The sequence below is a fragment of the Protomyctophum parallelum genome (genome assembly GCF_964188405.1).
Source record: "Protomyctophum parallelum genome assembly, chromosome: 21".
NCBI lineage: Eukaryota > Metazoa > Chordata > Actinopteri > Myctophiformes > Myctophidae > Protomyctophum > Protomyctophum parallelum.
Genome location: NC_139713.1, coordinates 19,073,975 through 19,218,153, shown reverse-complemented (window position 1 = coordinate 19,218,153; position 144,179 = coordinate 19,073,975). Strand labels below are relative to the sequence as shown.

At 42.5% G+C, this 144,179-nt stretch overlaps 3 protein-coding genes across 3 annotated transcripts in view; 2 read left to right on the top strand and 1 right to left on the bottom strand.

Moving 5' to 3' along the window:
• il11ra (interleukin 11 receptor subunit alpha) overlaps window positions 1-18,417 on the top strand; it is a 78,884-nt gene extending 60,467 nt beyond the window's left edge. The window contains exons 5-12 of the mRNA XM_083793086.1: window positions 677-791; window positions 2,606-2,769; window positions 4,445-4,608; window positions 6,647-6,791; window positions 7,097-7,207; window positions 11,407-11,509; window positions 13,058-13,137; window positions 14,502-18,417. Of these exons, the coding sequence (XP_083649212.1) occupies window positions 677-791; window positions 2,606-2,769; window positions 4,445-4,608; window positions 6,647-6,791; window positions 7,097-7,207; window positions 11,407-11,509; window positions 13,058-13,136 (881 nt within the window). The 3' untranslated portion in view covers window position 13,137; window positions 14,502-18,417. The remainder of the gene's footprint in view (window positions 1-676; window positions 792-2,605; window positions 2,770-4,444; window positions 4,609-6,646; window positions 6,792-7,096; window positions 7,208-11,406; window positions 11,510-13,057; window positions 13,138-14,501) is intronic.
• A 6,952-nt stretch (window positions 18,418-25,369) lies between these two features.
• Window positions 25,370-32,007, bottom strand: tmem267 (transmembrane protein 267). Its single transcript, XM_083794320.1, has 3 exons — window positions 31,894-32,007; window positions 28,222-28,693; window positions 25,370-27,294 (listed from the first exon to the last, which is right to left on the bottom strand). The coding sequence occupies exons 2-3, from the start codon at window positions 28,630-28,632 to the stop codon at window positions 26,959-26,961; spliced, it is 747 nt and encodes a 248-aa protein (XP_083650446.1). The 5' UTR covers window positions 28,633-28,693; window positions 31,894-32,007; the 3' UTR covers window positions 25,370-26,958.
• Window positions 32,008-64,317: 32,310 nt separating this feature from the next.
• plppr1 (phospholipid phosphatase related 1) lies at window positions 64,318-140,287 on the top strand (the record flags this gene model as incomplete). Its single annotated transcript, XM_083793276.1, has 9 exons — window positions 64,318-64,440; window positions 83,443-83,553; window positions 99,184-99,372; window positions 119,628-119,760; window positions 125,831-126,081; window positions 127,484-127,660; window positions 138,087-138,218; window positions 138,966-138,999; window positions 140,142-140,287. The coding sequence occupies exons 2-9, from the start codon at window positions 83,494-83,496 to the stop codon at window positions 140,285-140,287; spliced, it is 1,122 nt and encodes a 373-aa protein (XP_083649402.1). The 5' UTR covers window positions 64,318-64,440; window positions 83,443-83,493.
• Window positions 140,288-144,179: the final 3,892 nt, after the last annotated feature.

Genomic DNA, 144,179 nt, shown 5'->3' with positions numbered 1-144,179 from the left:
TCACTATCAAAAGGATAAATGCAAGAAAGCCAACGGCTTATTTCAATTGCAGTCCCTTAGTTGAAAATGAAACGCAACAATGAATGTGTGTGAGTGAGCGTGTCCATGTGAGTGTTGTCGCTAATACCAATTACACATGGAATGATCTGCCGCTTCTTATCACCTGCCAGCGAGTAGCCTCACCAGGAGGATGTACATTTAGCGAGTGAAGGAACACCCTATTCCTTACCGTTCAACTTTAAACTTTGTGTCAGTAAAAAGGAACATCACAGGCGCAGCATGGTGACTGGGCATATCATGTTTGCTTTTAGTTTTTCCAAAAATGATGTTATAGCAAATTCAACATAAACAAGGCGGAACCAGGGTGGACATAAACAAGGCAGAAAGAGCCTGCTGGTTAGACAGTCGGGGGACCAATCAGAAGTCTGACAAAGGGTGAAAGAGACACACATGTGTCTGCGTTATGCACAGTATGCCCATGTGTACTGTACGTGTCCTGTACTGTATGTGTCTGTGTATTCGTGTGTAGTGTACAAATAATTAGACAAATGAACAATAAGAATCGGATTAACTTTGTCTTTGTGCTCTGATCTAACCTGTTTGAACTCTTAATTAATAATCAGATTAACTTTGTCTTTGTGCTCTGATCTAATCTGTTTGAACTCTTAATTCCCAGATCCCCCAGGAAAGCTGAACATTTCCTGCCGACTGCCCAATCACTCCCTGGTCCGCTGCTCGTGGCTGGAGTCAGTGAAGACCTTCCTGCCGGCCCAGTATCATGCCTTCTACAGGTGACTGACCGCAGATAAACACAGCCTCAACCCAAATAGAATGGGTTGTTCAGTGGGTTAACAACGGATGTTAACCATTGTCTTTCCATCACTCCGCTCTGACTATCGTTCTCGATTATCTTCTTACCGTTTTCCATGCACTGTTTTCTACTATTAAATAGTATTGGTACACAAGCTGTAGGCGTGTAGAGAACCAAACTGTGGGTTGCAGGAGATCTATTGGGCTGTGGAATTGTGTGCAGCGTAGAGAATAGTCCTTTTGCACACCTACAAGGGACAGGTGCATCTCCCCGCACACCTGAGAGCACCACAGTCGGTCGACACTTTCAAGAGAGGACTATAAAGACTTTCCTTTTTGCCCTTATGTTTTAAAAGTGTACCTGTTCTCTTACATGTTTTTAATGGTGTGATGTTTTTTTATTCATTTGCTGTAGCACTTTGAGATTCTTACGAATGTAATTATTATTATTAACAGGCAACCAGAATAATGAGAGAAAAGAGGTCCCGCACACTGTCTTCACAGTAGAGAGATACCTGATGAAGGTTGTGAGACCGAAACGTATTTCTCAGTAGCCGAATAAGTTACTGTTATATAAGTGAAGACGGTGTTCTCTGTTGAATTGTGTGCAGCAACTCATTGACAGTCGTCATCACATTGACATTGAAAGTGAAAGATAACAGTAATGCCAAGAACTATGAATCATGCCTCATGCTTGAATGGACTGTCTGCCGCAGTCAATTAGAAAGAGAGAGTGGGAAGGAAATGGAGAATGGACTGTCCACCAAGGCCTCTTCCTCGAAAACAATGCGTCACTGACTCAAGAGATCATTCAAGGAAATAAAAGGTTTCCCACGCAGCTAATATGAATAACGTTACATATGACTGAGCATGCTGTAAAACCGTGTTTCTTTATAGATGTGATACCAAATCAAACACCACCATCATTGCTCTGTGAATCTAAAGCAGTGGTTTTCAAACTTTCCAAGTCTAAATCTCAAGGCACACCTGTTAACTAACTTATCTACAAGCTCACAATGCAAGCTCGTAGATCTGCTATGTTTTTTTGTTGTTGCTATCTTTAAGAATGTGTGGGGGGGAAACTAAATAGAGGTGCCAGGTGATGCTGATTTTGCTGGTCGATGTACAACAAAGTATATAGTAGTAGTATACAGGGTTGGGCAGATTGGCTATTGAGGTGATCAATTGAGTTATTACATCATTGACTTATTCTATGCTTGTATTGTTCTAAATAGCAGTCTATATAATAAGTAAATAAGACCAAATAAATGCTGGTGTTCACTGTCTGACAACAGAAATGTGGACAAAAAGGTTCCTCAGCCCTGGTTTTACTGGTTCTCAACCCAGCCCAGACTACTGCTGTTATCCAGGGGGGTCCCCATATGATTCCAGAGGGGTCCCCAGATGACAGTAAAGTGACAATTTAAGGACATTTAAGACCTTTTTAACAAAATAGTTATCAAAGCAATAGTAATCAACAGACTATACTATAAAAGCTGGTCCAACATTGACCACATTGTCAAATAATATAAGAAACGGGCAAAATAGCGGATATACAAGCTAACTAACAGATCTACAAGCTAACTAACAGATCTACCAACTGCCTTGTGGAACTAAATGTAAGTGCCTACAATTCCTGTGCTTGTCAGGGGGCGGGGGGGGGGGGTCCCCCAGTTCAAATATCATTATTTGACCTAACGGTCTGAAAAGGTTGAGAACCACTGATCTATTGTACCAGATACTGTAGTTAACAGCAATCACCTGGTGGTATAACATCTCTCCACTGGTTTTCTAGGGGTAAAGGCGAGGAGTGGAAGCCGTGTGTGGTGGACCCGTCCCTGGAGCGCTGTGAAATCACCCTGCCCACCTACTGGCAGCCTGTCCACATTCTGAACATCACAGTGACCAATGCCCTGGGCAGGGAGCAAACCTTCACGCAGATACGGATGGACAAGCTGTGTAAGACTCACAACACACACGTGTACAGTACACATACATGCACGCACGCACACGCAAAAACACACAATGACAGATACAGTACAGTACACACGAAGTTGCCCTTTTTTGGTCACTTTCATTGCTTTTTATAACTGCATTCTTTGAGCACTTTGCTGCTAAATGGTTTTGGGGAGTTGGGCATGGTGTTTGTGATTGGATGATTCAGTGCTTCGTTCAAAGCTTTAAAATGCAGAGACTAATATTTACATATTCATTTTACTGTGGTCCCCTCTCCACTGCAAATCAATTAAAACCTTGCTGGAAGAAGCAAGTGCAATAGTAACAATTTGTCCTGATTCCAAATCGCCCTCAGATGACACCGAACATGCTGTATGTATAGAGTATTGAAACTAACCTAATGTCCATCGTATCCTGTCACCATCATCTCGTTCGAGTGAACAATTACAGGAAAGGCACAACTTGACGTCTATCCTAATTGTTGTTGGTACCCCCTTTGTTGAAGGCCAGTCTTCAAGACGAGGTAGCTCCTCTAGCAGTTCCAAGAAACCATAAGATATTCATAGGATTTTAGAAGTTTGTACTGGGCAGTTCCAAACTTACTTTGGAACAGAAATTCGAATGAGTCCTTTAGTTTCCTCTCCACACACCCCCGCCCCTCTAGATTGGATTTTGGATTTCCTGGAGAAAATCATTTACACTTGTTTTTGCACCGCTCAGATGATATGGGAGTACTGCTTGTGTCTGGTGTCAGAAACAGATCTCACTGAATTAACATGGAGCTGCTCTTGTCTTCATGAGAACGTTTTTAAAGAAGACAGCAGCAGCTGTGTGTTTAGTGATCAACCGATATGTTTTTTTTTTTTTTTCAAACATGTACTGTAGCAGCATATATATATATTTTTCAATATCTATCTATCTATGAATGCACCAAGTGTGTGTGTGTGTGTGTGTGTGTGTGTGTGTGTGTGTGTGTGTGTGTGTGTGTGTGTGTGTGTAATTGTCCAGAACCGCGCCAAAAAGGCCTCTGACCGGGCTCTGGACCGGGCCCATGCCCAGTGTCCATATATGGAGCTGGCCTGTTCTGACCTCACAGCACTCCATATTTGGACCTGACACAAGACAGAACTCCACGAGCTGGCTGCATATACTCCCTATTTGGGCATGCCTTACAAAGAACTCCATGTATGGGCATAAAAGGGAGACAGACATATCTGGGTGGGGCATTCATTTACAACTTGCATCGTACCAAGCAGGTCAGTGCCCAATGGGCTGTAGAGGCCCTACGGGCACCGTTCTAGTTTATCAAAACCGGATTTTCAATGAAAGTGGTTGTTTCACCATGTTTGCGCATTCATGAGAAATATAATAATCGGTCGTTTCTTTCCGATTATTTGTTTTTAGCACTGATACCGATATTAATTAAAATCATGAATATCGAAGCCGATAATTGGCCGTGGCCGATTATCGGTCTATCACTATTACTGATGCAGAAAAGTTACCTGGGCACTTCAGGAGGACTACGCAAATAAAATAAACTGGTCGACTGGTTTGCACGTTCTTTATTGTTTTGCAGGGGTGCGTTTGTGTGTTAAGCATGTACCATTGTATCTCATCATTGTCTCTCTCCTCTCCTCTTTCCCCATATATGCTCCTCTATACTCCTCCATATCTGCAGTGAAACCGGACCCTCCAGAATCCGTGACGGTGGAGGGGCAGGCGGGCCATCCCACCAGGCTGGCGGTGGCCTGGCGTTACCCGTCCACCTGGCCCGTCCACTCAGCCTTCCCTCTCATGTTCCAGATCAGATATAGGCCTCAGGGCTCCACACACTGGTCAGAGGTCAGTGGCAGTGTTGTGTTTGGCAGCACATTTCTATTTTTAGTTTAGCCATATAGTCTTTGGAATGAAACTTCATTTAGTTTTAGTCACCTGGAATGTTTAAAGTGTTAGTCTAGTTTTAGTGGGACTAAGGGCGCGTTCGGCTATGCGCACCGGGAATGTGGTCAGTTTGTTGAGTGTGGTGGGCGGTGACGTCACAGAGTGCGTTCAGTGTGCCTTATTTACGAACGACCAGTTACAACACACCATTCACACTGAGCAACCCTACCCTCAGGGTAGGGTTGCTCAGTGCGTGCACTCGGCACACCCGGTGTGCAGCGCACTGGATTTTCGAACGACAACGCACTGAGTGCACTGAATAAACGAACGACAAGAGAGCACACCAGTGCGTTCAGGGCGCATTTCCGAACGCACCCTAAATGTCATGCGATTTTAGTCGACTAAATCTGCAGTTGATTTAGTTGACTAAAATGTATTTTGGCGGGCCTTGGTGCCGTCGTAATGGCTGATTTTTACACTTGTTGAAAATAGGCGATCTACAAGCTCACAATGCGTCGCAGTGTGACGCATTGTGAACTTTTAGATCTGCTATTTTCAGCATGCAACCAAGTGTAAAATGACTTGTACTGGATCTCTTGTCCACTAGTCCTTTTAGTCTAGTTTTTTTTTCTTGACGAAATTGTCAAAACATTTAGTCTTGGTTTTAGTCATCATAGCTTAGTTTTTATTTAGTTTCCATTTAGTTTTCCTCAGTGAAAAAACGTAGTCGACGAACATTTTTCATCTTAGTTTTAGTCTACACTTGTCAGTAGAAACGAACAAAGAAGACTTTGTTTTGTCAGGTGGGAAGCCTGCAACCCCGATTGCATTGATCTGAATCTTTAGGCGCATGTGTGTTGATCATGTGTTTTAAGATTAGGAGGAGGGACAATAGGGTACAAAGCTGTCTTCCTATGATAGCGGGCAGCATTGTTTGAGTAACAGAGCTCAAAGCGTTACAGAAATGCAACTGTTTATCTTAGCAGAATTGGATGGCAAAACTTATATTATGTGTAACAATGTTATGTTACATAGCGTTCTCCACAGCATGATCATGTACCAATAGCACAATGTCTGATTTGTCTGGTTTTTCAATTGTTTGTTGTGTTATTCACGTTAGTATGTATTCACGTTAGTATTTAGTTGAGTTGAGTAACCTCAAACTGTGTTCTGTGCATGTCTTGCGGGGCATGTGCATACGTGTAGTAGTAGTAGTAGATCCCTTACATTGGACAGACGGCTTGTGCCCGATTGGCTAATTCCACTCCTCCACACTGTATCTGATAGCCTGGATGGATGGTGGGTCTTAGATAGTCCACAACATTTTAGTTGGGAAGAAATATTCAGATCTTGGCCTACTGTCAGAAAAAAAGTGTGACACTGATTGGTGCAGTTCGTTTTCGAGTTAAATGACGTGGTGACACAGATCAGCGCCTCGAAATCCCATAGTCTGTTCATTTAAGCAATATTACACGAGAGGGTGTGGTTTAACGTGATTATTGCCACGACAGTGATGCGGTCAGGAACGAGACGAAGTCGAGTTCCGCAAGCATCACTGAAGTGGCAATAATCACGTTAAACCACACCCTCAAGTGTAATATTGCAATTCTACAACAGTTACCCTTAAAACTAAGAAAATTGCTGATTTTTTTTTTCTTTTTAATGACAGATGTAGTCACTACGACCACAAATGTCCCAAGAAACTAGATAGCCTAGCCACCGAGTGTGCTAGCGCTCTGGGAAAACAGAGCAGCTGAATTATTTGTTTTGATTAGGTGGTGAATGGTGCTGGTTTGATCCACGGCTAGAAGCCGTTTCAACCAATCGGATTGCTTCCTCGATACGACCTGTTGTAGAATTGTCATGTGATACTGCGTTATCACCTGCCTGCCGGTAGCAGCGGGAACAGATTGTTTGGCCGGGGTGGCACGTGCCTTTGATGAACCGCCTAGCCTCCACTTCACCTCGGCTCTCTCTCCCCCGTCTCTCTCTCTATCAGATTGAGTCTATGGACATTCCGGTGCTGATATCAGATGCGCTGGCCGGTTACCCCCACCAAGTCCAGGTCCGTGCTCAGGACGAGGTGAACTCCGACAGCCAGTGGAGTGAATGGAGTCCGCTGCTCTTGGCTTGGCCGTGGGGAGGTCAGAAAGATTTCACTTTAAGCCAGTGCTGTGTAAAGTGTGTCTAGTCTAGGTCACTGGTAGCCTTTGTTTTTAACATCCTCATGTTACTCTTTGCAAACTGTGCTTTTAGATAATTGATTTATTTGTTTATTTAGTGTGTGTGTGTGTGTGTGTGTGTGTGTGTGTGTGTGTGTGTGTGTGTGTGTGTGTGTGTGTGTGTGTGTGTGTGTGTGTGTGTGTGTGTGTGTGTGTGTGTGTGTGTTTTTGTGTGTGTGTGTGCGTGCATGTGTGTTCTCACTGCTCACACGTGTCGTGTGTTTCAGCCTACAACACCCCTGAGCCTGCACTGGAACCCCTTCTCCCCGAAGAAGACTTTTTTGGGGAGAACTTTCCAGTCGACATCAACCCTGAGACCTCCACCGCCAAGACCCAAAGTAAGTATTTTCTTTTTGCATTGTGAGGTTTTACTGTAGAATCCTCGCTGTATTATGACATGCACAGAATAGGGACGCTAGGTTTCACGTGGTTAATCCAAGTCGATTAAAAAAAAAAGCTTCTATACGGCTTTCTGAAAAACCTATGTTTCTGTCTGTGGTGCTCAACATTTTCATGTCAGGGACCCCCAGAATTTATCTGAAAATTTACCCATCTGAAAATATGTTGTTTCTGGGACCTCCCCAGAAGCAACGATTTGAGTTCTGAACGGATATATATTCAAAGATTTGCACCACATTTTCACGATTTTTCTAAATATCTACAAGCTGAGCTTGTAGATCTGCTATTTTTCAATAGCTCAACTCATTTTTGACCTGCGCTGGCTATAACTAATATCTATAACAAAAACATAGACCATCTCTGTACAGACCTACAGTATAATAGTCTCCAGGCAGGAAGGCTGAATCTCTTGAAATCTCTCTGAAACTAAATTCAACCTGATTCATATATAGTCATTTCAGTTTTTCAAAATACGCCACACACACACACACACACACACACACAAAATCCAGGGTGGGTGGGTGGGTGGGTGGGTGTGTGTGTGTGTGTGTGTGTGTGTGTGTGTGTGTGTGTGTGTGTGTGTGTGTGTGTGTGTGTGTGTGTGTGTGTGTGTGTGTGTGCCTGCGCGCATAGCCTCACACACATTTATGTCTGTGGATGCAGAGAGTGTCATCTCAATTATGTTGGTACTGTCTGTACTTGAATACCAGCTGTCTCTTTGGTGGTAGTTTGGCCTTTTTCAGTCCCCATCAAAAACACACAGCAGAATGTTTTTGGCTGTCTGATGTCCCAACTGCTCTTCACAGCGTGGCCATATAGCAAGCATCTAGAACAGGGTTGGTCTGTAGCTCTGTCCCCTCAAACGTAGAACAACCACAACTCATCTAGAACAGGGTTGGTCTGTAGGTCTGTCCCCTCAAACGTAGAACAACCACAACTCATCTAGAACAGGGTTGGTCTGTAGGTCTGTCCCCTCAAACATAGAACAACCACAACTCATCTAGAACAGGGTTGGTCTGTAGGTCTGTCCCCTCAAACATAGAACAACCACAACTCATCTAGAACAGGGTTGGTCTGTAGCTCTGTACGTCTGTCCCCTCAAACGTAGAACAACCACAACTCATCTAGAACAGGGTTGGTCTGTAGGTCTGTCCCCTCAAACATAGAACAACCACAACTCATCTAGAACAGGGTTGGTCTGTAGGTCTGTCCCCTCAAACATAGAACAACCACAACTCATCTAGAACAGGGTTGGTCTGTAGGTCTGTACGTCTGTCCCCTCAAACATAGAACAACCACAACTCATCTAGAACAGGGTTGGTCTGTAGGTCTGTACGTCCGTCCCCTCAAACGTAGAACAACCACAACTCATGCCACTACTGTACAAGTGTACATAATGTCACCAAATGGAAGCACCTTTGGCCGCCACAAAAACCTGCAGTGATTAGTGAAGAAAAGGTTAGACTTAAGAAAAACAAAACTGAAAAGATAATTGTAACCTAATAGCAATTTTGTTCTTATCGGTGAAGAGTGTATAAAGAGTGCTATTCCCATATGGTAAAATGAGGCGTACACCGTCACCACTCTAGGGCATGCACACAAGTGCAGCTTCACCACTGAACTCCAGTCCACATTGTGATTTATTTTGTTTAAACTTCACACAAACTTCACACATAACTTATTGATAGCTACAGACTTGACAGCGAGGCCATGCCGTTATTAGACACGCTGTATATTGTTCCGACATCTACAATTAGCTCATGTTTATACACACGGGCAACGCAGTAAGGTAAAACCTTTATGTACCCTGGGGGCAATTTGCTTCGCAGGCAGTAGTCCAACATAAATACATACGATAGCATACACAAACATTGTACCAGAACTACAGTATATCTCCCACACGTTGCATTCCTTGGGAAAAAAGGTGTTGATGTCTGTTCAGTTTTATATTTTATGTCTTCCCTCCCTTCAGTCACACGCGTTATGTACATTGTACACTATATGTATGTATGTTTTTCATGGCTCAAAAATTGTGTATATGCAATATCAGCAACATTGTACAACATTATAACATAATGTATGTAACACCAAAAGGGGTTCCAGCTCAAAATGGGTTAATAGCTCACCCAGGCTAATTGGAATCAAAGAAATTACTGATAATGGACCATATTATAAAATATGTGCATTCATGGAGGGCTTCAAGTAGTCCTTTTTCTAGTTTTGACTTGAATGACAGGAAGAAGGGACATCGTTTATGTCAATAATACTGCGAATCCTTGAGTGTTACTGTATGTACTGCGATTATGGTCACAACAGCACTCCATTCCTGTTCCTGTGAAGTGCCCATAATGGAGGTCAATTACACCATTTGGGCATGGTGTCCTCCTGTTGTTGTGTTCTAGCCTAAAAATGTCTCTAATGCAGTTTGCAATAGTGTGTGCGTGTGGGTGACTGTGTGTGCGTGCGTGCATGACAGAGAGAGATAGACAGAGTGATTGCATATCGTATCACTGTTAAAATGTATAGTTAGTTACAACCCCAATAATTAGCAGTAGTGTCTTGTGTGAGTCTCATGAGAAATGGCCAAGTGTGACTTATGGCCTCTTTAACCCATTATAGGCGGGAGCCGGGAACCTCTATTTGTAACACTACACTTCTGGACGGGAACCCCTCCTGGGGTTCTGTACAGTATGTACATTACAAAAGAATTATGCTGCTATATAAATATTTGAAGTTTTTCAGAAAACCTATAGGTCAGGATTTAGTAGGCGTTTTTAGAATCGGCCTCATTCCAAAATGGGTTAAAGCCCAGCTGGTATGCATATGTCCGACGAAGCCAGTGCCTTGAACTGGACTGTCAAAATTCAAGAGATTCAAGAATTATTCGTCATGTTCTCATACAAGTATGTGTGCCGTTAAATCTTAATGTGGCATGCTCTGCCAGACAGTGCTAACAATGTCCAACAGAATAAAAACATAATATTAATAATAACAACACACACACACACACACACAGACACACATAGTGTTGGCAGCAGAGTCGATGGCTGAATAAAGCTCTGATTGACTTCATCAGATCTCTTTCAGCCAGCCTGCTGGAGACCAGATGTCTGCAGTTTGTGTGTGTGTGTGTGTGTGTGTGTGTGTGTGTGTGTGTGTGTGTGTGTGTGTGTGTGTGTGTGTGTGTGTGTGTGTGTGTGTGTGTGTGTGTGTGTGTGTGTGTGTGTGTGTGTGTGTGTGTGTGTGTGTGTGTGTGTGTGTGTGTGTGTGTGTGTGTGTGTGTGTGTGTGTGTGTGTGTGTGTGTGTGTGTGCGTGTGTGTGCGTTGGACAGTAGGTACACTATATTTGCTTGTGTTTGTATGCATACACATTTGGCTATGTGAGTCACGAGCGCATACAGTATGTGTAAATTGGCTTTGCACATCTTACTGTCTTTTGAGTGCATGCCATGCACGCGCACATACAGTAACACACAACAGAACGTGTGTGTGTGTGTGTGTGTGTGTGTGTGTGTGTGTGTGTGTGTAATAGAGACTTGTTTACTCTCCAATATGATGAATGACTGTTTGTGTGACAGCAGTAATGAAGGTCTTGAAATTAACTTATCCCGGGAGAGTAATTAAAACTACACAGAGAGAAGACACACACACACACACACAGTACCACCACCCACACTCTCATACACATACTGTATATTATGCTCACAGATTCAGACGCACACATTCAAACTGACACGCACGCTCACACACACACACACACACACACAAACACGCCTCTAGCGAGCATATGATTATCGTTACACATTTCAAAGGCAGATGGTTCTTGTGGTTGACACTGGGACGAGGCAACAGCCCAGAGATATGTGAACTCCGTTATTGGACCTTGTCTTGTTGTTTCTCTCTGTCTTTTTCTCGCACTCTAACTGTCTTGTTTCTTTTTTTTGCTTTACAACTGCTAAACTGTTTTCTCTGTGTTCCGTCTCCTTCCTTCCCTCCTTCCATTGTGCGCTTAATTCAGACCTGAGGTGGAGGTGGACTGAGATTTAGCTCTAGTCAAATCCTAGCCATGAGCTTGGAGTGACTGTAGTTTTAGCGCATGCAATCAAGATAATCAACCCCCCCCTCTCTCTCTCTCTAGATTCTACGTTAGATGAAGATGGTAATATTGGTTTGGTGATTCTGTTGGTTCTCTTCTCTGTGGTCATCCTCACCACCGTCCTCTCCCTCATCCTAGTCATGTGGTGAGACACACACACACACACACACTTTCTTACTTTCAATGACGAACTATAACTAACGGTGAACGACATGGTAGTCCTGGTGGGATTTCCTGACAGTGTGGGTGGTGAGGTGAGGTTGGCTGAGGACATAGCAGGTGCTGCAGGTGGGTGTCATGTGACATTTGCTGGGACACGGACACTTTTCCACTTTGTGTTTTTGATTCCCGAATAAACTCTGTGTGACTCCTCGGCCGAGAAGTTCAGCCGAGAAGTTTTAGTCATCCACAGCGGCTGTGGTGTTGGTGGCCAGTTTTTGTCCAGTTTTTGTCCAGGATGGATTTGCGCACTGAGGTCGGTTCAGCCCACTGTGGGTGGCACTTTACCTAACACTGCTGTACAAGCCCTCGGGTTGATATGATAACGGTTATCAACCTCTCTGTTTGGTTGTTTCACTTCCTGAGATTCTCCATATTTAAACAACGGCTGGTTCCCTCACCATGACCAAGAAAATCAAGCCTGGGGCTGACATATAAGAATCAGCCCTAAGGCTGATAAGTGATAACTGTTACGGTTAAGTGCCACCGCATACTGAACTGCCACTGTGGGTTGACCTCGGTGTGGACATCCATCCATCCATCTTCAACTGCTTATCCGGAGTCTGGTCACAGGGGCAACAGTTCCAGCAGAGACTACCTTTGTGAATATATAAGGCAATTGGCTACATCATGACAAGCAAATTGGCACCTAGCCTCGGTACCCATCGAAACCCATTGGAAAATGTGGCATAGGAAGTCCACATCCTTGTATTTCGCTAACCAATAACAGTGCAGAGGCACATGAGCTCCAAATTTGGTGACGTCAAGGTTCTCTGCTGTTTTCTACCAGGGAAGGGAGGAGGGGGGCGGGGTGGGTGCTCAGATCGGTGAACTCTAGACCAGAAACCACACAGGCTGGGCCGGGCTAATTGGCGCCTGACATTCATCGCTGAGTGATAATCTATTTTATTACATGGCTTGGTTGAATGCTTGATTCTGATTGGTCAATCACTGCGGTGAGTTATGTCTTGATAATGACCGCTCCGCTCTATAACAGACCGCTGCCTAATCAAACCCTCTGAGCACCAGCTGCGCGGCTGCGCCCGCTTGATTTGCTGCCGTTTCCAACATGACAGCCATGTAAACACACACACACTAGTGACGCACAATGCCATTTACAGCTAAACATTGCTCTCAAAAATGTTTTTGAAAACATTTGAGCGAGAAATAGAAAAAGCAGTACCCGAAAATGGATTCTATTTGATCAACTCACTTCCTTGTTTTCCGACAGTGCTCCAGCCCTGCAGCTGGGCAGACACAGCCAGCGCGAAATTATGGAATCCTTTTTTTTTTATGTGTTTTGGGTCAATTTATCGATTTATGTTAGGTAGCCATGTAATAAGCGAGATAATATCTGGCTAGGTAGTCATTGTCAGGAGATAATTCACCTAGCCAGATAATTATCCCTTACATATTCATTGTTGTCATGTCGATGTTTCTGTTATCATGTTTAATTTTTTCTGGCTGTCTCCAGGATGAAGCAACGGAGGCGTGATCATGTGACCAAGCAGGAACTCACATCCATGGTTAAGATGAAGTCCATGCCAATCTAATGTAAGACACACACACACACACACACACACACACTGTACATATTGTGCTGTCAAGGCGATGTTTAATTTGGTTTAGTTTATATACATACCTGAATGTTTTTCCCACTTTCCCACAAAAAAGAATCTTTTGGATTTTATTGACGTTTATTATCTGTCTGATCACATAACCAAAATCCTTCTAATACTTTTATACTATAATACTATTGTAAATGCAAAATCACATTTAACTCCAGTGGAGTTCTCCAGTGTGCTAGACATCAGCACAGTGTAGTCTAGTTTCTGCCGATGGCCATATAGTCCATCCATGGACCATCTCGTTTCTCTTCTCACCTCGGTCCCATCTCGGTGGATATTTGTGGAGCTTGGGGTGAGCGAGAGGCCTTGTGGGAGAGCTAATTAGAGTGCTAATGATCCCTACAGTGCTGCCTCTTTTGGATCTGGAGCGGCCTCCACAGAATGACCACTAATGAGAGTGAAAGCCAGACACTATACCAATGTAAATAGCATTCAAACACCCCGCAGACAGCCAAGCCAACATGTGATTACAAACATAAAAATGCACATGCACTGAGATTATAACCCTGCAAGCATGCGTCTATATATATATATATATATATATATATCTATCATATCCAATGTTGTTATTTCAATCCATGCTGTCAAGGCACTGTTTAATTAGGTTTGATTTATACCATGTTTTTTCCCCTTCTCATCTCTTAAATCTCTCGTATGCTCTTGTCTTCTCTCCTCTCCCACGTACTGTACTCTCCCTGCTCATATTACTCTCTCTTCTCGTCTCATTACTCCATTTTTGTCCACTCCCTTCCTGCTATGCTTCCTGCCCTCGTCCTTTCCTCTCCTCTCTTCTTCTCCTCTCCTATCTTTCTTCCTCGTCTTCCTCTGGCCCGGTGTTGATTTTTGACAGCAGGTTTTGATTCAGTTCACATGGTCTTTTTGAATACAGTTCCGTTTAGTTTTAGTCACATTTTGGTCATCTGAAATGTTTTAGTTTTAGTCTAGTTTTAGTCGACATCATATAAGATTTGTTGACTAGTTGACTAAATCTATTTTGTCGCCAAAAATGTATTTTGCGGGCCTTGCTACAAGATCATAGACAAGCTTGTAGATCTGTTTTTTTTTTATCGTGAAAATGTGGCGCAAGTCTTAGAATATGTATATATTCTTTCAGAGCGAAATTTCAGACGGGGGTCGGCGGCCAATTACATATAGTTTTCAGGGTCCTTGACATGTAAAACTTTGAGAACCACTAACATAGAGACATAGGCTTTTCTGAAAACTGTCATGATTTAGACGACATGTTGTAGAATGGGGTCTAAACGGGTTAACCCTGCTCTGGTCTCTCAGGTCACTGTGGAGCGTCCTCTGCTCTCGTCAGCCCGTTGTAGGGCTTCTCAACAGGACCAGCCTCCCTTCCGGCCGTCACCACTGCAGCGACCCTCGCTGACCGTCCTAACCGCAGCGCAACACTCAGACTCCATCCCCATAAACAGAACGGTGCAGAGCAAGGTTAGCAATTACAAACACTGAACGTGAGGTACGTTTTGCAGTTGTCACCGTTGCTGGGTTGTACTTCAGAGCAACAACAAAAAGAAAACAAAACTGCATTACCCACACTGCACCGGCAGACTTCACCTGACTGTTCCCGCAAAACACAATGTGGGAGGTGGTGATTCTGAAACGCTAACAGTCGGTTTTCTCAGGCGAACTCGATGCAGCTCTGGGATCATCCTTTGCCAACTACGTTACCCAAGCTTGACTGGTGAGCTTCCTCTGTGCCGCTTCAGGGGGACTGAGAGCTCCACCTTGCCCCGTGCATACATGGTGGCAAGCTGGTCAAGTGTTCAACTTTGGACTAGAAACATGACAGGAAATATTGATGCCAAACAGCAGGAGAGGCGGAGTTTTTTTTTAATGCAAAAATAAGACTTAATATAGTAAATAGAGGGATTTTCATGGACATAAACAACAACTTGCCTCTCTCCCTTTGACTGACCCTCGCCCAGAAGTGTTCGTACGGTTTTCCTCTGAATCACCCTTTTGTTTTTTTTGTTTTATATAAGGGGGGGGGGGGGTTGTTTTTTGCTATGGAGTTTTTTCCTATAAATTTTTTTTTTAATCTTTTGTTTTTCAGATTCAATTTTACATTCTTTTCTTTTCTTTTCATTTCTGTTTTTTTTGTTTTTGTTTTGCAAACTTTTGTTAGAAAAAATGGATAAACTGTGTGTATCCATTATTTAAATGACTGACCGACCGGCCAACACAATGCTGTGAAGGAAATAGAACTTTTGCTAGTCTCTACCTGTCCGTCAGTCCGTCGCCAAAGCAACCCAGGGGCATTACGGCCTCCGGAGAGAGAGGCATGAAGTGGCCTGTTATAGGCTGAGGCTGCTGTCAATCACCGAAACAAGTGGGCGGGACATAGGGCATGTTGGGCGGGGAGGCGGGTGGCTTGTTACTTTTGGGTTTGAAGAGTTAAATGTATGTATATTTTCTCAAGTCCGTTCGTTACACGTTGGTCTTTTGTCTCATGTTTTCTGTTTATTTCCGTTGTCTTTGTTTCCTCTCTGTTTATCCATCCACCCATCCATTGTATCCGGATGGCAGTATCACACAGAGGAATGAGAGAGATAGAAATATTGAAAAGAGATACAAGTGAGTTATTTGGCCTTTCACATAGCACCAGCACTATGACTATTAAGACATTCAACCATAGATAGATATTAAGTTTTTACTTTTTATTATTTCTGAAAGTGGTCTGAGCATTTTTTAAAACACAATCGGAAATTCCAGTGTTATACCTGGGTTTTATGTAAATCAGTTGATGAATTAGACTCCTACACTCTTTCAGAAATCGGGATGCAGAAATCACTTCAGATCCAATAGTTTATATCATAGTTCCAAGTTATTGATCCGATCCACTGAACAGAGTTTAAGAAATATTCTGCTTGATGGACCTGTTGCATATTATTGCACGATGCAGTCTACGTTTTTCCACAAAATGCAGTTGAAGTTAACCAAAAAGTTAATTTAATTGTAGAACGCCATGCTTTGCTATTGGATCACGCAGTTGAAGTTGGGAATAACCTAAAGTTTAATTTAATTTTAGAACGACATGCTTTGCTATTGGATCACGCATACCTTGAGTAGGTTGGAAGAAGATTCACAGAGACAGGAAAGAAATTGATTTCAAAGCTTTTGTGTGCAGCTGCAAATATTGCAATGGGTCATCATTCAGGGAAAATTTCACAATATTTCCTTTTTTTAAAGAAGAGGTCTTTACCCTAAATTCATTTCAGCATTTTGTGAAAACATGCATTGTAATTTTGTTTTCTTTCTTTTTTCTTGTCCGTTGTTTTTGTGGTTATGTTCTATGATCCAAAGCTGTGTAGTTATCACCGATTGATTGATTGATTGATTGATTGATTGACTGACTGTGTAGTTTGTTTCAGAAACAAAAGGTGCATCTAGTCAAACGTTTCACTGGTTTGACAACTGTATGTTCTTTCAAGCTAGTTCTAGATATTATGCATGGATCCAGTTGAAGCTTTCTTTTGTATATTATTGTATATTAATCCTTATGAGATACATTTTACTATCAGTGATGTTTATATGTAGAGAAAAAGAATACTCATATATATGATTCTTTGGTTAGTTTTCACAGGTATGTGTTGAACTTAGTCCTGGGACATTTGATTCATGTTTCTGCCTGAAATGTTCAGGCTTATGATTGTATAGGATTAGCAAAATTGGCAAAATATTTTGTAGAATTCCCTCAACGTTTCGCTCTGTAATTTAACTTTTGACTCCGTTCTGAAAGAAGCAGAAGAAGAAAAAAAAAGATGACAGGAACAACACATTAATTTTCTTTTCATAGATTAAGCTGTTGATGCAACTGTAAAAAAATATACAGTATATCAATTTCAGACTGCAATGCTATTGACACACATTACTTTCTATTATTTTGGTTTGGAGAATTCTAGAAATGTCTGGAAATACAAAGACCTCAGGCTGATTAGAGATCTCAGTTGAACGACCCCTTTTGGCCCAGTGACTTAAGTCTGAATCATTCCTGTGAAGATGTGACACTATGTATGTGTTTGTGTTCATCCGTCTCTTTCCCAGTTATATGAAGCTCTGTTGCTGTTTGGTTACTGTAAATGACAATGTGTTTGATGACTTTGTCTTCATCCAACTCGCTTTATTCTCATTCTAATCTTTCTGCACGGCGGGTTGTGGGACGAACCCTCGAGTTGGCCTCTTACTCAGCACAGTGTAATGTGGTAGCATTTACAAAGAAAGACCAATACAAAGCAATACGGATATTTGGTCCATATGAAATTCATTTGAAGACTGCATCGAAAAGAAAATGTTTCCTTGATAGGGAAAATTGATTTTCTGTATAAGCAGTTGAGAGCAACAGCCTGCCTAATCAGATACGTAGGTTGGTTAGCTAATTGAATTCAGTTACAGCTAGCATGGACACAGCCATTGCTATTGAATCATCGTTCCTTTATCACATCGTGTACTGATTTAGCATGCCTTTCCAATGCATCAGTCCGTTTCCATGTCTCTGTTGCTGAAATGCAATCAAAAGTCAGTGTTTGTCTCTTTGTGGCGCCTGACATAATTGTCCTATAAGAGACTGCCAATAAGCAGTCTTGCCTTAAAGGACCATACCGGTGGTGTCGTATGTTTAGCTGTGACTAATGCTGTACTGCAGTGTAGGACAGCAAAATTGCTTTATTTGTTGGTGATAATTTGTCAAATTATGTTATTACATTTTGTGTTTTTGACTTGAAAACTCTAGCCAAAATTTGTCCCTGAAGATTTTTTAATTCAATTGTCCATGACTCATTAACCATTTGGCCAGCTGTGAATTGATTATTCAGGTAAGTTTGGTAATGTTTTTACATTTAGGTCCAAAAATGGAAACATAAAAGTAAAAAAAATAAATAATCCTCATTCGTTGGAAAATGATGTATGATATATGGCTAAAGCTGTGTGAATGGAGAATGGCATGTATTGACACCGGTATGGTCATTTTAGTGTGACATAATAAGATAACTGCTCTTTTGTAAACAGTCAGTGGTACCATTAAAAACCTACAATTCTGCTTTCCATTTGTCAGCCAAACCCGTTAGATTTGAAAGCTCAGTTCATTGGAAATACGCTTTACAAGCTGCTTTTTGTGATTTGCGTTCAGATCATCAGTCAAATCTATGAATTTATTTAGTATTTTTCTTAAAAATGTTGATGTTTATGTGTTCTAAATGTCTCCTTTTGTAAGAAATACTGTATTATGCTATGAAATATTCAATTATATTCTATTCTAATAGCATACAGGTGGCCATTTGAAAAAACAAAAACAAAGTCACTTTCAAATCAGGTCTGTGTTTGAGACAGGGAAAAGACGTCAACTTATTTTGTTCTGAGTTAAATGCTATCTTGTCATAGCACCTGTACAACATTTGAGCAGTACTCCCAAGGAACCTATTGCTAACAAGATGTGACAAAAGTCTGATCATAACCTGAACTACCATGCAAGTTTTATATACGAACGGTATATATTTTTTCTACATGTCATACAGTAGCTAACTGGATGGTAATTCGGTTTTTTGGGCCCAAGAGTTCAAAACCTTAGGCTATTTTCTAACAATTTTAAAAAACGGACAAATTGTTTAACTAATTCCGAGTTACTCTATTAACTGTGAGCCAGTAAGCAATATCTCAAAATCAGCAAAAAGTACATAGGACTACCATTAGCAGACATTATTGCCCCATCGTTTAGGCTACATTAGTAGGCTAGGCTTTAGCATACATTTCATGTTGTTCACTACCACTCACGGCGTGGAAAACAAACCACTCTAGGTGACTTTAAAGTGGCTACAGGGTATACGTATTGGCAATTCACCCTCTTGAAAGTCTGTAATACATGTAAATGAGGACATAAACATATCAATATGCCTGGGGGAAAGAATTGCTGCTCTTCAAACTTGAGTTTTAGCTTCAAGTTTTGTCTTCTTTTTTTAACATTGACAAACATTTCCAGGTAGATTCTGTAACTATTGGACACAAACTGTATCTAAACATTATCTAAAAAAGATATGTATATATCGCCCATGTTGATAATGACATGTAAAACTGGTACCTGTATGGTCCTTTGAATACAGTATGTTTTAGAAAAGCATGCATTATAGAAATAATTGTGGTATTTATTTTTGAGGGCCTCCAGCCCCTCCTATATACAGCTTTTGTCCCCACAAATGTCCGCAACACAAACATTAAATGGGAAACTTTACGTCATCTTGTCCCCACACGTCTCATATTTGCCATCGTTAATGAAAGGAGAAATTAGGTCAAATGTCCGCCAAATATGACGTAAATGTGTGGCAACAGGCATTCTGATGATCACCCACCATGATGCATGCATTAATCAAACTCTCTCTCTCTACCCATCATCTTTTCTGTCAGGTGAAGGATGTGAATGAACTAATGATGTAAGACAGAGGAGAGAGCATGTGGGGAGATCAAATAGATGAGTAAAAAGAGTAGCTTGGACAGTAGGAGGTGATGCTGAGAGGAAAGGAGTTCATGGTGGAGGAGGAGGAGGAGGAGGAGAAGAAGCAGCCTCGTAGAAACTACAAACAAGCAGTCACAGCTGGTCAGCAGTAGTGTGTGTGTGTGTGTGTGTGTGTGTGTGTGTGTGTGTGTGTGTGTGTGTGTGTGTGTGTGTGTGCGTGCGTGTGCGTGCGTGCATGCATGCATGCGTGTGCGTTAAACCTAGCCTAGTTCCTAGAAGCAGATACATTTCCCAATATCTTGAGCTATATTTGGATAATACAGTAATTTTGATTCTGTGCTTCAGTGGTGAAGTGGTTCCTCTCATTGGTTAGGAAACGGATGAAAGCAGCTAGAGGAGCAATTTAAATGAAAGGAGACAAAATGCAGTGACGAGGAGAGACAAGGTGATGACAATCAATGAGTATACAGCAGGAGATGAAAGGACTAAACACCCTCGCCCCCTCGGTAACCCTGGGCAACGGAAGTGTACTTCCTGCCCAGGCCACGTGAAGGGGTGGCGCGGGTGTACATCCTGTCCTGGTGAGCTTCACAATCAATCTGGACACAGCAAAGATTGTGTGCGTGAACTTGGAATACAAGGGGTTGGCTACAACCTGGTTCTCTCCTGATTGGATGAAATTGGTATCCTGGCCTGTGAATGCACTTGTTTACCAAGGAGCTGGAGAGACGGGGAGACTGCTGTTACTGAACAAAAACTCTATAGAAATCCCTACTATCACCACACTAGGAGAAGAGTATCTTCTCTTGAAACTTGTATTATAGACTTTCTGTAGAGACACACAAACTGATTAATTGGGAGTTAAAGTCATACTGTGGACAAAAAAAGGAAACAACCTGCTCTGCCAGCTTGCTGAAGTGCCCCAGGGCACCTCATAACACTTCAACTAAAGCTGGACAGCAACCACATGGAATCGCTCTGTGCCATGTCTAGACGACACCCTGTCTGGACTGTCGGGCATCGCAACAGATGACTCCTTCTGGGGGGACTTCAATACCCAGAACTATAGACGGGATTACGAAACATGAGGCAGCACTGCTGTGAAAGACGGTGTAGATTAGAAGGAACTCCAGGGGGTTCTCAACCAGACAGAGTGTGCAGAACACAATCTTATTTTCAGCTACATCCACTTCAGAGAGGCGCAGAACTAATTCAAAACATCCTGGATGCACCCTTGCTCCAAACATCTGATTAAGTCAGTGTCAGAGCCGGAGACAGTCATGCTGTAGAGGCCTACATCTAACACCTGATTCATACTTTGTATGGATATCAAATTAATGCCAGCCCAAGAGGAGGGGGAGAGAAAAAGCTAGCTGCACTGTGTGACATCCTGCCATTAGAGCTTTGATGGTGTCGAAGCACTGTGGAGTTGTGAGACCACCATCCAGACTAGTTTACTTGTCAAGTTAAGGAGGTGGATAGTGAAAGGCTGTGAAATTCAAAACCTACCTTGCAGAATCGGATAAAACAAAACCAAAAAGACGTCATCTGCAGTACCCTGCCTGCACCAATAACTGCAAAGCACCTGTTGTGAAATATGGCCCGATGTAAAGCAGATATTTTACTACACATGTTCTGCCAGAACCTGACGCCAGTAGCTGACCCCTGAAGAAGTCACAGCAAATTACTGGGTGAGTAGCCTTACTATCCTACCATGAATGAATGAATGAATTTTATTTATATAGCACCTTTCCAAACATAAAGTTACAAAGTGCTTTACAGGTTAGAAACAACAATCAAAAACAACATCAAGAACATCAGAAATAACAGAGCATAGAATCAACAAACATCAAGGAACAATAAATAAATATATACGTACACACATACATATATGTATATATACATAGGCCTACATACATAAACACACATATAAGTAAAACTGAATTAAGAAAAGCATTTGACATACAGGTGTTTTTAAAAGATGTTTAAAAGCGGGCACTGTCTCTGCTTTCCTGAGAGCCAAGGGGAGGGCATTCCAGAGCGATGGTGCACGGGCTGCAAAAGCCCGGTCACCACGGGTGACAAGGTGAGTTCTGGGTGGAACTAGAAGGGCACAATCAGCAGATCTGAGGCTGCGCACCGTGATGTAGCTGGGGGCTAGTCCATGTAGAGCTTTGAAAGTGATTAATAGGATTTTGAATTCGATTCTGAAACTTACAGGGAGCCAGTGTAGGGTAGCCAGGATTGGTGTGATATGCTCACGTTTTCGTGTGTTTGTAAGTAAGCGTGCAGCAGAGTTCTGCACCATCTGGAGGCGTGCTATATTTATTTTGCTCATACCGGAATAGACAGAGTTGCAATAATCTAATCGTGAGGATATGAAGGAGTGTATGACGGTTTCTAGGTCTGCATGTGACAAAAACATAGGACAAAAATGATTTAATTTTAGCAATGTTCCTAATGTAATCTGGTAGTAGCAGGACTGGACAACTTTGGTGACTTGGGTGTTGAGGGAGATGTCAGGGTCAAAGAAGTTCAAAGAGTGCCGAGTTCAGAGTGGAATGGGAGGGTGGACTGTGGTGGACCGAAAATTATAATTTCTGATTTGGAATAATTTAGTTTGAGGAAATTTTGTACCATAGGATGAGTACAAAGTTTAACGGAGCAATGTTTTGGTCTATGGGGTACAAGTGAGCAAATTAAATGTATGTAATATCACAGCCATTCTAGGGCTAACAACACTACACATGCTAGGTTATATCAGCCATTGGCTACCCCCTTACTAATTATTGTACATATTAGTTCATTTCCATTTTATCGTATAGTAGCATTTTGTTCATAGTTCAGTTTCATCGACACCTCAACCAGTGCAGATGTGCAACTTTAAAGTTGTACAGAATACTAATGGTTAAAACAGAGACATGGGTCAAGGGTTTGTACTGTGTATATTTGTTTTATTGAGATAAAAAGACAACTTTAAAACCATCATTGTCTACCATCTGTCTACTTTTCAAATAAAACCAAAAGGTTGACACAGCGAATACTAGATTAAACAAATACAAAACCAAATTCAAAGATTGAAATAAATTAATGTGCAAAATAAACGTTGCATCAAGAAAGGATGATGTAAACACAAAGCAGCAGTATTAGAGTGGGTCTGGGTGTACTTAGTTACTGACAATAACAGTGATTCATTCATTGAGGCAGTAGGAGGTATTCATTGCGTGCCTTACCATTCTAACTAGTTTGTACTAGTTTTGAAGACACTTTCCCTGTGGCTTCTGATAGCTCACAAAGAGCAACAAAAATAACAGTGGAAATTGCTCCAAAGTTGTACTTCAGCAATCAGCACAACACACCATGGCCTTGTGAAGAAATTAAACCAGCATTATTCACGACAGTTTTTCACACATTCATTTTCGGATTAGGGGAGTACTTGTGTGACACCTATTCCAGGGTGTCCATGTGTGGAAAGTCTGAAGAACTTGCTAAAGTGTGTTAAATGGGTTTACCCACACAATTTTACTCTATTAGAAATTCCATGTTTTCCAATCGGCAATCCCATTTGACTACACATTTTGGCAAATGTGTAGTCAAAACTAAAATCAGGGTCAATGCATGTACAGTCAGTCACAATTTTAATAAATCTAAAATGATATAACAATACAATATGAGTGGCAGGGCCAAATGACAGTTAACTAGGCCCTATGGCCCTGTAAAAGTAATAGGCCTATAGGCTATTATTCACATTACCATGAAGAACCAAGTAACCCTATAAGAGAAGAGAAGGCCTGCATGAACAACTGCAGATAAAATGTCTAAAACTAGACAATAAAATACATTTTATCTGCACTTGACGTGACTGCAGATCATTTCTTGTTCTTTTAGGTTACAACACACAGTTTGTCAGTTAACATATCACCAACTACAGAAACAGAGTTCAGGGTTTTCTACCCATTACAATAAATACATAAATAATAATTTGCATTTTCTTTGTACGTTTGCACATGCAATTTATGCGCCAACCTTTTCAAGAACTCCTAATCCCTTCCAGTCCTAGATGCCGGAACCCCAGTAAAAACTAGTCAATATTTCGAAATGTATTCATAAAATTGTTTAGACACTATTATTCTTTACGTTACAATAACAAATGCACTTAAAGGCAGTGATGTCAGAGAGAGATAGAAGTAACCGCAGGGAGAGAAAAGGATGTGGTGCTAACTAACCTTCTGACAACAAAACTCACAAATAAAGAACCACTAAAACCACCATGGGTCGTCTTCAGCAATGATTTGTCTCTTATAGTTGCTCCCTAACAAATTCAATAAGCAACCGCAACGCTTTGACTTTTAGCTCAGTAGATCTTCTTTGCCCACAACGCTCCAGTTCCAAGTAAGGAATGATAATTAACAAAAATTCAAGATGTCAAAAGTACTCTTCTCATGCACGTGGGATGGGAATATTCTCCCCCGTCACGTGGTTTAATTGTCCCCTCTGCTCTGTGGCTGGCATAGGCATAAACCAGTAATTACTCCACTCCACTGTGACACAACCGACACAACAGGATTATTGGATGACTGCTATACGGCTCAGTGACGACACCTACTGGACAACAATCAGCACTACAACCACCATCATCATCATCAAAAAACTCCCTCACAAGGATTTGTTGATAACAGAGACGTTCTTCCAAGTTCCAACCTCGAACAAAGGGTGACAGTAATATCACCAGTCTGACTGAGGATATATATTGTTGAGTGTGGGGTTGTTGAGGGTTGCAGCAGACATGCTGTATATTTCCAAAAGCCACTTCAAGCTATGGTAAGAATACCATGTTTTTGTTTTGTTGATCAATCTGGCCTAGAGGTCACAATTCTCTCAAGCTTTCAGTTTCCACTAACACTACACGTTTCAAAAGACCACATGCATAGAGATCACAGATCATCACACCCATCTGGTTTGATGTCAGATTGTTGTTTTTGGTTCGTCTCTCCAGATTTGTCCCAGACACTGGAATCGATAATTAAATAATTCTATTACAATACACCAACTTTACACAATATTTAACCTTCACGTGAGATAAATAATTTCATGTGAGATTAGCTTTTGATCTTACCAGTCCCTTCAAAGTCAATATTATTTTGCAAAAGGCAAGCATCTGCGGCTGCCACTAAAATGTCAATACCAGAGAAACGGCACATAGATGAGCACTACTCTGTTGAACTTGAAGTCAAATAGCATACAGTTACACAAAGATAATGCAGCAATTAAATTCTCTCTTCCCAAAAAACGATGGATACATCGACACAAAGTTTACGAAGCAGATCAAGCTGGCTGATTTCTTTGTTGTGGCTAGACGGCGCTGAAATTGGTGACTTTAGCTTCCTGACTCATTCCTGCCCACTTTCAGTGTATTGTTAAAGACTGGAAGCCAAATGCAGACATATGTGACATGCCCAGTTGCCCTCTGTACCCTCTGTAGAGCGATGCAAATTGTGGAACAAGTCACCACCTGCTACTAAACATTACCAGTTAATATTCTCTCACACAAACCACGTGCACAAACCTCTCTTTCAACATGTTTTATCTCTAAGGCAATAGAAGCTAAGCCCTGTGTAAAATAGACTATAAGCCCCCATTGTCCATCCATATCTGATAAACTAAAGATGAAAATAAATTAGAAGGGACCAGGAAGAATCTGCTTCTAAATGGTTGCCATTGAAAAACTAAATGCTGAAAAGAACTCAACTCATTGACCGACCAACATTGACACTTGTTGTGAATAAGAAACATGTTGGTCAGGACAAAATAATGTTAAAACGTCAGTTCAATAGATGAGTGGGTAGGTGCACTGGGGGTTAGAACCAAGATCTTAAAAGAGTAGACTTCAAAATGGTAACTTATACAGTAGACTGACACATTCTTAAGACAAGGTATTCTTCCTGCAGACTGTGGAGAGGGTGTTTCTCATTTTAAATAGAGCTCACCTTCCCTGAACAGGTGGGGTGGTACAGTAGTCAGTCAAGAGTTCACTGGTGTCACATGAATGACTTCTAGTTCTAATGATACTAGTATAGTAAGTATTCTGATAAGCCTGATTTATTTATATGAAGATGGTATGAAAATCATTAGTATATCACTATTCTGCCTATATTCTAATTCTGTTTGATATGCTCCTGCAAAATGTAACATTATTAATATAGTAATAATATTAATATTGTTTGTTTTGTTTTTCTCTTTTATTTACACTTATATCTGTCCCATAGCGGTTTGTGAACTGGCTATACAAAAAAACGCGTCATAACAATACTAGTAATTATCTTTTATAATCATTAAATATTATCATTATTAATTGCTCTAGACCAAGAATATCAACTAAATTCTAGAAGCTAAATAGCACAGCATGGAAAGGCAGTGTATTTAGCATTGAGGCAAAGTTATATTAAGTCTTATTATGATTCAGCTGAATAAATAGAAAATAAACATCTACAGTATATACAGCATCTTAACCTCACCTTATATGTGACCTCTGTGACATCAATAATGACCCTTTAAAAGTGATGAGAGATTGCAGTGGTTAAAGGGTGACTGAGTGGTGTGGTTGAAATAGCTGGTGATATCATAAGGACTCGGGTATGTGACAGTGTCCGGTTAGCTCAGACAGTATAGGGCACTCGCCTCTTGACCACATGGGTTCGATTCCCGGGCACCGCCGACTCTGTAAATGAGTAGCACGGCTTGGGGTGTGGCAAGTCGTGCGGCACGTACTGGGAGCTGATGGTAGGTGTTCCACTCCACCTCAGCGATCCATCTCCCAGGGGTCTAGTAGTGCACTGCAAAACGGGGATAGACTCCCACGCTCTGGCTGATACCGACAATAAGCTTCTCGCACCTACTTACTTACATGACAGGTCAGGGGTCAAGCCTGTGCAAAACTGTTTGTGGCTTATCCATAATTAGCGCTTCATGGCATTAAAAATGCACCCCAAGCTGCTCCAAATTACCTTCGATCACGACATAAAATACGCATTTAGACATTAGTTTTATGATTTAAAATTTGTATCTGACCATGATCAGAACACATGTTAATAACCACTGACCAGGCAGTCTAAAATGCTTTTATACTGTACTAGTCGTGTCCACTTCTGCCCCAGACATGACCCCTACCAGAAAGATGTGCCTAGCATAGTGAGTGTGTGTGTGTGTGTGTGTGTGTGTGTGTGTGTGTGTGTGTGTGTGAGCGCATGTGCGTGCGTGCGTGCGCATTATACATTGCAGGGTTTAGACATCAATTGCCACCCCGTGCTTGGTAGAGATCACGTCCCTCGTTCCCGTCAGGTACATGAGCACCGAGCACAGATGAGGAAGGGTCGCCGTGGTGCTCACGTACAGCCAGTAGGGGATCGGCGCCGTGTTGCCCAGCGGGCACAGCCACAGGCCGTGCCGCACGCCGTCCCGCACGTGGTGCGTGGCCATGGCGACGAACAGCATCCACGGCAGGGAGCACCAGGCGTCTTTGAGGCGTCCGAGCCACATGAGGAAGCGGAGCGAGAGGCACAGGAGGGGGATTAGGGAGGAGCAGTGGAGAGGAGGCCGATGGGGCAGAGATACAGCAGCCTGGTAAGGACGGACGGACAGGGGGGGGGGGGGTGATGGTGAGGAAGACGTCAATATATGTCAAGAACAGAGAAACCGAGAAATCACTCATCTTGACCTTAGAATAAACATTGTATAACACTGAAAAGAGTAACACGGGCCTGACCTCAATTTAAAAAAAAACGTCTAAATCCTCCAATTTTCTGAAATAAATATTTTCAAGATTTTTCAAAAATAGCAGACCTACAAGCTCATAGCTCATAGACCTACAAGCTATGAGTTTGTAGATCTGCTATTTTTCAATAGCTAAATTATAACAAATGTTTAAGACACCAAAATGGGTTGAAGCCGTCTTAGACTTAAGTAACTCTTCTTTGTCTGGTTCTTTGCCTCGGGTCCAATATGTTATAGAGATGATCAATAACGTTACTTGGACAAAAGCGAGTGATTTGTTATATAATATTGCAATAATTAAGAGACATATCAGGTTTCACTGGAGAAAGATCTGTCTCTGTTCTCATGTAAACCTGATTTCTGATCCACGGTGAAAAGTGAAAGTGAAAGACTTGTATGGGCTACTGATACCTGTATTTGCTTTAGCTGCTAGATATTGTTTGGAAGCAAACTTCTGCAATTTACTGTGCATCATTTCAGATTTTGGAAGGCCATAATAAAGATTTATTTGTTGCCTGAAAGCCTGAAATATCTCAATAGCGAGGACAAGCGAGCAGCGCCGGGCTTGGTGAGCATGTATGTGTGCACGGTACACACAAGTGTCTGTCCATTAGGTGGGGATACAAAGCAAGCGAATCAGGTTAATGTTGGTGACGACTGACGAGTTGACCTCCATCTTCAGCCGTTCCAGAAACCTTGTAACAAAGTCCCTGTGGTAACAGTGGGAGGGACAGAAGGATAGGAAGGAGAGATCTGGTTGGATATTCTTCTTACCTTGAGTGACAGAGATCCAGCCAAGTAGAAGTGGTCCAGGTCTATGAGAGAGGCCAGCAGCCCGGCCAACAGAATCTCATACAGGTCGCTCTTTTTTCTCAGTCCAATCACGATGGCCCACGACCACAGTCCCACCAATCCGTGCGTGGCGTTGTCCAGCAACGCCCTCAGCCACAGGTGATGCCCGACGACCGGCAGCTGGAGGGCGTGGTCGGCCGCCACGCAGAACACCCCCAGGCCGGTGGACGCCAGGAGGGAGGCGGAGCTAAAGGTCTGCAGGAGGGCCTGTGCTTTCTCCGTCTCCACGGCCAGGCTGAGCGGCATGGGGACAGCCTCTCCCCCTGCTCCTCCGAACCCCGCCCCTAACAGAGGGGCGGAGGAGGAGTCTAGCTTGGAGTAGAACCCTTGCATGCTGACGGGCGGCGGGAGGGGCCAATCGTCACCGTTCGAGGGTCAGCAAGAGGCGGGTTGACTGGACGATTAGGGAGATGAAGAGGGTGAGGTGACCGGTTTGGGAGGAAGAGAGATCATTGAGTTAGTGAGGGAGAGAGGGGGATGTCGTTTGCTGTCCGGAAGAAACCACCTAACTCCATTTTTGAGGTTTTAGATTTTTTTTCCATGAATCAATGCTGTTGAACACCCTTTACGTCTGTGTGTTGGTTAAAAAAATAATGAATCAATTCAAAGTATTAAAAAGCGCTTTGACAGAAACCTCCTAACTCCACATGAGCTGGGTGTTTTGCAATTTCCTGAAGAATTTACAGTTAGGCGGTTTCTTCTAGACAGCAGAGATATGATAAGTTGAATGAGGGTGAATCATGTTACCATGTGTTGTGTATGGCGTTCACTAATGTCATTAATTTAAATCGAATCTACGCAGATTTTGGACATCATTAAGCTTACTGTAACATAAATGCGGTCGACCTAATATGCACTCCCACTGCGAGTTTGTAGTTCTGTTATTTTCGGTGAGAGACACCATCGTGACACTGTATAAATTAAGCATATTATTGTTGTAGTGCCTCCATTGCCTAAGTTCTCAGAAAGGTCAAATATGAGGACACAAAATGGACTGCTTTTGCTCGATTGTGTAAGGAACATAATGAGAGAAACTCAAGCATACATGCATAGTAAACCTGTCCGTGTCGAAGTGTGTCCAAATAAAGACAGTGACAATGCAGTGCAGTCCCTGTTTAAATCAACGAGCCTAGAGGTAATGTGATGCGACTCTCCCGAGACGGTGACTCAAGATCCTCAATGTCAGAAGAGGAGAGGCATGGCTTCGCACACAGCACAGGCATAATGAATTCGACTCATTCTGAACCATAGACGTTGTTGTCTTCACCCCCACAAGGGATAATATTGTTGATATTGATCGATTTCACTCTTGCAACTGAAAAAGAATGTAGCCTGGGGCAAAATGTAAACCTATCTGAACTCCTTATGAGCCAATGCTGCCCGTCTTTCAGTCTTCCACAAATGGCGTTATGAATGTTAATTGTGACGCTTTTCTGTTAAGACATTTTTTCATCTTTCACTGTTAACTACAATGTGTAGTTATAATACAATTTAATAGTAGTAAGTAGTATTTTAAGTAGTATTAGTACATTTTGTAGTAGTACATTTTATTTTGGTCATGGTTTCGGACCATGGTTTAGGTATGCGGTCTAGTCTAACTTGGACTCAGGGGGGTGGACGCCTCTGCCTTGCATAGTCCCCAGTGAATGGGCATGTTGCCCTTCACTGGTAAGTTGTGGTAACCTTACTTTGGAAATATATTTTTATATATGAAGGTATTGTAGGCTGGGATTTTACAAAAAGCCCCCCTTTTAAATACATACATACATTACATACATACATACATACATACATACTGTACATACATACATCTCAGAAGTTGAAGCAGTTTTTAAGGACCCACTTTTAGGCCAGTGCAACAGAGCATGCTTTTGCCTTTTTTAAACCTTACCCATTTTAACCACATACATACATACATACATACATACTAGCTCTGGTCCATAGCTCTAATGCGTTAGAGCTATGGACCAGAGCTACATACATACATACATAATACTGATCATTAACGTCTGCATGCTGTACAATATTTAGTGGTTGCGACCAAAGGTCGCAGTTAACTATGAAACCTTGCGTTTTTGTCACGTCATGTCCATAGACGGTCATGTCACACTCAATTTTGTCACTCAATTTGTCACGTCATATATTGTGCCCAGGTGTCGTGACATCACTATGACATCAGACATCAGGGATGATGGTAAAATCCCTATACATGGGGAAAGCCCCCATATATTGTGCCCAGGTCTCTTGACATCACTATGACATCATCAGGGATGATAGTAAAATCCCTATACATGGGGAAAGCCCCCATATATTGTGCCCAGGTCTTGTGACATCACTATGACATCATCAGGGATGATAGTACATCAGGGATATGTGTACATCTGACCTGCTGTCGCAATTAAGCCCATATATGGAGATCCTTGATGTCATCAATATTAGTATATGGATATATGTCAGAACCTGTTCTGACATAGATATTAAATATCTTATATATATATATTCCATAATGTTGACCCTCCCCATCCAATCCTAACTCTTCGATGTCTCCCTTTTCACTGATACCTGTCCATTTAAACTAGACGGGACTGCCCAAAGTTATTAGCGCAGCCGCAACCGGCAAAAACTAGTTCTCAACAGGTCCCAGAATTAAGGCCCGGTCCTACCTGTGCCCTCATCAAACCCTGTACACTCAAGACACTGCCACCCTTATATCTCCATATATGGAGCTGACCTGTTCTGACATTCCATGTTGATCTGACCTCATCAAACCCTGTACACTCAAGACACGCTAAAGGCGAGGTCGCTTCTCGCCCCCAGGCGTCTTACCGGTATTATTAGGGTTAAAGCTCACTATAAGGGCCATAATATATTCACAATGGAAGTGGAACTACTGTTTTTAAGTTAAGTTACCAATTTCAATGATCATAACCTATACATTTAAATAATACTAGCTTATATACTGTGTTGGCTTGGCTTAATTGCCTACCGCTCTATCTGATGGCGCTTCAAGTGAGCATGACTCTGCCTGGCTGAGGACAGTCAGTCTCTCTACCGAAAATAGCCGATCTACAAGCTCACAACGCCTGGCATCGACGCACTGTACATGTACAGAGATCGGCTATTTTCGGCAGAGCGACAAACGTGCGGATATAGCCTATACATTAATACCGGTAATGCATTTAGGCTATAGGTGTTATAACAATACCCCTGCTGTACTACTACTACTTCTACTACTTTCTCCTGTTTTACTCGCGTTTTGTCAAGGTTAACTTCACAGATCTTTCCGTTGTCTTTTTTTCCCTTTTCTTTTTTGTTATACGCGCGTCCTTGATACACTGTATCGTTATGAGCGCTAGCATGCAGGCGCAATGAAGACGTGAAGGATGCTTTGTGTGTGTGTAGGCGGAGTGCAGCTGTCATGTTTAGCATCGCTTTAACCCTCCCTCCTTCCTCCTCCATAATAACACGCGACGGTTTGGTATTTGCAACAACAACCCATGCAGTTTGGCCATTTCATTTAGTCATCGGGTGTTTTCACCATGCCGATGTTGTCAATGGTTCGTGCGTTAATAGTCGCTAGTACTCGCTACTCACCCCATTGTATGATATTGTACAGTAAAGTCTCCTGTGCTTTCTTCTATTCCAGACAAGGAACTTAGATAAGAAGGGACGCGCTGGACGACGCGCATGCGCCGTGCTCCATGACGCTCGTTCGATCCAGAGTAATCTAGTAAGAGAGTGGCGAGTGGCGACACGCTTTGATCTCGCCGCAAAGTTCCAAACATTGGAACCAAACCATTGAGATAGAATGAGCACTTCCGCATTCCATTGTTACAATGGGAGTCAATAGTGTCGCCACTCACCACTCTCTTACTAGATTACTCTGGTTCGATCATGGCCAGCGTTGCCAGACTTTGCGGGAGAAACAATTGCAACCCGGTCTATCACACTCACACTCGTGTGAAATGAGGGGGGCTATTAATAATATTATTATTATTATTATTATTATTAGGTCAGTCAAAAAAATCATATCTTTATTTACATCAAGTAAAATAAAGTGGGTGAAATTCATTTTTGTGCAGTTATTTTTCCAAGAAAACATTAATGGTGTTTTAGGCCAGTTAAGTTCGCAAATTCACTGATTTGTGTCAACAATCCCATGTCTCAGTCCAGGATACTGAATGGCTTGATTCTATAGGCTTACAATAATTGATTTAAATATTTTTGTAGATCTCTATGGGGAAAATTAATGGGCAATTATTCATGTATGGTGCACTAAATCCAATGAACAGCAGATGGCAATGCTCTGCAGCAGCAAACAGAATGTTTCTGCACAAGTGGCCATACCTGGAAATAGATACTACTGTATCCCCATTTGGTGCATGAGCTGACGTTGCACATTCCTACCTGTCCTATCAGACTTTTATCCACAGTGTTTTACAATCAGGTGTCTATTGTCAACAGTTGGTCTGGTATACATTTATGAATGGATAAATAATACATAATCTTCAAACCTTTTCCATCTGAATTCAAACTAAAGTAGCCTAAACAGTGGATTTCAAGTTTAGACATTCTATTCTGCATTCCTGTTCAAGAAGTTTTATCTTACTCTACTGTAGTAGCACTACACTGATGTCAGTGAAATCAATGCACTTGACAGTTTCTCACAGTTTCTTCACATTTTTCGCTACCACTCCAACCATGCCCAAGGCCACTCAATGTAATTTTGCCCAGCTGGCAAATTTTGTCTGCTTCTTCAACCATGAACTGTTTATTTATTTATGCTTCCACAGTAATGAGTGGAGAACTGCAGGATGGTACACACAGAGAGGGTAAGTTGTGGTAACCTTACTTTGGAAATATATTTTTATATATGAAGGTATTGTAGGCTGGGATTTTACAAAAAGCCCCCCTTTTAAATACATACATACATTACATACATACATACATACATACATACTGTACATACATACATCTCAGAAGTTGAAGCAGTTTTTAAGGACCCACTTTTAGGCCAGTGCAACAGAGCATGCTTTTGCCTTTTTTAAACCTTACCCATTTTAACCACATACATACATACATACATACATACTAGCTCTGGTCCATAGCTCTAATGCGTTAGAGCTATGGACCAGAGCTACATACATACATACATAATACTGATCATTAACGTCTGCATGCTGTACAATATTTAGTGGTTGCGACCAAAGGTCGCAGTTAACTATGAAACCTTGCGTTTTTGTCACGTCATGTCCATAGACGGTCATGTCACACTCAATTTTGTCACTCAATTTGTCACGTCATATATTGTGCCCAGGTGTCGTGACATCACTATGACATCAGACATCAGGGATGATGGTAAAATCCCTATACATGGGGAAAGCCCCCATATATTGTGCCCAGGTCTCTTGACATCACTATGACATCATCAGGGATGATAGTAAAATCCCTATACATGGGGAAAGCCCCCATATATTGTGCCCAGGTCTTGTGACATCACTATGACATCATCAGGGATGATAGTACATCAGGGATATGTGTACATCTGACCTGCTGTCGCAATTAAGCCCATATATGGAGATCCTTGATGTCATCAATATTAGTATATGGATATATGTCAGAACCTGTTCTGACATAGATATTAAATATCTTATATATATATATTCCATAATGTTGACCCTCCCCATCCAATCCTAACTCTTCGATGTCTCCCTTTTCACTGATACCTGTCCATTTAAACTAGACGGGACTGCCCAAAGTTATTAGCGCAGCCGCAACCGGCAAAAACTAGTTCTCAACAGGTCCCAGAATTAAGGCCCGGTCCTACCTGTGCCCTCATCAAACCCTGTACACTCAAGACACTGCCACCCTTATATCTCCATATATGGAGCTGACCTGTTCTGACATTCCATGTTGATCTGACCTCATCAAACCCTGTACACTCAAGACACGCTAAAGGCGAGGTCGCTTCTCGCCCCCAGGCGTCTTACCGGTATTATTAGGGTTAAAGCTCACTATAAGGGCCATAATATATTCACAATGGAAGTGGAACTACTGTTTTTAAGTTAAGTTACCAATTTCAATGATCATAACCTATACATTTAAATAATACTAGCTTATATACTGTGTTGGCTTGGCTTAATTGCCTACCGCTCTATCTGATGGCGCTTCAAGTGAGCATGACTCTGCCTGGCTGAGGACAGTCAGTCTCTCTACCGAAAATAGCCGATCTACAAGCTCACAACGCCTGGCATCGACGCACTGTACATGTACAGAGATCGGCTATTTTCGGCAGAGCGACAAACGTGCGGATATAGCCTATACATTAATACCGGTAATGCATTTAGGCTATAGGTGTTATAACAATACCCCTGCTGTACTACTACTACTTCTACTACTTTCTCCTGTTTTACTCGCGTTTTGTCAAGGTTAACTTCACAGATCTTTCCGTTGTCTTTTTTTCCCTTTTCTTTTTTGTTATACGCGCGTCCTTGATACACTGTATCGTTATGAGCGCTAGCATGCAGGCGCAATGAAGACGTGAAGGATGCTTTGTGTGTGTGTAGGCGGAGTGCAGCTGTCATGTTTAGCATCGCTTTAACCCTCCCTCCTTCCTCCTCCATAATAACACGCGACGGTTTGGTATTTGCAACAACAACCCATGCAGTTTGGCCATTTCATTTAGTCATCGGGTGTTTTCACCATGCCGATGTTGTCAATGGTTCGTGCGTTAATAGTCGCTAGTACTCGCTACTCACCCCATTGTATGATATTGTACAGTAAAGTCTCCTGTGCTTTCTTCTATTCCAGACAAGGAACTTAGATAAGAAGGGACGCGCTGGACGACGCGCATGCGCCGTGCTCCATGACGCTCGTTCGATCCAGAGTAATCTAGTAAGAGAGTGGCGAGTGGCGACACGCTTTGATCTCGCCGCAAAGTTCCAAACATTGGAACCAAACCATTGAGATAGAATGAGCACTTCCGCATTCCATTGTTACAATGGGAGTCAATAGTGTCGCCACTCACCACTCTCTTACTAGATTACTCTGGTTCGATCATGGCCAGCGTTGCCAGACTTTGCGGGAGAAACAATTGCAACCCGGTCTATCACACTCACACTCGTGTGAAATGAGGGGGGCTATTAATAATATTATTATTATTATTATTATTATTAGGTCAGTCAAAAAAATCATATCTTTATTTACATCAAGTAAAATAAAGTGGGTGAAATTCATTTTTGTGCAGTTATTTTTCCAAGAAAACATTAATGGTGTTTTAGGCCAGTTAAGTTCGCAAATTCACTGATTTGTGTCAACAATCCCATGTCTCAGTCCAGGATACTGAATGGCTTGATTCTATAGGCTTACAATAATTGATTTAAATATTTTTGTAGATCTCTATGGGGAAAATTAATGGGCAATTATTCATGTATGGTGCACTAAATCCAATGAACAGCAGATGGCAATGCTCTGCAGCAGCAAACAGAATGTTTCTGCACAAGTGGCCATACCTGGAAATAGATACTACTGTATCCCCATTTGGTGCATGAGCTGACGTTGCACATTCCTACCTGTCCTATCAGACTTTTATCCACAGTGTTTTACAATCAGGTGTCTATTGTCAACAGTTGGTCTGGTATACATTTATGAATGGATAAATAATACATAATCTTCAAACCTTTTCCATCTGAATTCAAACTAAAGTAGCCTAAACAGTGGATTTCAAGTTTAGACATTCTATTCTGCATTCCTGTTCAAGAAGTTTTATCTTACTCTACTGTAGTAGCACTACACTGATGTCAGTGAAATCAATGCACTTGACAGTTTCTCACAGTTTCTTCACATTTTTCGCTACCACTCCAACCATGCCCAAGGCCACTCAATGTAATTTTGCCCAGCTGGCAAATTTTGTCTGCTTCTTCAACCATGAACTGTTTATTTATTTATGCTTCCACAGTAATGAGTGGAGAACTGCAGGATGGTACACACAGAGAGGGCAGCCAAACTCCAGCAGTTGGCTCCATCGGTACAGTATAGTAACACCCGCTCTTTGACAGCAAATCTCCCATTTCAAACCTACAGTATATCAGCAAGAGTATTTTTTATGTCAAAATGGACACGAACATTCAGTCACACAATATGGCCATTCACGTGTGTGTGTGTGTGTGTGTGTGTGTGTGTGTGTGTGTGTGTGTGTGTGTGTGTGTGTGTGTGTGTGTGTGTGTGTGTGTGTGTGTGTGTGTGTGTGTGTGTGTGTGTGTGTGTGTGTGTGTGTGTGTGTGTGTGTGTGTGTGTGTGTGTGTGTGTGTGAGAGCATAACCAGAGAGCCAGATCAGTGGTTCTCAAAGTGGGTTCGGAGACCCCCATGGTTCCTCGAGGGGTTCCAAATGGATCCTTACAGGTCTGTAACTCTGAGTCCACTTGGTTTTTGTACACTCTTAGTGTTATGGAGTCCTTAATATTAAAAGTCTGAGAACCACTGGTGTTGTTGTCCTCAGTGTGTTAACCAAATAGGCGATAGGGCATTAATATTAATATTATTGTTATTTTTTATAACTATGATTTCTGTAATTTGCTCTGGTTGCATTCATCTAGCGTGAACTGAATCGGTTTTTCAGTTTAGCCGAAAATGTGCAAGTCAGAGTGTGTGTAGTGGATGGGCTCTCACATTTAGTGGACACAGGTGGACACCTGGACTTATGTCGATCGCAAACCCCATTTATTTATTTCCCACAGATCCTAGTTAGTTCAGTTAGTTTTGACCATCAGTGGTTGGAAAAAATACAAGAATAAACACAAGATCAGATAGGTGTGATAGGCCAGCTTCATATTATTCACTCTGAAAAGTATAACTGTGCTTGCTGCTTTTTTACAGATCAGAATGATTACAAAGGTCTCACAGTGAGATGGAAGGAGAAAATATGAATAGAGTGTAGAGAGGAAGTGAAGGGAGGTATACATTATACCAAAGCTAAGGTTTCTTGCCAGCGCCTGCCTGGAAAGTATCCAAGCCCATTTTGCCACGCAGTGTGGGTAATAAAAGACCACAAACACACTGCAGGCATGCAGGACGCCTACGATAATGAGATGAATGAAAGGGATGTCTCTCACAAGAAGAGGGTTGCTAATGAGAATACAAAAAACAGGATGCAAAATCAGGGTCTTCAGAAAAAGTTGGCATGTGGGGATGTTTGAAACGAATTACCAATTTCACATTGAAGAGCCCAGACTTCTTCCTGTAAGGATGCATGGGGGTCAAAAGTAACTAAGTACATATACTCAAGTAGGCCTATACTGTATACTTCAGTATAATTTTGAGGTAGCCTACTTGTTCCTTAATCTGCGTCTCCAGGGCCTGGACCTTAATGTGATTTTCTGTTTGGTCATAATTTGTTTTAACTTGATCAAAGTCTTCCAGATTCTTCTTTAAAGGCTTCAGTAATTCCTGGACTTTCTATTTGCAACGCCCGACGCTTCGCTCACAGGTAAGAACTTGTGACCAGTGTGTTTTTCTGAATCCCGACACACAAGACACGCCAACTGTTCATCGTCCAGACAGAAGAGCCTGAGCTTCTCCCCGTGTGCAGCACAGAGGACTTCTGAGCTCACCGACAAGTTACTCTGGCGTTTCTCCTCCAAGAAGTTCCTACAAAGGTTCTTCAACACCAAGTTTGTAGGAGGAATGTCACTGACAATCCTCCTACAAAAGGGACATTCATGTGTTGGTCTCCCTGTCCACCATTGCTGCAGACAGCCTTTGCAGAAGCTGTGGCTGCACGACAGCAGAACAGGATGTTCAAAGATATCATGGCACACAGGACAGGTGAGCTCCTCTTCCAGACGGGCCAGATGTCGGTCGAATGGGGTGGTTGCAGCTGGAAGACAATTCAACATTGATAACATTATGAGTAGCAGTAGTGAGTCTATAGGCTACTTCTAGTTATACAGTAGTACTGGTCCACCTGCCCCGCCCCGACTGCCTGTCATGGTGTCAGAGGCAGTTTGTGTGTTGAACAATATCAAGTTTACTAGCACTTTACAGCTTCACACACCGAGTTGTTTATTAAAGATGTTTATAACCTAGCAGTGAGAAGCATGTGCACTGCACGCCTTAAATATAGGACAGTGGCTAAAACCGGTAAAATAAAATGTCCTTAATGTTTTATATATGGTTACCATTATTACGAATCCAAGCCCGGGTCCCTGAAACCAGTCTTACTCCAATTGGCCAAAGGGGGGCGCTATAGCAATCGTTTGAAAATGAAACCTTTGAACAGGCATCACGCCTCGTTTGGCCTAAAGCCACGGCACTTGTTTCCACATGTGTCTTGACTCATGGGGAACACATCTGTCACTTTGACCAGTAAGCTCCGCCCTCAGATTCTCAATCTCTATGAATGGCTGATTTTTCAGTTGAGCCAGAAAACCACGCCCACTGCTTTGCCCTATACCCATATATATGCCCAATCCTCACTTTGCTGTACTTACCCGAGTCTGTTTCGCTGACCACCTGTAATGCATGCGTTGCATGCATGCATAGAGTTGGCAAACAGAGTGGCATCGTCAGCGGTAAGAAAGTTCAGCTCCCACAAATGTCTGGCATCACGCCACTGGTGGAAGATTCGATTGGTTTGGTTGTACTTCAGCCCTTTAATGATTGCAGAGTTGATAACCACCTGGCACAAAAAGAAGAAACAGCAAAAAACACAAAAACAAAAGGACAAGTTGAATTGAGAGGTTGCCTGCAGGGAGGCTGTGAATTTCCATTTTTAGTTTGAACTGACTGCAATACAAGTAAAAGCCCACTAGATGGGGCTGATAGTTCTGCCGGCTTTACGCCCGGGTTGACTGTGTTTTGATGCAAGCTTTCCAGTATTCATTATGTATCTGAAAATGTTTTGCCAGGGACCCCCAGAAGAGAAGATTATCAAAGTTATTCAAAATCGTCCAAACAATTGCCTCACGAAGTGACATGTTGTGAGCTTGTAGATCTGCTGGGGACGCCCTGGATCCCCACCAAGGACCACTGGGGGTCCCCGGACCCCACTTTGAGATCCACTGGTGTAGGCCTATAGAGCCTGGATACCAGTTAAACCATAAACCTAGATTCTGTTCTGTTGAAACAATATACTCTCCAAACATCAACTGTACATTGAAACTAGAATTATGCAATTGCAATTGTTGCATCTAGTGTAATACATTTACATTCATCATATCGCAAGACATTGTGCAGATCTGGTACTTTTGGTATTTGTGAGTATTTATGAGCAAAACCTTTCAAGAAGGTTTCTGTGACATTGTTAAATGGTGCATTTATATAGCGCCTTTATCCAAGGCGCTTTACAGAGATTGTGCATTACATTCACCCATTCACACCGAAGCCAGGGGAAACCATGCAAGGCACCAACCTGCACATCGGGAGCAATTAGGGGTTCAGAGTCTTGCTCAAGGACACTTTGACACTAACTCTGGGGGAGCACTCTGTGTGTGTGTGTGTGTGTGTGTGTGTGTGTGTGTGTGTGTGTGTGTGTGTGTGTGTGTGTGTGTGTGTGTGTGTGTGACTGTGTGTGTGGGGGTTAGACCCTATACCTGCTGACGGGGCCATATTTTGTAGCCCACCATCCGGAAGGATAATAAAGATTATGTATGCACACTGGTAGCCAAAGTGCCAATACTTTATTAGAGAACGCAGTGCAGGTATACCTGCTGAAACGTTGGTTTCTTTATGCTGCGTCCTACAAATTGGCACTTTGGCTACCAATGCGTGCAACCACCTTGTGGTCCTGTGGACCGGCAACACCACAAGGACTTTGGTGTGCGTAGCATTCTGGTGCACAAAGATTGTACATGCAACATTGTTATAACTATATCATTATATACTGTATGATGCCATTTAGTGTATAGCAGTGGCTCACAGCTTCTGCCTCAAAAGTCTAATATCTCCCCTGGTCCACAGGGATATCCCTTTGGTCTAGTGGTTAAGATGTTGGACTTTCACGCAGGAGATCAGAGTTCGAATCCCGGGTGTTACATTAGCATTGTTATGAAGCTGATAATTGGTTTATGCTCTAAGTGCCACGGTATTATGGTAATAAATGTACATTGTGTAAATGTGTAAACTATCAGTGTGAATTGTGAAAGTGAATTGTAGTCTTGGAAACCAGACCAAGTAACAAGCGTTACACTTTTAGACACAAAGCCATTGTAAATCTCTACTTCCTCCCCAGAGTTTCTCAGGCTCTGACCACTTCCTGTGTTGTTACCATCAGAAAGAAGGTAGGAAGTCCGCACACCGTTTTTTAAGCTCCCATCAATTTTATTATAGGAATCAGGAATCAACGTTTCGACCCCTCCGGGTCTTCATCAGGAATTGTTACTATCACACTGCTTAATACAGGGTTTGATGAGGTCAGATCAACATATGGAATGTGTATTAATGTATATGGGGCGTGTTACAAGGTGTGATGTAATGAGGCGTGACTCACGCTTTGTGGGCTTAATATTGATGACATCAGGGATCTCCATATATGGGCATAACAGGGAGTGTAGGCGTGACGTCACAAGGCGTTACGAGGCCTGACATCACAAGGAGTAATGGACTGACAACCATATATGGAGGCGTGACCGACGAACCAACCGACTGATGGGTTTCGCAAGTTTTCATAGTAATCTGCGACAACTGATAACTAAACATTGTTACCTTGGATATAATCTCATATGACTTCATTTGAGTTTAGCTATAGATAAGATGTCAAAATAAACACATTCTCTAACTGTTCTGAAGCCAAAATACTCTTTAGCTGAAAACAAGCAGGGAGTGTAGGCGTGACGTCACAAGGCGTTACGAGGCCTGACATCACAAGGAGTAATGGACTGACAACCATATATGGAGGCGTGACCGACGAACCAACCGACTGATGGGTTTCGCAAGTTTTCATAGTAATCTGCGACAACTGATAACTAAACATTGTTACCTTGGATATAATCTCATATGACTTCATTTGAGTTTAGCTATAGATAAGATGTCAAAATAAACACATTCTCTAACTGTTCTGAAGCCAAAATACTCTTTAGCTGAAAACAAGCAGTTGTGCTCGCACGCACGCACGCACGCACGCACGCACGCACGCACGCACGCACGCACGCACGCACACACACACACACACACACACACACACACACACACACACACACACACACACACTCACACATCCACTGTTGCAGATACTTAACAATCCATGAAAAAATTTATTCAATACCAACAATAAGTAGCATACATACTTTTTCCCAACAACTTTTTCCTGTTTATGGATAATATTATATTCAATTCCGAACAAACAATCAAATTCTTATTAGAAATGCATGAAATAGGCTAACCATTCTTATTTAACATCATTTTGAATAGACTGTAATAGTGAATAGACTGTAATAGTGTCATCGACAGATGCTTGTTTTATTTCTCCTCTTTCCTGTCTAGTCTTCTGTCTGATGTATGAAGTATGAACCTATAGGCTCTCAGTACCTGGCACGTTATAGTATCGGTAGAGACAAAAATCACACCCGTGTGAAGTGAGGGGTGCTCTTATCATCGTACATCATCATGACGTAACATGTTGATTTGCTCAGACACGTGCATACGTAAATTCTCCATTCAATGGTAATTTAACAAAAATACAGATTCACTCGTGTACATATGACGTACATTCTCCATTCACTGTCAATGGCATTTAATGTTAGTGTTAGGACAAGAATCTATAGCTGAATATAGGATATGCCCATATCGGCAGCTGTACTCACCCCATGTTCACAATATGATTGTCTGGTGGCAAATCTAGCTCGACTCAACCGCGCATATACGTCTGTCAGTGACTTTTTAAGTTCACTTGCTTCCTCCTTTCCTCGTCAGTTCCACTTCTATCGAGCCGAATGCACTTTCACACTGTGCTACACCTGTCTCTCTCTCTCTCCATCTTGACCAACACACGGCCACAACCTCTGACCTTGTCTCCTGCTCACTTCCCAGACTGCTTTTGTTTTGTCTCTCTTCATTGTTATTAATCATGCCATGTGCAGCTAAGTAAGTCTGTGTACTGAACTTGAGATAGCGATATGTTTCTCTGTCTGCATTGTACTTTCTAGATATGTGAGGCATCCTGTTAGGTGGCACCATAAGGTCAGCCTGGCATGCCGACAGTAAGGCTAGCCTTGTAGATCGTGAGGTCAGCCTTGCACATTATCATGCCACGTTCCTACAGTATGTCAAGCATCTTCATATCTTGCTGTCTCATTTCTACGATCCAGCACTATAAATATTCCCTGTCTGTGTAATATACTTTGTGAACCTATGGGCTGTATGTTGCGTGTCTTAAGTACCAGGTCTTATTCCCTAACTTGAGTAAACTAAAGACCTGGAGGCGTGATCAATGCCATTTGGCTATTCTGAGTGTCCAAAGAGCATTGATCACGCCTCCAGGTCTTATAGTTTACTCAAGTTAGGGAATAAGACCTGGTACTTAAGACACGCAAAATACAGCCCATAATGTGTGATACTGCCTCAGTGCTTCAGTGTCTCTTTGTTTGTTCTCCCGGGCCAGAGCCAGACAGAGGGTCCTTTTAGAGATCACAACAATTAGTCTCATCTCTACACGTTGGCTGCACGCCTGCATGTTCATTACTGTATGTTCATTGCCACTCTAACCAACCCCTTCACGTGCACTGCAGAATCCTCAGGGTTCATTTAACCATGTAACCATAAATGGACCTGTCACACCTTCCACAGCCCGTTTGGTTACTACTAGCTATTTGTTCACTATTTACAAATGGATTAATTAACACGAATAAGGCTTTTGTTGTGTGATTTTCAACTCTTCTCGACTCACCCTTCCCCTCCATGCCTTTGTGGGAAGTGCCTCTTCCAGATTAACTATGGCCTCTGTGTGTGTGTGTGTGTGTGTGTGTGTGTGTGTGTGTGTGTGTGTGTGTGTGTGTGTGTGTGTGTGTGTGTGTGTGTGTGCACGCGCACGCACACGCACGCGCAACTGCTTGTTTTCAGCCAAAGATATTTTTCGGCTTCAGAACATCTTATAATATAGCACTATAGTGTGTGTGCACGCGCACATGTGTGTGTATGGATTTCTTTTTTTGAGTGGTAGGAACAGCTTTGTCTGTGTCCTGCACCTATGTGTTCACCTATGTGTTCACCTATGTGACTATGAGCATCATATAATGAGTACCATTAGGGGCGCTGTTTAACAGAGAGAGAGGGGGGGGGGGGGGGAGTTGCACCACTCGGTTCACACGGGTGTGATTTCTTTCATTTAGAAAATTTTTGGAATTGCTTTTAATTGGTGAAAAGTTATTATTTGTTTATTTTATTTATTAAAATTATTATATATATTTTTTAATCGTATGAAAGATGGGTCCCGACTCCCGAGTCGAACCCAGTGTCTGGGAAACAGTGCACCAGAGGTTCCGCTTTCTCCTGCACAGTGCATGTGTAGCAGTGGCTCAGAGTCTCTGCCTGATGGGCTCAAAAGTGAAGTGAAAGTGAAGAAAACACAAACACTGAGGGAACTAGTTGTTCGCGTCGCGTCCGGACACGTTGTAGATCAGCCACTTGCAGCTGCAGCTGGTGAAAGTGCCCCGAAACGTGAAGGAAACTCGCCAGAATGAGCTCACGTTGTGAGCTTGTAGATCAGCCTGCGGACTCTGAGAACATTCAGAAACTTGCAGCTGCAGCTGCTAAAAGTGCCCCGAAACGTGACGAACACTCGCCAGAATGTGAAGAAGCGTCGCCCCCGCGGCGAGTTTTCGTCACGTTTCGGCGAGTTTTCGTAACGTTTCGGCGAATCCTTAAGTTAACTCGCCAAAAAGGATAAATGCGGCGAGTATTCTTGTTACCCCTCAAAAGTCTAATATCTCCCCTGTTCCAGAGGGATATCCCTTTGGTCTAGTGGTTAAGATCCCGGGTGTCACACATGCTCACTCAGCTCTGAAGCCGTGGTGATCATGAGCAACAGTTTCGGCATGCAAGGGTGAGATTTATACCCAGGCTGTTGGTCTTAGAGGATTTGCATATAATTATCTTCCTGGCACAGGACTCCCCCCTCAACCCTCCGCAGCATAGCTCCGTCTGGTGTCAGCGAGGGCCTCCTGAACAAACAACCTGCTGGACGGAGTCAACACTATATGGCCCTCCGTGCTCTGGCCAGACTTTAATCCAGGCAGACCGGGACCTTTCCCACTGCAGGAACATCCTGAAGCTCAGCCCAGCGAGACAGAAGGGGGTCAAATGTGAACTGGCTCCCACTGCCGATCTCCAGAGACGAGTCCTGAACACGGCACGGTGCAGACAGACAGAGAATCACTTCACTGAGGCATTTCCGAGACGAATAACCATATAAGTCCATAATTTATTCTGACCCCTCACCGAAAAGGCCAACCCGCCTGACCCCTTTTCCATGATTTATACATTTTGGATAATTAGTAGCCTATGGATTATTATTCGTTATTCGTCTGAACTGCTTATCTCAAGCATTATTGTGGCTTTCCCAAATGTTCCCTCTCCACTGTCTTGTTGTGTGTAATAGATATCAGGGACACGCAGAGAAGGAACATGTGGGAAAGCCCCGATAATGCCTGAGATGGGAGATACTAATGACTGTTTTGAAGCAGCTGGGCATGGTGACTGTGAGGGAACGACGCGGAGAGAAAACCCAGTGCTTACAGCAGCAGGAGTTACTGTGGTAATTGGTGTGTGTGTGTGTGTGTGCATGCACATATTTTGTGTGCGTTTTGGGAGTTCATGTTTACTTTGTGCACTTTATGCGTGTTTGTATTTATAGTTGCACTGTGTGTGTGTGTGTGTGTGTGTGTGTGTGTGTGTGTGTGTGTGTGTGTGTGTGTGTGTGTGTGTGTGTGTGTGTGTGTGTGTGTGTGTGTGTGTGTGTGTGTGTGTGTGTGTGTGTGTGTGTGTGTGTGTGTGTGCGTGCGTGCGTGCGTGCGTGCGTGCGTGCGTGCGTGCGTGCAGAAAGAAGGCCAGGGCCCCCGAGACAAACGTGGCCGTTTACCCCACTCGGTTACCATGGCGACAGGGAGATGGGGAAAGGCTCTGGAGGAATTGCCATTAAAATGGAGAGCAGCACACCAGCACATGGTTACACACACACACACACACACACACACACACACACACACAGAAGAGCTCTGTATGTGCAGACATTGTTGCATTATAGGATTCATACAGACATTGATTGTCATTGGCACTGTGAAATCTAGACAACACATCAATATCAATCAATGTCGTGTGTGTGTGTGTGTGTGTGTGTGTGTGTGTGTGTGTGTGTGTGTGTGTGTGTGTGTGTGTGTGTGTGTGTGTGTGGCAGGGTCATGAAGGACAGACTGTTCCCATGCTCTGCTATTGTCCCACCTGAAAGCCTTGTTATCCACATCACGACCATAAAACTACCCTTGCCCCCCCCCCACCACCACCACCACCACAGGGCCCACACACACACACAACATACGCGCATGCACGCACGCACGCACACACACACACACACATTCATGCATACATTACAGAGACAGTCACAGAACACAGACACACAAACACAGAAGCATCCATAGTGAAATCCTCAGTGTTCATTTAACCCAGACCCATGTTTAAGTTCAGGTGGGCGGCGCTAAGGTAAAAACCAGGTATACTTAATAAAATGGTGGGTGTGGCCACATAAAAACATTATTTTAACACTTTCTGTACACTTCCTAGTCCTAATCATAGTACTTGATGATCATGTTATAGGGGGGGGGGGGGGGGAGATCACGGCACTTCCCCTTTAAGTAAATCGTGACTTTTACTTGTAAAGGAGCATTTCTACATAAGACCTGAAGACGATTCTACAAATGTCTTCTAAATCCTGACAGTTTTCTGAAAAACCATATGTTTCTATGTCAGTCGTTCTCAAACATTTTCATGTCAAGGACCCTCAAAAATATTATGTAATTGGCCGCTGACCCCCAGCTGAAAATATTTTGTTCCACCGACTCCCCCAGGAACAAAGATTTGACATTTGAGTTAAAAAACGCTCACTCAATATATTAAAAGATTTGTACCACATTTTCACGATAATAAAAAGAAATAGCAGACCTACAAGCTTGTAGATTTTTCAATAGATAAAGTATAACATAATGCTTAAAACACCAAAAGGGGTTCCCGCCCAAAATGGGTTACAAGTACAAACACAAGTACTTTTCCCACCACTGAGCAGACATGTCACAGTGAGCGTTGACACGGTGTTGACAGCACACAGTAAAACCCAGTGACATTCACACCCTGGGCTCTGGAATCGGAGGTGTTGACAGCTTGAATGCATCGCAACCTTCATCACTGATGTAAAACTGTCTGTAGGTCAGGCCACCCAGCAACCAGAACAGCAGCATGCAGTAGTGGTGGGGAGAAGAAAATGGTCTCACGTTCTTTACTTAAGTTAAAGTATTAATATTGCAATGTAGGAATAGTCCGGAATTCCAAATTTACTTGAGTGAAAGTACAAATTGGTATTGGTATCAAAATGCACTTTAAAGTACTACCAAAACTAGAAAGTACTAATTGTTCACCACTTTTCAAATGTATAAAATGTTTGAAAATATTTTTTAAATAGCAGATCTACAAGCTGTATCACACTGTGAGTTGTAGATCGGCTATTTTCAAATGTATATAGGGCTGCATGATAATGGGATGAGGGGTTATAGGGTTATGATGTCACTAAAGTGGTGTATTTCGATTGGGCCTTTTGACTCAAAGGCTTTCAGCTTTCCGGAAGAAACCAGGGAAGACATTTTTGAATATTATAACCTGCACACCTGGGGGTCTATTAGAGTAATGTTAACTCCAAGTTATAGTCACATACAAAACACCTGGAGGTCTATTAGAGTAATGTTAACTCCAAGTTATAGTCACATACAAAACACCTGGAGGTCTATTAGAGTAATGTTAACTCCATGTTATAGTCACATACAAAACACCTGGAGGTCTATTAGAGTAATGTTAACTCCATGTTATAGTCACATACAAAACACCTGGAGGTCTATTAGAGTAATGTTAACTCCATAGACAGAAAAAGTACAAAACTCACGGCACTCCATCGTTAAGTACTGTGTATGTGAGTAAATGTACTTTAACTTTGCACCAATGCCCATGCATGAATCACTGCTGTTTACTTTACATGCTCTGTTCTGCTCTGTTCGGCTGGTGGTGGTTGAGATTATTTGTAACCATTATCAACCCGTTAGCCTGGGGGGGGGAACGACAAATGACCTCCACAGAAATCACGTCTGATGTCAACGCTCCGTCATTTCCATCTGAAGCGTAGCCATAATGTTGCATGAAACCACTTGCATCACATAAATCTAGTCTTACGGTATTTCTTTCATCACGCACGATTTATGAGATCTAATTTTGTTGAATGACCTGAAGAAAAAAAAGAAAAAACGGATGAAAGAATATTCCATAACTCCAGTAAGCCCCTTCCGCCTCCCCCACGAAGAGCCTAGGCCTTGTGCCTTTGAGCAACAGATACAGTAAGCCTCTTTCATGTTACTGAAGGGCCCATAATGTGTATCAGTAGCTGCTCCAGGAACAGCAGTGGGTCTTTGCTGTGTGTAGTGTGTATATGTGTGTGTGTACCGTATGACACGATAAAGTGTGTTTGCATGTGTGCATCCATGTATATGTGTATTTGTGCGTGCGTGCGTGCGTGCCTCTGTTGTAAAAGAGCAAGGACGTTCTCTCAACATTCTCGTTGTATTGCAAATAAATCTTGAATGAAGCATAGTTTCATAGGTGTGATCACTCTCTGACTGTCCTGTCTGTTCCAATACAAATGAGTACGGTGGATGATGACGTGCGTGCGTGCGTGCGTGCGTGCAAGTCCATGTGTGCGCGGTGGTTCTTCTTCCTCGGCTGGCTGACCACAACCCTGTTTGATGTATTCAGGTTATTCCCAAAGGCCAGAGCTGCATTGTTCAGAGACACATAGAAACATAGTTTCACATACTGTACATATTCATGATACTGCCTACTGTGCTTATAGTATGTACCTCCTCTCTCTCTGCTCTCACCTCTCTGTCTCTCTCTGTCTCTCTCTCTCTCTCTCTCTCTCTCTCTCTCTCTCTCCTTTTTATATTGGCTACATAAAAAGGTGTCAAAGAAACGTTATATGTCTACAAGAAAGAAAGAAGAATATAGCTGTATAGAATGTGTAGAACGTGTGCCTATGTAGTTTAAGCCATCGTCACTATAAAATGGTTTCTATAATATAACTGATATAACTCAGATAAGACATGGAGGCCTATACACAGTAAAATCCTGTGTTAAAGTAAGATTGAAAACACAGGCTCATTTGGGTTTAAATGAACACTGAGGATTTTACCGTGCAGAATAAACATAAGCTTACATGAGTGGTCATTGGATCTGGAGTTGTGGCTGTTCAGTGACCTGTAACATTCTGTCCTTCAGGGGAGGAGAGGCGACAACAACAACACAGTGATGAGGAGATGAGGAGACAATGAGGACCACACAGAAGACTCTATTATTTATTTTCTGCAAATGTGAGTTTGTATTATTTATCCTCACATAGGCAGCATGTGTCTGCTACAAGCAACACATACACATTTACTCTGGTGGTGGTTGTTTAAAGCCTGATTTATATTCTGTTGCACGACTGTATTGTCGTGCAACGATGACAGATTTTACAGATTTCTTCTTGAAGTCTGTTGTTGTCTGCTGTGCGATGATGGGTAAATTAGGCCTGGTGATTTAATTGTGCCAGCATGTTTGTGTTTGTGTGCATATATAATGTCCAAACACGCACACACACTGTATCTGTGTGTTTGGTTTGTGCCTACAGTTAAAAACTGGCTAGCCCAGCCCCTCTAGCATGTAAATTACCCTGTTGTGTTTTTCATTTAATGTTTTTTTTTCATGCATCTTACCAGATATATAAAAATATTTAGTTTTAATGCAACCCCCCAAAACATGCACTAGGCATTTTGTTGTCTGGATATATTCACATGATTTCACATGCATATTTATGCAGCAAATACTTCACTGCCCTTAAGCGACCTCCATTTGTAACACACTTGATCCAGACTGTAACCCCTGTAACATGGATTTATACTGTATGTGTATGTGCGTGCGTGTGTGAGTGTGTGTGTGAGAGAGAAAGAGAGAAAGAGAGAGAGTCATATCCAGTGTGTTTGGGTGAACTGTCAGTCTTCTCAATTGGAGATGACTGTTGCTTCCTGAACATTACTATGTTGATTTGATCACACAAATAGGAACCTTAACTCAACTCTGTATGTGTGTGCCAGGGGAATACAACCCCTCTGAGGACCCGTGTAGAGCTGCAACCTTTAAACGCATTTTAAATCTTTAAAGGCTTTTTAAGTGGTGCAAACCACTTCCTTAAGTGAGTATGTGTGTGGGTGCCTGCCTGGCTGGCTGGGTAGATAGGTATGAGCACGAAAACAGAATGGTTGTTTTTCACCACCCTAGGTGCGTTCCTGTGGGTCTGGAAACAGCATGCTCTGTTGCCTGCTAATGAGAGAGAGAGAGAGAGAGAGAGAGAGAGAGAGAGAGAGAGGTGTGTGTGTGTGTGTGTGTGTGTGTGTGTGTGTGTGTGTGTGTGAACTCAGTTCACACGGGTGTGATTTTTATATGAATTTGACATTTTCATATAGGCTACATTTTAGAGAAATATGGTAAGTATAGAAAAGTTGAGGAAGGTAATCAAATTGGAACACAATGAAAATACTCTGGGCAGAAACCGTGCCCGTGCGTGTGTGACAAAGAGAGAAAGTGTGACAGAGACAGAGGTACAATAATGTGTGTGTCAAAGTGTGAGAGTGGATGTGTTTGTATGTGTATGATAGCCATATACCATTGACCTATATACAAGGAGACACAGCAACCCTATCGTCTGACTAATTGCAGAATTAGAAAGTAGAAAAAAACGGCAGGTTACAACACTTTTTTTGTTGTTTTTCTTCTTTGTAATTATTTGTTTGGTCCAAAATATTGTGTGTGTTGTCATGATTTGTCACGACAAGAGTTGGCTTCGTACGACGCTTAAAAGGTCTTTAAATAAATTAAATAAAAACTGCCTATGGGGAAATGCATTGCGTTTTCATTTCCTGGGCCGTTCGTTGTTCTGAAAGGGGGAGGGACTGCGCCGCTCTATAGGCTGCGTGTGTCCACTGGAGACCTGTTAAAAAAAAAGTGCTGACCGACCTCTATAGAGCGTCGCAGTCTTGCCCCTACCAGGGCCCAGGAAATGATTCTCCGTTCATTTTCCTCATAGACATTTCAAAAAGTATTTATTTAAAGACGTTTACGCCGCGGACAAAGCCAACTCTTGTCGTGACAAATCATGACAACAAACACCTTTTTTTTGGGCCGAACAAATAATTAGAAAGAAGAAAAAAAAAAAGCGGCAGGTTACAACACTTTTTTTTTTTTTTTTTTTTCTTTTTGCGGCTTACGCCTTTTATTGATTTTTGAAGGGACAGACAGTAGGCTGACAGGAAACGGGAGAGAGATGGGGGGATGACATGCAGTAAAGGCCGTGTCGGGTCCGGGAGTCGAACCCGCGGCACACTGCGACTGGATTACCAGTCCGGTGCCCAGACCGTTACGCTACGGCCTGGGCCGGTTACAACACTTTTTATTGTTGTTTTTCTTCTTTGTAATTATTTGTTTGGTCCAAAATATTGTGTTTGTTGTCATGAGTTGTCACGACTCGAGTTGGCTTTGTCCGCGGCGTAACCGTCTTTAAATAAATACCTTTTGAAATGTCTATGGGAAAAATGCATTGGGAATCATTTCCTGGGCCTGGCGTCGTCATGAAAGGGGGTGGGACTGCGACGCTCTATTTAGCACAGCGCACTGTTCTGTTGAGACATTTAAACATTAAGCATTAGGTTGATTTTATGTGACTCCAGCCTGTGGAGAGGCCTATATATACCCATGCAGTGCTGAAGATGGTGTAGATTGGCAACATGCTCATGTGCATTGATCAAAGCAGCAAGTCTACTGACTACTGAGATTCATTTTTGGTTGTTTGTGACACTGGATCTGGAGCATATATTAGAGGATATTTTTGAACACTTAATACATGTAAAATAATATTTGTTATTTTAATTCGGGACTCAGTGCCTTTATATAATACAAAAAAATGAATCATGGGCCGAATCAGAACGGAATAATATTGGTGTCATTTGTTCAACAGTGGAACTGGTGTGATGATTTATGGCTGATTCCAAAGAAACCCCCACACTACCCCTCCTTTTCGGCGTTGCTTTGCTCTCATCTCACTAATCCTCCCCTCTTCCCTCTGTTCCCCAGTTCGTCTTTTCCCATCATATTCCCCTTCTATTTATATGCTGTCTTTTCTCTCCCGGTTAAACCTCCCTCCTCTCCTTCCAATCCTTTCCTTCCAACCTCCTCCTCCTCCTTCTAACTCTCTTTCTCCGGTACTCCTTTTCTCACTGGTCAAAACATCCAACTCCCCCCTCACCTCCTCCTCCCACCCCTCTCTATACTCCCCTGTGACCCCCCACCCCCACCCCCCTGTTCTCTGATCCTGTTAAATCTTCATGTCAGCATTAGTGTCTATTCACACAGCAGTAGGCCACATTATACAGCCAGACAGCCATTATATGAGTCTGGTATAGTTGATGGATACAGACGGAGAGTAGGTCAACAGCACTAACATCTGCCCTGCGCGGACGCTGATACTAAGGGGTGGGGGACCAGGGGTAGGGGGGGTGGAAGAGGGGGCAAAGGGGAATGGCATCTCAATTGTATAAGTGCAAATTAAATCCACCACCTTTTTATGGCGTGGATTAGTGTTTGTACAGTACAGTGACCGACTGTGACATACAGCAACTGAATCGGCACATTTCTTTCTGTCCAATTATACATTGGTATTTGTGAATTGTTCACATTCAATTTACTTGACATGAACAAATTCATTTAAAGCCACAAAGAATAATAGTGAAGGGAAATTAATCCTAAAGTAATCCAATCTCAAACCAATGCTGCAGTTTTGTGTGAATCGATAATCACCACATCTGTATGATGTCTCTTTCGATTATATATTTCTTCGCTATACTGTATGTACTGTATACTTTTTCTGTCCACAAACTTTGTCCTACACAAACATTAAATTCCCATTGACAAAGAATGGAGAATTGTACGTCACGATGCTGTACGATGATCCCCCATCCCTCAGTCCATCTCACTCGCTCTCCATCCGCCCTCAAAATGTTCCATCCCTCTCTTCTCTCTCATCTTTTCATCTCCAGTCTAATCATCTTTCCCATCTTCTCCTCTCTCACCTACTGCCACTATCCCTCCGTCATCCCACCCTCTCTTCCCATCCTGTCCTCTTCTCTGCCCCTCCTCTCTCCTCCCTATCCTTTCTTCCCTTTCTCCCTCCCCTTCTCCCTGGTCCTCTTTTCTCTCAATTCAATTCAATTCAAAGGGCTTTATTGGCATGAGAAAACATACGTTTACATTGCCAAAGCAGAAAGAACAGTACAACAATACAGCAATACAATCAAAACAAAAACAAAAATTATGTACTTTGTCAGATTCTTCAATAGATCAACTTCTATGTTCAAGATCACTCGATGCAGGTATAGTGCAGGCATATACACAATGATTAGTCTTTACGGTGGTTGTGTTCCATTTGATATCCTTCTCCTATCACAGCAACTCACAAATCTTGCTGCTGTGTTTGCACATTGTTGTACTTCGCCCAGCAGATATGGGAGTTTTTTGTCATTGGTCATGTTTTCAAAATCTCCGTGTGTGGTTGTAATCTGTGGGAAGTATGTGTCTCTGATGTCTTGGTACAATGGACAGATGGTTAGGAAGTGTAGCTCGGTTTCCACTTCATTTAGTGTGCAGTGGGTGCATAGTCTGTCTTCTCTCGGGATACAGGTCTGCCTATGACGGCCTTTCTCGATCGCGAGACTGTGCTCACTGAGTCTGTACCTAGTTAAGATTTTTCTTTGTTTTGGGTCGGTCACAGTGCTCAGGTATTCTGCCACTGTGTATTCTCTGTTTAGGGCCAGATAGCATTCTAGTTTACTCTGCTTTTGTGTTGCCACTTTCCAGTGTGTCAGATAGTTTTCCTTTTGCTGTTTTATAATTTGGTTTAGTCCAATGGGTTTTCTATCTCGTGGCTCTGTTTGTGTTTGTGCCCGGAGTTCCAGGGCCAGCTGGCTGAGGGGGCATCTCTCTAGAGTTTCACTGTGTGTGAGTGCCTTGTTATGGAGTGCATCTAGGTCACTTTCTTTTAGGTGGTTGTAGAACTTAAGTGCTCTCTTTTTTATTTTTATCTTTTTTATTTTTTATTTCTCTCTCCCGTCATCCTTGGTTCCCAACTCTTCATTTCATGTTATATTCCCTGTTTGTGGGGTTGAGTGTTCTCACCCTGGCATTGGTTTGTTGGTTGCCACGACAACCCACCAAGGCAGGTTATTTATAGCTCGGCGGATCAACACGACTCCCACACAATACAGGCAGTGTGCGCGCGTATGTGTGTGTGTGTGTGTGTGCCCCACATGTGGTACGAGCATGTGAGCGTGTGTGTGCACGTTTGTGTGTGTTTTTGTGCGTGTTGAGGTGCGTGTTGAGGTGCGTGTGCGTGCGGTGCATCTGTGTGTGTTGCAGCTTGCCCTTCAGACTTCAGAGAGACAGAGACAGACATCCCTAATGACTGCTATCGCCAACAAACCAATATCCACTCTTGGGCTGTAATGACAACTACACAGGAAAATCCTCAGTGTTAAACATTGAAGAGTCTACACGTGGAACCATAAGGGCCTGTCCACACCGTAGCCTAAAAGATTTTCCGCAGCCGACACTTTCGGTTGTCGGCTGCTGACACTTTGACTTCTTCCGGGGCTTTGGGTGGTCCCCTCAGGAGACGCACACGGAAGCCTATTTATGGCCTGTAGTCCTCTATTTCGAAGTGGGCGTGAGAGTGACAAGTGAGTGACAAGCTGTTGACACAGACAGGCGCATTCAAGTGTAGGCTATATAGGTGCTGCTTTGCTACGTGGCTATTGAGTCATGACAGTCTAGTCGACTGGTTAACGTACGTGCCTTTGGAACGGGGGGCCCGGGTTCGCCTCCCGGCTGAGGCTACACTAGTTTTGTTTTCGACGACTTGCGCGACGGCCAGCTTACATCTGACGCTCTCCTCCGCGTCAGATGTAAGCTGCCGACAAGCATAAAAATGAAGTGTGTCACCCGGCGGTGAGAAGGAGAAGGAGATTTTTGATTGATTGATTTAAATATTTATTAACAGTTTGCAGAATTACAATACATTTCAAGCACAAACTCAATACAAAGACTTGTTTACAACAGGGTCCACATTGTTCAATTCATCAAAACATTTAGAGACGTACAAATAGACACTTCTATATAGTTAAAGAACAGAACAGGAATTCATCATAAAACAGTGTTCCCTGACCGGGAATTGAACCCGGGCCGCGGCGGTGAGAGCACCAAACCCTAACCACTAGACCACCACGGAGAAGGATTATGTTAATGATGATGAGAAGGGCTGTGGAGGCTGAAGAGAACGGGCTATTTTATAAAGTATAAAGTTATTTTCAATGTCATCAAGGATCAGTTACAGTAAATGACAATGTAATTCAGCCAGGGGTGCCATGGATGAAAAGATTACAGGGGTGATCTGAAGCAAACATGAGAACCACTGCTTTACATTACTTCAGACGATTTTGGACAGACAATGTTACTTTGAGGTGCCCAGATATCTCCCTGTATCCCTCGACATTCACAAGTCCCTCCCAGGGGCGTTTGGGTCTGTGAAAGAAGAAAACTACAATTGAAACTCCGCCCGTAGATGGCCTGCAGGCTGCATCTGTTCCATTGGCTAGTGCATATCACTGCCGGGTGACACACTGCTTGTCGGCAGCTTACATCTGCCGCGGCTGTGGTGTGGCTACACCACGTGGACCAGGACTGTAAAGGGGCGTCCATTTGGTTGCATTTGTACCCTCGATTTGACTGCGTGGTAAAATATCGCTAGCATGTCTCGGTTACCCGGCACACTTCAAGCCGAATTATTATCTTTCACGGTTCAATTATAGACTCGAGTGTCACACCACAGAGACCTGAGATCTGCCCTACGCCGAAATCAATTGAATATCACTGAGCAGCTCTAGCAGTCTCCCCGGGGATCACAGCCCCGCCCCCAGCACGTCTCCTAAACACCTGCATGGGAGAGCACAACCCCTGCACAATCTCTGCTTGGCTTTCACGCCCACTCGACCTGGCTGCTGTATTGACTACCTATCGTCCTGATTGGCTGCCTCGTCTCTATAGGCAACCAGACACTTTTTTGTCTCTAGCCGACCTCTCAGCCAATGGGATAGCATTGTAGCCAGCAACAACCCACTAGCGTGCGTGCGTGCGTGCGTGTGTGCGTGTGTGTGTGTGTGTGTGTGTGTGTGTGTGTGTGTGTGTGTGTGTGTGTGTGTGTGTGTGTGTGTGTGTGTGTGTGTGTGTGTGTGTGTGTGTGTGTGCGTGCGTGCGTGCGTGCGTGCGTGCGTGCAGCTGGTAATATGACTGTCATTTTGGGCTTGTTTAGATATGTGTGTTAATTCATCAATCAGAGACCCATGCAGATGTTTACAAGGTATTTTTTGAGGGCCTATGCCCAGCTTTCTGGGTTTGTGTGAACACAAACATTGGCTTGTGAGTGGCTGATCACCCCCATAGTGATGATTTGATTGGTTGAGCAAAGTAACATATTGAAGATAAAATTATGGCGGAAAATTGAAGACGGAAAAGTGAGGACGTAAATTGTGATTGGCCGGAATGAGATGATGTATGATGATAAGAGCGCCCCTCACTTCACACATGTGTGATTTTTTAGATTACATTTTGTGGTAGCCTACTTGTAGATCAGTGAGAGACAGGAAACTACCAGAAATGGTCTGGCAAACTGAGAATCAAACTGGGGACTTGCTGTCAGATATAAGACTAATAAGAGCCTATGTGGTATATGCGCCCTATAACCGATCAGCTGTTGGGTCACCCCAGAATCTAAGTCTAGCTATCTTATTATATTTATTTTATTGTATTTTATTATCCCCGCCAGGATGCCGGAACGAGTAGTACTTTCTGTAAATTATTCTCCTGCATACTAGTGCCGTTTAAAGCGCAGATGTCAGGTAAATACATGGGAAGACTACAGCAGTTTCAGACAAGCGGGAAGGTGCGGTGCGTGAGTTGATCGTTTAATTCCCTTGTCACAGTGTGCACTGAGGATTGATGAGAAATTCTCCATATTTTAGGAATGGAGAAATTGCTTCAATTGCTCCATTGATCCATTTAAACTATTTTTGTACTGTTTTTTACAGTGCTGAGGTTTTTCTCCAGTGTGGATTCTCTGGTGTGTTTGTTGACAGTGGAACGTCTTCTTTCAGTGTGCAGACAGTGTTTGTTCAGGCCACTTAACTGCTTTTCTCTCTAGTGTGAGTACGCTGGTGTCTGTTCAGATTACCTCTCTCACTGAAACTCCTCTCACACCGTTGACAGTGGAAAGGTTTTTCTCCCGTGTGGACACGCCGGTGTGACGTCAGGTGACCCAACCGACAGAAGCTCTTGTCACACTGGTCACAGAGATAGCTTTTCTTTCCTCTGTTGCAATTCCGATGCCATGTCTTTGGTTCGCCCGGCTGCCTTAAAGTCTCGGTACGTGGCTGACCACTGGAAGATCTCAGCACGTCTGTGTCGCCTTGGTTCTGACTAGTGACAGCGGCGGTGACTTGCGGACAGGCTGCTGAGTGGAACAGTCCACAGTCCTTCAGTATTGTACGGTAGAGATCATTGTGGCTCCTCTTCATGTGTTCAAGGAGGGAGAGAATATATGGACACTCGGAACATGAGACCTTGGCCTGGGGAGAACGAGACATCACTCCTTCCAGGAGTGCTGCTGGTTCATCGTCAACGCTGGTGCTAGTATACATGGACCGTGATGAGACGTACTGTAAGGCCTGCTGGGCTGGAAGATATGTCCAATTGAGTACAGAGTATTAGCCTATGAAAATAAGTAATGCAGAGAAGGCGGTATTATGCCACCTTATATATAGGGGTGACCCGAACTTTGGTCTGATGTCATACACAACATAAATAAACTGTTGCTATACATGTTTAACAACACTGATTTGTGCAGGCGTTCATTGCAGTTTGTCCTGAACTTGGCTTTATCTCCATATTTGGAGAGAGCCCCCCCCCCCCCCCGCAAGCCAAATTACGTCATGGTGACATCATGATGATGTCCTCCGGTGACTCCGGTGATGTCCAGGACTAGGCCAGTTCACATCCCATATGGGGATGATCTTTGACATCATTTCCAGGACGTCTTCACCAGTTGAAATAATATAACTCATTCTGGGAAGATCTGACTGAGTTATCCCCATTGGATGAAAGGTAATTAGATTTTGCCTGGAAACTTGGGTTCAATTCCCGGGAGTTACATTGGTCACAGCACCGTTCCTGCAGCTTGTCGGTGATCAAAACTCAATGGTATTTCCATTTATCTTAGCTTGCGCGGATAACCTGTAGTATCAGGTGTACAGTCACACCTGGCAAATTGAATGCAATATCATAGCAATAAAAGGTTTTATCTTGATGAAAGTGTCTGACTAAAATACATTTGCGTGTGTGCGGGCGCTCGTGCGTGTGTGTGTGCGACTGTGCGTGTGCATTTGCACGTGTGCGCCTCCAGCAACATCGATCACTCCCAAGGCCAGTCCTTCCCGGCCGGGCTGTTACCACGTTACCATGGAAATGGGCCCGCTGCTTAGGAGACACCGAGAAACCAAACACCGCTGATCAATAAGGTACTTGAATAATAGGCCTGCACGCACGCACGCACACACACACACACAAACACACACGTGTGTGTCACGGCAGTCTATCCCTGAATGATACACACAGCCTCATCGATAAGGAGATAGTATCTCAAACTTGATTTGGCACTCGTTCAGACAGAATACAGTGTAGAGAGAGACAGGGAGAGGGAGTTGTTTAAAGCCCATTGAGTCACTTTGGTTCTCGAAGTGGGGTCCCCCCAAGGTTTCCAGGGCTAAATCAGCTAAATTATTGATAGTTGTACATATTGTTGATGAGGTCCGGATCTATCCACCACAGGACTGATGATCCAATGTCTCTGCTTTGAGTCCTTCATCTTGTCTTCGTCCAAATGAGCTTCAACAGTGTCTGTCTGAATCCCTAAGACATTGCGTGCGTGTGCATTTGTGTGTATATGTCTTTATGTGTTAATTCTGTCCCAAGGGCACACATATGGATCTATCCTACCCAGGCCTGACGATCCAGTGACCCTGGATGCCCCACAACACACTAAACCTCTTCGTCGACAGCGATTCGACACAAATATACACATGTCCATATATGGAGACTGGTGGACGTGACAAACGTAAAATATACTGATGTCAGACACAGTAGAATCCGTTGCCTAACGACGGAGATTAGCGCACACTGTCACGGTGCGCTGTGTCCCTTTTATGCCCGTGGAGTTCCGAAAACGAGTTTAAAGGACAACTTTAGTTTTTTTCAACCAAGGTTCATGTTTTAGGTTGTTATTAGAGAAACTAAAAGGTAATTTTCTTTCATTTGCTGCTTTCTTTTGTTTTGGGGATTTTAGCAGTTTTTGACAGGGGGGCGGGGGCATTCGAGCATGGGACTAAATATGTATTTTTTTACAAAATATTATGGCGATTATTTTTGTATTATTTACTATAGTCCTAATAAACCCCAAGAAATTGCATCTGACCACAAAAGATCACGGGATCTATTGAATGTGTCAAACTGACATATTGAGCCTATACACACAGTATAAGCCTTCCCCCAGTAGGCTACCTTCACATTCAGTAGATCCTGTGATCTGCTGTGGCCAGATGTAATTTCCTGGGGTTTATTAGGACTATAGTAAATAATACAAAAATAAATCACCATAAAATGTTGTAAAAAAATACATATTTAGCCCCATGCTCGAATGCCCCCGCCCCCCTGTCAAAAAGAGCTAAAATCCCTAAAATGAAAGAAAGCAGTAAATGAAAAATAAAATAAGACTCATCTTTTACTTTCTCTAATAACAACCTAAAACATGAACCTTGGTTGAAAAAAACTAAAGTTGTCCTTTAAGAAACTCTAAACTAAACTAATGAAAACATTTACCTAATCTACATTTTGCACTTTAGTTCTTTGATAATTATGTTTACACTACTACACAATGCTTATTAAATATGTCCAACCTCACCCCAAGTCTATAAACAAGTCAAGAAGACACATCCTGAAAGCTAGAAAGTGCCTGCTCAGGAAATCGAGGAACCACATCACACGAACAGTGTAATTTTTGATTGATTGAAATATTTATTAACAGTTTGTAGAATTTACAGTACATTTTAAGCACAAACTCAATACAAAGACTGTCAACTGTGAGTGGACGACCCAATTAAGCATTACACTTGTTTACAACAGGGTCCACATTGTTCAATTCATCACACTGCAGCTGAAAATGATCAATCTCGATCAGTTTTTGCGCTTTCATTTGGTCTATATTTAGGAGTTAGGTGGCATTTGGTTTTAAGTTATGTGTACCCTTAGGTGTAATTGTGTGAGCTGCAGCAGTAAAGACTGAGAGGAGTATTATGCAAGAATGTAGGCTATCTTTAACCAATCAAACCACATGGCTTAAACTATGCATTGCAGAGAATTAATTGCACCGGTTAATAGCTACAATATTTTTTTTAATCACACTTGTGTGAAGTGAAGTGAGGGGCGCTTTTATCATCATACATCATCATACATCACATCATCCATCACATTACGTGCTACAAACACACACAAAGCTGTGCATAGGAGGGGCGCCCCTCAAAAACAAATGCGGAAACTGCCTTGATGGCCAGGCCCAAGTGTTTTTGAGCGGTGCAGCCGCTCCAATGCACAGCTTTGTATGTATGTCCATATAAGCTTTGTGTGTACGTATGTCCGTTTTAGGACTGAGACCAGATACTACACAATGTCTTCTAAATCATGAAAATTTTCGGAAAAACCTATGTTTCTATTTCAGTGGTTCTAAAACTATTTCATGCCAAGGACCCCAGAAATTATATGAATTTGGCCGCCGACCCCCGTCTGAAAAGGTTATGTTGTTCCCCCCAGAAGCAAAGATATTAGTTTAAAACGTTCACTGTGAAAGAATATTCAAAGATTTGCTGCCACATTTTCACGTTCTTTCAAAAATAGCAGATCTACAAGCTCGTAGCGCACTCTGTGCAGAGCTACAAGCTTGTAGATCTGCTATTTTTCAACATGAGCTAAAGTAGAACATAATGCTTAAAACCGACCTGAATGTGTTTTAAGGACGGAATGTGCTCAGCTGATTGGCTGAGCACGGAATGTGATGTACTATGACGATCTCACCATCATGCAATTCGCAATTTGTTACAGGTAAAGCAAAAGCTGTCCATCCTAGTGTGTGTGAGTGATGGGTGTCAAATAATGTTCTAGTCCGCCAGGGAGGATAAAGCTATCACTTATAATTGGCAGCTTAAGCAGAGTTTTGCAGATTGAAATATCCTACCGTTATTGATCGCACTGACAGGCAGGGACAGCTAACCTTGTCAAACAGGAGGCCGTGATGGGTACAGTACCAACTCTATCAGCTGCTTGAATAGCAGCAAAGTAGGTTACTATTGGGCGTCATGCGGTGGTAGTAACTGCATGTTTGCAACACCAAAACTAGAGAATGTATTGGGACAAGATTTTGTAATCTCTATAAAGTAGTTGCAACTTTGAGATGGTAAATACATGTCCAGCATTCATTTTGAGTGTATATTTGTTATCTATCCAAATCAAGATACAGTGGGAGGATTCTCTCATAGGAGTACAATTTAATAATGAGAACCCAGGAAATTAATATTACCATTTTCTTCACTCAAGTGGAAGTTAAATATGTATCTAGGCTAATAATCAGCACAACAATACAGACCACTACTGTCAGTGTGTAAGTGATTACAGCTTGTCAGAGCTGGCATAATATCATTCATATAAACAGTAGAAAAGCGATCCTATAAGACTTGGGGTACACCTTTGTTGACATAGAAATTCTTCGTCATTCTCAGTCAGGTAGTTTAAAAAAGCAAACCATATTGTACGTCGTACAGGATAAAATAAAGTACAGAGAAGAAGTGCAGCGATCAAATCAGTAATGACGGGAAGGTCTAGATTAGAAGTATTACTGGATAATATACACAAATCCTATACAATCACACAATAAGCATAAGGGTTTATGTGTTTTATGTTGGTGTTTAAGGACCAGCTCCAGAGTGGTGAGCTGAATACAGGACACCTTGGTCGGAGCCTAATTTAGTTGGATGTTTAGACGAATGGTGACGAGAGGTTAGACTGTTTCAATGCTGCCGCAGCAACACCTTGATTTCCTTTTAATATAATATTTGGTTGATTATCTTACAATGGAAATACTGTATACAATGTATGTTTACACATTAATGAGGAATTTGCCTCAGTGTTGGAAATTGGGCACCTACAGGTACATGCACAATGCTAGCTGTTTGCACACGTGTGGGATTCAGTCAATCTGTAAGGGACTCTTTGCTGATAATAGTAAGATCTAAGTGCAGATACTGTAAGAGCCAATACGATATAGACAGCAAACAAACATTCACACTAAACCAAACAAACACAGCTGATGGCTTGGAGTGCATAAAGTGACGGGGTCACTCACGGCCCGGGGAACTATTTCACTTCTCTTCTACTACTTAGAATTATATCATGTGTCATGTGTCAGTGGGAACCATTCATGTTGATGTCTGTATAAAGTGTAAACATAACCAACTTCCTGAACCTTTGTCTATTTCCCACGGCAGTACATTCCTGCTGTGTGTATAGGCTACGTGTGTGCGTGGCTGCGTGCGTGCGCGTTGTTGCTGCAGTTGTAGGACAACAACTGGGAATATCCCAAAACAACAGGAACACTCGCTCACTCAAATGTGCAATAGCAGAAATTTGAAACGGCATAAACATGTTCTATAAAAATATATGGGATCAGGAAAAATCGGTATCGACAGATACTCAAAATCAAATGATCGGAATCGGATTGGGAGCATCCCTACAGTAGTACAGAGTGACATAATAACCAGCCAACACGGGTCATAGGCCAGACTTTGGGTCTGATATTCCTACAGAGTGGTTTTGAAGCCACCAGAATATTCGGATAACTTGAACTTCATACTAGTGAATTACACTTGTGTGATTGGTTCTGAGAGGGAGATTTTGCTGCAAAACTTCTTGGTTTTAGAGTACGTTTTTCTGCTCGGTTTGAATAAATTTTCTGTCGGCCACAAATGAGAGATGAGAGAGAGAGAGAGACATAATTGGGTTAAAAATACTGGGAGGTTTGAAGAAGAAGAGGGGGAGTTTGAGAGGAGAGTCTAATGTAGCGTGCCTTTTGAATCTAGATCACTGAACACTACATTGTTCTCTACTGTATCTATCTATCTATACTTATATTTATTTTATGACGGATGCGGGTAACCCTGGTTTGGGGTTTAACGTGTTCATATGTAGAACCCATTATTGGTGATCGTTCTCGTTGAGTGCTTTTAACCTTTATTTGGATACTGTTATTATGAATCCAGGGAAAACACAAACTAAAAACATATAGGCCAAGTTGTATGTGACCTATTCACATACAACTTGTACGTATGTGTTCTTCTTTGGTACAATGCCTCATGCACTCATGCGTGCATAATGCAGTGCACACACATAAAACCTTCTCAAACACACGCACGCACGCACGCACGCACGCACGCACACACACACACACACACACACACACACACACACACACACACACACACACACACACACACACACACACACACACACACACACACACACACACACACACACACACACACACACACACACACACACACACACACACAGAGAGAGACAGACGAGTGGTTATGCGAGAAAAGTGTTGCTCAGGTCCCCGTTGTGTTTAGTTTCCCTCACAGTATCCTCATCACCATCCAATACTCCACTATGGTACTCAAACTGTTTCATGTCAAAGCCAAAGGACCCCTAAATTGATATATATTAATTTATTCACATCACACAGACCCCCATCTGAAAATATGTTGTGCCAGGGACGCCCCCACAAGAATTATGTAGACCTAGTTAAAACGTTGAGTTCAATTTGGTGAAAAAAGGTCTCACGGCCTGAAAAGGTTGAGAACCACTGCCCTAGGACCTTGGGGTCTACACAGAGCAGACTGGTTGGCCCTGGGAATAATATGTGGGCCAGACAGCTTGTAACACAAGGGCCCCTACAGAGCATTAGGATGCTCCAGTGGACCCGAGTGGAGGAGAAGAGAGTACGGCGTCTTGGCCCCGCCCCCCGAACACGCACAACAACAGCGATGAGCAATCAATACACGCACAGAGTAAGTTTTGCCTTTAGAGTTCAGACATAAGGCACTAAAGGCAGTGATTTATCTTAAAACTTCACCACATGTCAACCTATCCTATATATCTTCATGTATAATTGTCTTTATTCCAAAATGTTCACAAAAAAGAAACTGCTTGACATGGACTTCTTTAAAGAATAATAATATTACTATTATGATTATTTATTATTATTATATAATATAATTTATTATTATTATTATTATTATTATTGTTATTATTATAAAGAGTTAAAGACGAGATCCTCCTTGTGCCTGTTTATAAAGTGTAGCCAACGTTAAACTGGCACATGGCAAATATTGCCTTATATCATAACTCAGGGCAAAACGATACCCTATGTCCCTCACGCACACACACTCAACGCCAAAGCACCACCAAACCCAGCCGTGCACTGTGTGGCTGTATGTGAGCCCACCGAGTAGTAGTAGTATTACGCACACGTTTTCGGGGCCACGATTTCTTCTTCCACCTTTCTTTCATGGATTCACTTCTTCACTGGAATATACATCCATCCCACAAGGGTGAGTACTGTCCGTGCGTGAGCCCTGTGAGTGAAACCCACAGACAGCACCTCGGCTGAGAATATCAAGACAATGTTTTCCTTTCTATCTATTGTCTTGGTGGTTGGGTTTGCTGTTCAGCCTGTGGAGAGCTTTGCCTTATAAGTTCGGACATCTGTGTGAATGAAGTGTCAAACATAATGTCTTCTCTCTATGTGATTATTTGACAAACCCACGGCTTGGTGCGAATTGTTTGCTGCACGCATGCATGCTTGCATGCACATCTTGAAGATGATTTTGTTGAACACAGCGCGTCGCTCTTAATTGGCTATCTTAGAAAAATGACATTTTTAATTATATGTAGTGGACTGGTCGATAGTCTATCGAGAAGAAGACACCTGTCTCCTCCAAGCAACATATCGCCATTCAGCCTCATTTCCCGTTCGCTTTAACAGAAATAGAAGCCTGCTCAGTGCTCACACAGTTGCAGTTCATTTATGTTATTATCAGTGAGCAGTGATTTTGTGAAGATTTCGTCGGTTTCAGTCAGTGTCGTCCAAAATATGCGTTCTCCTCCAGTCTCCTGCTTAATTTTGCTCATCTTCCTTCCCCGCCCCCCAACATCAGACAGCCTTGCTATCTTTCCTCTCATGCTGACATAAAGTGCACCCTTTCTGTATTTCTGACGCTGCATGGGCGAGTTATAACCTTGTTAATTTGATTGAAACTCGTTTCATCTCCTTTCGACGAGTGTGAGTGTAGCCCGTGGCAGTGGTTCAGCTGACGTTTCTTGGGATGTGGATGTAGTAGACTCTGTCCGTGTTAGGCTACCGTAGCATATGTGATTATATTATCAGCATGTCATAGAAAATTAAATATAACACACTATAGGCTTGCAAACCTAAGCATACATACAATATTTCAGAGCTCATAGACGAAATTACTTTTATATAAGGACGTTATCAATTCATTTCAGGATCTGATTGGCTTCTATAATAACGGAAAGCACCCCATGGTGTAGCATAGTTGGAAGTATGTGATTGGGACATTTTATATAGCCTATACACAGTACAATTACTGTATGTCTTTGAATATTACTAGGCTGCATCAGAAGCTCATCTCATATACTGTAGCCGGATCATTTGGACTTGGATTAGTAGAACACCTCCCTTTTTGAGGGGCCCCTCCTATGCACAGCTTTGTGTGTATAGTACCCGTTTGAGCACGGTATGTGAATTATGACAGAATTATGATGTATGATAATAAGAGCGTCCCTCACTTAACACGAGTGTGATTGTGAAGTGTAATTTGACTGTGAGACGTGTGATGTAATTCGTGATGCTGCTTATGATGTCAGACAAGACATGATGTCATATATATGACTAATAGAGTAAGCATGCCATTGCCCCATGATGGCCAGTTGGCCACATTGTGAGACCTCAGATGTCCGATTGGAAAAGCAAAGCAATAAACTAAAGTGCGGGAGTGGCCAAAAAACCCAAAGGGGCTTACTAACACAAAGCCAACTTTACATAAAACATGCACCACTGAACATGCATGTGTAACATCACACACACACACACACACACACACACGCACACGCACACGCACACGCACACGCTACGGGTTATGTATTACAGTATGTTATTGTGGGCCTATGCCAGGTAGTGTCTTGTATACAGTAGGTCCTGCTGACAGCCAAGAGGAAACTCACCTGATGCCCCACCACCTGCCATCTGTCTGCTGGATAATAGCACTTCCCAAGCTAGACTAGAGATGAGAAGAACGCAGCTAAACCTTGTATGTCCAAAATGGTTGCTTTCTCAGGAAATGGCAAACTGTGTTATTTAGTCAGGTCTGGTTAGTACTTTTCATTGGTTAAATATTTATAAAAACCCTGTAGTATAGTCTTAACCACTTTGAACCTAGCAAAATAATTGTGTGTGTGATGTGCATGCGTGCGTGCGTGCGTGTGTGTGTGCGCGTGTATGAATTTGAATGGGGGCTAGTGTTGAAATATTTGACAAATAATACTTATTGGCAACAGTGTTTTGTTGTACATGACCCTCAGGCCTTTTTACGGAATTGAGCTGAAAACGTTTAGCTCCCGACCCAATATAGAGCTTCTGGTTCTATATGGTAGCAACCCAGACCCTTTTTCTGTAGAACGTAGTGTTCTAAGCCTGCATGTGATTATAACAAAAAGTGTGTTTTAAACTATTTATTTCAAAAACCCAAATCAGGCCATGTATGATGCATGCTCTGGAAATATTGTTATTGTTATCGAAGAGAACACCAGACATGCATATTGAGATACAGCAGGAAGCTGTGACCTTTGAACTCTTGATATCCAATGCTGGTTTTATCCCCACACAGGAGACTGCAGGCTATTGATTTCACACACACACACACACACACGCATTCACTCATACACATGCATTAAATTCACACAGCCAATTCAAGCACGCCCGCACACACTGTGCATTCACACGCTCAACTCGCATGCACTCAAATGCAAACACACACTCACGTGACCATCTATCCTTTCCTAGTTCTGTTGATGGCAGGTACGGTATTTGATTACTGCTTGCCTTGGGGAGGGCAGAATTGGTTTGAATGGGGGTTGTCCTCTTGCCCCATGATAGGGTGATAGATCTGTCACTGGGATGTCCCCGGGGACTGATTGGCCCAAAGGTGAGATAAGGCCTGCTCAGGGAGATGGGGAAATGGCAAACCACCTCACCATATCTTAGCAGGCTGATACATATCAGTGATATGCACAAAAAAGCTTGCAGAATGGTTTCAAAGTCGGGGCTACTGCTGGGGCACCAGGAGGCAAAACATAGTAAAAATAATAATCAAAACGGAGAACTCCTGCAAACTTTGGAAGCCATTCTCAATCTCAGCCAATCAGGATAGATTATGAGAAATCTGAAAGACCTGTTTCGTTTAATGGCTAGAGTGTGTACCAATTTGCGCGATGATGTTTGGACAAAATCTGTAGGTGTACTGTCAAAAAATGTGTTTTGCAAAAGTCTGCCTCCTGGTGGCGCTATAACAGGCCCATGTGAAGAATCTGGGGCAGAGGTTCAGCTCCGGCATCCAAGGAGTGTGTGCACACTGCACAGTTTGGCTGTGATCAAGCGGTGCCAGAGCTGTCCACAGACGGACACACGGACGGACGGAGTGCAAAACATACTCTCCCCATGCCTTCGGCCTGGTGGAGACAATAACATTATGACGGATGGTTCAAGAGTTATTGGCCAAAGCGTGAAGTGGGCTGTTGTAGCACTAGATCTACAAGTTCATAACACGATGCAATGCTTTTTGAGCTTGTACATACTAGGTGTGGGAGCTATATTCAGTAATTAGCTTTTCAGTATTTCTGTTATATATTTAATGCATTTCTTATTTTTTGTTTAATTTGATTTGCTTAATTGGTTTGTTTACAGCCATTATTTCTGTTGCAGCTAATGCTTTTGTTTTGAAGGTGATGGGCAGTTCTGGGGGCACAGCTGAATCTATTTAATTAAGTGAGCACACAGGTAGTCAGTGAACACCGGGAAGGCCAATGGTTTTTTACCAGCAGGTTAGGGAGAGCACCTTTTGACTGTACTATGTCTGTCTGGAGAAGCAAAATAAAAACACCATCAAATATTGCTGCCTTGACTGGACAATGGTCTTATTCCTTACCAAATTGCGTAAGATTCGCTGCCCGGTGCTTTTAGTGGCTTTTAAGTTTTTATTGTTCATGGTGTTGATTAGCCACTACACTAGGCTTAATTTGTTATTTTTAAAGGCAAAGCCATTTCACCCGGGAGCAGTATGGGTTAGCGCCCCAGCCTGTGTCTTCCGTGAGGAAGAAGCCCAACAAACCCACGGTGAGGCCTTTAGGAGGGCCATGCAAGCCTCAAGCGGAGTTTGCGGCACCACCAAGGGCAAGGTGGAGCCTGCGGAACCGTTGCGGCTTGAGAATCCACCATTCCTGAATAAAGTGCCTGGTGCTGGGAGTCTGGTGCAACGCACAGGGCCTGACCTGGTGAGAGCAGGAGTGGACCTGGTGAGACGGACAGGTGTCAACCCACAGAGCCTAGTCCTTCCATGTGCCAGAATGGTACCTCCCAGTCCCGGCAGAGTAGTTCAGGAGGAACGGATTGTGTGGCCCTGGTTTTTCCCTAATGGGACTTATCGAGGGTAGCTACTGGGACGTAAGTCGGGACTTGATCACTCCCGGCTGGGTCACCTGAGTGAGGGGTATGATGTTCCGAGACCCGAAACCCCGATGACCTTGGGATACATCACTGAGGATACGTCCCAGGTGCATCCATTTATGTGTGTATTTTGTTATACAATAGGAGGCCCACAGCCAGCCCAGGACCCTTTTTTCCGTCAAATCTCTTTGGCGAAAATAGCCCAACAAGCCAGTGCTGTCAAATAACCGAGCCTTGATTAATTGCGGTGAATGATGCGCAATCGATTGTAAACACAAATCACTACACAATATAAACCCCACTTCACTAATGGTCCAAAAGCACTGCATCTCCTCTGCTTTCTGTAGCTAGAATCTGTCTGAAGAGTAACATGCCAGCAGATTTCAACAAATAAACACCAGTTCTAATGGGTGAATAGGAGCCATTTGTTTCTTGACACTGACACTTTAGCTTAGGCTTTTGATTCTATAGAGGGAGTCCTATCTCATCCATTCATTTTGGTATTGAGAGGACCATTTCTAGTTTGAAATGTTGAATAAGATTATGTGATGTTGATTTACTTATTATGAATTTCCAATTACAATGTTTCATAAGTAAGAAAACGGCTCAGAAACTTAGATTACAAGGTGGTCTTTGTCTTTAATGTTAGTCAGGTTGAGGCCTAATACAACAGCCTATACTGTACCTCTGTGGCATGTTAATATTGTCTTCAGTGCTTCTGTGTGTGTGTGTGTGTGTGTGTGTGTGTGTGTGTGGGGGGGGGGTCGTTGGGGGTGATCTGACTTGTTGGCAGTTTTGTTTTCTAGAATACTTTGATGACCCCTGGCTACAAAAGTTGTTGTGTGTTCGTTTTGCACGAAAAACACTTATTCAACAAAAATGTCCATAGCCGTAATCACAAATATGATGAGGTCAGCACATTGGCTATGGCCAATTTTAGCCCAAGGAGTGCAATGGAGTCAGAATAAAAACTTTCTGTAATCAGTAGCAGATATAAGAATAAAACAGGTGAATTTAATCAAGCTTCATGTGTACCTCTACACGTCACATGATGATTCCGTTAATACAGGAAGTAATTCAAATTGGATTTTTATGGGCTTTTGAAAAGTGAAAAAGTTCCCATTGTTTTGGCATCCATTGTTGGGTATGACCTAGCTCTGGTCCATAGCCTTCTACTGCTTCTACGATTCTGCCCTGTGCAGTAAGGCTATGGGACTTTCCGTTTTAAATCTCAAATCGAAATCAGACCAGCCTCTCCTCTTTGGCGTAAATAAAAAGAACGTTTTTGCTACTCGCCAAAACAAAGGCGGGTTGTGTCATTAGAAAGCCTACTTTTCTTAGTGGACGCACTCTGAGCCCCCCAACACACGTATAAACAGTACTTTTTGGCCAGAAAGGGATTTGTTTTCACCGGAGGAAAAATATTCTCTATGAGGCAGTTCTCTGGGCAATATCAGTAGAGGGCGCAGCGGAGTAACTAAAAATATTTTTTTTCCGGTGGAAACGAAATCCCCTTTTGCCCAAAAAGTACAGTTTATACGTGTGGTGGGGGGCTCAGAGTGCGTCCACTAAGGAAAGTAGGCTTTCTAATGACACAACTCGCCTTTGTTTTGGTGAGTAGCAAAAACGTTATTTTTATTTACGCCAAAGAGTAGAGGCTGCATTCATGCGAGCGGCGGAAGTTGAGAGTAACATAGCTCTAATGCTAATGGACCAGAGCTAGGTATGACCATATGATGACCACGGATATGGTCTAAAAGTGTGAAAACGTATTTTTCATTTCACTACGAGTTGAGATTTGTCATACAAATTGTTACGATAAACAATTTAAATTTTTGTGTTGTGCAACATCATGGTGGCGTCCGTGTGTTAACTTATTATGATTTCTACGTGGATTTTGTTTATAATGTCAGATGAGGTCTGATGCAGCCATGCAAAATAATTTGTGCCAATGGATTGTGATTTTTAAATTAAATTTTTATTTGGATTCTTGTTACAGTACAGTACAGTACTGAATACAGTAGTGCATCCAGGGACCCCCGGAAGGGGACACAGTTGTGTCCTTCATCAATATGTTGCGTCTAGGGATGCGAAACGCACCGTATTTGCATCACTGCACAATGTTTTTGCACAAGCGCCCCTAGGCTTTCTTACCTCACCGGTACAACAACTAATTGATATCTTTCCCTTGGAAAGAACTACAACATTATGCATATGTTATATAATAACTGTTGAACAATTCAAATAAATCAAATTGGATTACTATTTTAATTTTACTTTTAATATATACAGGTTTTGTTATACTTTAAAATATGCAGTTATGATGGCTTATGGAATGAAAGAAAACACATTCTTCTTATAATCAGGCAGGAGGAGGTTGTTGTTTGATCTAAATATAGGCTAGACCAAAATTCTGAGATGCTCATTTCTCAGCAGGGAATGGATGTTGGGTTCACATATGCACAAACACAACTTGGATTCTTGCATTTATATTTCCATACACATACATATTCTTAGGGTTTATATTACTAGGGCTGTGCAATTAATCTTTTAAGGAATTAGGGCTGTTCGACAAAAAATTATCGTTTTTGAGTCATTGCGTTTTCAAAGCAACTGCTGGAGGGTGGCCTAATGTAAGTACTGGTAAGTAGAATATATTAAAGCGAAATAGTCTATGAGAGTTGTATCTACTATCTACCGGTATGTATTTTATCTAGGGGACAGAGGCTACATGGCTATTCTATTTAGGGGTCCTAGAAGGCAATTAAATGTGTGGGAAACTCTGCTCTACGTCAAGAGATGTTATTGTGGCTTAAATAATTCTGGTAGCGTTTTTACACTTGGTTCTCACACTTGTGTTATGGTCTGGTTACATAATCTATAGAAATGGTTAAATTACTCCTGAATTATCACTGTTATACCCTTGTATAACTTCACATTGAATGTGCTCTATTATATGATTGTTTTGTATGCTTTTTTACGTGACCACACTTTGATGGATAATAATAATAATGGATTAATTGGAGCCCCTCCCCACTCTACACACAAGGTTATTAGTTGCAGGATAACCGTTACCGTATTGCATGTTGGATTGATATCGTACTGAGAACGTGCTGACAGAGACGGTGGATGGAAACAATCTCTGGCACTGCTTATACGATCTTGTGTAACATGTTTGAGGCGAGGTAAAGATACGAAGATAGAATAAAGGCATCTTTGTAAGTAGATTTAGATAAGGCTTTCTTTAGAAATTGTCTGGAAAGTGAGTTATTCAGATTTTCTTTTTCATCTTGATTTTTTGACAACATCAAAACAATTGCGATTGTGATTATTCTGCACCCCCGTACTCAAGGAAAACACTGTTAGGTTTTTCAGATTCATGATATTACGTCAATGATTACTTTTTATCTAATTTATTTAAAGTGCTTTCATTCCATTCTGCAGTTTACCCTAATTTACCCTTTAATAATGTAGCTGTCGGCCCAGGCCGTAGCGTAACGGTCTGGGCACCGGACTGGTGATCCAGTCGCGGTGTGCCGCGGGTTCGACTCCCGGACCCGACACGGCCTTTACCGCATGTCATCCCCCCATCTCTCTCCCGTTTCCTGTCAGCCTACTTTCTGTCCCTTAAAAAATCAATAAAGGCGTAAGCCGCAAAAAAATATCTTAAAAAAAAAAAAAAAAATGTAGCTGTCCGACAGAAAACTATGTAGTATTTTCCCATACACTATTTTTATTGCCGTAATACAGTTGTGACGGCCAGAGTCACAATTGACTCCTAATTGAATAATTAACAGGCCATCACCACTTAACGATGATGGACACCTGGCAATTTCCCTGCTCAGGACTGAAGTTGCCACAGGTGTGTCACTCGGTGGGGGAGAAACAGTTTCTGGCTGGCAGCAGCACTTCATGACAGTTGTCCAGCACTCTACTCAACATTCTTCACCCAGTGTTTTTATTTTATCCTTAAAGTGGCTCAAGTTGGAGCAAACTATACCTAAACAAACTATATAATTCACTAACTGGAGAAGCAGGCCTGTAGATCTTCAAGCTCTACTGCGTTTGGAATCCAGGGAGAATTGGAGCTGAGGAGTGAATTGTTTGGAGCAGGAGTTGTCCTCCAGGATTTTCTTGGATTTGCCTGTTTTGAGTTAACAACATTCACCTAAGGAACATACAGGTAACCCAACTCCATTGGAAAGTAGGCCTACTTAACTGAGAGCAAGAGGAGTTTGCTCCCCATTGCCTAAACAGCAAGAGGATATTTCCCATTAACATTGAAAATTGAAGAGGATAGTTTGTTTTGTTTTATTTGAATTGGACTAATTTATTTCCTGAAGACTCATTTAGCTTTATTTTAAGGTTCAATTATTCCAATTTGGAAGGTTTTTGAGTTGAACATTGAGTGAAAACTTTGAGTATATTTTGGTAGGGGAGAATTTTGAATGCTATTTATGTTTGATGATTGAGTTATTTTCTTGTGTAACCTAACCCACCCCTGGTTTCAATACAAAGACTGTTCCAATCCAACACTTTTAAGGGTTCTTTATCTTTTATTGAGTCCTTTGTTCGTTTTCCTTGACACCACCTGGCTACACAAACAAAGGAGAGGCAAAACACATTTCCGTGAAATTATGCATGCACATTTCCACTAGGCCGAGGATGACATGCCACTATTCTTCTTCTCCAAATCAGCCTCGCGGTGGTGCTATAACGGGGCAATTCCTGTTTTGACCTATAACTGCATCGATCTGTATACAACTTAAGTACTCCCTAGAGGCCATGGAAAAACAGTTTCCTTGCATCCCTCCACATCTGCCGGTTATAGCGCCACCATGAGGCCAATTTCTGGGAAACACATTGTTTATGTTAGTCGCACAGATTTCATCCAAATCTCACGCAAATCGGTACACATGATCTCTCTAGTCATGTGATCAAGACGAGTGTGTTGGATTTCTCAGATTCTTAGATTGGCTAAGTTTGCCTCCCAAAGTTTTCAGGAGTGGCCCATTTTGTACAAGATTCTGCACATGTCCTGCTCATCCAGAATTCTATCCTCAGAGATGCTATGAGTGATCTGGCTCTGCATTTCCTTAACAAAATGAAGAAAATTGTTGCAAAAAACTAAACAAAAACATGTTTATATTACTCCTAAACATTTTGCCAAACATCACACACAGTCCTATCCTCCTGGTGGAGACCTGTGCCCAGAAGGGCACTTTTTCTAGTTGTGTCTGTACCTTCTGACTCGTCAAGTCTCAGTCATTCACGATGAGGACATGTCCTCTATATTTGTGATAACTTAACTTTAGCATGCACTTGTTTTATCTTCCTATATTTTTAGGGGACAAGCTTTCATCCATTTTAAAGGGAGATGGATGATTGTATTTTTCATCACCCCTGGTGTCAGGTGCTCTCATCCTGTATTTTTTATCTCAAGTGAGATTAACTATAAAGTGAAGCACAGGTTGAAAGCTCATGCCGTCCGTGTTTGTCACTAGTACGTACTGCATTATGGCAGATTTACCGGTGCAAAATGACTTCCAATTGCACAGCCGTCACAACAATCTGTCTGTGGGGAAAAAGTAATAACCAATTACCTCATCACTTGACTTGATAACAAAACTGATACCAGCCTGCTGGTAGTCTAGGTTTGTCTCTGGCTGCTGTAGTCTAGGGTGCATGTGACGTCTTTGATAAAAGATATGGGGAGCCTGGGTAATGTCGGTGCTGTCTTTAAAAGAATACTTCACCCCCAACGACCTTTTTTCTATCAATTACTCCATCCTGTGAACTCAAGCCTTGAATTCATGCAGATTCTTTGCTTGTGTCTCATTCCCTCTCTCCACTGTGAATGAACAATCTAAAAAACGGGTCAATACTTGATGAAAAGAAAATTGGGGTCCAGGATTAACAGCAAAACGATATCACATGGCACACTCCTCACTTGACCTTGGAGGTGTTTTTAGTTTAAAAAGTAAGGTTGAGAGGACATTTGAGTAATGAGGACACACGCTGCCAGATGAGTCATCTGATATTATTTGCCGTTTTCTCTCAAGACCGTAGTCGTCTAAACGGGGCCTTATATTGTACGTGCATGGTAAATCCACAATCCCCTTTGTGTTATGCCTTCGTAGGCACGAGTAGTAGATATTCTAATACAAGACTCCAGTATTGTAAACTAATGTGAGTGTAATGGTTTGATGGGCAATCCTGACCGCCACCCACTTATTAACAGGATTTCTGTTCAAGCAGATCCTCTGTGCCCGTTTCACTGGAAGACAAACATTTCTCTAGTGTGTGTGTGTGTAGGGCTGGGCGATATGACGATATATATCGTATTTTCGATAGAAAATGTCTATCACGAAAAAAAAGCTATATCGCTTATATCGCCGTTTCGCTTTACGGCAGTATTTTACGTCACAGCGCTTATATACGGCATGCCCAGCAGCCCACCGCGCGCACTGAAAACAGTGAGCCAACACCTTTCGGATGTCTTCTCTATTATATACTCTAAGGCCAACACGACCACAACACAAGGGTGCTTGCACCTAAGAGGGAGATGATGATGATGGCTGACGAGATTCAGAGCGGTGTAAGGGGCACGTTCGGAAATACCACACCGGAGCGAACTCATCTATCAGTTTGCATTGCACAGTGCGCCTAGTGCGCTATTTCCGAACGCGCCCTAAAGTAACCGGTCATTCACTGTTATAAATGCAGGTTTCATGTTGGGTCAAATTGATAAATTGCGTGAGCCACGCATGTTTTACACAGTTGAACAATAAGCTTGTCCGTCGTCGGGTGCACTGCAAACTTCTTCCAAGACGAAGACGTTCCTCTTACCTGTGCAGTCCTCCTGCTGCGTCTGTCTTGTTTTATTGTTCCAAATACATTATTCCATTTGAAAAGTCCTTAATTCAGCAACAGCTTACAACAACAACACAAGACGCTGACTTTGTTGTGATCATCAAAAAAAAAGGAAAAGAAAAAGCCCCACTCGTCCCAGACTCCCATATACGCACAGCTGTGGGCATGGAGAGTTGACGACAAGATCGCGTTCTCTCTCACTCTATCGCCTGTAGTCAATTAAACATCGTTAAGCTGCCCAACGTCTTTAACAAACTAAACTATAACTACAACAGAACATGTTGATTCCCTATACAGAGCTTAAATGAACTGAAACAACTGTAGTGACAAACTGTGACATGAGATATTTATTTTTTCCTTAAGCCAATTTAATGCAGACACAGGCCTGTACTTCTGTGTCTGAATGGCAACGTCTTATTTCTTTCTTTTTTCTTTTTAATTGTCATAATAATAATTATTATTAATAATACTAATAAAACTTTATTTGTATAGCACCTTTCATGACATGAAATGCAGCTCTCAAAGTGCTTTACAGAGCAATGGAGAAAAAAAGAAAAGCAAGGCAACGACATTAAAAAACAAGCAGTGATGCAATACAGTGAGGACATGAATAACAAAAAATAAAAGATCAATTAAAAGCAATGTTGTAGAAGTGGGTCTTGAGCTGTGCTTTAAAAATGTCTACAGAGGCTGAACAATTGAGTTCAGCCTCTAATTATTATTATATACATTTTATTTTGTAATATTTTTGTACTTGCTTTGGGCCTGTCTGTGCATGGGAAGGGCATCAGTATTATATTCATATAAGTAGACTGGATAATGTGAATTTAATTGTTTTTTGAGTGGTGCAACCATTATAGACAGCTATGTGTGTCCCTGTCCCTGTATCCGAGCACGAAATAGCATAACTATTGTCACCACCAAGTGTCACTGTTGTGCAGCCTAACACAGACAGAGGCCAGGGAGGAGAGCTTGTACAGTACAGTACAGTACAGTACAGTACAGTACAGTACAGTACAGTACAGCCCAAGTACAGTAAAGTACTCGACCTGAACAAAAATCAATTCTTTTAGATAAAAAAATAGGTATCGTAAAAAATATGCTATATCGTGAGTATATCGTTATTGTGATAAAATAAATTCTATATCGTGATATGAGATTTTGTCATATCGCCCAGCCCTATGTGTGTGTGTGTGGCATATGCAAGTGTACTGCATGCTTGAGGTAGTTTTGGAACAGTCTCCTATGTTTTTATTTGCAAAATTGTGAATGGAAACTTTGTTCACTTTGCTGTCAAGAGTTCTCTGAATCTTACAGGCATGCCCAATATTTATCCTTGATTTGTTGTCTCCACCAGGCCGAAGGCATGGGGAGAGCGTATATTTAGCACTCCGTCCGTGTGTTTGTGTGTGAGTGAGTCCGTGTGTACAGCTAATCTCCGGCACCGTTAACCTGGTCGATGTGCGCACTCCCTGGATGCAATTTACAATTTAGGTATTTAGCAGACGCTCTTAATCCAGAGCGATTTACATTAAGCAAGAACAAAAAGCATGGCAATACATCACATACAGTACATAAAAAGTAGTTCATCATGAAAGAAAAAGAATGTAACCGTGGAATATATGAAACTATACATATAAACTATACATACTATAAAGTGCTATGACTATGTAATTCTAGTGCTGTCTACATAACATGCTATAAGTCTGTATAAAATGCTATCGAAGTCTACATAAAGTGCTTATCTAAGGGGCTAGGGAAAGTGCTACGGGCCATGGAGTACGGCGGAATATTGGGAGTGAGGCTGCAGTTCTGATTGTAATTGGAAGTGCATTCCATGGTTTTGGACCTAGAAGGGAGAAGAGTTTGGGACGTGTGGAGCGTTACTTCGGCTTTTGGCTTTTATTACCGTTTATGTGACAGTTACTTAGTAGCCTAATTGTGTGTGTGTGTGTGTGTGTGTGTGTGTGTGTGTGTGTGTGTGAGTGAGAGACATTGTAACGAGAGGAGGAAGACATATCCATCAAGACGAAGAGGATTATTAGTTTTTATACTGTACGCATCATATATACAGTACAGAACAACACGCATGCTTTTGATTTTGTGGCATGATGTTTCTACGGCTGAGAATGGTGACCGTGTGCAGAGCGCTTTGCAGGTGTGTACAGTGTATGTACAGGTACTTCCAGCTTCCCTGCTGCGTTGGCTGATCTGAGTGCGCAGGAGGGTTTGTAGGGTTCTATCATACTTGCAAGATATCATACCTTTTGAATGCCAGTATCAGAGTTTTGTATTCTGTGCGGGCAGCGACTGGGAGCCAGTGGAGGGAGTGGAGAAGGGGGGAAGACGTGTGAGAATTTTGTCTGGTTGAAGACCAAGCGAGCTGCAGCATTTTGGATCAGTTGGAGAGGCTTAAGTGCACATGCCGGTAGGCCAGTAAGGAGGGAGTTACAATAGTCACGTTTTGACGAGACTGTGAGGTGAGGGACGGTCTAATTAGTCGTATGCCAACGATGAATCGCTGCCCCACATCTTTTCCCCTGCAAGGGGGGGAGTTTCCCTGGCCGGATGTAGCGTGTGGAAGGAACACGTTATTCCGACCAGTTCCTTTCCCCTCCATCAGGCGCCCCAGCTGGCCAGGGGGGGCGGTTCACTTCAATGGCCCAAACCACACCAATTTGTCGGCTTAATGGCACTCCAAATTATGAACATCATTCTAAATACAACATAAAAATATTGTTGCACAAGCCTATCTCTCTGTACATAATGTGAGTTTATATTAACACATTGTGTTGTGATTGTACCAGACATCAGCCTTTATGTCAAGTGTGTTTTCATCCAGACTGCGCCAGATGTTCTGTCTCCGATGATGAGTTGTTATGATACTTGTTGATGTGTACAGCTCTTCATCAGAGTAAAACAAATCTCTATCTTTTGCAGGCGATGAATCCTACATGTGTGTATTATGCAATAACGTGCAGTAGTTGTGTTTAGACACTTGCTCCTTGGCTTTCAGTGACGTGGGTGCTGCCTGGTCCCAACACATATTGTTGTTTAACAGTTTGACTGCGGAATTAATTAATCGCAATGCCCTGTTGACTGCCTAGATTTCACTAACCTTTGAAGAACCACCGCGCCGAAATCATCGTTCCACACAAGGAATTGTTTCTTTTTCTGGATCTGCATCTGCACTAGTGTAAGCTCTGGTCGTAATGGAATGGAAATTAATTAATGCATATGGAACGAGTGGACCTCACATTTGTTTTGTCCATTGCATAGTTTTGAAATCACAGCATTGGGCTGAAACACTGTCAGAATTGTTAATTATTATGCAATTGAATTGGCATGGAAAAGCCACTGTGCAAAAGGTAGCTGAATTGAGTAAAGCGAGCAATGCAGTATTGAGGGATACACAAACCGACAGGGGATATTATTATTTTTGTGCTCATTTGATCCAAATTTAGGACAAATGGAGCATCTAAGGCACTGGGAAGAAGAACTGTCCTTTTTAACGTGCCAGCTGGCTGGATATTTGCAATTGGGAACCTAGCGAATTCTGTGAATCCAGAGTTGTTGTCGTTTTCTGTAGAAGTTTACATAATCAAAATACTTTTAACTGATTTTACTCCTTTCCTTCCGACGCGCGTGTGTGTGTGTGTTCATGTTCATCCCATCCTACACTACTCACATATTATACCATTGCTGGGCCTGACCGCTTTTCATTGAATGAATAATTCGTTCATATCTTTGATTACAATGGTTCTGCTTAAACCAGGTGGAGAAACACAGGCCGTTTGTGGACTGTTCCGTGAAACCATCTCGGTTCCAAGAATCTAGAACCTGACCGGTTCTTTTGGTGGACAAAGGGCCATGGTAGTGATGTCTTTGCTCATTGTACACTACCTTACTTAACCACCATACAATGGACAGGAAAGGAGACACCCCTCATCACAGCAATCGCACTGAATCGCACCTGAATCGTCAGGTTCATGTGAACAAAGTCATCAGAGTGGAGCGTCACTGTCTCCGTGAATCACTGAGACGCTGATGAATGAAGGCCTTGAGGCAACTCATTGATGAGCTTGCTGTTGTGAGGGACGATCATTTAAAAAAAATCTGATAATGATGAATTTGCTAGATATAGTTCATTGTCAGTTAACTTGTGACTATAGGGAGATGTTGAGGCTGAATAATCTCCTAGGCAGTGGAGCCGCTTGGAATTCAATCTTTTCAACCTTTTATTAACCTTTATTTTTTGCACTAGTGAGGACCAATTATATGAAGATGGGTTGAAATGTGTGAAGTCGTTGTAATGGCAATGTCCCCGGTCTGGAGAGTAGACCTGAGTTGCATGTCTTCTCCCATCTCTGTGCTTTTTTTAGTAGTACCCACTACCCACCTAAAAATGATAGTTGTTAAAAAAGAATGTTGTCTTATGGCGTGATCTGAAAATATTGTGTTTTGTGTCAAATGTTTTGTATAGTACAATAATAAGCTATTTTCTAACTTTGGAAGATTCAAGATTACATTGCAATCTGTGTTAATACGTGTATCTTCAGTGTTGCCTAGATTAGAACTGCAGATAGCCATTTGAATATAGCTTAAATATAGCAGAATCAATACTGTACATCACATTATTTTTCTAACACAAAAGAAGAAGGTCTTTCAACCTTCTACCAGACAATCTTTCATAAGAATGTGTTTTTTCAATGTGCAGAGCAGCCTCGGTAGTCGGTACCAGGCTTTCATTTTCGTCGGCGCAAAAAATGAAAGCCCGGCGGAACGCATTGGCCGCTCTGGTCTAGAAGTGGGAGTCAACCCTTCCGGGTGAGCGTCACTCCAAATGATGTAGCGTTCCACTGGGGGGGAGAGGAGGGGCCGGGGGTGACTGACAGATCGCCCCTCTAGACCAGAAACCTAATACATTAGCTCGGGCTATGTGCAGAGTAACAGTCTGACTTATCTGCACTATCTCCCTTTTTAACACTAAAAGCATTGCATTCTACTGAGTGAATGCCTTGCGAGACTGATCAATTAAATGTTACATTCAGTTTGATTAGCCTGGTTTGAATATTTAATAAGACAGGACAGCCACTAAGGGGGCACTGCTGCCGAGCATTAATTGCATACACAGGCTGTAATTGCTAGAGTAGTGTAGTAGAAGTGTTGCTCTAGGACTGTGACTTAAGCAATATTATACGAAAGGCTGTTCTTTATCGCCATTAATGCACGCCTGCGGTGCCGTAGGTAGTTCCGAAAGGTATCGCAGAAGTGTCCCAAGAAACTAGCTAGCCCAGCCACCGAGTCTGCTGTGGTCTGAGAGAAAAGCAGGGCTGAATTCTTTGTTTTGATTAGCCATGGCGGTGCCATTATCGTGGTTTAAGCATGGCTAGAAAGCTATTTCAACCAATCGGATTGCTTCCTCGAAACTACCTATAATGTTTGTTAACACACAGGTCTCCAGTCAGAATCGAAACGGGATGTTGTTGCAATTATGTGACATGCTGTCATTATTGTGTTTCCATCTCTACTATCATTATTACCATGCCGGTGTGCTCAAAAGTAGAGCCCTGCATTAGGATTGGGAATCTGGGATCCGAGAGGGAATACAGTTACAGCTAAAAGTGAGGTAGGTAAAACTCTCGTTGATGCAGGCTTTCACGTTTGCAGTTCATGGAGTAAAAAGAAAATGAGAACATTTTCCAACAGACGCAAAGCAGATATCGCAGGAGGGGGCATTATTTTAAAGCTTCTGCGGGTGGGAATGTCCGGTCAACAAAACTATCGATTACAATAGAAAAGCAGGTCTGACATTTGGAGTGGACACATTTCTTAATAATGGTACTGTGAAAATCTGGAGGAGAACTTATTTTTCTAAATGTTGTTATCGACAAGTACAGGTATATCCATCTATTTATGAATTACCTACTGATGAGCAGTAAGCTGAGCCCACTGTCGCTGTCCGTAGTGCTGTAATTAGCCCCTCCCCAACCCGCCCTTGGCCAATAGACACGTTAGCAGCGAGGAGACGGGGCAAGCTGTCCTTGCATGTTAAATGACGGGATTTCTCCACATAAATAATCGATCATTTCAGTAGCAAGCATAAAAATGTCTTCCAAATCTAGTCAACCAGGCCTGCAGTAGGCTATGCACTGGAGAAATTTGCATGACATTATTTAAATCAACTAGAAATACGAGGAAATTACCACTGGAGATGGAGAGATCCACTTTTAACGACCACCTGACAGGAGTTTTCATGTTGCACGGTAAGACTACGGTCATTAGTATTATTATTGCCATCACCTGGGTTGGTCAGTCATGTAACTTTCTCGACGAAGCCGTGTAAATGTTCAACAACACAGCCGTGCAAAATAATAGCTATGAGGTGGTGAAAGCTTGACCTGCATAGCTAAACTATTTTGATTGGCATTGGACAATCGCTTTTTGGGATGGGTTTTGGTGAAGGGCTAATTGCCTCTCTCTCTCCCCTCCCTCTCTCTCTCTCTCTCTCTCTCTCTCTCTCTCTCTCTCTCTCTCTCTCTCTCTCTTCTCATTCAGTGTTTCTGTTCGTAAGTGCATGGGTCCCAATGGAAATATTGCAGATGGTAGTTCAACTTTGCTGCAGGCAGGAGCGGGGCTGTCAAAAATATACGGAATGGGATGAAATCATTGTGGGCGTGTGGGAATGGTCAGAAACCCAGCGGAACTGGCCGATGTAGCTTCTGACATTGAATGTTCATTCCATGTGGTTTCACTTTGACTGAACCAATCGAAATGACTGTCCCGTTAAGTTGTGGCGATGCAGTTTGTTAGCTTTCATTGTTTAACCACACTAATGCAATGTGTTGTAATTTAACCAGCCAGTTTATTAAGAACAGTTTATTATTTACATTTGTAACGGCCTTGAGACATTAAGCCTCTTGTGGGTGAACGGGATGAAAACAAATTAAAACAGAGCCTCCGACATGAGAGCTGTAAGGGGCTAGGATAAAAACCGAATTAAAATAATCATATTCATAAAACATGTTGTTCACGGCTATAACAATTAGATGGGCTTAAACAGACCAACATGGTTGAAAACATAACCATGTCAGTATAACTGATAGATTGAATTGAGACAATTAAGTATTATAGTATACTGTTACTAACCGCTGATCCAAGCTAGAACGCCTGCGACAATAGTCCCCTGTCGTCTGAAACGGCATGGAAACCAAAAGCCATGGCTCATAGCAGCCCCTAGAGGCTTTGCTGGTCCTTGCACTCAAAGGGACATTTTGGCCCATGGACGCTGATACCAGGATAGAAGAAGTCCATGGGCTCACGGAAATGAGCTGCAATCTGCCTAGTATGTGATTGAGCAATCTGGTCTGTGATGTTGATATTTTTGCCCGAGGGTTGCGATAAAGTAAAGGTCATGGGGTGAAATGGTTATTCATTCTCCAGGAAGTGTGACTGTGGTGAACAACTGTAATGGAAAACGGCCTTATTGAGGCCGTTTGCACTTGAGTGCAGGAAAAGTGGAGATTTTGATAAGTAAAAAACGACAACCTTCTTCTTTGTTGTATGAAACTTTAGTTAGTTGAACGTAGTACAAAATAACAACCTGTCCACTGCCATTGATTCACATAATAGACTGTCTGCTAAAGCCCGCGCATAGTGCAAAGCCTGCTGGGTAGTGGGAAGTACCATAGAACACACCAATAGAGTGACAGAACCGTAAGTACCATAATAGTGCAATGCAAAAACAGAATATTTACTATTTTGGACTAAGGGTGGCGCTAGACATGATGCCATGAGGTCAAAATCAGTAGGCGTCATCCTCTACTAAGGCTATAGGCTATTTTTGAGAACCATCACCTATAATGGTATGGACAAAATGGGGACGTCAGGGTTCATGTGACTAATGGGGTTAACTTGTGATTCTTCACTGTTTCCATAGACTGATCTGCCCTGAATCCGGAGAGGAGAGTGTCTCCCTACAGGAGGCAAGATGGCGTTCGACAACACCCTGCGAAGCTACTCTATCATCCCATGTTTCATCTTCGTCGAGGTGAGCACTTATGCATGTGTGCGTGAGTAGGGCAATTAACCGAAAATGTATCAAAAGTTAAACCGATATCTACCAACTTATTATTGCTCATGTATGTAGGTTAATTGAATAATAGAGAAGCAGCTTTTAATATTAATACAACTTTATTTATATAGCATAGCACCTTTCATGACTTAAATTTAAAGAGCAACAAAGAAAAAGAAAGCACATTTTCAACAACAAAATCTCAACGACGTGTTTTTTTCTTTATAATTTTATATTTCTTATATACCAATGAACCACACGAGAAAATTATACAGGTACTTTAGAGAGAGGGTGAGGTTGTGCGTGCATTCGTGCTCCAATGTGAAAGAATCGTAGCCACTGACCTCAACTGGTGAATTATACACCAACTGTGTCTGTCAAGAGTGTTCAAAGGCGTGGAAAGCGGAACATGTGTGTGTGTGCGTGTGTGCGATGCAAGGCATCCTGAGACATTTGTGTGATTAAAGACTGAGTTGATATGGTAATTAAATCAGAAGAAGCACCACAGAGCATTACCTGTCTGTCTGCCTGTCTGTCTGTCTGTCTCCCCCCTCTCAATGCCCTCCTTTCTCTCAAATTCTCTCTCTCTCTCTCTGACAAGTGTCTTTATAAGACACTTGCTCCACACAGATAGAGTATGCTGTATGTAATTATACAGCTTTCTCCTGACAGCCTCACCTCATTAGATGTAAATGCTATGTACTTTGGGTTGATTACCGTGCAGGCAGATGTACATTATTAATATTTGTCATGTCTTTGGCACACAAGTTACGTCCCGCAACACGCCCACTTATTGATTGGTGAAAAATCAATAAATCAAACAAAGCCTGGGGCTGTCATGAAGGGATTGGCAAAAACAGCATTGGCTTAATATGAGATTAGGCTAGGCTAGGACAATCTTATTTCAGCAAAATTGTTATCTTATATTTCATGTTTTAATTTATTTACAATCCAGTATTAGTATTATGTCTTTCTTGTGTATATTCTATTGTTGCTGTTAGCACAGTCTTCCCGGACATGACACACTAACATTTAACTGCTTGTATATCTGTATTGATTGGCAAGTAAACCCTCTTGATTCTTGAGCTTTCCTACTGTCTGTCTCTCCTACACTGTATTCCCTCTCAGCTTTCCTACTGTCTGTCTCTCCTACACTGTATTCCCTCTCAGCTTTCCTACTGTCTGTCTCTCCTACACTGTATTCCCTCTCAGCTTTCCTACTGTCTGTCTCTCCTACACTGTATTCCCTCTCAGCTTTCCTATTGTCTGTCTCTCCTACACTGTATTCCCTCTCAGCTTTCCTATTGTCTGTCTCTCCTACACTGTATTCCCTCTCAGCTTTCCTACTGTCTGTCTCTCCTACACTGTATTCCCTCTCAGCTTTCCTATTGTCTGTCTCTCCTACACTGTATTCCCTCTCAGCTTTCCTATTGTCTGTCTCTCCTACACTGTATTCCCTCTCAGCTTTCCTATTGTCTGTCTCTCCTACACTGTATTCCCTCTCAGCTTTCCTACTGTGTCTCTCCTACACTGTATTCCCTCTCAGCTTTCCTACTGTCTGTCTCTCCTACACTGTATTCCCTCTCAGCTTTCCTACTGTCTGTCTCTCCTACACTGTATTCCCTCTCAGCTTTCCTACTGTCTGTCTCTCCTACACTGTATTCCCTCTCAGCTTTCCTATTGTCTGTCTCTCCTACACTGTATTCCCTCTCAGCTTTCCTACTGTCTGTCTCTCCTACACTGTATTCCCTCTCAGCTTTCCTCAGGGCTGTCCCTGAACACGTTCAATGAACCTTCACGAATCCGTTCATATTTTGGGTGAATGTGAACTGAACGTAATGTAATTCTGCTTGTTTTTTTTAACGCTTTTTTGGGGGGGCTTTTTGCCTTTATTGATTAACAGTAGTTTGACAGGAAAGGGGGAGAGAGATGGGCACGCAGCAAAGGTCGTCGGGATCGGGACAAGGCGTCGCTTCTGCGACACGTTGTGAGCTTGTCTATCTCTCGGAGAACCCTCATCTCTCGGAGAGATAGACAGTAGGAAAGCTGAGAGGGAATACAGTGTAGAGATTCTCTCAACACTGTATTCCCACTAATAACTTCCTGCTGTTCCTACACACTCTCCTTCTCAGCTCTCCTCTTGTCTCTCAGTATTTTGTTGAGGAATCTACACAGCAAATTCCTACCATTGTTTTTTTTTTTTTCACTCTCCAGGTGAAGAAAGTCAACCCTCACGATTTATTCGTTGCAATTGACTATAATAAGATACCTGGAAATGACATCAAAGATGCCAGGTTTTGTACAGACTGTACAGATCCACTAGATGTTTCTGTCAGGACATCATGCTGATTATGCTGCTGCTGCATTGATGATCAGTTGAGCCTGATTTATACTTAACCCATTTTGACCTGAGATCAGATTCTAAAAATGTCTTCTACATCCTGACAGTTTTCTGAAAAAGCTATGTTTCTATGTCAGTGGTTCTTCGATTTTTCAAAAATAACAGACCTACAAGCTGGCGTGCTACGAGCTTGTAATAAGACAGGACAGCCACTAAGGGGGCACTGCTGCCAAGTATTAATTGCATACACAGGCTGTAATTGCTAGAGTAGTGTAGTAGAAGTGTTTTATTTCTCTAGGACTGTGACCATTTTGACCTGAGATCAGATTCTAAAAATGTCTGTTTGAAAATGACCGTTTTCTGAAAAAGCTATGTTTCTATGTCAGTCGTTCTTCGATAAAAAAAATAATAGCAGACCTACAAGCTCGTAGCGCGCCACTCGGTGGCGCGCTATGAGCTTGTAGATCTGCTATTTTTCAATAGCTAAAGCATAACATAGGGGTTCCCGCCCAAAATGGGTTAAGTTGTGTGCCGAAAATGGCAGATGTACAAGCTCATGACGCGTCGCAGCGTGTCACGTTGTGAGCTTACTAAACTCTGGCTATTTTCGGTGCGTGACGCCTGTGCGTAACTAAGTATAACTCTGGCTTTAGCATACCGATGATGTATTGCCACAATCACTGCTGCTGGGATTTGCATAATGCCTTGAGCGTTTTGGATGACTGCCAATGTACTGTATGCACAATTCTTGACGTACAGCTGTGGAAAGATGGTAAAAACAAAACGATTGTTTTAGCTCACTGGTTTTCAACCCTTTTTATATCAAGGCCCATTATATATTCTGTAATTGAGCCACGGACCACCGTGAGATTTAGCATCTCAGACCCAAATCTAAAGAATATGTCCACATTACCATGCTGTATTGAATGTTGGTAGGAGATAACCGGCAAACTTTGATCAAAATGACAATTCTTCTACATTCTCCAATTGTGTAGATTTATTTTAAATTAAGTAATGCAGATGTTTAACAATAATTGAACTCTTGAGAGTGTAAAAGGAAACCAAATGGACCCGTTAGTAGCTGTCTAATTTGGACATGTGATACTGGATGAATCGAATTATGGCAGAACGCAAAATGAGTAGTCTTGGTCCCGAGGAGTGTGGTTGAGAACGAATTCTAAAATGGCTAGTCCCTTTCCTGGATTCTGATTGGCTGGTTTCCGTTTAGCAGACGGTTTATATCAATCACGCTTGTTTTCCTTACAAGCCCCCGGCTATGTGGCGCTTCTAAGCACAGCCCGTGTAGGACGGCGAGTTACCGAGGGGCTTTTGGCGGTGCTTGGAGGGGAAACAAGTGCTCCCCGTCCTTCGCAAACCATCTGTGCTGGATTCTCTGTGTTGAATTCTCGGCTGCAAGGCTAAGCAGTTTACACGGGAAGTGTAAACTGAAAAAGTATTTATTTTTAAGATATTTTTGGGGCTTTTTGCCTTTGATAGATATACTATCAGTATACAGTACAGTAGGTTTTCCTTTTTTTTTTTTAAGATTGTTTTTGGGGGCTTTTGATGCCTTTATTGATAGAGAACAGTAGTCAGACAGGAAAGGGGGGGGGGGGGGGGCACGCGGCACGCTGTCCGGCTGGCTTGGCAGCCTATAGGTGCCCAGACGGTTGAGCTAACCGTCCGGGCCAGATATACAGTAGGTTGATGGGAAACGGGGAGTGAGAAAGGGGGAAGACGCGCAGCAAAGGTCGTCGGGATCGGGACTCGAACCCCCAACATGCTGTCAGGCTGGATTACCAGCCTAGGTGCCCGGACTGCTAGGCCGGCCTGGGTAGATAGATCTATTTTTTAATCAAAATAGGATTTTTTCTGTTTGGACAATGGAAATTGTTAAATTGAATTTCACTTTAACTATAGGGTAATTCCGATGGATTTCTCTCATTCGAGCCCTGCACAGGCCCAAAATGACTGCCAGGGTTTTGAGGGTTGGCACGTCACCTCACTACACTACGTCCCTCAGTCACTATAAAATACTTTGGGGTAAACTTTCATTCATTAATAAATATAAATAAAGTATGTAAAATGTTTTTATATCAAGCTTGATTTACTATCAACCCTGAGAGCAATAAAGCATTGATAACTATACATTACATAATAAAATTAAATGTATTTGAAACCTATAAAGTTGAGAGAAAAATAAAACCTAAAGTCACAGGGCTCAAAACAAAAGATTAACCCATTCTGGACGGGAACCCCTCTTGGGTTTCTGTACAGTATGTACAGTATTCAAAATGTTTGATGCTACTATATAAATATTTGAAGTTTTTCAGAAAACTTAGGTTAGGATTTATAAGGCGTTTTTAGAATCTGCCTCAGGCCAAAATGGGTGACGAGACACATTTTGAATAAGACAACTCTACCTTCAAAAAGTGGATGCTGAACAACAAGCTGTAATAAATGATAACACAACGGCAAGTAACTAAAATAAAAAGATAAATAAAATACTTTAGGAAGAAGCTCAAATGACACACAAATCTTTCATCGCACAACAGTGACTTTCTCAGCCAAAGTGCTTTCAAATTATCTGTTTGACACCAAAGCTGAAAGAAGCTTAAAATCTTCCGCCAGCTGGATGGATCATTTCCACTGCAACTTGTGAGCGAGGGAAGCAAGAATTTAAAGCAGACGATACTGAATTTCAAGCAAAAATGGGGGGTCGGCGGCCAAATTCATATAATTCTGGGGCTCCTTGACAATTTTGAGAACCACTGACATAGAAACATTTTTCAACGTTTTTCAGAAAACTGTCATGATTTAGAAGACATTTTGTGGAATCTAGCTCAGGTCTAAGACACCCGGTTTTGACCGGTTAAAAGCCTGTTTTCAAACTCGGGTCAGCTTTAGATATGGTATGTAGGCATATATACTACCATCAGCTATCTACTGCAACACGTCGACATGTTGTGAGCTTGTTGCTTGGCTGTTTTTTTGCACAGCACTGTTGTACAAGGGCTAAATGGTTAATTCCTTCACAAGAAAATAATAATTAAGGCTTCGTGACATAATCGGGTTAATCATTGATAAAGCTCCGCAACTACAGTACTTTGGCTGGATACCAACTATTGGTCTTGAAGGGATCATTAGCTGCCATTGGCATTATGCCTTCACAGATTGAATTATGAACATATTATTCAATCGAAAGAAGTGATTTGTTGAGCAACATTTGTCAAATGGGTCTTTCAATTAAGTATAATTAGACTTACACAAAGCACAGCTGGGAGATAAACATTGTATTGTAAATTGTAGCAATAAATTATAAATGGCAAGTTAATATGGAATCTATTCCTTTTATACTGTCTTTCACAAAACAAGCTCAAGATCACTTTTTCCTCCCACTTTGATTCTTTCGCTCTATCAACTCTATCTCCATCTCTCTCTGTCCCTCACTCACTCTCTTTCTCTCCTCCCCACATGTCACATGTCTTGACATTATTCCCTGCTGCACATCTTGAGTGTGACACAGTTTCTCATGCTGTCATTTGCACCCGCTTTCTCCCTGTTTCACATCTCTCTCTCTCTGTCTCTCTCTCCTTTGCATCCCTGTTTAGCTATTTCTGCCTCCACCTTTATTGTCACCCCCCCCCCCCCCCTCTTACTGTCTCTCATTCACACTCTGCCTTGCTCTTACTGTCAGAAACAGAAGAGGGTTAAGGCACAGTGTTGTCAGGTGACTAAATCGAAGCCTCCTAATTGGAGCAGCTGTATGCGTGCAGTACAGCTACAGTAGGGCTGCATACATGATGTGCTTTTCATGTAATGCAGTGTCTGCTGCTTACAGTTGATGTTTTTCACGGTTGAATGATGCATCAGAATCAAATTCCTAGGACGTGTTAATTCAACTAACTATAGTGAGTGTAAGCAATATATCGAAGAGACTCAAATAAGCTGTGAGAGCTGATTAAAGACGTTTTTATAAAGATTCTTGCGTTGGTGAAAATAATTGAAATGGGTCAATAGTTGTTAGGATCGGTTCGGTCCCCGCTTTTAAAAATGGGAACGCACATTTCCATATTGATGGGAATGGGCAGGTAGACTTAACAGGCTGAATAGGTGATACTTAAAAGGGATGTGCATTAGTATGTGAGCAGCAGGTTCCACATACTTGGCTTCAAGTCCATCCGCAACACAGCTTTCCTTCAGCTCACAAACGCCATGATAGACATCCACGGGCAGGATTTCATTGAAAAAGGAAAAAAAAGGAAAAGTGTCAGTAGTTGGGGAACCAGCCGTATTATATGAGTTTGTATCATGGGAACTAGTACAGATTGAGGAGAAATGGTTGTTAAAGGCTTGAGAAATGTGTGGGGGATCAGAGATGATTTCATTATTAATTTTGAGCTGTTTTACGGAGCTCATATTGTTTTTATTTATTGAGAAAGTGATTCAATTTATTCCAGAACTGTCTGGGGGGGGGGGGGGGGGGGGCTTATGGAAGTCATGTCTAAAGCTGTTTTTATAGTAGTCGGATTGTTTTGGTTTTGCCTAAATTCCTCATGTCTGTAGTTTTCCCAATCAACAGAACCTCTGGGGAGAAGAATGTAATGAGACGGTAAGATGAGGAAATATGAAATGAACGGGAGAGCAGCATATTGGAAGGAAGAGGCAGATTGGAGTGAAATTGTGTGGAGAAACTCTGGCTACATCCTCAACCTCCACTCTGAGATTATTCAAAGGAATAATGTCAGTATCGTTCATCTACGGTGCAGATGAAGGCTGTGGGCGAAACATCACTCTCGAAATAAAAAAGGATTATCACTTGCACGTAGAGCCGGCGTTTGCAGTTTCTCTTTTTGTGTCATTAAATTCCCCTCTAGCACCTCATACGTAAGACAACCTACGCCGTGCGCTTTCTCCCATCTTCTACGTGCCATTAATCTAAGAGGCCTTCTGCAGCATGTGCACGAAAAAGGGGAAGCCAGTCACACCGGCACATATAGTGAGCGCGGAGACCAGTTAAAGCTACCGTGTTCTGAGCTTCATTCAAAGAAGCTGTCACCTTTACGAGGCCCCGAGGAAGCAAACAAATCTTATGCCAATCATGAGTGTCGGCGATTCCCACAGTCAGCCACAGGGATTTATCTTCTCTCATCTTAACTTTATTTTATTTTTTCTTGGAGCACTGCCGACTCGAGGCAACGTAGCTTTAAGCTGTTTTTTATTTATTTAATTATCCCACGATTTTGTAACCCATTTTCAGTGTCAATTATCTAATGTAATCCTGGGCTCTACACTCGCTCTGCCAACCTGGGGAGAGCAACGGACTGACCTCATGCTTCCTTCAATGCATGAGGGAGGAGTCCAAGCCGCTTCTTTTCACCTGGCAGGGTTTTTTTCCCCCAGTTGGACGTAGCGCGAGGAAGGAACACGTTATTTCCTTTCCCCTCCATCAGACGGCCCGGCTTTTCAGATAGTTCTTCTAATGTTTCTCATTTGTATTTGACAGTATTGTGGAGGGAGATGGGACAGAGACAATGGGGATTGAGACGATGTCCCTGATCCCCCAGGTGACGCAGGCCATGGGCTAATTTTAAACCCACATTATCAGGGCACCTCAGACTGGTCACAATACTGTACTCTAATGGCAACAGTCCTGATTTTATTCCCAGCTGGAGACCTGTGTTTCACCTCAATACTCCCGTCTCCACCCACCCTCACTTAGGCCTCCACTCCTGTCTTGCCGTTTCTGAATGCATGCACGGAGACAATTCCCTGGGTTAGGAAAAGAGCAAGACAATCTGGTTTATTGTTTTGGGTGCAAGTCCTGTGTTGCAAGAATAAATCACAGTTGTGGTGGCTTTAACTACCTGTCTACTAATTTCTATTAATCTTCTAGGTATACTAGCACACAATACTACCAGGGGAAACTCACCATGAACATTGCATATTGGTTCGGGTACAGGCTTTATAGTTCCGACACTATTATTGGTCCGACAGTCATTAGACCGACAACCTACCTCAGACTCTAACCTAACCATAACCGCAAGCATGGGAGCAGCGCATGTTCGAGCGCTAGTTGTTCCTGCATGTCGGACTAATGCTCCGTCGGAATTGCCATCAGATCCCATTTGTTCAGTGGCCAGTGGAGTGGACAATGGGAAGATTCCCAGTTTGATCTGGGGCTCCCCAGAGTTGGTGTGGAAGTGTCCTTGAGCAAGATGCTGAACCCCTAATTGGGGGTGATCTTAATATCGTCTACTATAAGCGTTGTGGTCCAAAAATAAACAAGCTGTCTCGGCGTTATTGTCAGGGAGGTGTCTCTGTATTGTTTGCAACAGTCAGTCACTCATATATGATACAGTCTGCTTCTAGCGAAAATGTAACTAATTCAGTAGCAGTAACATTCACGTTTTCTCTCAGTCAGTTGATTCTTCATATCCATATGAGTGAAGCGGCCGGGATGACAAAAAAACACAGTTCTTATATGAAGCGATCTAAAATCCCCCCTATGGGGATTACAATGCAACTAAAAAAATACATGAACCTGGGGACAGACGCCCTCTACTGAAAGTGACGTCAGACTTCGGTGCTCTATTGCAGTATTTCTTTCTGCCGAGTTATTTTTCTGAGCATGATTCTCCCCATCTTACCCAGATAATTTGGAACCGCAGCTTTTCAACGGAGCTTGTTATCAGTGAAAACCATGACATGTTGTTTGGTCCTCTGTCGCCTGCAAAAACGGGCGCCTTGTATACCGAGCGATTTGTTCTAAAGACAGCGAAAGTGTCAGGATCTTAGCGTTGTTTATCTGTTATTTATTTAGTTATGTATTAGTTTATTTATTTATTTATGGTTTAAAAACCACCTATTATCTCCTGTTATCTTAGTCCTATGCTAGAAGCAGTCTAAGTAGACCTGTATGTATGCTACCACCACACACGCTCGTGCGCATGCACGAGTGCGCACGTACGGTACATACAGTACAGTACATGTACAGTCTCTTTCTCACCTGGACTTCTCTCAGCCATCTGTCGATGGCTGCGGTTGCCAGATTTCCTTCCTCCCCACACTTGTTAACTAGAGTCTCCTGCCTTGTCTGTCTTCTACTGGCCGTGCTGCCCTTTTCTCCCCCCGAGCAATCTAATTCACACACAGCCTTTTAGAGTGGGTTAAACCCATTTAGACCTGAGGCCGACTCTACAAAAAATGTCTTGTAAATCCTAAAAGTTTTATGAAAAACCTATGTTTGTATGTCAGTGGTGCTCAACCTTTTTCATGTCAAGGACCCCCAGAATTATCTGTATTTGGCCGCGAACCCCCCCCCCCCCCCATCTCAATATATGTTGTTCCAGGGATGCTCCCAGAAGCAAAGGTTTGAGTTAAAAACATTCGCTCTGAAAGAATATATATTCAAAGATTTGCACCACATTTTCGAGATTTTTCTAAAATAGCCAAAGTATAACATAAATGCTTAAAACACCAAAAGGGCTTCCCGTCCTGTGTGTTAACAGTTGTGACCTGCTCCCTACAAATGAGTCATTAAAAACACATTAAAGCAAAACATGACAACACGTTGGTAGAGGTTAATTGACTTTTTGGCATTGACATTGTTATTGATGAAAATCTACATGATTGTACTGTCTAAAGTAGACCCTCCAGACAAACGCGGGGCAAAATAAAATCCTTGATTATGCAGGGTAAAATCTTTGATTTTGCAATGAAATATGCAGGTTTTTATGCTGTGAAATTGCGGGAAGTTGTGATGTGTGTATAGTTTGCGCAATTCTGTCACCAATTCTGTCACCCTTTTTGAAAAACAACTAAAATAAAATTATCCCTGTATAATCTGTGCCATTCTACTGATACTGTATGCGGTAATTATTTGCGATTGCATAAACACATTTATCTGGAGGGTCTGCTACTAAAGCAGTGGTTCCCAAACGTTTTCATGTCAAGGACCCCCAAAATGATACTACTTAAGATATGCCAGGGACCCCCATAAGAACATTTATTGTTTTATACGGCTCTAGCAGTGATTATCAACCCATTTAATTTCAAGGACCCCCCAGTTTGACATGCTTTAGTCCCCCATTTAATTCATACTCATTGCCAAATATTGGCCAACATATCTTCAATAATTGCTTTGTTGATCAGAAATTGATGTTCCAAAGCACATAAACAAGCGCAAACTAAGTAGAAATATGTCATCTTCCTGGTGATTTTTACTATTTGAAAATCCCTATTACAGTTCAGATGCATCCTAATTCAAATGGAGTTCTTCAGTTAAGTTTCCCACTTTTCCTGGATACGTTTGAAGCATGTTTGGGATTTGTTATATTCAGCAGTAGGTTGTGTTCACAACCTCACCCCTCTCTGGCTGCTGCCTGTTCTGTTAGTCAGCACTGCTGTGTCCTTTTTGTTAGTGTGACATGACTCCCCCCATGTGGGCAGTACCAGTACTGCACAATTGCTGCATTAGAATCACAGATGGCCTGTACAGTATGTTAATGGTACTGTGCAGGTCTCCAGGGGTCAGATCACACTAGAACCGTCTCTCCTGTTTCTCTACTGAAAATGTGGTTCTCAAACATTTTCATGTCAAGGATCTCCAAATGAATATGTATTTGGTCGAGGAGAAGCCCCATCTAAGAAGATTTGTGTGGTTAACTTAAAATGTTTCGAAAATATTCTAATAATAGTCAGACACCACTTTGAGAACGACTGCTCTACACTTTCTCCCTCTCAGCTTTCCTAGAGTCTGTTTCTCCTAACGTTCTGCCACAGCTTTCCTACCATCTGTCTCTCCAACATTGTCTCCTTATCAGCTTTCCTTCAGTCTGTCTTTGTGACACTTTCTGCCGCTTGGCTTTCCAACTACTTGTCTGTCCTACATTCTCTCCCTCTCAGCTTTCCTAATGTATTTAAGGGAAAGCATGCCAGTTGGAATGGGCTGCCCACTCTGAAGAAGAATCACAATATTACCTCAGTTTCTTTTAGAAATATATATTTTTTGGGGCAGCTTTTTTGCCATAAAGGGTGAAATGTTTGTCAAAATTGTACCTCATTTTACACACAGAACTGGAATGGATTTTTAATCATTCTTGATAGAATAATTTAGGAGTTTTGTTTTGTCAGAGCCTAATAATATCAAGGCACTGACTGAAGGCAGTTGTAAGAACTGCTGCACTGCTGTGCAATGTGTGCATATCTGTCAAGTGTGTGTTTGCATTGTCTCTTTGCTATTCTCGATGTGCTTTGACAGAACCCTACACTGCATTTTATTTATTGAGCAATAAAGCTGACGGGGAGGCAGCATAGAAGAGGAGAGATGAAGCTCTTACAGCAGAAATAAGGGGACACATGGTTCTGCCCATCTACGTACCAGGACTTTAACCACATTATGTTATGGGCAAACATGACATATTCAAAACATGTAAGATCTAAAATGACACAGATGTTAAAAGAAATCTGTAATTTTAGATTTTTGTATTGGCTATAAAAGAAAATAGCAGATCTACAAGCTCAAAGCACATCACTTCATGCCTTGCTGTGAGATTGTACATCTGCTATTTATATGTTTGGTTTTTTTAAGAATCTTGTACAATCGGCCTCAGGCTGATTACATTTACTTTAGTCGTCACTCCAGATCAGCTTACAAATGCGGTAGGAGCAAGGTAGGAGGATCACCCACTTCTTTGGAACAACATTTGCGGAGATCATGGCTTCGTTGTGGCAACATGGACGGTAACTACCATGCCAGTGGTTTCTAGCCCTGGTCCACTGGGAGTGGCAATACTGTTACTGCTGGTTTAATATTAAAGCAATAAGCCACAAGCGGTGTGGGGTTACCTTGTATTTTATAATGACAGGGAGGTGTATAATGGCCTGCACAGGCCAGGGTTTGTAAGAAAATCAAGTCCCCCCCTTGTCGAGTTCAGCTACAGATATGCTGTATCACTAACGCACCTGGGATTGATATATCTGATTGAAGGTGTAGCCAATCAGAATCAAGGGATTGGGACTAACCGTTTTAGAATCTGAAGTCAACTGCAATCACACGGCAGGCAGTGAGGCACTGACACACAGTGTCAGATGGTTACGTCACCAAAAACATCAGTTGTTTGGATGGAGGCCTCCAGTGACCTGTCTCCAGAGCTCGGTTCTATTTCAGAGCATCACAGACTATGCAAAATAAGTTGGAGCAATGCAGAAAGGCAACCTCTTTTTATTTCAAAGTAAGTGTGTGTGTGTGTGTCTGTGTGTGTGTACTACTTTGATCATTCTAGGAACACACTTTGAAATTAAATAAATAGACAATGGATGTGAATAGGTGGACTTCCTGACGCTCTTATCAATAACACTTCACACTCACAGGTTATTGTTAGGAACTAGGGAGACCTAAACACTTCATTTGGAGATCTGGTATTCTCTTAATTGGTTTGCTTGATTATCAATTGAAATTGAAAAGTACAAAGCTGGCCATTAAGATCTACTGTATCAGTGAGGACTTTTGATTAATTCAATATTGCTTCTGATGTCCCTTTTTTCTTTTGGGTCAGTTTTCGCTACTTCGTGTTTCCCTGGGGAGTGTGAGAGCAAATTGAAATCCCCACCTTAGCTCTTATTAATCTAGTTTCACTTATATCCAAGAAAATCATGGACCTCATTCAAGCAGGTGAATGCAATTAACTTCATAACAGAATACAGGATTTGCTGTATCTTATCAGTCGGCTTATAGCTGACTGACGGCCGAGCTACACCGAACGTGCGTGTGATGTATGCGCAGTCCACGAAAATGCACGTGCGAAACTCTCTTGGCTAGACCAGATCTGTGTGCGTGCGCAGATTTGCTCCACTGTCTCCATTTGGGAGACAATGTACGTCCGTGGAGGCGCATACGTACGTCAAAAAATAGAACCGATATTTTCTTTTATCCATACGTCTTGTGTAGCTGGTCGGTATCATTGGATCTTTCCAAACGTTCTCTATGCGCACAGTAAATTCCGCGCACAAGTGCGCTAGATGTACAGTATTGATATAAAATCAAATCAGGAGAACAAAACATAAAATGGACATTACAATAATGAATATCCAAAATCCCAGATAATCTCATAACGATATTAATATAAGTAGACTACCAGGAACCAAAGCTAATCGGTAACAATAAATGACGGTAACAGTGCAAGTTGGGATCGCATGCACCACTCTGTTATGCTATACTGTACCTGCTGTACCCGTCGGTGTCCATTTTTATGCCCATATAAGGAGATCTCTGTATCCGTCTGTGCCTGTGTCCCTTTTTATACCTATTGTGGGGACTGATGCTCGACACAGGAGGCAGTTGTCGATGTTGCTGAACCAAAATAGTTTTTATTTAAACAGAAATTGTCAAATGCACAAATCAGTTTCGTTCAGTTTTTTTAGACAGACATGGGGGGCTGACGAGGAGGGCGGCCGGCTGAAGGTGAGCGAGTTAACTTAGGTTCCTTCTGTTCTATAAATTAAATAAAGTCTGTTGTCTTTAATTCAACGTCCTCCAGTCCTATCTCCTCTCGTACAGTCTTTTGCCCACAAGGGGGGGCCGGCGTCACAGTTACGTGGTATCTCACCGTCCTGGCTTCACCACAGTAGGTTTGTCAACGTTACTTATATTTGCTGTCTATACATTGGTGGGGTTTCTCTCCAGCTCCAATGTCCGAGGTCTCCTTGAGCCTCACAGCCATTTGAGCCAGCGTTCCATTTTTCAGCTATTTAGCCTTACAGAGCCTGGAGAGTGGGAAACACAGTTACTAACAGGTCGGAAATAATGGGGAATTTGAAGGTGTATTTTAAGCTTTCTCTTACCCGGAACCGCACACTTAACCAGCCTAGGGGAGAGCTACAGAGCGAGTGAGAGAACAGAGTGTGGCTTTTATAGGTGGGGCGCGGCTATGCAGCTGTCCGTCCATCGGCGTTGATAGAGCAGCCGATTAGGCAGGTAGCGCCCTTCCCAAATGACACCATGGGATTTCCTCTTTGCTCCTCTGGCTCTCTCTCTCTCCCAGGGGTTCCCCCCGTGGCGAGCGAGCGGTCCAGGACCGGATATGAAGATCCCTGATGTCATCAGTAGCTTTATATGCCCATTTGTTGGGAATATGTTGTAAGATATCGTACCCAGACCTAGTTTTTGTTCCAGCAAATTACATGGCAATCCAGCGAGTAGGTTTTGAGATATTTCTTAAGGACCAGCATTGTTTGGATTGGAGTACAGCCAGATGGTTGGCATCATTAGAGCCCAGACACTAGCTTGAAAGTTGAGTCTAGTGTTGGTTCATTATCAGTGAACTACAGATACCATAGAAAAAATACTTCTTTGGCCTGCAGCTGGTGCTGTAAAGAGGGTGGGGGGGAGGCAGTATTTAGGATGGGGTGGTTATGCATACGTCATCACCAGAGGGGGGGAAAACAGCATTTATTTTTAAATATTATAATACATTTAGCAAGAGTCTACAGATAGCGGAGTGGAGGAGAAGAGTGTTTCAGTTGATGGTTTAAGGCCAGTATGCTCCATCATACTCTAGCTCAGATACAGTAGAGGGACAAAAGGATGCCTCTTAGTGCAAACTAAAACTATATCCTCCCTCTGTCGCAACATCTCTGTTTTCATCATTATTTCCCCCCATACATCTCTCTTAATGCCTTCTAAATGGGAGCAGGAGGGGGGGAACCCAGTGTATTCTCTGCTGCCCAATCTGGCGGTGTCAGGTTACCGCCGACCCCCATCTCCAAATGTGTTGTTCCAGGGACCCCCAGAAGCAAAGATTTGAGTTAAGAGGGAGAGAGATAGACAGACAGAGAGAAATAGACACATCTCTCTCTTTACACCCCATTCTGTCTCTCTCCTTTTCTCACCTTTCCACACCTTTCTTACTCCTCACTCCACCCTCGCTCTATCTATGCTCAATAGAGGCTACTGTCAATTATTTTCTTAGTGAGTATTCTATTGATAATGTTTTTTGATTAACTGAATAATCGAGAAGTATTATAATTTATTATAATGCCACTGCGTGAAAAGAGGAGTTAACGGGCAATTATGGGCACTAGATTTGTCTGTACACCTCAAGTTTAGCAGGCATATACATACGGTAATATACAGGTGTGATGGTACAATTCGGGAGTTTGTTGGAAGGTTTAACGGGAGTTTCCTGTAATATACATGTATCCGTATTCCATGCTTTTTGCGCACTTAGTTCAGTTAACTAATCCACCATGCTGTTTTCTTGCAGCTCGTCATCATGTCCGGCACGGTGCTGCTGGCCTACTATATGGAGTGCACGGATCTGTTCAGCGTGCACATGCAGGGGTTCTTCTGTAACGACGCGGAGCTGATGAAACCCTACCCGGGTACAGAGGAGTCCAGCTTCATCCCTCCACTCATCCTGTACTGTGTGATCGCAGCTGCACCCACTGCTGTGGTGAGTAAACAAACAAACAAACAAACGATAACTCCATGAAGGTGTATTGACTCTGTCCTTTTTTGGGCACAGAATTGAGTGTGTATACAACTATACATTTAGCGAAATTCGCTACTTCTAATTAGCTATTGAAGAAAAAATAAGGTCTGTTTTATGAATATTGAACCAACAAAGAAGTATTAACAATTACTGTACATGTGACGATATGCTATTGCTGGAAACTATTACCAAAGTCAATGAGCAGAAGTTATTTCATGTCTGTTAAATGTGTTATTGATTTGCCTGTTACAGCAGTACTTAAGCCAGCCTTATTTCCTGACTCGGTCATTTTCAACTCCGCTGTACCAGCCTGCACTGCAGACTCATTGTAAGGATCGGCTATCATTAACATTAGCTCACGCCGTTTACCTTTACATTTAAGTCACAAATGACATCCGAATATCGGATGTTTCAGTATGGGGCTTTGAAAATCCTGCTTTTAACCGAGGTAAATGGAGGGGGCTTGCAAAGATGGCATACTGTAGCAATCACCAGGAGAAAAGGTCTGGGGACGTCTTTGGCAATTTTTTGTGAAAAGAAAAAAGCGTAAAAAAAATCAGACCCGTCTGAAGTGAGTGGTGCTGTACTGTACTGTACTGTACTGTACTGTACTGTACTGTACTGTACTGTACTGTACTGTACTGTACTGTACTGTACTGTACTGTACTGTACTGTACTGTACTGTACTGTACTGTACTGTACTGTACTGTACTGTACAAGCCCTCTTCCATGGCCTGTGTGTGCCTGTGTCTGTGTGTTAGGCTATGCAACAGTGACACTTGGTGGTGAACAAACGCTATTTTCGTGCTCAGACAGACCCAGGGACACACATAGCTGTCTATAGGAGTGGTTGCACTACTCAAAAATCGGCCAAATCTGCTGGGCAAGCTATGTATTATTCAGAATAATCCATGGGCTTATGTTGTGTTAATATTGGTTTTGTGCTCAACCGCTTCATTATGGAATAAATGGGGGGGGGGGGGGGGGTACGATTTATTTTCGTACCTAGCCGATAACGTCCCATAGCTGAAGGGTATAAACCTAATCGTACTTCTCAGAGAAATAATTAATTATGCCATTTACCTTGTACTCAGGGTCACATCAACCTAAAAATGACTGTACTATTTCCCTCTGCTGTCAGTAGGCTGCAGCAGCAGCTTACAGCCACCAGATGTCAGTAGTGCTCTTTACCTGAACCATGTATTGACAGACAGTAAATCTACACCATAACCTCACAGATATTCATACTGTCTCCAGCCATCCAGGTCAGCTCATATTTAATATCCTGTCTGCATTGGCATGGGCCTAGCCCTGCTTGTTAGTTACTAGTTAAGAACTAAGAAGTTCACGCACGCACACATACACACAAACTGTTGGATTTTACTGCTGTGCTAGGCTATTGAGAGGTCAAAGACAAAACTGTCAGAACCATACTGTCAGAACCATGGATAGCGCTCTGATGCAGTAACGTAAAGGGGACAGAGGTGGTCAATCAAATCAACTCATCAACTCATCAACCAACTATACCTGAGAGGTTTACATACGGTATCTATAGCTGTTATTGGTAAGAAGACAAAGCATGCGTGTCTTGTACTCACCCTTTTAAATGGCATTCAACAAGGCTTGCATTGAGCAAAAACCTCGACAATGTCCTTAAATGTTCACTGTTACTGCTTTCCTAGTCTCGCGTATCCAGACCAATATTCCACAATCTCGGAATGCTATTCCGCTCACAAAAATATTATTTTAAAATATCTTCACACTTTATTTTCTTATTTCCATTTCTGCTAAGCAGCAAGCTATATATGCTTAGATGATTTATATTTATATTAGGATGAATTTGCGCAACTGTAAAGACAAAACCGCTTTGTCGATTAATTACTCATGATCAGAGCTTCCGTCAATAAAAGTAAATTAATATGATAACCCTTCCACAGTAGTAGCTTTTTCTTATTTTCAATTTTTTGCATATATATAGGGTTATATCATATTGATCCTATAAACAATTTAATATAGGTACATTATTGTGTTTCCCACTCAATTCATAATTAACGTTCCAATTTTGGAGGTCAGCCAGGCTGCTGGGAGGGGGTGTTGGTGATGGTTTACAAAACAAATAAAAATTAATCCAATTTGGGGAGCTTTGCTACCCTCCCCTGTTGTTTTCTCTCTTGTCTTTTCATACTGACACTAAGTGATTATGTTTGAATGGCCCGGTCGCTCTGCTTGCAGATGTGCACAGCCTTTACGTCCTGATGTCCTCTCAACATAGGATGAAATGGAGACATTGGATAGAAACGACATGCATATTATTATACCCAACACTCATCTGTAAATGACAAAAATAGCAAAGACATTTTTGACCCATTTAGGACTGAGGCCATTTCTTTTTTTTAAGTCTTCTAAATCCTAAAGGTTTTCTGATGTCAGTGGTGCTGAACCTTTTTCATGTCGAGGACCCCCAGAATTATCTGTATTTGGCTGCGGACCCCCATCTGAAACTGGGTAGTTCCAGTCCCCCCCCCCCCCCCCCCCAGAAGTTAAGATTTGAGTTCAAAACGTTCAATGTGAAATAATATATAAAAAATGGCAGATCCACAAGCTGCAACCGAACTCCCTGCATTGTTGCTCTTGCCTGTCTGCCATTTCTACATTTACAATTAAAGCAATATACGTTTTCAAGTTTTGCACAATACCTTCTGTTCTTGGCCGCAAGCGCTGACATTCCTGGTGCTTTCATTCAGCTTTCAATCCATTTCCATCTCCTTCTTCTGTTGCAACAGTTTGAGCAACCAAAATCAATACGGCTCCCTCCAGAGAACACAGCAAGACTGCCCAAGTGTTACTATCTATACACGCTGTCATTGAATCGTGAAGACTGCAGGGATTTCTTTCTGCCCTGAGGCAAATAAGACGGTTCATTGTCTCAGGCTCCAAGAAATTCACACCAACTTCACACTAACTAAACATTTCCAATATAAAGCTAAACATTAAGAAGTTTTTTGGTGTGCTAAGCAAGTGTTGTCTGAGATGCTGATTTCATGACAAGAAAGTTCCATAACCAAAAAGGCTGGTTGCACCATCTAATGCAGTGCTTCCCAAAGTGGGGTCCGAAGACCCCCAGGGGTACTTGAGGGAGTTCCAGGGGGGACTCAGCTAAATCATAATTTGGAACCAAATGGACCCTTATGGGTCTGTAACTCAGAGAGTGTACAAATTGGAACCAAATGGACCCATTTGTAACTCTCAGAGTTAAATTAGCATTGATTTTACAATATAAATTGGGGGTCCCAGAGATAGAAATGCCATTAAATGGTGGTCCGTAGACTAATGCATGTCAAACTGGGGGTCCTTGAATTTAAACGGGTTGGGAGTCACTGCTAGAGCTGTAAAAACCTTCTCTTATGGGGGTCCCTGGCATATCTTTTCAAATGGGGGGGGGGGGGGGGTCCGCAGGCTAATTAGTGTCAATTTGGGGGTCCTTGACATGAAAAAGTTTGGGAACCACTGCTCTAATGTATACATTGTTTGCAAACAAAGTGCCAGAGATGGGTATCGGTGTCTGTACCTCTCTCTGCCTGGGAGCTCTCCTGTCAGGCGTACCTGCTGACTTGAGCCTCCCGGGGCAGCGGAGGAGTAGCCTGGGTAAACCCACTCCCCCTGCTGGACAACATTTCATTCTGCCAGGAGGGGTGAGTCTGGCTAAATGGTAATACAAAGTCCTTAAGATTGTATCAGCTTTGGTACGAGCCAATCCGCGACCGAGCTCAGGGCTCTGTGATTGACAGCGCACGTTGGCCAATCAGGAACGATTTGAGCAGTTGATGACGTGTGAACTCCTCGACTCATTCACAACAACAAACATGGGAATGAGGAAGTAGGAACGGAACGCGTTTAGATGACGCCTCTTGTTTTGATATACGCTGATTGGCTGAAGGGGTTGTCCGTCAACGCTACTCTCCCGCCCCACGGCTAAACAGCCACACAGGCGATTATGCCAGACTCACCCCTCCTGGCAGAATGAAATGTTGTCCAGCAGGGGGAGTGGGTTTACCCAGGCTAGCGGAGGAGGTGATGTCGGACCACAACAACACTGCATTACGTGGGTGTTATTCATACCTAAGGACGCACCCATCTAGTGCAGTGTTTCCCAAATTTTTCGCCTGTGACCCAAAAGAGAAATTGGTTGTCTCCCCGCCCGGGAGAAACTATAGTGAAAATAGCAGATCTACAAGCTTGTAGATCGTCTATTTTCACTACTACTCAAACATTAGTTTTTTAATTTATGGATATATATATATATATATATATATATATATATATGTTTGCTTTTTGGGAATGTTTTGAAATAATATTAATTAAACACAAAATGTAGGAAACCCCAAATCAAGGGACCCATACAAATGTGTGCACAACCCACAAATGGGTCGACCCAGTGTTTGAGAACCACTGATGGTGGAATCCGGCACAGCTGAAACCTGTGTTCACCGTTAGGCTTACTTAAGTATAAACGAAAATGTCAGTCTAATCACTGTTGATAACAACCCAACATGTACAGCAACAGATGGTGCATCAGGTCGTAAAAATGAGTGAAGGAATTGACTAAACTTGGATGCATGAAACCGTACCAAATAAACAGTAGAAACACCACACAGCATACGTGATTCTTTTTTGATACAGAGACAGTCATGGGGCAAGACTAACTGTTCAGGAGAGGAGAAAAACCTTTTTATTTTTAGTTTTTATCCTAAATTAGTTAATAGCACAGGTAGTCTTCACATAACTAGAGCATGTCTGAAATGTAAAATGTAAATAAATGCTTAAACATGTAGCTAGGTGTATATGTTAGAGACCACAGAAGTGAACCTATCAAACCTGTTTTCTCAACTCACTGTTTTCTGTAAACCATTACTCTATAAGCCATATCTCCAAAACTGGTGGGTCAACCAATATGTCAATTTGAAACTGTGATTCCCTGCTTTAATATGACATGAAAAAACGAAAAGAATCCCATGACTTATACTGTGTGTCAAGTTTGGTCACATATGAAGAACAGTCCCTTTGGTTTCAGCAGGCCGTTGGAATCACTCAATGTTATGACACTTGTCACCACAGTCATTAAGCATCATCATTGGCATCCAAGTCGCGCTCTGAATAGGGGTTCTTCTGCTTTTGGTGCAGCGTTCAGTATGTCTGAGTAGACCAATGCGGGATTCACAATCCTTTCCGCACTTCACACAGGGAAAGACTGATGCTGGTCTGTCTGGTTGGTTTTGGGCCTTATTCTTCCCTCAATATCACATTCCAGGTTTTATTAGCTAAGCTTTCCTTAAACCCAAATCAATCAAGTGTGTGTGTGTGTGTGTGTGTGTGTGTGGGGGGGGGGGGGGTTGGTGGTGTGTGACACTACGCTGTGCACACTGCCTGTGGGGTAGCCCATCTAATCTTATATTCAATTGAGTCAGGCAATTGTGTCACTTTGCACTGTGATTGGCTGAGCTTTGCATAACATTAAGAAAGCGGCCTAAACCTCTAGTGGGAGACAATTCGCCAACAGCAACTACTGTACTGTATGTTATTTCATATTCTTGTGAATGTAATGCGTCAGTCAGACCTACTGCACTCTCACACCTGCCCCCCCCCCCGCCTCCACACACGCACACGCACACATTGTAGGCGTGTGTACTCTGCCCGCAACACAATCAGTCAGAGAGACGGCAGCACTGACCCGTGCACAGCACGCGGGCCAGAGACAAAAAGCTTTTGACAGGATTCATACTTTCAAGTGCTCTGACTAATAAATGTATTATTTTCTTTATCTTCTTGTCAGTCTGCCTTTCTGGGGCTAATGCATCTATGTCACAGAGATCAGTCTCATCATGCTGGTCTGGTGGGATTAACTCAATTTCTAACCACCGGCATCCAATTTTCTGATATGCCTTAACTTTTTTTTAGTTGGTGATGATGGCGATGCATTTACTGTGCACATTGTTTGCGGTCAGTACATACTACATAGGATAGCTGTTATGAACATTGTCCTCCATGCTTGATAAAACAAGTATAACAGTTGGTCAAATATTGACCTTTCCAATCCATAGTCTCGCCTATCCGACAGTGTTATTGTGGCGTGACTCTGATTACTTGGATCATGCTTTGCAGAAGATGATACATGCACTATTCTTTTCTGCCATACAATGCTGCTTCGCAAAACAGTCGCATTTGTTCCACCACTATAGTGTACAGTAGCTCCATTGCTCAATCAATGCCTCTAGAACAGCTTTCCGCTCCACTATTACACCTCATATACCGTAATTTCCGGACTATAAGCCGCGGCTTTTTGTCTCCACCAGCCGAAGGCATGGGGAGAGTATGTTTTGCACTCCGTCCGTCCGTCCGTGTCCGTGTGTCCGTGTGTCCGTCCGTCCGTGACCAGCTAATCTCAGCCACCGTTAACCCGGTCGATGCCAAATTTTGCACACACACTCGCTGGATGCCAACCATGAACCTCTGCCCCAAACTTTCCAGAACGGCCTGTTATAGCGCCACCAGGAGGCCGCTTTGTGCAAAACAGGTTTTTGCACAGCACACCTACAGATTTTGTCCAAACATCACGCAAATTGGTACACAGTCTCTCTAGAGCCATTCAACCAAACCGGTCTTTCATATTTCTCACACTCCATCCTGATTGGTTAAGATTGGCTTCCAAAGTTCACAGGAGTGCTCAGTTTCAAACAAAATGCTGCAAATCATGAACACATCGCGTGATTTCCGTGAAATTGTGCACCCACATTCCCACTAGGCCGAGGACAAAATGCCACATGAACAATTTCAACTCAGCCTCAAGGTGGCGCTATAACTGGCCGAAAAGTGTTTTTACCTCTAACTGCACGGATCTGTGGATAACCTGGTGGAGACCTGTGCCCAGAAGGGCACTTTTTCTAGTTACCCATGATTTGAACCCTGCGGCTTATACAACGGTGCAGCTAATCTATGGATTTTTACAGCTAACGCAGAGCCATCTCAGGCTCTGAGCTAACGTAGCTGCGGCTTATAGTCCGGTGCGGCTTATAGTCCGGTGCGGCTTGTATATGGGATTTTCCCTAAATTTGGCTGGTGCGGCTTATATTCAGGTGCGGCTTATAGTCCGGAAATTACGGTAAAAACATATCGACACAAATAACTACTGCAGAATAACGCACAATAATTGTGTGCCCACACAGTGTTTTCCTTATACAAGTGCAGTGCCACACAGAATTCCACATGCTGTGTCTTACCAAGTACTTTGGAGTTTGGACATATTTGGAGTTTGGACTGTAATATTGCTTTTTCCAAAAATATTGCATTAGAGTCCTGCAATGGCCACGAGACCTGGCAGAGGTCTTCGCTCCGCAGGGCGCCACTTTCTAGTTGATAGCCTAGTTTTACTCCTACTGTTATTTAGACTAATGTAGCTGAAATTTGCGAGAAGCTTGCTAAATATAATTCCACCCTCCTCCTTATACTTGGTGTAAACAAGGGTTTTACTCATCTCAATAACTCCACTGCCGACATGCTGCTCACCTTGTTATTCTGCACATTCAGCGGTGAGGTTAATGATCTTCCTTCTGAGTCACAGAACACTTTTCTTTCATGTGCACCACTCAAACTTTTTCTTATCTGCCACTTTGAGCGCAGCCTCTGCATCACTTGTCGCGCACGAGTATGGGTGTATACTGTATAGGTCACAACCTTCCTTTGCTGTTGCCACAAACATGAATATTATTGATGGACAGAGCATTTTGTGTGCTTGTAGACTATTAACGGCGATTTATGTAGAGGGGGAAAAGGGCCCATATATAGAGCCCTGGTACGACCCCAATTAGACCCCAGTATATTAAGATAAGATGTTCTGCTTTATGTCAAAGCAGACTAAACATACTGTAGTTCTGTTGTGCCCTTGATCCAAGTAAGAACCATTGTAATAGAGGGTATGTGCGTGACATGATGTAGCAACTCATAATGTAATAAGGGCTCAAAAAGGCTCATGTAATAAGTTAAATGTAATAAAAACTCATAATGTAATAATCAGCTCATAATGTAATAAAATCATGAGCGCATAACGTAATAACAGATTTAAAAAAAAAAAGACGTGTTACATTATGAGTTGCCTTAATAGGCAGCTCATAATGTAATAAAAGTTCATAATGTAATAATGGCCCATATTGGTGAGAAAAGTCTTACACTGTCATTGTTATTACCTCTGTTGACAAATGTAGACTTTCATATGGCCCATATAGTCTTACACTGTCATTGTTATTACCTCTGACAAATGTAGACTTTCATATGGCCCATATAGTCTTACACTGTCATTGTTATTACCTCTGTTGACAAATGTAGACTTTCTTATGGCCCATATAGTCTTACACTGTCATTGTTATTACTTCTGTTGACAAATGTAGACTTTCTTATGGCCCATATAGTCTTACACTGTCATTGTTATTACTTCTGTTGACAAATGTAGACTTTCTTATGGCCCATATAGTCTTACACTGTCATTGTTATTACCTCTGTTGACAAATGGATACTTCCATATGGCCCATATAGTCTTACACTGTCATTGTTATTACCTCTGTTGACAATGTAGACTTTCATATGGCCCATATAGTCTTACACTGTCATTGTTATTACCTCTGTTGACAAATGGAGACTTTCATATGGCCCATATAGTCTTACACTGTCATTGTTATTACCTCTGTTGACAATGTAGACTTTCATATGGCCCATATAGTCTTACACTGTCATTGTTATTACCTCTGTAATGTAGACTTTCATATCGTCACCTTATTAAACTAATTGCCTAAGTCATTTTTTGGCCTAAATCACCACCTGGTGATGCTGGCCACCTCTGGTAAAATCGCCCGAGCCCTAATGTAAAAGGCCTTCCTGTTACACCCTATTAAAACAATGGCCTATGTCAAGAGGGAGACTTAGGCCATATTATTTTGCCTAAGTCATAATAAAATGTGACTTAGGCCATTTTAACACACCTTTCAAAATGGGACTGAATGGGAGGTACTGTTACTATGGGACTGATACTATGGGAGTGCATGGGACTGAATGGGAGAGAAAGGGAGGTACTGTTACTATGGGACTGATACTATGGGAGTGCATGGGACTGAATGGGAAGTACTGTTACTATGGGACTGATAGAATGGGACTGAATGGGAGTGAAAGGGAGGTACTGTTACTATGGGACTGATACTATGGGAGTGAATGGGACTGAATGGGAGTGAAAGGGAGGTACTGTTACTATGGGACTGATAGAATGGGACTGAATGGGAGGTACTGTTACTATGGGAGTGAATGGGACTGAATGGGAGTGAAAGGGAGGTACTGTTACTATGGGACTGATAGAATGGGAGTGAATGGGACTGAATGGGAGGTACTGTTACTATGGGACTGATACTATGGGAGTGCATGGGACTGAATGGGAGTGAATGGGAGGTACTGTTACTATGGGTCTGATAGAATGGGACTGAATGGGAGTGAAAGGGAGGTACCCGGCCAGGAGACAACCCACAGAGCCTAGTAGTCCCTCCATGTGCCAGAAGTGTACCTCCCAGCCTTGGCATAACAATGACAGTGTAAGACTATGGGCCATATGGAAGTCTACATTTGTCAACAGAGGTAATAACAATGACAGTGTAAGACTATATGGGCCATATGAAAGTCTACATTTGTCAACAGAGGTAATAACAATGACAGTGTAAGACTATGGGCCATATGGAAGTCTACATTTGTCAACAGAGGTAATGACAATGTAAGACTATATGGGCCATATGAAATTACATTTGTCAACAGAGGTAATAACAATGACAGTGTAAGACTATATGGGCCATATGAAAGTCTACATTTGTCAACAGAGGTAATAACAATGACAGTGTAAGACTTTTCTCACCAATATGGGCCATTATTACATTATGAACTTTTATTACATTATGAGCTGCCTATTAAGGCAACTCATAATGTAACACGTCTTTTTTTGAAAAATCTGTTATTACGTTATGCGCTCATGATTTTATTACATTATGAGCTGATTATTACATTATGAGTTTTTATTACATTTAACTTATTACATTATGAGCCTTTTTGAGCCCTTATTACATTATGAGTAGCCTCGGTACCAGGCTTTCATTTTTGTTGGTGCAAAAATTGAAAGCCTGGAGGAACGCATTGGCCGCTCTGGTCTAAAAGTGGGAGTCAACCCTTCCGGGTGGGCGTCGCTCCAAATGATGTGACGTAGCGCTGCACTAGGGGGGAGAGGAGGGGCCGGGGGTGACGGACAGATCGATGAGATCCAATCAGGGCGTGCGCAAATCTCAGCCGCGACCCGCCCCTCTAGACCAGAAACCTAACACGTTAGCTCAGGCTACATTATGAGTTGCTATTACATTATGAGTTGCTACACATCATCAAACCAAGGTGTCAGGGTTGACGTCACGCCTACCTAGTTGTGACGTCATCCCCTCCTTATATAAGGCATCTTGCCAGAACCATTCTCTGTCGGATTATAAACTTCAATCAAGTCTGTATGAGAATATAAACCTAAGCCTTAAGCTTATCTTAACTTGTCCATCTTTAAATATTTAGTCAAGACTTTACTCTGCAAAGAGGACGAGACGCGAAGACGCCATGTTGCTCCATGGTGCTCCATGGAAGAAAAGAAACATGCGCAAGTGTTGGCTGCATATAGCCCATTGCTCATGTTTCTTTCCTTCCATGGAGCAACATGGCGTCGCCCGTACGACGCCATGTTGTCTTCGTGTCTCGTCCTCTTTAGACAGTCCTTGCATCAAACCAAGGACTGTCTAAAGAGGACAAGAAGCGAAGACCGTAAGGGCGCCGCCATGTTGCTCCATGGTGCTCCATGGAAGGAAAGAAACATGCGCAGTGGGCTTTATGCAGCCAACACTTCCACGTTCAGCTTCCTTGGTCTGCAACTGCGCATGTTCCTTTCCTTCCATGGAGCACCATGTGATCAACATGGCGGCGCCCTTACGGTCTTCGCTTCTTGTCCTCTTTAGACAGTCCTTGCATCAAACCAGGAAGTTATGCAGGAACGCCTACTGAGTGGCAAAAAAGTACTTTCTGGCCTCGGCAGCCCATACATCCACACAGAAAAGTCATATCTGATTGCATTTAACAATGTTAAACAATGTTAAACTCACTTTGCATGTTGCTTTGCCACTCGATTTGCCACTCGATGTGCCATTCACTTTAAGCATGCGCATACCCTCTATATGAGTGAGATTTTCAATCAGTCGGTCGGTCAAACAGCCAGACAGACAGTCCAGCTAGTCGGATTCAGTTCATAAGAAATGAATGAGCTAAAGGTGGTGTGTTAGTGTGTAGATTGGTAGAGTTTCTTACTCCTTAACACTTCTTAATAAAACAGTGTAACACAGCAAAAATATCAACTCATCTTGCTAGTGTAACAAATAATACATATCTTGCTGCATTATGCTAATTCAGTATGTCCACTGTATCTTCATTCTTCGGCTTGCCAATTAGAGATTTGACAGCTACAATTAATGGGTTTACCAATTGGAACGTTAGCTATTGAATGGAGTGCCAGATAATTATAGGGTAATAGTTTATAAGCCATGACTTGTGAGTACTCTGGCACACATTATCCCCTCTGTCTCACTCTCTCTCACTTCTATCCTCTTCATTCTTTACTGTATGCTACTGAATAAATCGGAAGTGCCATTAAAATTATGTTTAAAAAATAATTGCATGGGAAGTGGCAGGTTGGGGTGGTGGTTATTACGCCATGCTCCCCTCCTGGTAGGTAACACATTGAATTTGCAACCATTGTTGCAAATTTCAGAAATGCTAGAGAGTTCTTCCAGAGGTTGCCCCTGGTCTATAAGAGTACTAATTATTATAATTGGTAATGAAACCAAATGGTGTTATTTAGTATGTCAGAGATTGATATATGTATTGTACAATTAAAATAATGGGTTTCTCAGTTTATATAACGGCGATGGTGAGTGGCCCTATCCACAGGTCTCCCTTCTATTCTTCCCTCAGTACTTGCCTCTGTCCCTCCCGTCTCTCTCTTTCTGTCCATTTCTCCGTCCCTCCTACTTTATCTCTTGCCCTCTGTTCTTGTACAGCATTTGTCTCTGATATACATCTACCGTACATGTTCTCATGGCAACGACATCCGTCGTACGCCATCGTCAAACTTTCTAATCTTGCCCTTTTGAGAGTGCTGTCAGGTGGTTTAGTGCGTGACTCTGTAGGTCGCACTCTCTTGCTCCCCACATGCGCCATAAACCCGCAAACAGCAGCCAATCAGAATGAATGATGACGGGGCTGGGCCTGTGTCCAATTAGCGGAGACGAAGTGATTCATGCAGAATGTTCCACGTGACTAGAAGGTGGTATAAGGTGAAACCGGTGTGTCGACGCTCAAAGCCTGGTGTTGTTTATGACTTGGACGAAAAAAGTGTCGAAAAAAGTGTGGCTCGACAAACAATGTGCCAACCCTTTATATATCATTTTGGACATGATACTTTTTTCCCACCGGTAGCATAAATTACCATAAAGCCATTTCAACCAGACACGGCTCACAGCTGTGTCTGGCCACAGCTCGTTCACACTCTGACTAATAAAAACCTCTTGGAGACATTCATAGCCTTTGTGAGAAGTCACTTCTCCTGCATGCATAATACATCCTTAAAGGTGTTGCGTGATATATCCTGGTTAAACGTTTAAAGATCTTCAATTTGATCCTGTTCCAATTCCTATTGTCTGCTCATTTGTTGGTTAAATAATTTCCAATTCCACTTGTTTATGCTGTATCTGTAGTGAAATTGCTATCCAACCTAAACCGTTATGTTATGTTTACTAAACGACGAGCTGGAGAGACGCAGAGAGTCCTGTTGCTGAACGAACACTATAGCAATGATTACTATGGGAATATAGAGCTATGGTACACAATTTGCAAAACATGGCACAGCATATTTATTTGGTGTAGGGCTATATCATACATGATAATCTATTACGATGTTGGAGACAACATTGTTTCCTAGACCAGCTAGTTACCAGACATTTCTTTATGTCTGAAAGGCCTGGAAAACTTATTTTTCTGAGAAGCTGCCGAACTACTGCCAGTAAAGATTTTCTAGGATGTCTGCAAATCTGTCCGTTTGGACCTGCCCCGAAATACGCCAGTGAATTATTCTGTGGTCTGCATTTATATAGTGCCTCTTTCAAAGGTGCTATGTGTACTGTTCACATACCCACACACCAGTGGGGCAGGCAGCCATGCGAGGCACCGACCTACAGCACAGCCATCAGGAGAACGGTCCATTGCCTTACCCAAAGACACTTCCTTCCACCTGATGCCAGGAGGAGTTGGCATCAAACCAGGGGACAACTGCTCTACCTTCTGAATCACGGCTGCACAATCTAGCTTTTCATCTCACAGATTAAGATAACATAACATGAGATTAGATAAAGCTTTATTGATCCCCCGGGATGGAAATCCAGGTGTCACAGCGGCAAAAGAGTGATACCCAGGAGAGGTTCATGTAAGAGTAAGAGCTGAGAACCAAACCAACAAAAAATAAACATAAAATATAGCAGCAGTAGTAGTAATAATTATAAATGATAGTAAGAATGATACATGATTTATAGAGCATTTATCAAAACAAAGTGGCTACTAGCCCTCATTTTTCCCTCTACACCATATCTTTTCGCTGAAAATAGCTCAAAAACGTTTGAATTCAGGCGCTTGGCATCATGTGGTTAATCCTCTCACTATAAACCACTCTACAGGTTGTCAGCAAAACTGTAGAGTGGTTTATAAACTTGTCACATAAAGACAATCAATAGACTCTAATTCTGACGGTGTATTTATCTCGGAGAGAGTCAAATTGATCCTCGAGTGTCTGTAGACGTCCATGAGAAGGAAATGAGATGTCAATCCTGACATCAGATTTAACCCATTTTGACCTGAGATCAGATTCTAAAAATGTCTTCTACATCCTGACAGTTTTCTGAAAAAGCTATGTTTCTATGTCAGTGGTTCTTCGTTTTTTTTTAAATAGCAGACCTACAAGCTCATAGCGCGCCACAGAGTGGTGCGCTATGAGCTTGTAGATCTGCTATTTTTCAATAGCTAAACCATAACATAATGCTAACACCAAAATGGGTTCCCGCCCAAAATGGGTCCAAATCATGCATGTTGTCATATACATCAGACACTTTGAGGCCGTCTTTCTCAAAACGATCGGTGACTATAAATTAGTACACATGTAATGTCCCCTCTCTTTTGTTCTGTTTGCAGTGTGGAAATAATACTGGCATGGTTAGAATTCTATATATTTTGTATTAATGGACCTTCATTTAGGGCTATAAAGGGTGAATTGCTGACTGCATGCGCTTTTACAACTCTGTTTTACGATCAGTTACCACAACACACACCACCACCATTACATTAAAATCAACTATAGTGTGGATAAAAACATAGACAATTTCGTTAATGTGCAATAGCATTTTCCCTGCGCTTGACAATGGATTTATATTATCCTTAAGAAATCTGGTCATTCTGACATGTGTGGCTGTAGTAACAGCCAAGGGATTTATTAGGTGTACAGCTGATACAAATATAATATGTATCACAGACTACTGCGTATAGGTGTGTGCACAGATAAGTGACAAGTCCTGAGAGTGAGACACAGTATTTTTGAGGATCACACACACACACACACACATACACACACACACACACACACACACACACACACACACACACACACACACACACACACACACACACACACACTGATCAGTGTTTAGGCTTTAAAACATTTACGTATTTTTCAATGCTGTTTCTTGAGTCTTGTCTTTGCTGTATCTTCTTGGACAATATACAGTATAGTTGTCATGGATCAACCCTTTCTTTTGCTGTTTTCAGGAGGCATAGTACTGTTATGTGAGGACAGGTGTTCAATCCGTCACATGTGCCATTTGTGGCGTGCTTTCTGCATACTAATGCTTGCTATAGACTAGGGGTGCACCGACGTATCGGCCGACAATCGGTAGGGGTCGATGTTTGCCTTGTTAACTGACATCGGTGCGTCAGTAAAAAACCGTTCACGGGTAATACACCCGTGTATGTATAGAGCGGCTGCATGTCGCTCAGTGCAGTGGTATTCCTCCTCCCTCCCTCCCTCCCTCCCCTCACAGGCTCACACACAGGCAGCGGGCACCGTTTCAACTCAAGACAGGACTTTCTTTTTCTTTAGTTTTCAAACTATAATCCACAAGTTAGTGACGGTGTGAGCGCTATAGTGAATACCCTTGCGCTGCGTGAGGTAATTAACGCCAGCTGCAAACGATCAACTGTCTTTAATTGTGTGATTAACGGATTATATATATATATAAATCATTTTCATAAATAATCATAAATAATGTTTATTGTCATCCCGTGTATCTATATAGTGTTCTGTGTTCACCGCCACCGCCACCACAGTCCTGCGGGCAATGGCCCATCGCGCAAAAAGTTGAGCTCTAAATTGTGCTATAATCAGCCAAATCTCAACCGATTGGTATAATTCCAAATGGTCTATACTCAATGAAATTTATATTTTCAATTTTTCATGGGTGTATAAGTCATAGAGCCAGAGCAAGGAGAGAGATGGTAGGGTAAGCACTAAGCCCTGTTAGCCATGCAGCCTATGTTTCATGAGCTGTGGTGGCTTGTTAGGCCTGCACTCTTTCAATTAGGGGTTTTCCCAGCGGTTCATTTAACTGATGTGTACAACCTTTATTCAAATAGTTGCAAATGTATTATTTAAAAAACTGAGCACATGTATTTTTGATCTATAAGGCCAAACCTCATTTGAAAGAATATATTCAGAGTATATGACAGCCTTTTAAAATCTATATAATATTAGAATTTTACACAGCATGTGCTACCAGTCTGAATCTGGGTCAAATAAATTAAGCAGCAGTAACTGCCTATAAGCTCCCCTATTCTCAATATTAAATCAAAAAGACAAAAGACTTTGCCTGCTATGTATGTTTATCATACCTTTTAATTTTGCACAAAAAAAAACATGCTAGACAGGAACTGTAACCAAATAATGGCCCGGTGCAGTCCGGTGCAAAAATAAATAACGGCCTACTGCAAATAGCAGCCTAGTTCCTTATAAACGACGCGGTCCAAATCGATTTAGCATATTATCAGCCCGGGCTACCATTTGGAAAAGTACGGTACAGTATACAAACATCGGCATCGGTGACTATCGGCTATCGGCCAAGAATGTCCACATCGGTGCACCCCTACTATAGACATTATGAATCAATGACCCTACTATAAACATTATGGTTCTACTGAGATGGAAATTGCAATGCAGACCTAATTATTACTTACTTGGAAATGGTGAATAAAACACTAATGTGATAATCCTGGAGGAGGACAGGGATAGAAATACCTGCTGGCTCGGAACAAAATTAGCCAAGTGACCAAAGGCTGAGTAGATTTTAATGACCTTAATTCGATACTTTAGTTTCCCAAAGCACTGCGTTTATTTTGGAGAAAAATGTGAAAACCCCGCTCTCAAAGGGCACCTACGGATGGCTGCAATTCGAAACTGGCCTCTGTAAAATCTGAATCCCCCCCACCCCCCCCACCCCATTTCCCTCACTGTATATTGTATATTTTCCCAGTGCTTGTATATTTTCCCTTTTTTGCTTCCCATATGATGAATTCCTGTTCTGTTCTTTAGCTACATAGAAATGTCTATTTGTATGTCTCTAAATGGTTGTATGTCTTTAAATGTTTTGATGAATTGAACAATGTGGACCCTGTTGTAAACAAGTGTAATGCTTAATTGGGTCGTCCACTCACAGTTGACAGTCTTTGTATTGAGTTTGTGCTTAAAATGTACTGTAAATTCTACAAACTGTTAATAAATATTTCAATCAATCAATCAAAAGATCCACCATAGTGGAGGGAGAGCCACAGGCCTAGTGGCGACAAGGCCTCAGGAGTTGCAGCAGTTTGGTAATTGGAAGGTCCACGGTTCAATACCCGGCTCCACTTGGCATTCTGTTGAAGTGTACTCTTGTGCCGAACCCCAAACCGCTCCCTATGAGCAGGTTGGTGGTGCTTAACCCATTTAATCCTGAAGTCTTCTAAATCATTAACATTTTCTGAAAAACCTCATATTTCTATATCCGTGTTTCTCAATATTTCATGTCAAGGACCCCCAAAAATATATGTAATAGGCTGCCGACCCCCATCTGAAAATATGTTGTTGAGAAGCAAAGATTTTATTTGCTCTGAAAGAATCATAGCGCGACACCGCTACAAGCTTGCAGATCTGCTATTTTTCAATAGCTAAAGTAAAACATAATGCTTAAAACACCAAAAGGGGTTCCCGCCCAGAATGGGCTAACATGGCCATTGGTGTGTGAATGTAAAGGATACATTTTAAAGTGCTTTGGATGAAGGCACTATATACTGTAAATCAATGCATGCAGGCTTGCAAGTCACTTTTTGTTGTTGCCCCATATCAAAAAGTCTGCATTCCCAACATTTTCAATCCTCAAACGTCATCTTCACCTAAAACGTTACAAAGTAGATCTACTTTGGTTACTTGGTATCTATACCAAGTAACCAATCAATGGTATCTTGGTATCTATACCAAGTAACCTTAAGAAGATGTGTGACGCATCGCTCTTAAAGGCTTTTTGATATGAAGCATTAAAAAGTGAGTGGCAATTAAGCCTTCCGTTCTTAAAATCATTCTCTATGCTCTATATTTTAGCACCAAGATAGCAGGGTGTGCGTTAATTTGATCTTGACTATAAATGGGAGAGATGAAAGACTCGTACACCAAAAAAATAAAAAAGATGAAGAATGAATCAGACAGACTAGGAAAAAACTATTCTTTATTTTATGCATGCTCAACCACGTACTAAATTCCTTAAAATACATAAGTCATAAGACCATTGTCAGTGTCTTATGTATTTTAATGGAGACAATTGGAGACTATTTTTGGGGTGGGGGGGGGGGGGGATTATATTTGACCCAATTAAGTTCATTGCGTTTATTTCATTTATCTTTAGGTCAATCCACCATACGAGTGCATTGAAAGGCAGTTGGGATTAGATTACATAAATGTTCCTAATATCTGCAGGGTACAAATGAGATAATTTCCAGGCGTACAGTGCAAGTCCACAGTACAAAGTACACAAATTCTGGGCTGTTATACAGTAGTGTTACACTGTAGATGTTTCTGACATCAAACCAAAGCAGAGTAGTGTTACACTGTAGATGTTTCTGACATCAAACCAAAGCAGATGGGTCTCAGATGGGCTGACATTTGACCCACCTGTCATCATTCATCTATCTATGAAGCTTTGTGCTGCTATTAGGGTCAAGGCTAATAAATACTTAATGGCACAGCCCTTTTCGACGTGTATAGCATGACAAAAGTGCTGTATTTATAACTGGTTGGTGTGTCTGTTGTGTCTTCTTCCCCAGATGAAAATCAAGTACGTAATAGTTGTTGTCATATCATTGAATGTCTGTGTACCGGTCAGTCAGTCAGCGAAAAGTTTGAACAACTCGATGGATTCTTTTTGACAGTTGACAGCAGCAGAGCATCAGAACCAGTACAGCAGCGCTTTTAAACATTTATGCGTTTATCTCACACACGCACACACATTTACGCTTGTGTGTGTGCGCACACACACATGCACCCGGCCACCCCCATATATATATTTTTGGAATGTTGTAACCTCAGTGACTATCCTGCCGCTCCAGGCCACATGGAGAGAAATGGATTTGAGTTGTGTTCACCGCGACATTGCTGCTGATGATGAAGCACCATTCAAGGGAAGCATTGCCAAGGAAGAGACAAGAGTTCTGCGTTGCCTGCCCCTGAGGCCCAAAACACGCTCTGTCGTGCAAACACAAGCACGCACGCACACCGCGCGTCTTCAGCATCCCGCTTCTCCTCAGGCAACTGTGGGGAGAACTTTGTATTGTGTGCCCAGAAGCATTCTTCCCATTAGGTCTAATGTAATGTCCACTTTAATGGACCCGCAGAAAGCCCGTCTATAAAACACAATGGCTGGTACACAGTTCGTTCGTACAGGGTCAAAATGTCGCTGTGCCTTCTAATGTCACCTCAAAACTTTGTGGAAAATGTTTATTTCCTGTTTGTGTATACATGTGTGCGCTTTTGCTGCTATCAATGTGGTTCCAAACCTTGTCTGGATCAGGGCCCACTTGAAAATCTAGAAAAGCATTCGCATTTAATCCGAGGACATGTTACACGTTTATCATGTTACAAGTTACATGATAAACGTTGGGACATTTTTTTATTTGTGTAAGAGTAAATAGTGTTTGAATGCATGCTGTGTTGTTGTATTTGCTGTCTGAAGAATAAAAAAACGAAGAAGAATGTAAAAATCGATTTATCCATCAATCGATTGTATTCCAGCCTGGCTCAATGGAACTGACATAGAGCACCGAAGTCTGACGTCACTTTCAGTAGAGGGTGTCAGTCCCCAGGTTCATGTATTTTTTTAGTTGCATTGAAATCACCATGGGAGGATTTTTAGATTGCTTCATATAAGAACTGTGTTTGAAAAATGAACATGTCATCCCGGCCGCTTCACTCATATGGATATGAAGAATCAACTGACTGAGAGAAAACGCTAATGTTACTGGTACTGAATTAGTTACATTTTCGCTAGAAGCAGACTGTATCATATATGAGTGACTGACTGTTGCAAACGATACAGAGACACCTCCCTGACAATAACGCCGAGACAGCTTGTTTATTTTTGGACCACAGCGCTTATAGTAGACGATATTAAGATCACCCCATGTTATTCTCCATAGAGAAATTATTTCCGCGAACCAGGGGAATCGAAGGGATGAGCGAGTTACGTCAGGACTTCGGTGCTCTATACTTTCAATTCGTATTTATGTTTTTTTTCAAGGTTTTTGTACATTAGTAATGTTATATTGTTATATAAATCTTAGTGTTTTGTCGATTTATTGGAGACCTACTTGCAACATCCTGAAAGCCTGCCAGGGGGCTTGGGAATCGCTGACGTTTGTGCCCGTCATGTTTGTTTGAGAGTCTCATGCTCAACTCTATCTCTCTCTCTCTCTCTATCTCTGTGTTTGCTCCCGTGTAGATTTTCATTGGAGAAGTGTCCATGTATGTGATGAAATCGACGAGGGAAGCTCTCCTGGCCCAGGAGAAGACTATACTGACCGGAGACTGCTGTTACCTCAACCCCCTCATCCGGCGCATCGTACGATTCATAGGTAACGGAACAAAACAAACGAGGGGAGTTAACGAGTGGTGACAGACAACCACATGAGGCGATCTTACCTGCAAGCTTTCGTCATACCTGTAGGTAGCAGAGAGAGTAGACGTGGCAGTAACTCATACTGCCTTCACAAAGTGCAGTAAGTGAAGTATGCAAAGTGTCAAACTGCTGAAAATGTCTAGCAAATTACTAAAAAAATAAAGAAATCGTTGCACTGCATTTTGGGTGGGAACCCCTTTTGGTGTTTTAAACATTGTTATAATTTAGCTATTGAAAAATAGCAGACCTACAAGCTCATAGCGCGGCGCGCTATAAGCTTGTAGGTCTGCTATTTTTGAAAAATCATGAAAATATTTATTTCAGAAAACTGGAGGTTTTAGAAGAATTTATAAAAAAATTGACGTCAGGCCTAAATGGCCTAAACGTGTACCGCATTGCTCCCATTCGAGTTCCTGCACGTTCCATTATCGGCACAACGGCATCACCCATACAGTATATCAATAGAGCCATTCCTTCATTCAAGCGATTCGATTAGGTTATGTTCCTAAATGTGATCGATGTGGCATGGCACATGCTAAAAGCGATATAAATCAGTGAGGATGGACGCCGTACACAACAGCCTGTACAGTGAGGATGGACAGCGTACTACACAACAGTCTGTACAGTTTCCTGAACTTGTTGCTTGGTGTTCAACACCATCTACTGGAGGATGATGAAGTGAACAATGATGGGGATGAAAGCACAACAGGCACATACACAGTGAAGTTCTGTTTGTATACTGTAACTCTGTATACCAGCCGGCGGCCCACACTTTGACTTGAGAGCTACTTTACTACTACTACTGACCTATCTACTGACCAAAATAATTATTACCCCTTTGCTGGAAATAGTTACATAAGACACACTTGGAACAGGGAATAGAGAGGAGAAATGGAATTGGTAGGTTTTCTTTTTTAAGATTTTGTTTTTTGTGGCTTTATCGATAGGTTGAAAGTATATTGACAGGAAATGGGGAGAGAGATAGGAGGGAAGGCAAAGGCCGTCGGTATCGGGAGTCGAACCCGCGGCACGCCATCAGGCTGGCTCAGCAGCCTAGTTGCCCAGACGGTTGAGCTAACCGGCCGGGCTGTTGGTAGGTTTTCTTGTATATAACTTTGTAATGCTACTGATGTTTGTGCGCAACACTCTTAAACAATTTATTGCTTTGTGTGATTTGAGCTGACAGGCCCTATTTATGTCAATCAAGTCACCTTAATACAAGTGATGGATTATATATACTAGTCCTTACCCGTTGTGAGATATTTGCCGTGAAGGGTACTGCGCCCGGGTGCGTTTGTAATTGACTAATACATTAATTAATAATCATTAATGTGTCAAATCGAAAAAAGGGCTTCGTTACGCCCTCCACATGCATATGGTCAATGCCTGTGTGAAAAGTGGGAGTGATTGGTGCAGGCAGTAAGGAGTTACGGCACTGTTTCTGACAGACACACACACGGACACACACTCAGACATTGTTAGAATTATAGTATGATGATGATATATATATATATATATATATATATGTTTTTAGGAGCATGTCCTGTAGTCTACCTGCACAGCCTTTGTGATCTAGATCACGATCTACCTTTTGGGCACCCCTGCTGTATACAAATGGACCTGTAATATTACATACATGTTTAATTCTATAATAATAAATTATAATAATAATAATAATAATAACTTAATTTACTTTAATTCTGATTGTAGCACACTCCTTTTGATTCACAATCGGCGACGTCACTTGGCTGTGTTGCTATGCTCTGTGTATACAGTATACTGTTCAAATACTGGCCATATTTTTGATTTGACTGATACACTGTAAGAGTAACTGACTTTTCATGTGGATGGGCACAGTGTTGGATGAGACTCCTTTTTGCTTCACCTTTGTGTAAGATGGTTGAGTCTAATTAGTAATCACTACATGGGTAAAATATTTATAAAACGTATATTACACTAGTATAAATTTACAGTGTATATATACCCATACTCGCTATCGTTAAACTATTGTCTAACTATTGTCTAACTCATTCACATAATACTGGCTCCTGTGGAATTTGTAGTTGCCAGCTTTCTATCTTTTCCCCTCTCTCGCCTTCCTCTCAGCATTCGGCTTAATTTTATAATTTATACTACTATTTACGGTGTGTACGACTGAGTATAACTCAGGCTTATTCATCCCCTTCTCTGTCTCACTTCTCTCCTAGCTATATCTGTGTCTCTGTCTCCATCTCTCTCTGTCTCCATCTCTCTCTCTCTCTGTCTCTCATTGCCCTTCACACACAGTCTCGTACCCAACACCGCTACTACCCTCCAGGCCTGGTGGATGAGCAGACAATGCAGAGTAATTTCATGGCTAGGAAGCCCAGATAATCAGCAGTCATATTTCACAACCCGGAAGAAAGCACACTCACACACACACACACACACACACACACCCCCCCCCCCACTGGTGCCAGTGAGGCCCAAGGGTCTGCCAGTGCAGGGGCAATCACTAATGTTAGCCTTGCCTTGCCTATCATCTCATGTTTCTCAGAGGGCATTGAGACAACAATATTTGAGAAAGAGGTGCTCTTGTATTTCTATTTGTTATTTGGAGTGCATGTTGTCATTATTTGATCATTAGAACCTCCTTTCGGCATCTAAAACTGTAGTCAAGTGAGGCACGGTTTGTAAAACCATGACCGTTGGTATTTGCGCACATAATGGTGTAATTATCGTGGATACATAGCTCGGAGTCTCTTATAGCTGGCCAGTTTTTCTTGATTCATTCCAAACTTTGGCTGTTCATGAAAACCAGGAGACTATCTGTCAATAGCTATCTGCAATTCCTTTTCAGGACATTCAATTGTGTTCTCACATTACATCTAAAGACTTTATACTGCCCATGTCCTAGCAATGCTGGGCAAAAAGCATGTTAACATTTTGCAAGAACATGCTTTAATGTGAATATAACTATGGGAATATAGTATACTAATAAGTTATATTCCCATTAAAGTATTTTCTTAAATTGGAAGACGGTGTGCATTCGTTTTTCCTGTAACTCGAAATGTATAAAGAATTGTACAACATCTTACGTGAAAACTGTATACAGTACCCTGAAACAGAATCTAGACAAAGAATGAGAGCACACCTCACTTAATTGACCACAGTCCATAACGTGATTGATTCTGGTACCTGCATTAAATTAGCACCCTTGATTGCTGTTTGTGATCAATAATTGGACCCTTACAGTGGTGTAAAGTAACTAAGTACATTTACTCGAGCACTATACAATTTTGTACTTTGCTTGAGTATTTCCAATACTTTCACTTCTACTCCACTACATCTCAGAGCCAACATTTTTACTTTTACTACACTACAATTATTTGAAAACTTTAGCTACTTTGGAGATTTCAATTTATGAATCACTTCAACAATATGTACATTTCGGCCATTTGAAAATAGCAGATCTACAAGCTCGGCTATTTAGATTTTGTACACATTTTGAACTTCTGCAATATGATACTTTTAGTGCTTTAAGTACATTTTGATTCAGATACTTTTGTACTTTTACTTGAGTACATTTTGAATATAGGACTTCTACTTGTAACGGAGTACATCTACATTGCAGTATTTATACTTTTATTTAAGTAAAACTTTTTAGTACTTTTTCCACCACTGCCTATATATAATTATACCAGTTGGTTTACACTAAATGGTAATACTATAGTATCCCTGACCTATTTTAAGGCTATACAATTCTACTTATTTTTATGTTTTGCCCCGTGTAGGCTGTTAGTTTATCTATAATTGTTTTTCTATAATGTACAGTATTAGTAGAGATACTTATAGGTACTGTATCGGTATCGGAAAAGTATCGGTATCGGCCCTTATTTGTCATATCGGGTGATATCGGTATCAGTGAATATGCCAGTCAAGTCTAACCACCGATCCGACACAGGGGTAAGGGGTTGACACTATGGCAGGTAAATTAAATGTTGGGGCATGTGCAGTTTGCTTTTGAGTTGCCCAAACTGCAATATGAGTGAGCAGTCTGCTATAAACTAGGCATGTGAATCTCGTCTCATCTCACGATTCGATACGCATCTCGATGCACTGCCAGCGATAAGATACATTAGAGATACATGGAATCCCCTGGCGATACGATGCGATACGATTCTCCCTCTTCCCGATGCGATAACCATTTAGTTCAAATCAATGCGATACGATGCGATTCACCCCTCTACCGATACGATGCGATTTGATGGCGATTCATCACAATAGAAAGGATTTATATTAAAGCTCTATTAATTTCCCAAAACATGTAAAAAAGCATTACATTTAAATTCAAATCAATTTATTGTTTTACTGTAGGTTAGTATTATAGCTCTGCATCTCAAACAATTATAGAATGATGTAAGTAAACAAAGGGTCTGCTCTCTGCTGGTTATTGTGGAATTGTTAGATTACTAATAATCATAGGCTATAGTATAATTATTATATCTCAAAGGTCAATTTGGTAAATAAAAATGGTAAATGGTGCATTTATATAGCGCCTTTATCCAAGGCGCTTTACAGAGATTGTGCATTACATTCACCCATTCATACACCGATGGCAGCGGAAACCATGCAAGGCACCAACTAGCACATCAGGAGCAATTAGGGGTTCAGTGTCTTGCTCAAGGACACTTCGACAGTAACTCTGGGGGAGCCCGGGTTTGAACTGGCAACCTTACGGTTACCATCCAGGCACTCTACCCCTGAGCCACCGCCGCCCCCCATTTGAGGTTTTGAGTATAGAGGGTTCAAGAGATTAAAATGTAATAGCCTATCGTTCATCAATTAATGTTACCAACATATAAATAGAAAATAAACAAATAAACAAAACAAAAATTACAGGTCACACTTGTAGTGCTGTCAAACAAGTCTATGTCTAGTTTAATCTGCAACAGTTTTATAAATAATTGCCTATGTATAGTGGGGGTCCCCACTTGATCTCTCACTCTCAGCTAAGTGGTCCTTGGCTTGACCTGAAAAACATTGAAGACCCTGGCCTGCATGTATTATTAACGTTATAAATACATAGCAGATGTACAAGCTCACAACGCGTCTCAGCCACGCCCCGCTATGAGCTTGTGGATCTGCAATTTTAGGCGTGCGACACCGTCTTGCTGCAGAATATAAATAAGGCTTCTATCCCAGAGAACAGCAGGGAAAGCTGGACAGTGGAAAGTTGTAAACGACTTTAAACGCAAGCAGTACTACTACACCGTGCTGTGGCGTTGTTGTTGTTTTACACGTGTGTGCAGACTGCAGAAGCTTTCTTTAATTACAAATTGATGAGGATCGCGACGCAGATTTGCGTCGGATAATCAGCAAGCACAGCTGTGGAGTGTGGATCAGATTCATTACGAGCAGTCCAGCACGCAGCGCTACAGTGAAAAGTCAACTGATCGACGGACAAAGCTACTCGGACAGCTATTTTATAAAGCTAAAGAGTAAAGGTGGTGCTTCTTGTTTAATGCGTGGGGCTCACTTCTGTTAGTCGCGGGTGCTCTTTATAGTCTGAGTCTGTTTGTTGTCTCAACGTGTCTACTCTGACTGCACCGTCGTACGGTAGCTTCTGTTCACTGACTGTGCGCTGCGAGCTATGGCTGCGAGAGACCTTTTTTTTTTCTTCCTTTTCTGATGGTACGTTCAATGCGCCTCGGAAACACAGGATAGGGTAAAATTTACCATGAAAAAACGGTGCAACCACGGATTTTACCGATGCAAGCACTCCGCGAACGATGCATCGAGATTTCACCTGTCAATTTTACCGATACAGTGAATGGACCGATTCACTCGCATCGCGCACGTCGTAATCGATGAATCGATACGTATCGATTATTTTCCACATGCCTAAACGCAACACGAGAGCACGACACTGGTATCGATATTTGGTATCTGTATCGGCTAACACAGAAATTGTGGTATCGGGATCGGTGTTGTGTACATCATCTTTGTGCTACTTCATTCGTTGCTTGTGTTCTCGTGTGCCCCAGGTGTGTTTGCGTTCGGCCTGTTTGCAACGGACATCTTTGTCAATGCCGGCCAGGTGGTCACCGGAGGTCTCTCGCCGTACTTCCTGACTGTCTGCAAGCCCAACTACACCGGCACCGAGTGCCGCTTCAACCACCAGTTCATCATAAACGGCAACATCTGCACCGGCAACCCTGTTGTGGTAGAGAGCGCCCGGCGGTCATTCCCGTCCAAGGACGCTTCTCTGAGTGTCTACTCCGCAGTTTACCTAACGGTGAGCAGACTGAGCTACACACACACACACACCTACTTACGGTTATTCATCTTGTCCGATGATGGCAATCCTGTCTCTTCTACTGTAGAGATCAATCCACACTGTATGCCACACAAGCATGCACATACAAACACGTATGCATGCACGCAGCCACACACACACAGACACACACAGACACAGACAGACAGACACACACACACACACACGTGCAAACACTAATCTGTGTTTGATCAAGGAGACAGGTTGAATCTGAAGGAACAGCTGGCTTCTTCCAGGTCCATAAAGCAGCTCAGAGGTTATGTTGGATTAAATGAAACTTCCAGAAATGACATTGGATCCCCAATCTGTGGGGGTCACCAGATGGTCGATGGTCTGGTCATGCACCAGAAGAGGTCAATATGAGAATGTTTCGGAGCAGTCGATACAAGTTCTTCACTGCTTTTGGTGTGACTTCTGGGAATGTCTGGCTGTGAGGCAATGCAAGGACATCTATTCGGACAGTGGTTCCCAAACCTTTCCATTGCCAAGGACCCCCAAATAGACATAACTTCTGGCTGTGTGTCCCCTATTATTGATTGCTTATTGAAAACGCAGAAATGTGTATACAGTATTAGTAAAGAAAATGCTGAGTGTGACGAAGCCAGAGGATCGGCGATGGTGAGGTCAGTTGTATTAGGGTAGAGTGAGTCTCCTTTAAATTTCTCTGTCTGAGAAATGTCTACAATTCTGCAAGCTTCTCCATCGTTCCCGTTCAGGGTCTTTTGATTTGTTTCCCCTTCAAAGCGTTACAAACAGTACACACAGCAATACATTTCCATTGGGTTCGATTCTGTGTCTTCTAAAACCCTTCAATTCAATTACATTGTTAAGGATGTCTTTGCAACATCAGTCCATCCAAAATCGTCCATTTGTTGATTAGATTTGTCCTCTGTTTCTATAGACCCTGATACGCAATATCAGTTTTTGTATCAATATAAACAATAATCATAAGCAAACGTTCAAAACTCGCATTATGGGAATACTTTGATGAAAACATTCCATTTGAGTTGGAGCTTTTTCCCCTGCGTCTCATCATGTTGCTCGTTAATGTTAATTGTTAATTCTTAATGTTTTATGAAAAAGTTGATGCGTGTATCAGGGCCTTGTGGGAGGGAAGGTATTGGGTTTGATCTGTCTCAATCCATCCTCCAATGAATGAGAATGAAGGTCTTTACTCTTCTGTTCTGTTCTTTTGTTTTGTGCAGGACACGGTGAGAGTGTTTTCCTTAAAAACCCCATGGGACACATCACAGTGAATCAAACTGAATCACCTGGCGTTTCTTTCCATTTAAAAGTCTCTTAATCTAGTTTAATTTAATCTAGTCTATTCTAATCTAATCAAAAGTCTCTCTACCCATTTCAGATGTACATCACCAGCACCATCAAGACCAAGTCCAGCCGCCTTGCCAAGCCGGTGCTATGTCTGGGCACGCTCTGTTCAGCCTTCCTCGCAGGCCTCAACCGAGTCTCGGAGTACCGCAGCCATTGTACAGACGTGGTGGCCGGATTCATACTGGGGTCAGCTGTTGCTCTGTTTCTGGTAAGCATAGGAGTGGAGAGGATGGAGCGGATTCATACTGGGGTCAGCTGTTGCTCTGTTTCTGGTAAGCATAGGAGTGGAGAGGAGAGGGTGTGGATGTGTACTGGGATCAGCTTTTTCTGTTTCTGGTAAGCATTGGAGTGGAGAGGATGTGGATGTGTACTGGGGTCAGCTGTTGCTCTGTTTCTGGTAAGCATAGGAAAGGAGAGGATGTGGATGTGTGCGATGGAGAGTGGTCGGGGGATGAAAGAAAGATGGAGACGTGGAGTTGGGAAAGAACGACAGAGAAAATAAATAAAGGCAGCACTCTATTCAGGTTATGAAACGTTGGTGTGGCTCAGGCTGGTATATTTTAGAACGTATCCATCCGGCTTCTTTTTTTTCTGCCTGTTCATATTTTGTGTTTTTTCTTATCACCCTACGCCAATGGTTCAAGGAGCTTTATGCATCCAGTTGTGTCGGAGCATTAAATGTGACCAGATTTGACTGAGAGCCTGCCATCACGCAAATTCCACTTTTTTTCCCTTTTCTTTTCCAAAATGAGTTAATAGCACAGACAGACTCTGTGCTATTAACTAGAGCATGTCTGAAATAAGTGTCAGAGCTGAAGTCGACATGTAAATATGAAATAAATGCTTAAACATGTAGCTAGGTGTAATGTTAGACCACAGAAGTGAACCTTTCAAGCCTGTTTTCTCAACTCGCTGTTTTCTGCAAGACATTACTTTTTATCTCCAAAACTGGTGGGTCAAACTGAACAACCAATATGTCAATTTGAAGCTATGATTCCCAGCTTCCACATGACAAAACAAGTCCAATGGCAGTCCCTCAGTCAAATTTGGTCACATTTGTCACAAATACAAAAATTCTCTCCCTCTCACTAACTGCATCATGTGTGCATGCGCTTGTCAGACACCCACAATTCACCAATAAGGACGTGACAGACTAAGTATATTGTAATTCCTCTTTGGGGTAGAAGAATCTATAATTTTCCCCCTCCTGCTCAGTTGCCCCACAATCTCCACGTGTCGTGCAGTGAGTGGTTGGCCATGACAGCATCCAGCTTCCCCGCTGCACCATCACCACCACCACCTCCAACCTGTCCAGAGTAGCCCCAACCGCTGGCACTGAGCCAGCCTTCCTGACCAGCCTGTTCAGATTTATTGTGGCCCCCAGCACTATTGTGACCCCCCTCGTAGGCAATCTGTTGAGTGCCATTACAGTCTCATAGAACATCTGCCTCATCTTGTTACAGCCTGCTCTGGCCTTTGCTGTGTAGAGGGCATCCGAGTTGTCAGACCAGACCAGTACTTTTTCAGGTGGTAAATGGTGCATTTATATAGCAAGGCGCTTTACATAGATTGGGCATTACATTCACCCATTCACACACACATTCATACACCGATTGCGGTGATGCCATCACATCGGGCGCAATTTGGGGTTCAGTGTCTTGCCCAAGGACACTTCGACATGTAGACAAGTTTTCATAGTAAAATGCGACCTACAGTCATAAAATATAAAATATAAAAAAATAAAAAAATAGCCTACCGAGCTCGTATTTAAATCTTGTTTTAGTTAATCTAATTTTTCCTTCATTCAACTTCATCATTAGACATAATAACGGGACACAATTTATGCAAATTAATGGATGTAAATAATTCATTAGACAATTTAAAAAAACGTTTGCCTTTCTTTTGAGTAGCCTGAGGATGAAAGCTATATTAGAAGCACACGACCAGGTGGCCCCGGCCCCTGTGAGAACGACCAGGGGGCCCCTGTGAGAACGACCAGGGGGCCTCGGCCCCTGAGAACGACCAGGGGGCCCCTGTGAGAACGACCAGGTGGCCTCGGCCCCTGAGAACGACCAGGGGGCCCCTGTGAGAACGACCAGGGGGCCTCGGCCCCTGAGAACGACCAGGGGGCCCCTGTGAGAACGACCAGGGGGCCTCGGCCCCTGAGAACGACCAGGGGGCCCCTGTGAGAACGACCAGGTGGCCCCGGCCCCTGTGAGAACGACCAGGGGGCCTCGGCCCCTGAGAACGACCAGGGGGCCCCTGAGAACGACCAGGGGGCCTCGGCCCCTGAGAACGACCAGGGGGCCTCGGCCCCTGAGAACGACCAGGGGGCCCCTGTGAGAACGACCAGGGGGCCCCTGCCCCTGTGAGAACGACCAGGGGGCCTCGGCCCCTGAGAACGACCAGGGGGCCCCTGTGAGAACGACCAGGGGGCCCCTGTGAGAACGACCAGGGGGCCTCGGCCCCTGTGAGAACGACCAGGGGGCCCCGGCCCCTGTGAGAACGACCAGGGGGCCTCGGCCCCTGAGAACGACCAGGGGGCCCCTGTGAGAACGACCAGGGGGCCTCGGCCCCTGTGAGAACGACCAGGGGGCCCCTGTGAGAACGACCAGGGGGCCCCTGTGAGAACGACCAGGGGGCCCCTGTGAGAACGACCAGGGGGCCTCGGCCCCTGTGAGAACGACCAGGGGGCCCCTGTGAGAACGACCAGGGTGCCCCTGTGAGAACGACCAGGGGGCCCCTGTGAGAACGACCAGGGGGCCTCGGCCCCTGAGAACGACCAGGGGGCCCCTGTGAGAACGACCAGGGGGCCCCTGTGAGAACGACCAGGGGGCCTCGGCCCCTGAGAACGACCAGGGGGCCCCTGTGAGAACGACCAGGGGGCCCCTGTGAGAACGACCAGGGGGCCCCTGTGAGAACGACCAGGGGGCCCCTGTGAGAACGACCAGGGGGCCTCGGCCCCTGTGAGAACGACCAGGGGGCCCCGGCCCCTGTGAGAACGACCAGGGGGCCCCTGTGAGAACGACCAGGGGGCCCCTGTGAGAACGACCAGGGGGCCTCGGCCCCTGTGAGAACGACCAGGGGGCCCCGGCCCCTGTGAGAACGACCAGGGGGCCCCGGCCCCTTGTGAGAACGACCAGGTCCCCTGTGAGACCGAGGCAGACAGACACCGAACCAGAAGGCTCAGCGGAGACAGAGAGAAACCATGGAGGTCCACGGAGAGAGACACATGGAGCATTATTAAATCAATAGGAGCTATTCCTCTGTAGAAGTGTGCTCAAGAATATAAATGTCAAGGAATGGAGCCACGCGATGCGTGATAGACCATTTTACGGCACAACCCCCACCTAACGCCCCCACACGCAGTCACACTGCACACAGAGAGAGAGAGAGAATACCCTGTACATTCACCCAGGCCAACAATCCTTTACATCTATGCCCAAGCAGGTTTATAATTTCCTAATCACTTTAAGATTCTAATCACTGCACGCATTTCTTCTTTTTCCATTGCAATATTTTACAAAGTAAAGGCTATTTTGGATGTCAGCAATTAAGTGAGAAAGTTGGATATTATTCTAGTGGGTCCCCGGTGGAGGAACGAGTAAAATGTTGAAGTCTGCATTTGGGAAAGAAGGATTTGAAAAGATAAAGGAGGGAAGGGAAGCCCATTTTTGCTGAGGTTCCAGCAGTAACAGATCAGATTAGTCTGTGTTTCAAGCAGAGAGGCATGTGTAAGGTTGGACAAACATTGCAGGAATAAGATGTGATGGAGAACAGAAAGTGATAAGCCAGAAGAAGCACTGCGCCGACACACTGTAGCTAAGTTTACACTGTAGTCAGCCGTCACCCTGTTTGTCAGTAAAAAAAAAGTTTAGTCGACAAACATTTTTCTTTTTATTTATTGACATATTTATTGACAAATATTGTGAATATATGGACTATTAAATAATACTTCAGGATACAATGACATCTGTTTTGTGGTTAATATATATAGGCCTGTAAGTTGCTGTTGCTGAGTTGTCATGCATGTGTTCAATTTGGTGGTTGCACTGTGGGACACACACACATTCTTGCTTAGGGCCACCAGAATCCTATAGGGCCGGCCGGCCCTGCTGTCTTGATTACTATGGCATTGTCTGCACGTTTGCAATTTCACACAATAATCAAATTCTAATTGCTGAGTGCATTCATGCTTTTCAGAGGATGGACCCTACTGATTTCTGTGGCCCTTCCCCTTGCACACAACATATCTCAACATTGATTGGGCAGATTGGTATGAAACTTGCTCAGCAGACTGATGCTCCCTGGAGGATGATCTCTAAACATTTATTTCAGTGACTTTATTATCTGTCCTGTGGCCCCAACTCCGGGTCCCAATGTCAACTGGGCACACACAACATACACAAGTCTTATTCCAAACTGGTGGGTCCTCTTAGCAGGAAGGATGAAATGTAAGGGGAGAGAGAGAGAATTGAGAAAGAAGGAGCAGGGGGAAATGAAATAAGAATGAGTGTAGATATTAAGGATTGAGACAAATGGATAAGGCTAGAGAGTAAGAGAGAGAGAGAGAGAGAGTTCTCCCTCCATAAATTGAAAAGGATTTATGTAACCATCTCAAAGGCCCCATTCCATCGAGCCACCAGTGGATTCTGTGCAGTGGGGCAGGGTGCGGTGACTGGGTGTAATTGGGGGTAGAAGTGGCTCATCTCTAACGTATTGATTTGAAATAAAATTCAAAATAAATTATTTTTCCTCAACTTGGCAGTTGAGCTGACATCACAGCAGACCGTACAGTTTGCCGTACACCACAGAATCAAGTGTCATGTTTTATAGCAGGGAAACGGCTAAGATTACTACAGAATGTCTCCCCTTTGGTTCAGGACGTGAGATTGTTTTTGTCCGGTGCCGGGAGGGAGCGCTTAGTAGCTAGTAACGTGCGCCCACGCGGGTAGGGCTTTCTCACTCTCTCTAATTATACAACCACAGAACCCAACGTGGGCAGCCACCTCGCTAGGCTAGTGGTCTTGGTATTTTAATTTGAATCCATACCTCACAAGTTCAAATCCTGCTTCTACCACTATTTTTTCCAACAAGCGCAGACTACTTTCTTACAATTTGTCCTACAACTGCAGACTACCCTTTTGGACAATGAAGTTGTTTTTGTGAATTTAGCGTTAGGTTTAGGCATAGTTTTTGTGAGCTTAGGTTAAGGTTAGGTTTAGGCATATAGCCACTTGTGTGTGGTCCAAATGAACACAACACACACTCCCCTACCCCACTGACAACCAATCACAAGCCGAGATCCCAGCACCATCCTAGGAAAAAAGATCTCACGTTCAGGACAGCCTATAGCATATAGACCTGGTTTGGTTCAGTGGACCATGGACAAGTTGCAATTGTTCAGAATTAGATTTCTGAAATATATTTTCAGTGCAATGTTGTAGTGTAGTATAGTTACATGTTGGAACGGTGACCAGGTTGTGTGCAACCATTATAGAAGTGCATTATTGTGTGGAATTGGCAATAATTATGAGCATAGCAACAATAATTGGCAGAAGGGTGTTTACAAAGAAGCTTATGGATATACAAATCCATAAACTGTGGAAGTTTATAGGTTTATTATTATTTTCTCACGACAAAGGCCAGAACATGGTCATATGGAGGTTTTAAGATTTCAAACGGCATGTGAAGTTTTGACCCACACATTTCCTAACATATTTATCCTAACTGAAGGGGCAAAGGTAGCGATGCCACTGTGTGGCAGTAGAGCGAGGATTCTTGCTCCAAAACGGGATCAAAAGAGCTCTCGTACGCTGCCTGAAGGAGGACAAGTTCACGCGACTGACTCATGACTGAGTATCTCAAGCTGATACCGGTATACGTAAAACATTTGATTTAAATTCAGCAGCTGCTGCTCACCGCCATGACATGGAGCATTGTCGCAAATGAAAGGATTCCATTACACATTTTAATTTCATTTATCCACTTGTGCAACACAAAAGCTTAATTTGTATGGTGTTGCTCCGTTTGTCTGTCTCTGTCTGGAGCTAATCTTGCAAGCCGCTAGACTGTTCGGCTACAAGTATGCCAAACAAAGGACCTACATCCTATTTTTAGAATGAAAGAAATCCAATGGGGTTGAAACCCCAAATAAATAGCCGTTTTCTTTTATCATATGCCCAAGAGACTGTAATTATTGCAAACATTCTGGCTAGCAGTTTCAAACCCTTGTGCGACCTCAGTGTGAATAATTTATGCCATGGTTAGGTGCAATCCTAGCTTTTTGGGGGAACAGCTCTCGAGTTGATTGAGGAGGTGGATTTGGTCTTTAATGGACTAAAGTCATCCTGCTTTTTTTTTTACTGGTGGATGTTTGACAGTTGGCAGTATTAGTGCTAATCATGCCTTGCTGTACTTCTCTCTGCCTCGGTGTCGTGCAGTTCCCCAGATGAAGCACAGCTGATAGCCAATCACCCGCTTGGCAGTGCACATAATACTGAATTTCTTCCCTTGGATCTGGAGTCTATGAAGCAGTACAAAGACGGTGTAGAGCACTGTTTCCTAAACAGTGGGTCGGGACCCATTTGTGGGTCGCGGACACATTATTATGGGTCCCTTCATTTTTTTTGAGGGGCGCTAGCCCCTCTTATATTCAGCTACTGTATAGTGTAGATTTTGGTCCTAACACAAACATTAAATGCCATTGACAATGAATGGTGAATTTACGTCATGTGTCTGAGCAAATTGGCAATTTTTGTCCAACACAAACATTCATTTCCCATTGACAATGAATAGAGAATTTATGTCATATGTAGACGAGACGAGAAATTGGCTATTTCGGTCCTAAATTCCCCATAACAATGAAGCAATAGATAAGAGCGCCCCTCACTTCACACGGGTGTGTTATTTTCTTCCTACATTTAGTTTTTAATCATTGTTTCAAAACCTTTAAAAAAAACATTACCCAAAGAAGCTAAATGTTAAAACTAATTATATGAATATTATTTTTTCAGTAATGTCCTGAAGAAATCAAAGAAAAATCTAAGACATTCCATAAAGTATGAAACAAATGTTTAAGAAGTAGTGAAAATAGCCGATCTACAAGCTCACATTCACGCCATGTTGTGAGCTTGTAAATCTGCTATTTTCACTAGTTTGGGTCCCAGGCAAACATCTCTTTTGAGTCACAGTCTAAAAGATTTGGGAACCACTGTACTATTGGGCTACACTTCATGTGACCACCGTGCTCTGACTTAAAACACATTTTTTGCCCAAGACGTCTGTGGACGTCTTTGGTATTACCCCGTGTGCTGTGCCCAAGACGTCTGTGGACGTCTTTGACGTTTTTTGGTTTTTATAATAATAATAATAAATTAATTTATAATATAATTTATAAAGAATTATGATGATTATTATTATTTTTTTACGTTGTACCAAAATTTGTATTATTGCCATTGAGAATGCATTGGGCGTTTAAGTTAAATAACTCAGAAACTATAAAACATTTCAAAGTAAAAAGTTCCAGCATGTGTCTCCACAGTCAGCTGAATTATAAAGTGTTAAGGTGCGTTATCCGTTCAAATCACATCAAATAACGGTAATGGGTCGCACACACCAAGACTGCATTTCAGTAATTTATTCTTGCATTTTGGACAGGAGACAAACGTTTCGGCTATCCAGCCTTCATCAGTGTGAATCACTGATGAAGGCTGGATAGCCGAAACATTTGTCTCCTGTCCAAAATGCAAGAATAAATTACGGTTAATTAAGGTCGCAAGACCTTAACGTTGCTCTCTTTAAAAATAAATGCTCTTGAACCTGGCAAGTGGCGGTGTGCGGGTGTCCCTTCTTTCTCCTATATGCTTCGTCACCATCGCACCTGCTCCAAATTGTAGAGGGCTGTTCACGGAGCATTATAACGATAACTATAATTACATCATTCGCCATTCTCTTCTATAGTCGTGGTGTAGACTATCACCTACTTGAGTTTGAACAATAAATAGACAATAAACAGAAAAGGTATTAAAAAATAAATCACGGCACTGCCTTTTTAACAGACCAACAATACTAGGAAGCATTTAAAAGGGTCCCCCCCAGGCAGGGGATAATCAGCAGGCATGATCAGGTCAGACCTCTGTTTGTCTGTCTCTGTCTGGAGCTAATCTTGCAAACCGCTAGACTGTTCGGCTACAAGTATGCCAAAGAAACCCTCCATCCTATTTTATTTTATTTTTAGAATGGAAGAAACCCGATGGGGTTGAAACCTAGCCAAAATATTCATAGATAACAGAGGTCATTATGGAGTCTGAGACCCACATTGGGGATTTGGAGCCAACTCTTGTGGATCCCAAAACCTGACGATTCAAATATATATCTTAGCCTACATTTATGTTGCTGTTGGGCTATCATTCATGCATTGAAAATATAAATAGCCGTTAGACATAAAGGGGTCTCCCCGGGCAGGGGATAATCGGCAGGCATGATCAGGTCAGACCTCCCTTCACCTCCTTATCGCTAATGAGGTCGCCTTATACAGAACAATGTAGATGAAAGGGAAAAGGTGTGTGTGTGCGCGCACGCTTGCGCGCCACCCCTAGCACCTGTAAGAGACGAGTTAGACAGATTGTTGTCAGGCACAGTATTTCAATATTTGCTATCCATCTATCCGGAAGTCTCTAATCCACCTGCCGTTTGTCAGAGCTCTCTGACGGTTTGGCAGTTCCAGGATAATGATGGTAAATGCAGTGGTGTAAAGTCACAAAGTACATGTATTGTACTCAAGTGCTGTACTTAAGTACAATTTTGAGGTACTTTTACTTCTACTCCACTACATGTCAGAGGCAAATGTTGTACTCACTTCCCTACGCTGTCCTCACTTCCCTGGGTCAAATTGCTGTCCTGTCCAAAGGATAAAAAATGCCATAAAAACATTCATCAAGAATAATAAAAAGAATCAGCACACCCTGTGCTCCCGCGGTGATGAAAAGTACATTCTGACTGGACAGAAACAATAACGCCATTGTCAATTAATAACAAACGTGTTACGGTGGAATTGTAAATAAATAAAAGGAACAGTGCACCAGTTCACCGAGCGAGGCTGCCAGGTACAGTGATGTGTCGTCAAGATGTAGCGCCGCAGAGCTGCCCCATTGACTGTTAATTAGACTGACTTTGGGGGGTTTATGCAATGTTTGATTGAGCTTTCACACCCAGTTGCACTTTATAGAGAGGCAATAAATGATCTGATCCAGAAAATCTAACCATATTTTCCCCCCCAATATAACCCTGGGTAAGGAAGGAGGTGCATATGGGGCCTGCTCTCATACTCACTGGAACTGTATATCTTTGTGACATTGCGGATTGGCAGCTGTACTCATTTCTAAATTATAAGGGAAAATATTAAATAAGCCAGACCCATTTTGTGCAAACAAACTATCAGCTGGGTATTTGTCAGTCAGATGCCGGGTATGTACAGTATATCAGATACACATTTACCTTATTTATTCACAAAGATAAGACATTTTCTTTAATTGAATCAATACATTTGCCGTCTATGAGGAACTGACGCTGAACAAAATGGTATCCAGTTGGGTGAGAACATGAGACGTGCTGCTGGCATGCCTCTCTTGCTCTCTTTGGTACACAGCCAGTTCTGTTTTGATTCCTTTGCGCGTGGTTAACCTCCACTGTCTCCTCAGCCGTGGTTTCCACAAAACCACCCGCAGTATCCTTGTTTATCCCAGGTTATGCTTGACATGGTGAGCTTCTTCAGCAGAAAGGGCGCAGTCATGGTGACTGCTCGGCACACACTTTAGCTCGCATTGATTGGTCAAATGTCATAGCAGCCCTAGTGCTAAAGGTTATCAGACCTTTAACTTGTGCCGATTAGTCAGCTGCCACGGCAGCTGACAAATCAAAGCGTAGAACAATGAAACTCGGTCGCCAGACACTGGAGTTTATCCGAGTGCAACGAACCTAAACGGAGCAGAAAATATAAACCTTCGACAGTTTATAGAATCCCAGTGGGACTACCATTACGATCGCTGGCGCAATTCAAATGGATGAACACACACACGCACACACACACACACACACACACGCACAAACACAGCTTTTGTTGTCTTTGTGAATAAATAAGCCTATGGGTGTGTGATAAATGATTGCCAAGGCATTCGTCGTTGCTCGTGTTTATCCAACCGAGGACAGGTGTATCAGCCTGAGCCAGTGGTTGGACCCCCAAGTGGAAATCGATTGGGTGTGTGGAGGTGAAGGATGCATTGTAGCTGAAGGAGGCATCTCCATTGGCATCTTTCATTGCACATTTCCTGCCCTATTACCCTTTCCATGTTTCATTTTCCATTTTATATTCTAGTCATGTCACGCTGTTCTATCAATTTTCCAACAATGTTTTAATAATGTTTTATTAGGGTTCTGTTCGTGTTACAGGCTGGTATTAGCTGTCCCTTAATGTTGCAGTTTAACATTAACATTCTCTTAGCTATCGCATTTTCTATTCACTATTAACCTTCATGTCCTGTCTAGGCATAATGTATAGCATTATACTTTTCTTTTGTATTTTTTCTATTTATTTGCTGTAAGTGTTTCTTATGCTTTCCTTTCTTCCTTTCCAGGGCTTATGTGTGGTGAACAACTTTAAAGGTGTCCACAGCACAGCGGCTAAACAGAAGACTGAGGAGTACCGCGGTCTGCCCCTGATGACGTTCCCTCGCGTAGAGAGCCCTCTGGAGACCCTCAGTGCACAGGTAACCCCCAAACTGTTGAACCCCGTTATCTAAACCTGAACCCAAATCGCACATACCTGACCCTCCATAGAGAGAGATTGGATCCAATGTCATTCACAGGTCACCCTGAAGGGCCTGTATTACCCAAAGGTAACAACGAAACGTTGAATGACGCTTACGGTAATGAAAGTAGTACATTAATTAATTCATGCCAGGTGTGCGCATCATGCTCGGCTTGGAAAACACTAGTAGGAAGTGTTAAATAAGTCTGAAAAGACTGCATTGTCTATTTATTTTATTTTTGCCTCAATGTTTTCAAAAACATTCTTGAGTGTACCGTTTAGCTATGGCATACTGCAAATGCCATACGTAAAAAATAAAAGTAACACAGATTGACAATGAATGAGCCAGGTGCTCTGATACTTCGATTAGACTGCGACATGTCATTGAATTGAGTCATAAAAATAAAATAATACTTCAAATAAAAACAGACCACTGGACCACTGGAAGTCCAATAATGGTGTAGCTTCACTGCTGTCTAATATTTATTTCTCTGATGCCAAGTTACTAAGTGTGCATTTCGTCAACAAAGCTGCACTAATCATATTAGGAGGATGGCATCGTTTGCGGTGATAGTGTCTCATTTGATTAAATGGAAAATATAAATCTCTATCAATACTCTAAATCAGATTCACTGCATGAATTAGTAACTACAGTCCAACTTGAACTCTTCAGTTCAGTTTTCTTTGCCATTTCCTGGTTTTGTAGACTGCTGTGTTTGTTTATGCACAGACGTGGCTTGGTTTGGTGATGCCGGTGCATGTGATTGGTCCCCTCTTCAGGGAACATACACATGCTGTGCAGACTTGGAGGCAAACAAACCCTGATATCTGAAAGATGCTCTTTTGGAACTATTGCACAAATGATGTCTTATGATTAAAATATGAAATTTCCATCCCTTGGTTCCCATTCTCTCTCTCTCTCTCTCTCTCTCTCTCTCTCTCTCTCTTCCTGCTTTCTTGCTTTCTTTAACTCCTTTCCACACACAGAAATAATTATATATTCAAGAAGACTGCAGGCAAGCAACTATACTGCTACTTCTAACCACCTTTACTTTCCTGTCTCTCTCCATCAGTTACAGTCTCTTTCATATAACTGTATATATTCAAAAAGTCATACAGACGACAGACAACGACACTGTACAGTTACTTCTAGCGTTCTTTACTTTTCAGTCCCTCGTTAGAACAGGGTCCCCACACAGTCACATACATGCAGGTGTACACACACACACACACACACACACACACACACACACACACACACACACACACACACACACACACACACACACACACACACACACACACACACACACACACACACACACACACACCCACAGACATATCACGTTAGAGCAGTGGTTCCCAAACCTTTTCATGTCAAGGACCCCCAAATTGACACTAATTAGCTCACGGACCGCCCCATTTTAAAAGATATGCCAGGGACCCCCATAAGAGACGGCTCTAGCAGAGATTCTCAATCCGTTTAATTTCAAGTACCCCTTGTTTTTTACATGCATTAGTCTACAGACAGTTAATTTAACTCTGAGAGTGTACAAATGGGCCCGTTAGGGTCCATTTGGTTCCATTTGTACACTCCATTTGTACAGTTACAGAACCATAAGGGTCCATTTGGTTCCAAACTATCATATAGCTGGGGACCCCCTAGAACTCCCTCAAGGACCGCTGGGGGTCCCCGGACGACACTTTGGGAACCACTGTGCTCGAGCACCAGAAGGTAAAGTTCCACCTTTTCGTCCTATTTTCATTCCCTTTTTTTCTCCTCCCTATATGCCCCCCCCTTCATTTTTCCCCTCTCTTCCTCATTCTCTACTTTTCCTCCCTCTCCTCCCATTGCTCCGCCCCCCTCTTCCCCCTCATCCAGAATCACTCTGCGTCGATGACGGAGGTCACATGACTAAGGGGGCAGCACCGGGTCACGTTTGCGTCTCCTCAGCACTTCCAGACACAATGACGAGGACGTGTCCCGCGTGGTTCCACATCATCATCAACTCAACAACATCCATCTGACAGACCTTGGGGATACAATGCTACCCTTGTCTAATCATTTCAAAGTAGTCACGGTATGCTTGATTTAACCTGCCAACACTCATGGACTGAAAAGGAAAGAAATAAGTACAGCGGAGGGGACGAAAATGTACCGATGCATGGGTAACTCGAGCACAATTTTACGTTTTAGATAATAAGAAACCATTAGCATTGGATTGAAGATATTTTTCCTCTCGGAGGTGCACCGTCTGTAGTTAGAGGATGGTGTTTTGTAAATTTTGTATGAGCGAGTGCTGTAGCCTCTCCTGATGGTGTTACATCGGCACACTTCCTGTCAGCTGACACACACACTGTTTTACATCACATCCAGTCAGGTGACTTTGCATCACCGCCGCCATCTTACCCCCGACCCAGTCTGAAAAGAATAATAATATTATTAATAATATAGAAACAATTGATGTTGTTGTTCTGTGATGTTTGTCATTTGTACAGAAGAAGAAAAAGGGAAGAAGAAAATAATATTTTTTTTTATTATTATTTCCTGTACATAAACTGACCGTGTCAGGTCGTATTTTGTAAAGACGTTTTTTTTTTGTTAATCTGTAGGATTATTTTACGATCCGTTTGGACCCGTTTGCCTGCTGTAAAACCTGGATATGTTTTGGTATCGGTTTGTAAGTGTTTCAGGGGGGGGATGTCCCCCCCTCCTCCCCTCCTTCCGCCCCTCCAGAGGAAACCACAGGGAGAGTCTGTGACGTCAACAGAGGTGGACTTTGGGGTATTGTGACTGCACTGTGCCATTTTCATGTTCACGTTCATGTGGAAATGTGATGATAAATGTGAAAACCCACTTGCTGAGTGTGTAATGTGTCTCCGTCTCCGTTTCCCTGTCATGTTAAATAGTCACTTCTCTGCCGTACGGTCAGCAGTACTGTATATACAGTATACTCACTGTATAAATACATCTTATTTGGGAATACAGAGTGACATGCTGTACCATACCATTAGCCCTGTAGTAGACAACTTATGACTCCTTTGCGTTTATGCGTGTGTACAAACACACACACACACACACACGCACACACCCCTCTGCTCCTCAACCCACCAGTGAATTGTGACGCAATGTTGTGATTCCATTTTTCTTCGTCCCTATTGGACGATAAATCCCCCAGCATGAAGAGAGAACACATACATGATGTTTTATATAGCCATGATTTGTATGATATTCTTGTTATTATCATTGTGATTATGATTGTCCTTTGTTTACAAAGCAAACAAAAAGATGGAATTGCATTTCATTTGAAAATGCGGCATTTATTTTTTGTTTTTCTCGTTTTGTCCCACAAAATAAATGGTAGCAAAACGTAATGGTGTGGCATATGGTTTCATTCTTGCTGCAGTCATTGCTTGTAATACAGAAATGCATGTACAGTACGCCACTGTGCTGCGCGGTGGTAATGTACTGTACCGAAATGTACTGTACCAGCCCACCACCGCGGTGTCTAGGGCTTAAAATCCACCAAGGTGTATCCGGCTTTGTCGAGCGTCTATTCGAACGCAATGGGCTATGTGCACACACTCCATTTTGGAAAGAACTTGGGCCCTTCCCTACTTCCTTCGCAGGTGTTATCACTGATACTAATGAAGGCTCTGTTGCATTCCGGCCAAACAGTCCGGGTGCTGCTTTTGTGCATGTTGGCTCACTGAAAACACTCAAAGTGTCCTTAAGTGTGTTCCAAATGGCCCTGTACAGTAACTCTGAGAGTTGGAACCAAATGGCCCCGTACAGGCGTGAACACTACAGTAACTCTGAGAGTGTACAATTGGAACCAAATGGCCCGTATCAGAAAATGTACTGTAACCAAATGAACCCGGTTGGGTACATTTGGTAATGGTAATGGTTGCACTTCCACTTTGATCGACTATGTGCTTTTGACTACAATTTCTGAGAATCTGACCCTATTTACTGATGTCTTTCCCGTAATTTGAAATGCAGATGCCTATTGAAACACTAGCCTCTTGAGCAGTGTTATTGACTGAAGCTCGTGTCCCAATAATGAACCCTCTTGCGTAGTCACTTGGATCTTTTTATCCATCTTGATAAACATTGATGACAACTGAGCCTGTTCAGCATCAGCATATATATGCATGCAACTGAGCATGATAGGATATTAATAGCTTAATTATCTCTCAAAGGCCGGAATTGCCGGATGTGGAGGTTATGTTTTCGCCCCTTTGTTTATCTGTGGATATGGAGCTAATCTCGTAACCGCTCGGTACCAAATGTATCGTGCAGGCCGCCAGTAGGCCAAGGACGTCAGGATATTAAGAATATTTTAGAAATGCTATTATCTTCCCATTAAAGCACAGTATGTGCTCCACTGAAATGCATCTTCCTAGTTGTACAGACCACCTGTATGGAAGCAGATGTACTGTATCCGTTCCGTTATATTTCTCCAGGTTTTTACTTTAATTATATATATAATATACACACACTTTCAATATTTTGACAATCGGGACTAAGGCATACTTTTAAAAAAGCCTGAAAGTGTCCGTGTAGCTGAGTCTGTAGAGCACTCGCCTTTCGACCGCAAGGTCATGGGTTCGATTCTGGGCACCGCCAACTCAGTGTAGGAGGAGCTCAGCTTGATGTCATGCCGAGGGTAGGGTAAAGTAAGTACGACATCCCAGAGGTCTAGCTAATTGAAACGGGGATAGACTCCCGCACCCTGGCTGACACCGACAATAAGCCTCTTTGACTAGGGGCCGATTCATACTCCTATTTTAGAGCCGAATGAAAGTCGGTTCTGCGCTGTAGAGCCTACAATGTGACGTAATTTGAGGTTCCGGGGGGGTACCGTCTTAAAGTCGCCTCTTCGGTGCTACTGAAAATTTCTGACGAGCCGAAATCATTTTGGCACTACAGCGCTGAAACAGCGGTAAAATAGGAGTATGAATCGGCCCTTACTTTACTAAATTACTACATTACTAAAAATTATATATTACAATAATGAGTATTATAATACAATACAATTATGGAGTACTGATACTTGACCTTATAAGTCATGCTTTATGTGTGCTTATAACTAGACTTATACAGTGCAATAAGCAGATTATAATGCATTCTAACTATACTATCATTATGCATTCTAGACATTATTCTTGGGGCTCTGCGTGTACAAAGTGTTTCAGCCCATTAGAGGTTTTACGACGCTCTCTGCACTCCTGTCCAAACACTTGAGCAAGTTGTGTCACACAACAGATTTGACTGAGCACTTGCTATTCACGTTGTTGTTCAGCTGCACTGTCCATTCATCCTTAAAACCTAAATCGGCTTTGAATGCAGTGTTTGCTGCGTGTCACCCACTAGGACATGCGCGTGCACACACACACACACACACACACACACACACACACACACACACAAACAGTCACACAGAGATCTAGAGGGAGAGGGAGAGAAAGCTGACTACACACTTAATGCCATGTCAGGTATTCATTTCAGCTGTGGCAGCCGGTGCTTACCCTGCAGACAGACACTATGGAAATGCGTAGTGTGTGTGTGTGTGTGTGTGTGTGTGCGCGTTCCTGGGGGGGAGAATTTGCATCCTCGCCTTTGTGTTCATTCAATGTTTGTGTTCACGTAATGTTTGTGTTTGGCCATTCATTGTCAATGGCATCTAATAACTACTACTACTACTATTTTTAGTAAAATAAATTGGAGGCCCGTGGAGGTTCAAGGCCTCAAGGCCTGTACTGTATAAGGTACAGTACAGGTAAGTAAATGTACTTGGTTACTTTCCACTACAGCTAATAGATGTCATTCAGATCAGCGTTGACCTCGCGTCACCAGACTTTCCACCTCCGAGGAAAGCCTGGAAGAAACGCTGGTTCAGGTTGAAGTGTTCCAGTT

Excerpts from the sequence above, each read along its gene's own strand:
- tmem267 (XM_083794320.1), bottom strand. The coding sequence starts at position 28,632 with ATGCAAGGGTTCTACTCCAAGCTAGACTCCTCCTCCGCCCCTCTGTTA. Across the intron at positions 27,295-28,221 it reads CTGGATCTCTGTCACTCAAG|GCTGCTGTATCTCTGCCCCA; the intron begins GTAAGAAGAATA and ends CGTCCTTACCAG.